This window comes from Ylistrum balloti, unplaced genomic scaffold (assembly GCF_031769215.1).
Source record: "Ylistrum balloti isolate Yb309-2 unplaced genomic scaffold, AGI_CSIRO_Ybal_v1 Utg371360, whole genome shotgun sequence".
Taxonomy (NCBI): domain Eukaryota; kingdom Metazoa; phylum Mollusca; class Bivalvia; order Pectinida; family Pectinidae; genus Ylistrum; species Ylistrum balloti.
Window position 1 is genome coordinate 669,793 of NW_026782721.1, and position 144,179 is coordinate 813,971.

The window sequence follows — 144,179 nt, forward strand, 5'->3', positions numbered from 1 at the left end:
CAAACATTACAATAATCAAAACTTATGTACCATCAATACAAACTTCACAATGACCGAAACTAAGGTACCTACAGTACATACATTAAAATAACCGAAACTAAGGTACCATCAATACAAACATCACAATAACCGAAACTAAGGTGCCAACAATACATACATCACAATAACCGAAACTAAGGTACCAACAATACAAACATTACAATAATCAAAACTTATGTACCATCAATACAAACATCAAAATAACCGAAACTAATGTTCAAACATCACAATACCCGGTACTAAGGTACCAACAATACAAACATTACAATAACCGAAACTAAGGTACCAACGATACACACATCACAATAACGAAAAGGGGTATATCACCAAAAGTACAGCAACGAAAGTTTCGTTGAGAAAAGTGTTACAAATACCAGATTTTTAACGTCAAATACCTCAACTATCGGCGACTGTTTTAATAACATCATTGGGTTTCTTTAGCAAACATGAAAATCTCCAGATTACATTCTGAATTTTTAAAAATCTTATTTTCCTTTTGTCTTTTTGTATGAAAGCCAAGCCCTAGTGATTTGAAGTAACGGCCCTAGTTTGAATGTTGTCATGGAAACCGTTGTCATGACTAGCGACAGTCTTTTTTGTCCCTTGCAATAAAATCTATTAAAAGTGAGAAAATGTGTGGTCGTGTAAATATTATATGGATTCCAATCTTTCTCGGCGGTCAAGCAGATAATGGGCGGAGATGGTATGGAGTTGTGATCTAGCTTCAATGGATTATGTAGATACGTTAGGAAAAAACCACGGCCAGTTGGACTAGACAGACGACTAAAAGAATTGTCCAAACATGCATGTAATGGTCCCGCTATTGTGAAATATTTATGACCGTGTTTTATGAGGGTACTTTCAGATTTTACGACGTGAACTATATACTTGTATTCTGGACTCCTAGACTTACGAGGAGAGGAATACCTATAAAGTTGGTCTCATCATAGAGGTCTTGTCCTCAAAGTAGACATTAGATCACACATCAACTGATACTGATGTATAGGATTCATTTTGGATAAAACGGTGCGTATTGAGTGTACTTCTATTTAGACAAAAACTCTGACGTAACGTTGTATTATAGTTTCCTGTTAATCGTTTAGTGATTTCACAGCCATGTCATGTACCAGATAAATTATTGTCACCCACTAACAAAGGAATAAGTGCCACTCACTGATAGAAATTCAGTGTCACCAAATGATAAAGATATTAGTGGCATACACTAACATCGAAATCAGTGGCACAACCTCTCTGGCACCAAATAGCATACAATCCCGGAGGACAACTATCACACAATTAGTGGCCCCACTAACTCAAAAAAATCAGAGGCACTTAAAACAGTCATCAGTCATATCAATTTCACCCTTGTCACGAGGTTTCTGAATTTGAAAAATTATGTATTGAAAACTGAACGATAACTACCATTAGACAATAACAAGGTGACGATCCGAGGCTTTGTGTTCGTCGCGCAATATACATGGGGCTTTGTGTTTCTCAGAAGGCCGAGAGCAATGGACTGGTCTGCACTATTTTTGGTTGTGTCATTGGACAAGACATTTATTCCCCACTGCTCTAGACGATATGGTATATGATAAGGAAGTCATCAGCTTCTTTAAGGAGATCCTGGCACCTCTCTGGGTGATAAACAGAACAAGAAAACTTCTTAGTTTGAAAAAATGACATGGCTTGAGTAAAACTTTATCTGAAATTTTGTCGCAACGTGTTCGTTTAATTGACAATGCTATGTTTGTTTGGTCATCCGTTAATGACATCAGTCTGATAATCGGATCATCAAACAGACTAGGGATAAACCCTACAGTAGATTTAACCAATCATCAAACAGACTAGGATAAACCCAACAGTAGATTTAACCAATCATCAAACAGACTAGGATAAACCCAACAGTAGATTTAACCAATCATCAAACAGACTAGGATAAACCCAACAGTAGATTTAACCATTCACCAGACTAGGATTAACCCAACAGTAGATTTAACAAATCATCGAACAGATTTTCATTCGAACCAATTAGGAAAGGAATCCTACCTTCTGCATTGTTAAGTTCATTTCTAATTGTGTCATTTTAACAAAACAATTTCCGTAGAAAAATATTCACAAATTAGTACACAAATTATGTAGTGTGAATATGCAGGAATAAAAATACATGTGCGCTGGTTAAGGAGGACGAACATTGCTATAAATTCTTTTATGAAGCGTACAGATGTTCCCATGGCGACAAGCAAATGACGTCATCAGAACGCGTCATGCTGTAAAAAGGGTTTATGGTGTTGATGAAACGTGATCTAAGCGAGTTATCTTCCACGAGTGTTACACAAGAATACGGTTGGTTGACAAAACCTGTATATCATCTTTCTGAGATGATCTAGCAGTGGATTTAACAAATATCAGTTTTTATCGGTCATGGAAATGCTGTAATTCTGCCGACAAACACCTGTGTCGACTATAATCCGCTTGTGGATCTCTGTATAGAGGCTAGAAAATATTGATCTTCCGTTCATTGTGGTATTTTATTATGATAGCGCCAGTATATCAACCCTACATGCTCACCCTATTAGATTAAAGTTGCTATTTTGAAATTTACCGGAATATTACGACCTATTGCAATGACAATAATAATGATTATTTCATATCCAGCTCCGATTATAAAACCATTATTATAGCGACTTCTCAAATTCAATATGTCAAAGAATCCATCGTTTCTGATTGATTCAATCAAGGCCCTATATCTGTCCTGGTCCCACATCACACCGTCTCTCTTTTTGTGTTGTAAAACAGTGACTACTATTCTGTACTTCCGGTTATTAAGTCAACTAAAAAACAAAATCCTGATCTGTTCATTGGAGACGAGGTGAAAAAAATTAATGTTTCCTAGCATATCTTCTTTAGTGTAGCTGGAATAATTTCCCTCCTCGCCTTATATCATACACTCCCACAACTGATGAAGACACTATTGTATTACCGGGATCGTCCCTCCACTAATCTGTCACCATACCTGACGTCATACCCTCCCCCAACTGATTAAGGCACTGTTGTATTACCGGGGTTGTCGCCTCCTATAATCAGTCTCCACACCTGACATCCTACCCTCCCCCAACTGATTAAGACATTGCTGTATTACCGGAGTCATCTCCTCTGCTAATCGGTCTCCATGCCCATTTACGACCAAATAGTCGTAAATTCTCCAAGTCTCGCTATTTGTATCAAATTTGTCACAATTAAAACGACAAGGAAAGGTGACTCTAAATTTTTCCCTTTGCATTTTGCTGTTGTTTTATCGCCGACAACGTGGCTTTTGAAGCCAGTTTTAAATCCTACAGCCCCCTAGAGCAATCGCAGAAACTATGTCGTTTTTATGAACCCACATTTCCACTGAAATGTAAACCCCACGAAAATGAGTTTTCCATAGCTTTCCATTTCTCTCTTAGCTTTCAAAGGCGTCGTTTACGTACAGGAATCGATTTGCGCTGAAAAGTGTCCATGGTATTAGGAAAGAAAAAAAAAACCGGTAGAGTTATTTTTGCTCCTTTTTAAGCGTAACGACGAATCCGTCCTCATATTTCATAGTGATTTATCAATAATGCAGTCGAGAGGACCAACGTTATATTTCATGTTAAGCATTTGAATCTAATCCGAGGAGATCCGATAGCTACTTTGACGTCATTAAGATGGCGTGCTCATTGAAGTCAATAGAGTTGTCGTTCCTTAACAATCTTAATGCACCTATGCAAACGGCTCTCGGACTACCAAAAGTTGATCTCGCCGTTAGGGTAAAAATTACACGTCGGTCAAAACTATAGCGGAATACCAACGTACATATAGGACATAGATGTAGACTGTCTTGTATGCCATCGAAAAAATTAGGATGATTAGGAAAAAATAGGATGCGTGCAAATATTGAATTCAAATTACCATCCTCTATCGCTGATGTCACAGTATACCAACATACATCTCAAGAACACGTAGGCTGTTGAAAAGTGAAAGTGCAAAATATACACGACAGCTGATGACTGTTAACTCAATATAATCTTCCGTGATATAATGCATAACGTTTTCAAAACAATATGCAAATAACACATCAGAAAAAAAATTTAAATACTTCATTTTTTTTTTACACAAATGCGATTTTCAAGAATATTGTAATCGCGTGACCCGTTTACAGAGGTATTATTGAGGTACCGCAATGCACTCTGGGAGATATTTCTAAAAAAAAATGGTTATGGCGTTACAATAGCAATATCTCCCAGAAGCCATTGCACTGATTATTAAGGAACGACAACTCTGGTAGAGATTGCTACAATAGCTGCCTTTTTAGAGTGATCCAAAATCCAAAAAGTTTTTTTCTGATTTTAATCACACCATTCGCGTATTTTTCCAGTTTGAAATCGATATTTAAAGTGATAGAGTTTCTGGTGACGATGCATTACCCTATTGTGAGTAGCCGGAGACTGCATTGATAGAAATAAAAAGATAACAAATATATTTCACAACTGTGTCTAATATTTTAGTATTTTTTAAGAGTGCGCAGCACGAGTGAAAGCTACAAAAATATTAGACACACGAGTGAAATTTATTTGTTGTTACTGAAGACGCTATCAAATATTCTATTTATAACATTTTCACAAGCGTAATATTGCTAAATTGCTGGAATATTTAGGACAAGTAAAGCTGGCTAGACTTTTCGCAGACACAACTCACACATCATAACTTCGCAGCAGGTGACAAAATATAGTCCGTTTAAAAACAAAATCATAAAATATATGTGAATATGAAAAAAATCAGCGTGAATTGTTTTCATATTTATATAGTTATGTCACTTATTCATGTCACTTACAGACAAAATTTGTCGTAAAACGTTCAGAGAGAGTTTAACTTGTGACAAGTTACTACGCGGCTGAAAATGTGGTAGCAGTACAAAGTTTCTCGTTGTGGCCATAGTGATATTTTTGTTCGTTAAATTGCCCATTATAAAAGTTTTAATTGAAATTTAGAAAATAATTCATTGCTAAAATTGTTTTTGTCATATTGAAGTGGTCAATGTGGGGTTTCATATTTTTCAGAAAAATATCCTTTCTTTGTGCTGGAGATTACTACTTGGGCCGTCTCGAATCTGTGTCTAGACGTCAAAACCTAGCTTTACAGGAGATGAAATGTTCATAGTGTTTGCATGTGGTCATGCTGTGAATACGCTCCTAGTTGGAATTCGGAGGGAATTAAAGTTCTTCTATAAAGTTGTATTGTTAGTTTGGAATTAGCAGTAATTATCATTTTTAGTATTTTTTTAGTTGGTAACCATTGCAATCAAATGTCAGAAATCAGAGGAAATTTTTCATTTACACAAATCTTATCTCTCTCCTATTAGTGTAATTGTTATGTAGTTTATAAATATACATACATGTAAGGATATACTTTTTATTACCAAACTGCTATACCTGTATATTTCAAGCATGAAAAAAAAAAATAAGGAAAAATACAAATGAACTATTAACTGCTACATATTGTATCAATCTTGCTGTCGTTGACGTTGACACGAATAATCTTGGAATGTCTAGCTCCACTTTCAAGACTTTCGGTCGGGGTTTGATCTCTGATAAGCTAATTTCCATTACATTATTTTTTGACTTCCTTGGAAATGAAAGTTTACCATGAATGAAAATCGTATTCCTAGTAAACAACACTTTCTAGTTTCTGGTTTTGTGTGTGTTTTGTACCAGGCATTATGATTGGTCATTTTTATAAGATGATTTGTGTTCCATCCTTTCATTGGTGTAAGTTTTCAATAGTGTTTTTAATTAGTAAACAATAGCAAAATGTGTTATTTTCACTTGTTTTAATGAGATATTTTTCTATATTTCACAGGCAAAAATAAAATTTGTTCTCAGGCGGAAGTTTCTTTTAATTCCAGCTCTATATAAAGCAAGGACAAATTATTACAGTCCATCACCTCGTGGGGCCATCTATTCAATATTCTTTTAACACTGATTGATATGTCACATTGTAATCATAAAAATGAAATATTTATGGTTCATTGATAACACATGCGTTTTCCATAGACCGGAAGTAGCTAAAATGTAGAACCTTAACACGAATCCGACCCTGGATATGGCAAACTCGAAAGAGAGTTATGGTTTGGCTATGGTTAATTTACACAATATCCCCCGGTGGGGTTTGTGGTTCCCTCCATAAAAAAGGGAAATACTTGTTTATTTACAAAAATGTTAAAATGAAGTTTGCTTACGATGTTACAATTTCTACATACACGAGAGAAGAACAAATCAATATTTGATAAACAAACATATTGCCCAATTTTCTGCAGAAACTCTCTCTAATTGTTTGATGCGGCTAAGTGGATGAACTAAGTAGACTGTTACAACCATTATCGCTCCCTCGTAGCTTTCAATGCACGCTGCTGTGGTGTTACGCTGGATTGTTAAATGGCAAATTTCGGCGCTTACAGCGAGTCCTATACCAGAGGTTAAATGCAGAAAGTACAGTATTCACACTAACAGCTAATGTCTAGAGCCTGTTCAATTAGCAAAACGGCTTTTTGGTGAAATGTTAAGTGTAAACTTGTAATCTTCAAAGTGTTAATTTGATTTGCTGTAACCACAACACCAATTAGGTAATTTGTAATGACATAGCGAGAAGATCTATCTATAGTAGCGTTGTCACGGACGTAAACCAACCTGTACAGACGTATACCAATCTGTACAGACGTATACCAACCTGTACAGATGTACACAACCTGTACAGACGTACAGACGTACAGACGTATACCAACCTGCACAGACGTATACCAACCTGTACAGACGTACAGACGTACACCAACCTGTACAGACATATACCAACCTGTACAGACGTATACCAACCTGTACAGACGTACACCAACCTGTACAGACGTATATCAACCTGTACAGACGTACAGACGTATACCAACCTGTACAGACGTACAGACGTACACCAACCTGTACAGACGTATACCAACCTGTACAGACGTACAGACGTACACCAACCTGTACAGACGTATACCAACCTGAACGGATGTATACCAACCTGTACAGACGTATACCAACCTGTACAGACGTACAGACGTATACCAACCTGTACAGATGTATACCAACCTGTACTGACGTATACCAACCTGTACAGATGTACACCAACCTGTACAGGATGTACCAACCTGTACAGACGTACAGACGTATACCAACCTGTACAGACGTATACAAACCTGTACCAATGTATACCAACCTGTACAGACGTACACCAACCTGTACAGACGTATACCAGCCTGTACATATGTTTACCAACCTGTACAGACGTACACCAACCTGTACAGACGTATACCAACCTGTACATATGTATACCAACCTGTATAGACGTACACCAACCTGTTCAGACGTATACCAGCCTGTACATATGTATACCAACCTGTACAGACATACACCAACATGTACAGACGTATACCAACCTGTACAGAGGTACACCAATCTGTACAGACGTATACCAACCTGTACAGACGTACACCAATCTTTACAGACGTATACCAACCTGTACATATGTATACCAACCTGTACAGACGCATACCAACCTGTATAGACGTACACCAACCTGTACAGACGTATACCTTGATTTGCCATTTAACTACACCGTCGAAAATCGAAATATATATATGTCTTTGCTGTCCTTGCCCGATTTTTAAATCCTTTATTTGCATATGCTACTGTTGAAATTTAAATGAAAAAATCTCTCCCTCGGAGAAGAAGCCTTCCCAGATTTTGAGATTAGAGGACTGAAAGAGTTACCTATCATTGTGGATAAGAGTAGCGTAATCCTGAGAAATAAATAGTTTGTCTATTCTTGGGAGACCAATATTTATTTTATAAAAATTTAAAGTCAACTGTCCTTGTGATACAAACACTTACCTCATTGTGAAAGCTAAAACAGTTATCTATCTCTGAAAGACGTACACAAAGTTATCTCCCCTGATAGAAGAACAATCATCCCTCTATGAAAATCAAACAAATCAAACAGTTATCTATCCCTGAAAGACGAACACAAAAGTATCTCCCCCTGAAAGAAGAACAGTAATTCTTTTATGGAAATCTTCCCCTACCCTGAGGGTGTGATAGAGAAATCTCCAACCCGAGGGGTGATTTTTGTTGTTGTCTAACCCGAGGCTCTGCCGAGGGTTAGACTACAAAAAAATCACCCCGAGGGTTGGAGATTTCTCTGTCACATCCTCTGAGTGTAGGGGTTGATTATTTTTCTCCCACCCCATTATTTCCGCCACGAAAAATCCAACGGTACAAGTGTCTGAATGGCGCATGAATATCACCATTCACGTTTCCAAAATTCTACATTCTTCCGCGAGAGCAAAATGACAGACTACAAACGCAATATGAATAACCATTAGAAATATTTATTTTTTGGAAATTAAATATTTTAATTAGCGATAGATACATGGAAATACTTGTATTGAACAACATTTAACTCCGTATTATTTATTAAGGTAGGGAGGCTTGCCGCGATGTCATGGACAAAAAGGGGATTTCCCAGTTTATAATGACGTCAATTGTTTATGAGCGCGAAAAATTGCAATGGTGTGAGTGTCACGGCGTGTGTTCATTCAGAATCAGAGTTTTGTATTGTCCATGTAACGTCAGATAAGGCTGATGCTATGTGTACACACGAAATACACTGAATATACCCAGAATATAACAGGCATCCAGTCAACATACCTCACATCAATGCAATCTTTGAACTGAATATTTGAATTTAAATCCAATTTATTTCCGAATTAGTTTCGTTAAAAATTGTAATGAATTTACCATAATTTCGTTCTCAATTTAAATTCCATCGTGATTTGATTAAGTCACGTGATGTCGAAGCCCCAAACGCAATGATGGCGTGTGGTTTTTTATATTGGGTAATTTGACTTCAAGTCATTGTTGTTGAAACTTGAAGAATCTAAAATAATTATCATATGATAATCAGAGCACAGACATAAATGTTGAATTGCTCTACAGATAACTAGGATTTCGCTGAGTTGTAAAATACGTGAAATTGAAAAAGAAAAACTCATCCCCTCGTCATACAGAAACAGGCAATTAAATTAGCGGTAATTTATATTTGTACCGAAATGAGAAAACGACGATAAGAAAAAAACCTTTGATACTGTAGAATAGAAGATAAAATGAGCAACCAGCATTACTTGATAATGAAATCCGTAATTTAAAATTTTATTTTACAGATTTAAATATAGTCGGCAGTATTTTCATTATAGTCATCAGGAAATAATGATCCACGATACCGTGTTGTTTATCACAAACATCAGATATCATAATTCTAATTATCGAAATACTCTATTAAAATGTGGTAGTAAATTACTAATCTGAGATGATGTACAGACCAACGTGTACTATCCTGGCGGTTATCTGAGATGATGTACAGACCAACGTGTACTATCCTGGCGGTTATCCGAGATGATGTACAGACCAACGTGTACTATCCTGGCGGTTATCCATTTGACATAAACATATTTTTAGCAACTAAGGGTTGTATTTGTTTACAGGGGAAAAGTGTACGGAACCAACCACAGATTGATGACAAAAGATTTGTGTTCTTTAATCCTCAAGAGAAGGCGCGCTTTGATGATATATACATCTGTATGAGGTTTACAAATGTCTACATTTCCGACTAAACCAACCCATATGTGTTTTCTGTAGGGTCTGTCCTTGTAGACATGAAATCCCTTTAGAGGCATCTATAAACCTTTATCAACCAGTGTACTTGGGTCCTTCCACTATGGCTGCTCGCGTCTGTAGATTTTGATGATGTACAAAAGACACCCAGGTGACCAAATGATGAATTCATCTTGGACTCGTCAGTGATATTAAGGGCCCGACTTGTTGAAACCTAGACGGCGAAACCTGGCTTTTTATTGTCAATATGTTTCGACCGTTCAAGATACAGTTGTTATCATGACAAGTGAAGTCGAATGAATACGTTGTAATTCAGTTTTCATCTTACGTTCGTAACTATGGCAACAGATGATGACCAATGCACGTGAATGTCGATTAACAACCCAATATTTGACAATGATCGACTATAAAATGGATAGAGTACTGCATGCCCCCTTAGTGATCCTAAAATCCTATGAAATTGTTCCGCCTTCTTTATGACAGATAGGTCAGGAACGGCACTCGAAAGCGGACATCAGATATCACCAAAAGACACCACTGGCACACGAGGGATATCGAACGTCAAGTTGGCGTAAGATGTCTGTAAAAATAGCTTAATCATATGTGACATTCGAAGACACCTCAAAAAGGCAACGCTAGGCCCGAACGTAAATAATTAATTCTGAACTGGTTATAAATTCATTTAATAAGTCAGATTGCCAAGGGAACAAGTCGCCGCAATCACAATTTTATTCAGAGCTGTTTTTGAAGCAAAAAAGACTAACAACCACGATTGGTATTACACAGCAGGACACATTATTAACTTCATGTGCAAGCTTAGAAATTGCTTTTTATTCCCTATTCATGTTAACAAAACAAAAGGACTATAGGACCTGCATCGTCTGGTACAATATACCATTTCCTCTATAGGGAACTCTATCCCATGGGATCATCTGTCCCGGTGGCTCTATTTTCTCCGGGGCCCTCTGAACCCTGTCGCTGTTTTTTAGGGCCCTCTGACCCCTGTCTCTGTTTCCTGGGGCCCTCTGACCCCTGTCCCTGTTTCCTGGGGCCCTCTGAACCCTGTCCCTGTTTCCTGGGGCCCTTTGACCCTTGTCCCTATTTCCTGGGGCCCTCTGACCCCTGTCCCGGTTTCCTGACGCCCTCTGACCCCTGTCCCTGTTTCCCGGGGCCCTATGACCCCTGTCCCTGTTTCCTGGGGCCCTCTGAACCCTGTCCTTGGTTTCTAAGGCCCTCTGACCCCTGTCCCTGTTTCCTGGGGTAGTCTGACCCCTGCCCGATTTCCTGGGGCCCTCTGACCCCTGTCCCTGTTTCCTGGGGGCCTCCGTCCCCTATGTTCCTGTTCCCTGGGGTCCCAAGACATTCCATGGATACAAAATTGAATCCCTTTTCACACATTTCGATGAAAATTCTTTATCTACAGTTAATGCTGAAGAATCATCTACTGGACCTCGCGTCTGTTGACACGTGAACTAGTTACATCAAAGAATAACCCACACTAAGTTTGGACAGAATCCTGGAGGGTTTTAAACTCATCATCTACATCTATTTTTGTGTCTCATTTTAAGTTCTCTGTCCTAACAAAGGGTCTGACACTCCGGGTATACAAACAACATTTTTCTATATTTAAGGATTATCAAAGGACATTTGCTTTGGTCAATATATCATGCTACAACATTCACCAGTCTGTCACAACATATGTTCTAAAATTACACACTGTCAGTTAAAAGGATAGTCACAATTAAGTTAAATTAAACATAAACATTATCAAGTGTAAATCTAGCTAAATTTCATAGTTTATGACAGAGCCTGTTCTCCTTTCTTGCCGCTTGTAGTTGAGAAATCAAGTGTCGTTTTGAAAAAAAACAAGAAAACGTTGTACTAATGCAACATGAAGGAGTTATGAAAATACCCTTGTCATCGCTTGAGTTCGAACTAACGACCCCTCGGTCTCTAGTCAGAAACGCTACCGGACTAAAGGGAAATTCCCACTACTCTCAACGTCAACACTACCCCCTCCTTCGCGAAGTCTTCGACCACAAAAACAACAACAATCCAGGTTAAATATCCCCAAGGAAACATCTCAATCTCCTATAGCTTCTACCCTTGTAGTGGTCAACGGCACCAAATTTGTAATAGGAAGGAGTAACGAAAACTACCACCTTCGAATTAGCGACATTTCGGTCTCTAGCCAGACACTCTACAGCTCGACTAATGGGAAATTCCTACTAGCCGAGGCTGGTAATACGACATGTACTCTCAATTTCTACACAAATATGACTTGATAGCAACACAACGGCATGAACGTATTAAAAAACAATACCAACTTCCGGGCCAGACCACAAAATAGGCGTCTGGGTCTGCTAAGTTTTATGGCTAGCGACCTCCAATCCCTCAAGCCTGATGTTTTCCTGAAATATTCTAAGCAATTTAAAAACTCTATCTTTAAGTAGGAAAATGCATTGTCCTTGGTATACATAATGAGAAAAAAATGAATTTTAAAAACGTTCCCAAAATTATTTTGTTTTCTGAACCAAGTATGATCCTCATAACTCTATGCCACCTGGTACCAGCAACGGCCTTATAATCGTGGCCACTGGTCAATATTTTTGTGGGTCCATGTCACGTGATGTGAATGAAGGCCAGTCATCACATAACGTCAGTGAAACTTTCAGAATTGCGTAGCAACACGGTGATATATATAGCCTCGCACGTGTAAAGACACGCAATGGACCTGTATTAAGATATGCCTGACATATGTCTCTAACGGCGCCATATCACGTATAAACCTGCTGGTGACAAAACCAGGTGACTTCCAACGCCGCGTCTTCGATCTGCCTGTGGCATTTCCCTGCAACAATTTGTCGTTTGGTGGTTTTCCGGAGGTCGTTATCCGTCTCCGTTTGTCGTTTTAGATGTAGGTTGCAGAATTATTCATGAAGAAATGCAATCCTGTATCCCTAACGTATCATGAGGAACGGTCTCCGGAGACAGTCGGTTTTTGGTTTAGTTGATAACGAATGAATTATTCAGTGTTAAATATCATCACGGTAAACGAGCAGATTTAGAACGGAATTCGTTTGATCAACCACATCAGGCTACAGGGATAGACATGTTATCACTGGGCACACAACGCTAAATCTTGCGGATGAAAACAATTCTGCGAGTTCCCGTTTTACTTAATATGTTACAGAATCATTGGGAAATGATTGAGACGCCCTACTCAAAATGGAGATCAACTGACATAGTCCGTCAGGGTGACATATGGCTACAGCATTCCCGTATTCAATGCCCATTACAAGCAGCGATATGGCCGGTGTGTCCCACAGGAAATTCAAGCCTCTCCAAACATTAGGATTACAGGAGATGAAGCAAACTTCCATAGAGTGTAATCTATGTATTTAGTTTCATTAATGAGTGATCGAAAGGCATTATAAAACTGCGGAAAAAATAAACAGGTGGGTGAACTCCGAGCTTCTGAGATACGGTACAGATCTCGACCCCACGTGGACACGAACCATAGGAACGATCAATACAATTTTCCTGTCAATCATTTCTTCATTGTAGTAAAGATTCAGGGGACATAAAGCAACGACGATTGGTTTGATTTAAATTTTAGCGACATTAATTTTACCACACTTAGCTTCTTGTAAATGGGAGCAATCTTGATAAGTTGTAGTCTATTTTAAAACATATTGATACTATCACAACCAAATAGTGAACGGAACTCCTATCACAGATGGACAAGTTCCTTAACACCCCTCTCCCGAATACTTCTGATGTGTGATCCGACCAAACCAGGATAAAGCATAGCCAATAGACACTATAATCAAAGATGTAGGACATCAACCCGTATCAGGTCTAACACAATTACAAAACCACACCGGAGGGACCCTACTGCCATATGTGGAGGGCACGATGTGTCGACACCAGATGATGAGAAACCTGGGTGTGATCCTCGACAAACCCGTAATACTGCTACTACATATACCCCCAGATGTAAATAACACCGCCGACGTGAAAGTCAAGGAATCCAAACTAAGGAGGGAGGAAGAAAATCTCAAAAGAGAAAGAATGATTGTGAGTGATGAAGCTAGAACAATACGTCAAAATCTGTCAACAATTTATCATAATTGTGTATGGAGTGATTTATTAGAACTGTTGTTTTCAGTATATATGTATTTGTACAAATTCAAGTGTGTAAGTAGTTTGAGAGTTTATGACTTACCTCCCTTGAGTTTTTGTTGTAAATATTTATACAGTTTTCCGTTCAATTTGTACATTTATCATAATGTTCTGGCCATCATATGGAGAGAATTTATATAGCATTTATTTGTTGTTCAGTCCTAATTAAAGTCAGACTTTCAAGATATTGTCAAGACAATAAAATGTGCTGAAATGAAATGAAAACGATCTTACAGATATATATATATATGTATAGTGCAATTGGAGGAAAAAGCGAAACATCTGACAGATAACTATATATAACTTATAAAGCATTGCTCCTACAGTTATAATGGTAAGTGAATGTTGAAGAATTACAAAAAGAAACTGACTAACATAGAATACCCTCTCCTGCAAGAACAAGTAATCGTTCTAGTCTGTAAACAACCATATCCAAGGTTAACGACAGTACAAATACAAGGCACTGGGTCATACTTAATAAATATAAAGCTAGGAAAGCTTTGCCAAGGCATTAAAAAATTACAAGAAAACACCAACATATGAACATAATCATGATCCTCGATCTTTTCCTGCAACAAAACCAACATGGACGGCTTTACCCTCACAATACTCATGCTTTGGGAAATCTGTTTCCTATCCCAATATGAAGTTAGACGTGTTCGATGAGATTACTTAATAAGACTGACCAAGATTTACATGACATCGATGAAGCAGAAAGCGCTTACCCTTCTTGAACATTTGATCTCCTTGAACTTCAGCAGCTGCCTCCGCTTAAATGTTTATTTTGTTCATATCCTCTACATCGATTTATTTTTCGTTTAATATTAATCATATTTATTTTACAACAATTATGAAACAAGATATTTCAATTTATATAAATCACTTTAGTTGCCAGGGATGTAAGAGCGCTGTGGGTCTCATTTTATCCTTTGAGATTTCGTTGACATGGCGGTATTTTCTATATTTCGGCACGTGCGTGATTAAATCAATAAGCGCTTATGTTTTAGACTTGATAAATAATAAAGTATACAAGAATGATTTTGTTGGTGTTAATGTAGATATAGTGTCACTGGTGTTCTAAGAAGCTATCAATCCTGTAAATTATGTATATCGTCCTTTTTCTGAAATCCTCTATTTCTCTATCTCGCAACGTCGGCTTACTTTCAAGTAGAAATGTAATATTAGACATGCACAGACGCCTGAACACTTACTACCTTCTAACCCTTCTCTCTGTTATTCTTTAACTCCGTAAATAAAGATGCTGGATCTTGGATCAACCAAATAATTAATGCTGTTTATATGGTTACAAAACCACAAGCTTTAGAGTGTGTTTGGTTATAGAATGATTAACTAGAGTGAAATAACATATATAACAAACCCATGTATTACCGGCGGTAAAATGCTGCTAGTTAGTATACAATAAAGACACTTCAGAGTTATGTAGACGTGTTATAATTCATTACAAACCACTACCTAAAATAAAGATATAAAACAATACATTAATAGAAAGTCACTTTTTTTTTTACAAAAACATTCGTGAACTTTTTATTGAGCTTTTTAATTTGTGCATGTTCATAAAGTACACTTTCAGTCACATTTCCACTTCTCAGCCAATCAAAAGACCGGGAGGTCATATATAATCCAACCTTCAACACCTATACACAGTTGTCCGAGAATATAGGACGTTTGGTGGTAGAAACAATAACACACAATCAACAGTGTGATATAAGTTTATTTCGTCACAGCGATTTCATTTACACAATATTTAAATAAAACAATGAAATAAAAATCATTTAAGGTAGATATTAGTTTTTGACGAATACATCGGACATATATTCACAGTTCAGCGAAACAATGAAAACAAACATGTAGACAATAGAACTTAAAGATTTAGGATAAATCATCATATTTCAATGGTATGACAATATATCTATTGGTTCACATTTTACAGACTGGCCTTCGTTGGTTAGCGGAATGAGCATTCTGAAATATGCTAATTTCATTGTTTCAAAATGTAGACCAACAAGGTAAATGTAATTGGTAAATTGGTGATAAAAACGACCTGACAAGAGCTATAGAGAAACAAGAGGCCCACTAGGCATGTATCTCTCACCTGGCTTTGCTTGGCTGAAATTGCTCCATTAGAAATTAAAAAAAAAAAAAGGGAAATCAAGATATCCAAACACACAGCACAAAACATATCTATTTTCCTAATTGATCCCAACCCTCTGTCCTTAGCGGGTCAGCAACACCATTCATACTTAAGACCAAATCATTCCTACAAGAGAAGTAGGATTTTTAAGAATTTGACTTATTTCCAATATTGGGACCTGCCCCTCTTGTCCCATGGGATCGAGCCATTGTATAAAATTGATTCCCCTTCATCCAAGAATGTTTAAAACTAAATCTGAACAAAGTCAAATAATTCCTACAGGAGGAGTAAGAGTTTTAAAAATTGCTCTATTTCCTTTTTTGGGCCTCGCACCTCTTGTCTAGGGGGTCGAGACCCACCGTTTATAAAAAAAAAATGATTCACCTTTTCCAAACAATGCTTCAGACCAAATTTTAGCAAAATCCATTCATTCTACAGGAGGAGTAGGATTGTAAATAACTTGCCATATATGTCAACAGTTTGGCATTAATTAATCTAATCAAATCAATATTAATTAGGCATTGAACGCTATCAGATTGTATTTATCGCTAATATGAACATAATCATGGTGACCGAAAAAGGTCTGTTTCAGTACCAAATCATTCATATATTTTTCTCAGTGGATATAACTGATGCAGATTTTGCTATGGGTTTTACCAGCTTCAATAATTGGCTTAACACTTTGAAGACAGGAGTGGTTTCAATGACTGATTTGAAGCTACAATATGTGATATTGGACTTTCTACCATTAATCTTATGTTCATTTTATTAAAATTAAATAGAATTTACCAAATTAACGATTATATATCACAGGGTTACACGGAGTCAAATTAATATCACAATGTAGTCATCTAATCCGGAGTATATCTGACCGTCTATGATGTAATGGAGGGTAACATGGAGCTGATATAAAATCTCAAGTTTTAAGTTGTAGTTGATACCATGACAACAAGTATAAATAATTGAACTTTTAAAATCATTATATATACAAACATGTAAATGTCAGGATGAACGTCATCCACAGAACAAGACAATAAATGTATCTCCATCAAGATAAAACAATTGAGCAAGCAAATCTTAAAAGTATTGCACAATCCTGGTAACACGTCGCACCGCTCGTAAAACAAGGCCAAGAAAGACAACTCTTACAATAATGTAGTTACATTTTGTACAGGCCACACTGTAGCGTCTAGATCTCAAGTTCCCTGATATCAACACGTCTTTGATGCAAGTCCTTTGAAATTGTTTAGAGCAGGTCCAGTTGAAATTGTTATGGCATCAAAAACCACAAATATATTGATAATCTGTATGAACAGGACAAGCCATCCCCACTTGAATGAATGAATATTGTGTCTGAAAACGGCAAGTCATTTCCACTCAAATTTATCGATGGTCCGTATGAACAGGTCTGATAATCCAAACACAAATGTAATGATGATCCATCTGAATAGGCTGGTCATTTCCTACTTCATGTACAGATGGCCTGTCTGAAAAGGTCTGGTTATCTCAACACAACAGGTCTGACCACTCTTACTGAAATGTATGGATGGTCTATCTGAATAGGTCTGACCGTATAACTGGCAGCATGGCAAGTTGATTTCTTTAGACAGATGAGGGAGCAGATGCTTTTTGTGATCCTGTTTATTATGTTGTCAGACCAGTCTAGTCAGATTTTAGGACTGTATTGAAAAGTATAGTCTCTGACACAGTTCCTAATACAATGCCTGGAAAAACAAATCACAGAAAAAGTTATAATATTAAAAAAAGTATATTCATGTCAACATATGCAACATGGTAAATAAATATGGGGCTATCCTAAGTTCCCTGTGTCACAGGAACTATAGAAAGTTCTCAAGTCCCTGTGTAATGAAGAAGGCCACAATGTATATATACAGACCTAGAGTAATGAATATGGCCACAATGTATATATACAGACCTAGAGTAATGAAGATAGCCACAATGTATATATACAGACCTAGAGTAATGAAGATAGCCACAATGTTAATATACAGATCTAGAGTAATGAAGATAGCCACAATGTATATATACAGACCTAGAGTATTGACGATAGCCACGATGTTAATATACAGACCTAGAGTAATGAAGATAGCAACAATGTATATATACAGATCTAGAGTAACGAAGATGGCCACAATGTATATATACAGACAGACCTAGAGTAATGAAGATAGCCACGATGTTGATACAGAGTTCTCTGTCCTGGTCTGGATACTTGTCGTCGTGTAGTAGCCGGTAAAAGATGTTTACATATGAAGCACCACCAAGCAGTCCAACATATATCATAACAGCAGGCAAAATAGCTGTTGGCATAAACTTGTACTGCAAACAAAAGTGTTTGTACATCAAAACTTGGTATAACCTTTCAAATAAATAGACATTGATAATAATGTTTGTACTGAGACATACACATTAAATCATAAGGAATGTCTACTTTATATAGACAGAAGATCAGTTTAAGTTCCATGGGAAACATAAATCAAAAATCTATATAATAAGTAACATGTACATCAAACACCTGTACTTACCGGGACATCAAACACCTGTACTTACATGGACATCAAACATCTGTACTTACCGGGACATCAAACACCTGTACTTACATGGACATCAAACATCTGTACTTAAAGGGACATCAAACACCTGTACTAACAGGAACATCAAACACAATGTACATCATACACCTGTAGTGGACATCAAACATCTGTATAGACACAAAATGTTTATATACAGATCTAGGGACATCAAACATGAATATGGCCACAATGTATATATACAGACCTAGAGTAATGAAGATAGCCACAATGTATATATACAGACACAGAGTAATGATGATAGCCACAATGTTTATATACACACCTAGAGTAATGACATCAAAGCCACAATGTATATATACAGACCTAGAGTAATGAAGATAGCCACAATGTATATATACAGACCTAGAGTAATGAATATGGCCACAATGTATATATACAGACCTAGAGTAATGAAGATGGCCACAATGTATATATACAGACCTAGAGTAATGAAGATAGCCACGATGTATATATACAGACCTAGAGTAATGAAGATGGCCACGATGTTAATATTTAGATCTAGAGTAATGAAGATGGCCACAATGTATATATACAGACATCAAAATGAAGATAGCCACGATGTTGGACATCAAACATTTGTACTTGGATGGACATCAAACTCTGTACGTTATGAACATCGGTAAAAGATGTACATGACATACATGTACATCAACACCACCAAGCAGTCCAACATATATCATAACAGCAGGCAAAATAGCTGTTGGCATAAATTTGTACTGCAAACAAAAGTGTTTGTACATCAAAACTTGGTATAACCTTTCAAATAAATAGACATTGATAATAATGTTTGTACATCAAACACCTGTACTTACATTAAATCAAACACCTGTACTTTATATAGACATCAAACAGATCAGTTTAACCTGTTCCATGGGAAACATAAATTAAAAATCTATATAATAAGTAACATGTACATCAAACACCTGTACTTACATGTACATCAAACACCTGTACTTACATTGACATCAAACACCTGTACTTACAGGGACATCAAACACCTGTACTTACATGGACATCAAACACCTGTACTTACATGGACATCAAACACCTGTACTTACATGGACATCAAACACCTGTACTTACATGGACATCAAACACCTGTACTTACATGGACATCAAACACCTGTACTTACATGGACATCAAACATCTACCATTACACCTGTACTTACATGGACATCAAACACCTGTACTTACATGGACATCAAACATGTGTACTTACATGGACATCAAACAGCCAGATAAACATGTTGACAGCTTGTAGTATAGTCAGTATCTCCACTCGCTTTATACGTAACAATTGGACAGATGATCTGGACACAAATACTCCAGCCTGACAAATAGAAATGTCAACCATTACAAAGAAACACAAGTCTGTTAGAAATAGAAAGAATAACAAAACTCTAGACAAGGTCATACATACAAGGGTAAAAAAGGACATGGTCACAGATACAAAGGTCACAAAAGACAAGGTCACAGATATAAATGTTATAAAAGACAAGGTCTCAGATACAAAGGTCACAAAAGACAAGGTCACAGATATAAATGTTATAAAAGACAAGGTCTCAGATACAAAGATCATAAAGACAAGGTCACAGATATAAATGTCATAAAAGACAAGGTCACATATACAAAGGTCAGAAAAGACAAGATTACAGATATAAATGTCATAAAAGACAAGGTCACATATACAAGGGTCACAAAAGACAAGGTCACAGATATAAATGTTATAAAAGACAAGGTCTCAGATACAAAGGTCATAAAGACAAGGTCACAGATATAAATGTCATAAAAGACAAAGTCACATATACAAAGGTCAGAAAAGACAAGATTACAGATATAAATGTCATAAAAGACAAGGTCACATATACAAGGGTCACAAAAGACAAGGTCACAGATACAAAGGTCATAAAAGACAAGGTCACAGATACAAAGGTCACAAAAGACAAGGTCACTGATACAAAGGTTATAAAAGACAAGGTCACTGATACAAAGGTTATAAAAGACAAGGTCACACACAAACTGCATAAAGCAATAACAAGATTAGCAATAATTATAAAGCAAGGTCACAATCATAAGGGTCATAGATGAGAAGGTTAAAGTCATAAATGCACAAGGTTAATACGATGACGTCACCTAAACACGTACCTGATAACACAGGGACAAGGCTGCATACAGCTCAGGACAGCCGATGTTGTACTCTGACTTAGGTCGCACTTTAGCTGCACATCCTTGTACTATATATTCAAACAGGTACACTGCACACAACTGTAATACCAAGATAAAACTTCAGTGGAGGACAGTTTTATACATCTCTGGGTCAGTGATAACGATACTTATGGTCAATCAGAATGAGATTATAATAGACATAAGCATGGATAGACAGACAGACAGACAGAAAAACAGACAGATAGACAGAAAGTGATACTTACATTAAAAGACAGCCAGCCTGTTATCTTTAAGCACCTGAGAACCTTTCTACACATTGTCTCTTCATTTATCATCAATTGCTCTGCTGGAGCTGTCAGAAATAAAACGGGAGTAATATTGTCAAACTCTATTTAAACCAAAACCCACAGTGAATGTTTATACACTTTACCTAGGGGGTGGGGATTGGAGGCACACATCCCAATAAAGTAGCTATGGATCCAATAGTACTTGGATCCAATAGTACTTATTAACAGACATGGACTTATTACGAGACAGGGAATTATTATCAGACGAGACTTATTACCAGACATATATTACTAGACATAGACTTAAAAACCAGATATGAACACTAAACTATGTATTGTTAGAATAAGTGTGAATCAATATGAAGTAAGACCCATTTACTATGTGAGAAACATCAATTATATCTCATTATTGTGGGCAGGGAGGTAAAACTCACCCTCAAACACCTGCTCTTCCCCACTGGCAGCATCATGCATCAGTGGTCTCTCATCCTCCTTCTCTTCCGCCCGTCCTTCCTGGACATTCCCTGACCTTACTGACCTCTGGACATTGGTCTCAATGTCCTCTGATTGAGGAGGTTTGATGATGAAGAAGTAACTAATCAGATACAGAGCTACGAAAGGGGTCGTCAGGAGAAACGCATACCTGTGGATAAGTCACAGTGATCATTATGCAGAGCTACGAAAGGGGTCGTTAGGAGAAACGCATACCTGTGGATAAGTCACAGTGATCATTATACAGAGCTACGAAAGGAGTCGTCAGGAGAAACGCATACCTGTGTAGAAGTCACAGTGATCATTATACAGAGCTACGAAAGGGGTCGTCAGGAGAAACGCATACCTGTGGATAAGTCACAGTGATCATTATACAGAGCTACGAAAGGGGTCGTCAGGAGAAACACATACCTGTGGATAAGTCACAGTGATCATTATACAGAGCTACCAAAGGAGTCGTTAGGAGAAACGCATACCTGTGTAGAAGTCACAGTGATCATTATACAGAGCTACGAAAGGGGTCGTTAGGAGAAACGCATACCTGTGGATAAGTCACAGTGATCATTATACAGAGCTACCAAAGGAGTCGTTAGGAGAAACGCATACCTGTATATAAGTCACAGTAACCATTATACAGAGCTACTAAAGGGGTCATCAGGAGAAACTCATACCTTTGTATATGTCACAGTGATCATTATACAGAGCTACAAACATGTCATAAACAGGAACCTTAAACAAAGCACTCCTTCTGAGATTTCTGAGATCAAAGATATTAACAACAATTACTGTATACTTACTTTGTTAAGTCTTTGAGTTGTGCTGTGTTCTGACCACCTGCCCCAACCACACAACCTTTATTGGATAGACAGCAGTGAGTAATTCATCCACACATTTCTACAGGACTCATTCACATGTATCTACAGGAGTCATTCACACATGTCTACAGGAGACATCCACACATTTCTACAGGAGACATTACATATGTCTACAGGAGACATTCACAAGTGTCTACAGGAGTCATTAACATATGTCTACAGGACTCATTCACATGTGTCTACAGGACTCATTCACATGTGTCTACAGATGATATTCACACATGTCTACAGGAAACATTCACATGTGTCTACACGACTCATTCAAACATGTCTACAGGACTCATGCACATGTGTCTATAGGACTCATTCACTTGTGTGTACAATAGTCATTCACACGTGTCTACAGGTGACGTTCACATGTTTCTACAGGACTCATTTACATATGTGTATAGGACTCATTTACATGTGTGTACAGGACTCATTTACATGTGTCTACAGGACTCATTCACACGTGTCTAGAGGACTCATTTACATGTGTGTACAGGACTCATTTACATGTTTATATAGGAGTCTTTCAAATGTGTCTACAGGAGTCATTCACATATGTCTACAGGACTCATTCACACATGTCTACAGGACTCGTGCACATGTGTCTATAGGACTCATTCACTTGTGTGTACAATAGTCATTCACACGTGTCTACAGGAGACGTTCACATGTTTCTACAGGACTCATTTACATATGTGTATAGGACTCATTTACATGTGTGTACAGGACTCATTTACATGTGTCTACAGGACTCATTCACATGTGTATACAGGACTCATTTACATGTGTGTACAGGACTCATTTACATGTTTATATAGGAGTCTTTCAAATGTGTCTACAGGAGTCATTCACATATGTCTACAGGACTCATTCACACATGTCTACAGGACTCATTCACATATGTCTACAGGAGTCATTCACACGTGTTTACAGGAGTCATTCACATGTGTCTACAGGGGTCATTTACATGTTTATACAGGAGACATTCACCTATGTCTACAGGAGTCATTTACATGTTTAAACAGGAGTTATTTACATGTGTCTACAGGGGCCATTTACATGTTTATACAGGAGACATTCACCTATGTCTACAGGAGTCATTTACATGTTTATAAAGGACATTCACCTGTGTCTACAGGAGTCATTTACATGTTTATAAAGGAGACATTCACCTGTGTCTACCGGACTCATTTACATGTTTAAACAGGAGTTATTCACATGTGTCTACAGAAGTCATAAGGTTGGAAATGCATATTGAACAATTTCTATCTTAACCAGTCAGAATATAATCACATTACCACTGACTTACCAAATATGATGTAGATACCAGCTCCTAGAACCCCTGCCATCCCTGTACCACTGGACCAGGCATTCACTAACGTACTTGGGAAAAGACGCAGAAACCCTAGGGCAACGCTGTAAACAAATACACATTGTTGTTGATGTCAACTGATAGATCAATGGGACCTTGATATTACTCTGATATTCTGAGACTACCTTGGTAGCATGGCATGAACCTGATATTCTGAGACTACCTTGGTAGTGTGGCATGAACCTGACATTGTTAGGCGACCTTGGTAGTGTGGCATGAACCTGATATTCTGAGACTACCTTGGTAGCATGGCATGAACCTGATATTCTGAGACTACCTTGGTAGTGTGGCATGAACCTGATATTCTGAGACTACCTTGGTAGTGTGGCATGAACCTGATATTCTGAGACTACCTTGGTAGTGTGGCATGAACCTGACATTGTTAGGCTACCTTGGTAGTGTGTCATGAACCTGACATTGTTAGACGACCTTGGTAGTGTGACATGAACCTTACAATGAGAAGTGACTTTGGTAGTGTGCCATGACCTTGACACTTTGAGACAACATTGGTTGTGTGACATGAACTTCTCATGGTGAGGTGATCTTAGCAGTGTAACATGACCTTGACATTGTGAGACGACCTTGGTAGTATGACAAGACCTTAAAATTGTTAGGTGACCTTAGTGGTATAACATGACATTGACATTATTAGGCGACCTTAGTAGTGTAACATGACCTTGACATCGTGAGACGACCTTTGTATTGTGACCTGACCTTGACATTGTGAAGCCATCTTGTGATATGTCAAATATATTGGAATGATTTCTTGATGGCTATATTGGTTTCCTAGGTTTTATGGTAACAAGTCCAACATCAAAACACCTTAAACTTAAAACTTTTATAGGACAAAACTTCCAACATGACAATGAAATGTTTAAGATAGCGCTGAGTCACTCACTTTTCTCCAAAAGCTGAACTAGCTCCAACAAACACCTGAAAGTAAATATATTTGTAATAGTTATTTCCCTTCAACAAGTCACTCTATACACACAACATTATCTGATGTGCAAATGATGTATACATGATGTGTGCACAACAGGAAAACTTTATCAAATAAGCTATTGCTCATTTATGCACATGCTTCACAGTTCTATCGCACAAATACACAATTCTATTGTGGTTGATATAAATTTAGAAATGACTTATAGATAAGTGTGGGATAGAGTTTATTTTCTAGATATATAAGAGTATAATTCAGTATATTTCTTAATTAAGCCATTAATATACTGATAAGACACTTGTGCCACATGTGACCATCTTTCTGTATATCATCATCATCATCATCATCATCATCATCATCATCATCATCATCATCATCATCCTAGGATCAAAGTACCATTGTTATACTCATAACTTATTATTACAAAGTGTCATCCTAAAGCTGATGAGACGTTGTCTATCTCTATGGCTAATAGATGATTATTGACGAAAGTTTATAGTACTACTACTGGTGACAATACTTACAATACAGACCAAAGCAAACCAAAAACTGAACGCATACGCCACACCAAACAGACCTGCAACAAATGTAAAGTATGCATGATGTGTCTAATGGACCTTGATTTGTGTGAGGTTGTTAACAGAATAGGGACAAGTCAACACCCTTAGCAAAGATCCAGATATAATTTTGTTACAATTTGATGGGCTCCTTACAAAAAGGTCAATGATGTCCACAAACATATCTGCTAACCATTCAGTTAATCTATACATTACATAGACTCTACATTTTACAACTTCAGATTATTCATTTTCGTTTCCCGAAAGAAGGACTTTCTTAGTGTGACCACTTCTTGAAACTGGAAGTTGATATTTGACAAAATATTTTCCTACTACTCTCAACAGCAATCAAACGCAGTATGCAAATGATCACACAGAATCAACTATGTACCTCTGAATTACTGAAAAGATGTTTTTTAAAGATTTTAACAAAACTGACCCTTGTTAATTTGAAAGAGGGTCAAGGTCATTCATATTTTCAAACCTGAAAACTGATGACCAGGACATCAAGGCTCTAGACCTTGCAGAACTGTTCAAATTTGTTATCCAAAATAACAATTTTCAACTTTGACCCCTAACAAGAACCAGAACTTTAAATTTTCAGACAAGGTTTTATAAATACGTTCCATAGCAATAGATCACAGTATGGAAAAATTTCATCAATTTATGCCTCTTGATTATTGAGAAAATACTATTTAACAAGAGATACCAGAGAGATCTTGGTGCCCACCATTGTTTGATCTTGATATGCTCTTTGAAAGTTGGATCTTTTCCCTTCTTTTCTCTTCTCTGTTCTTGCTTTTAATGATAAGAAATTTGAACATTCCTTTGCAGAAATTGCAATGATAATCTTGACCAGCCAGATCCAAAATGGCCATCTCGAAGCCATTTTGTTTCTTCTGTTCAGTACCAAAATCAAATGGACACAAGAAGAGACCAAATGTGTGAGATTTGAGAGATATCCATTCAGCACTTCTTAAGAAATAGATATAACAATCTTTACTAGGTAAAATCAAAGATGGCCACCTGTCGACCATTTTGTTTTCCTCAAACAGGCACAATTAGGGACCAAGAGGAACCTTTACATGAAATTTGAGAAAGATCTGTACAGTACTTCTTAAGTGATAACAAATTTTCAAAGTCAAAATCCAAGATGGCCATCTTTCTACCATTTTGCTTTTCTCATCAGACCCAAAATCAAATGGGCACAACTAGGGTCCAAGGGGACTTACATATAAAACTTGAGAAAGATATATGCTGTAACTCTCAAGAAATAGTGATAACAAATCCAAAATAACATGGGCACAACTAGAGACCAAGGACAACCCACTTATGAAATATGAGAAAGCTCCATCTAGTACTTATCAGGAAACAGTGATGACAAATGACGAACAGAAAGACCACAGATCACAGATGCAGAGAGATTTGAATAGCCCACCATCTGACAACTATCCACAGGCTGACAACTACATAATGTACAAATATCTTTCCAGTTAACAGATCAATGACAAATTTATCTGCCTTACATTGACACTCACCAATAAAAACTATATCTGACCTTGATTAAGACCCATGACAACTACATCTGGTTGACCTTAACACAGACCCCAGACTACTCTATATTACTGACCTTGACACTGACCCATTACAGCTATATCTGACTGACCTTGACACTGACCCATTACAACTGTATCTGACTGACCTTGACACTGACCCATTACAACTGTATCTGACTGACCTTGACACTGACCCATTACAGCTATATCTGACTGACCTTGACACTGACCCATTACAGCTATATCTGACTGACTTTGACACTGACCCATTACAACAATATCTGACTGACCTTGACACTGACCCATTACAGCTATATCTGACTGACCTTGACACTGACCCATTACAACTGTATCTGACTGACCTTGATACAGACCTGACTGAACTTGACACTGACCCATTACAACTATATCTGACTGGCCTTGACACTGACCAATTACAACTATATCTGACTGACCTTGACACAGACCCATGACATCTATAACTGACTGACCTTGACACAGACCTACTACAACTATATCTGATTGACCTTGACACTGACCCATTACAACTATATCTGACTAACCTTGCCACAGACCCATGACATCTATAACTGACTGACCTTGACACAGACCTACTACAGCTATATCTGACTGGCCTTGACAATGACCCATTACAATTGTATCTGACTGACCTTGATACAGACCTACTACAGCTATATCTGATTGACCTTGACAATAATAAAATAGGGAAAGCTTCACTTGGATGTTATTTGTAAAGACATTAATCTTTAAACATGTTACTTTTAAACTTAATTACTTGAATTTTTGAATTTCATTCTCTATATACAAGGTAAAAAATTATGCAGTACATTTAGAAAAAAACCCATACAAACCAATGAGCATGAGGATAGCGTTGATGACAAAACGTATCCAATATCTTGTTTTCAGCAAGAAAAATGTGTTGCCAACTGAAAACATAAACAATGCCACAGGTTTGTGTGTTAACGTAAGAATCTGAATTAAAACATAAAGTGATAGATAATATGTAAACATAGGTAAATTGTATAAAATAGATCAGAAAATACAGACAATATTACTACTGGTGTTTTATCAGGAAATATAATTAATGGGTGTTCACCACAGCAGATATTGCTACTAAGCAAGCAGCAAATCACAACAGTTAAATCACATGGACTTTTCCGTTATAACACTCATATTATTGAAGATTATCAGACAAACATCTCATATATCAAATCAATTTCTAGACCACAGGATACAACAAGATCTGAACACACTGAACTTTCAGAAATATAAAACGTATCACCCAGTACCGACAAAAAAACATACTCTTGGTGGACAATAAGTGTTCTGAAGCAAACCGAAAATAAAATTTGTGTCAAATGTCTGCTTGCCGATTAAAACAAGATATATTGGACTAAAATACATTAATTGTATCTTTAAATTGTTCTGACTTAATGAAATATCTTCATTAATTTGTTTTCTTGTCCAGCAATTTCCTTTTAAGCTACAGAAATATTACCGTACTAATGTTACATACATTGACTCAATACCCTAACACACCTCATATTGATTTTACATTTAACTTAAAGGGATACTCTGCCAAAGTTGCAAAAATATCTTGTTGATCCATTCGTTTTAAATGTATCTCTTATGATTATTCAAATTACTGTAAGCATTAAAATATCTTTCCAGGGGTCACCTCTGACAGATGAATTGCTGGAATCATCGCTTGAACAGTATGAAATTAGAATATGCAAATATAGCATGTTTATCATGTGATCATATTGACAGCGAGGCTGCAAAAACGAAACTACAATATCTGATGATCAGTTGTTCAACATCATCCGAGCTGCACCTTGCTTGACCTAAATGGAATTTCTGCAAATAAATAGGGAAAGTTGATTTTTTAGGGAAATCAAGTCATGCGATTTCGATAAGAATATAAGTAGAATCCTTTATACAATTTCTTAAAATGCCTTACTTGGGTTGAATATCCTGAGTGTTCTGACATGAAATTTCTATTGACTCAATGCCCTTGGTTAGACCCAATATTTACTCACATTCAATACCATCAGTGCCCGTACATATACTCACTTTGGACTCAACACCCCTCATTAAGGACACCATATTACTCGCATTTGATTCAATACTCTTAGTGACCAGATATTTACCTGCATTTGGCTTAATACCATAAGTAACCTGATATCTACTCACATTTTACAACAACAGACAGGGCCACATTGGCTCCAACAACCAGGCCAACTTGATTCCTTTCATTAAAACTGAAATATAGATTAGAGAAAACTTTTCAAAGGTAACACATAAAGGAAGGGAGACAACTCTACACATGACACCACATACCAATAATTTCCAGCTATGTCTGGTAACTTGCTGCACTCTATAAAGGAAGGTAATTAGTAAATACAGATGTAGGGGATGTACACATATGTTTATTACAATCAGATGTAACAGAGATAAATATTGCATAAAGATGTAATGAGATAATTATTACAATTTCATATATATATCTATATAATATATATAAAAGGAAAGATGCTAATATGACATAAGGGAGGTAAAAATCATATACAGATGTAAGGGAGGTAATAATCATAAAGATATGTAAGGGAGGTAATTATAGAGATGTAAGGGAGGTAATTATCATATAAATATGTAAGGGAGGTAATTATCATATACAGATCTAAGGGAGGTAATTATTATATTCAGTTCTAAGGGAGGTAACTATTTCATGATGAAACAACTAGGAGGGTTACATGGAGTTACCTGTCAGCAATGGTTTTAGCTGCAGACACCACTATAACATATGGAAGGTTGTTTATGGATCCCAAAATAAACAAACCAATCTGTAAAGAAGTAAATACAAATCAGAATTTACATTGTGTGATAATTTCAATAAATCCTTCTAAACATGGTAGATATATTGCATATAAGGTAGTTTTTCTTAAAGATGAAAGAGAAAAAGTAATGTTTAACATGAGGTGTAGCCTTGCATGTGTAAAAGGAGCATTAAAATATACAGCCTGACTGTGGTTCAAACCCAGAACCCTGAGGACTCTAGACAGATACTCTGCCAGTTGAGCTATCTTGTTACGACTTGATCCCCAAAGACACAGCTATTTATAACCCTAGTTCAGGTATCCATTAGTCAAGCATTCACACACCACAAAAAATTTTCCACAAGCATCAAATGTAAAAGGAGCAAAAAATGTGAAATATACTAGAAACAAAATGTTCAGGATCATAATTATATGTGATTTTTTTCTGCCATTAAAATAAATTACTGGTAAGCTGCAAACTCCTTGATCACTGTTTTATAACCAAAGTATGCACAATAACTTTTCGGTAACAAATTTTTGTTTGTGCAACCTACAGTAAATGAGCTGTAAGACATCATGTAACACAGGGTCAACTGTGGTTTCATTTAAAGTTTTTTGTGGAATTTACATCACATCAATCAACAGATTTTGTGGTTTTTTTTCTGAATATCCTGTCATTTTGCATCCTGTTTTGAACATTTATTAGCATGAGACATTACATGACAGCTGCAGAGAGCAGTCAGGAACCTGCAAGCGTGACTATCACAATGAACTGTGGCTGTACACTTCCATGAATCATACAGTGTCTTTTTTGATTATGGTGTTGATTCCAGTCAGCCAGAAACGTCACCGAGAGACCTCGATCGGGTAGACCACAGCGAACGACAACCGGTGAAGATTGTTATTTAGGCATTCTTACTTGGCAAAATCAATTAGAAAGTTCCCCTAGGTTGAATATAATTTGTCAAGCAACTGGAAGAGGAATTTCTGTACAAACATTGAGGTAGAGACTTAACAGCTCTGAATTACATGCTCACCCAGACCAGCTGTATTCTCTCCACATGCATTCTCTTCCGTTTTTATAGGAGCTAAGTAACTATTTGGTCAGGGATCAGTTTTGATGGTCAGACTGACTTGTATGTGATTAAAGGTGGTAGCCTTACAGGTTTACAGTACTAGAATGAAATCCTTCATCCTATTGTTGGAAGATAATGCACAGCCACGCAGAGTTAGAGAGTTAGTTAGGAATGAGTATCGACTGGCCTAGTCTTTCACCCTACCTTTATCCAACAGAGCCTGCATGGGACATTGTACAGCAATGCATTACCGATTGTCTGCGCTTTCCTGTCAACTGATAGGAGCATGCTAAAGCTCTGTGTCAAGAATGGCCTCAAATTCCACAAACGGCTATACGGCACTTGATTGGCACCATACCTAGCCAATGTCGTGCCATTAATGGGGCCAGTGGAAGACACACTCACTATTGATAGTGGTGCTGAACTCACTGAAGCATTTGGAATTTTCAGCGCTGTTTTACAAGGTAATTAATTTCGTAGGTAATCATACATGACACGCTTGAATGAAAGTGATTTAAATTAAAATTTTCTTATTGTTTGACCTTATTCCTATATTTCATAATCCAAAAGTATTTGCCTTTTCATACAAATAGATTTATCTTTAAAAGGTGATCCCTAAGTAACTTTTTGTGTCCAATATATCTATATAGCAAGTTAGTCACAGGTGACTGACCCAGTCAAGTTCCACAACATATATTCTAATACTACCTGTACATTTTGTGTCTAGGAATGTGAGAGATATTTAACACAACACTATTCTATAGCTATAAATATATACAAATATATTTTACCCAATTTCTGATGAAATTATCCATGTTGTAGTTCGTGCGAAGAAATCCTGTAATGGATTACTTCCCTTGTAACTCTTACTGCATGTGTGGTTCGTTTAACCTGAAAAAGTGTAAGCATAACCCTGTGATATAAAGACTATTAGATTGTACTAAGGTTGGGGTTTGCAAAGAGTTTTATTATTTCACTACATTATAATATTCAAAGTGATATTGTGATAAATCATGATATATACTGTATTTTAGTATATATATAAAAGAATTCCTGTAGAACCAATGTGTACATAACAGAACACTAGCGTAATCAAATGCAGCAATGTATTGAAAACTGCATAATTTTGAAGTAACAAAGCACCTCTTAAGGTTAAGAACATGTATTAAATTTGGGTTTCAATAAATCTTCTGATGTTCTGAAGTTAAATTACTCAAACAAAATAAGCTGTTGCAATGTATTGTGATACTGAAAATTATATATTTTCACTAGATAGAGGTGGGAGTGGACTATATTATAGTTGATCAAATTTGATTCATTGCATGAGCCAGAGTGTACTATTGTGTATAACACACTTAAAGGGGGTAGGGGATGGGGCCTGAGTAATTCTGGTGTCATCACAATGTAATTAACTTTGATATACTTAGAGGCCTGTGACCAGTCTAAGTTATGAATATTATATAACACTTTGCAATGAACTGTATCCTTAAAATCAGACTTATATTTCCGCTCTTCTACGATACACTGACAAAATTTTATTAAAAAGTAAATTGAATGTCAATTCGAAATTTGGACTGCTATACTCAACAGTTGCCGCCCAAGTGCTGATCTGTCTCTCATCCCTCAGTTATCAATGAACTGATGAACAGTATTTAAGTCGAAACAATGATACATGTAGGCAGAGACGTATATATCACATATATACGTCTCTGATGTTAGTACTGTGAAACAATTACATTTTAATCATAACTTATATGTCACTCAATTTACATCCGTATAACATTTACCTGATACTGATAAAATGAGCTTGTGACTAACGGTCTTTACTCAGTCATTCGAAACCGTTATCATTGTCCAGCGTATCGTACTGTGTAGCTGCTGATAGCGGGATGATCTCGCCCCTGAAACTGACCGCTGCTGAAATAATGTTGTTTGACATCGGTTTGTAACAGATTACAATATAGCCTTCACCATCAGTCGATACATTAGACAATTAACAATGCCGGCGACATGTACCTGTATCAGTTTGACTTCGGTTGTAAACATAACCCTTGAACTTCTGAACCGGAAATCGGCCACAAAAGAGAGATAACTGTAAATATCGTCACCAGATTTGTTTGGCGCGATAACTTGAATAATGAAATAACGTGTTTCTGTTTCATCCAATCCGAGGAATTGGAATGCTGGATAAGGACAAAACGTGCACTGAAGTCAAACAAAAGGATGCGCAAAATATAGAAAATTTTGACCAAGGTTTAATTTCCAAGTTGTAAATTAAGTAATATTAAAAATACATCGACATGTTTAACTAAACTGATTTGAATATATTATTCATAATTAGCCAAAACTTTCCTGATACACAATCAGGGATGGATGTATGATCAGGGGTGAGTACATTGGGACACATACACAATCATAGACATATAGATTACCAGAGGGGTATAAAATTAGTATTAAAGTACAAATACACTTTCATCATTCACTTGTTTACAACTCTTACACAAAAATCGGTGGCTTTTATTTCAAAACTCAATTCGCTATTTCAAATATTGACATTTTTCACAAACGGTCAATAGAATGCGATTAGATTTTGTAACGGAAAATATAACAATATTGAAAAAAAACCCGATATTACTTAGTGGGATGCTACCAAAATAGAATCGTTACTGACACGTTGCTCGTCACTATTACTATTGTTACGGACAAGAAGACCTCCTGGCTATTGTTACGGACAACAAGACATCCTCTTGGCTATTGTTACGGACAAAACGTCCTTCTGACTATTGTTACGGACAACAAGACGTCCTTATATGACTATTGTTACGGACAGCAAGACGCCCCTCTGAAAATGATTACGGACAACGCGACGTCCCCCTGACTACTGTTACGGACAAAAAAAAAGCGGCGTCCGGACTATTGTTACAGACAACAAAGCGGTCTCTAGATTATTGTTACGGACAACAAAACGTCCTTATAATTATTGTTACGAAAGCAAGACATTATCGATGTCAATAAGACATGCATGGACATCGGACGCTTTTGATGTTGCAAACAACAGGAAGTTATTAGGAGGTAGCCACTAACCTCTGGAAGTGTTATTTAACAGTAGTTTTAGGTCTTATATTACGATTATTAGTGATACGTGTAGAACGTACATAATGAATACATGATAAACGCTTTATAGTTAAAATCCACTGGTACATTGACATCGATAGAGTTAACGGAATTTATCTTCTAAATTTCCCTTGTTTTTACTTGACTTCAAGTTTGTTATGCACAGTTTTTACACGTAATGACGTCATACAACTGTTCTATTGTTGATGACGTCATGTGACTTTCCCCCTTAACGACAATATCCGATATCTTGCCGTCCGCCTGTTAGTGATCTCCACCTTTCCACGTCATAGAAAAAGTTTACAGTCGACGCGAGGTCATACCTCAAGGGAAAAAATGGATGCCCTGCCATTCCTTCTCGTCGAAGAGGCCATCAAGAAAAACAAGGCTTCCATAAAGTAGGTCAAACTCTCCTAGTTTCAATCAATTTCTTTTTTTTTACTCAAGGAGTTACTCGAGTAAGATTTAACACTAAGACATTTTTAGGAATTCGTATACTTTCGAACGGATAGATTTATGTAATAACACGCATCTTCTCTTTCACATACATGTGATAGGACGATGAATATTATACACCACGTATCCAGCTAGGCTCCTGAACATTACATTATCCCAGGGAAAGGACCGCGATAGCGTAGTGGGTAGATCGTTGGGTTTTGTATCCGCATGTGGATATCCAGGATGGACAGTCCGACCCCAGTCAGGGCGGTTAATTTACTGTACAAAACTCTTGTCCACGAGCCTTCTGTATGTTACGGATACAGGTAATGACCAACATAGGGAAGATGATTTTATTGGAGAGTGTAAGAAGACAAGGGAACAGTCTTTAACATTGATGAGAAGAGGCAGCTGACTTAAAGGAAAGCAAAAAACCAGAGGAGATTATTTCAGAAGAGAGGTTGTACCAATCTTTGATGGTCCGAAGAAAAAATGAGTCTTTCCAGTCAGAAACATATGGTTTGAAAAGAGGTTTGATGACTTATCTTCGACCCCTCAGGAAATGGGCTTTAGACGTAAGATAGTAACGGCGACATTTTGTGATGAATTTTATATAGTAGGGTCTTATCGATGCCATTTCAGATGTTCTATCAAGTTATCAACACTCGGGGTGTTAAAAGCCGGTTGGCATCGAAACGGACAGCCCTGCTCCATATCTAACTTATTTGTCTTCTTTTTTAAGGCAAGGGTCGCACGGTGGGCCAACCTATTTAAATGAATGCGGATCAGGGACTATTAGTTATTTTGTTTGATATTGAAGCATGGAACTTTTATATTGTCCATCAGGAAGTCCAGGACGGACAATTTTGCTGGTGTTACTTCTTTCTGTTGCCAGCTCCTTATGTAATGCCGGTTCTATGTGATCTGTTCCACCAGTTTTAGTGAAATCACGGTTATCAGGGAATTTATAAATCCCATACTAATATCCCACTTCTGTTGTTACGAAATGGGTTTTGTCACGAATATGTCAGTGCTCGATAAAACAATTTAAAATCATTTTTCAATATGTTGGCCTTATCTCAGTGCCACTTAACCCTTGTAGTGATTCATTGATGATTGACACAGTCTGTATTTGTCCAGAGCCTTTTAACTGGTTTATGACCTGAATGACCTGAATTTGGACTGACTCTATACTCTATATTTCAAGTAGGCATAATTTTTTGTGATATGAAGTCATTAAAAGTTTTCATTGAGAGAACACCAGATTTGTTTTGCTTGTTGATGTTGTCGGTTTATATCATCAACCATTTTTCACTTCCCGTGACACCCAGGAGTTGCCATGTTTTTTCCTTTGACAGAACACCAGATTTGTTTTGCTTGTTGATGTAGCCGGTTTATATCATCAACCATTTTTTACTACCCGTGACACCCAGAAGTTGCCATGTTTTTTCCTTTGACAGATCAACAGCTTTGTTTTGCTTGTTGATGTTGTCGGTTTATATCATCAACAATTTTTTACTACCCGTGACACCCAGAAGTTGCCATGTTTTTTCCTTTGACAGATCAACAGCTTTGTTTTGCTTGTTGATGTTGTCGGTTTATATCATCAACAATTTTTTACTTCCCGTGACACCCAGAAGTTGATATATTTTTTCTTTGACGTGTTGGAAAAGTTCTCCGACTGTCTTGTGTCGGAATAGTCAGTTCATTCATCCCCCTACAGTTAAGAATTTATTGACCGAAATCTAGAAATTTGAAGAAACACAATATCATAGTCAGACAGACCAGGAATTACATCCATTCTCTGTTGTATTTACAATTACAAGGCCCAATCTATTACATGGGTGGGAAATGTGACAAGTTGTGTTAGTATGATCGATGAGGTTTCTAAAGTCGTATAAAATTTAGGGGTGATCAGTGTTTGATTGAATGACCTCCGAGTCCAAAACCAAAGGCTTGATATCACTTCTGATGAGGTGACGAGTCCAGTAAAGTAAAACTGTTTAATTGTTTCAAGCATAACAACCCCCAATACAATTTGTACAGTACATACATGTATAACAGATGTATAACATTCAAACAGGACGTATGACGTATGAGGATGAAGCATCCTTGGGTGAAGGGGAATTAATTTTGTATAAACAATAAATTTCAAATAGAAACAAAATTTTCAAATAATACTCATTTTACTAGGATGTAGGCATTGGTTGAAATTCATTTAAGATCTTTGAAGTTCCTCATCTTTTGGGAAAAATGTGACAAAAAGTGTTTATGTGAATGAAAATATCTGAAGTGAAAGCTGAAATATCGAGATGAGCGATACCAGACCCATGGACCTCTTGTTTATAATATTGCCAAGTCCTTTTTGTCCAATACTGCTTTCCAACAAACCAAGCTTTTATACACACGCAAATTTGGTTACAACACTGTACATTGTATTTAATTATATAATTTCATAACAAAACAACTTCTCGTGATAGATTTGATTATCTTAGATCAAGCTTGCGATTTCGTATATCCCCATGCCGGATGTTAAGGTAGGATGTTACTGTTCTGGACATGGGTTAAATCTATCACCGGCTTTCACAAAGATTAAAACTGACCATAGTGGACACCATCTACAAATTTTCTTATTGTTGACTACATAAGCATTTATCAAGATGTTTACGGTACATACAATGTATACAATGTATATACATGTGCCTTGTGATTACAAATTCGTACGTTATGAACTGAACGATCCCTTTCAGACATGCATGTATTACTGTCGGTGTCAGTTAATCGTATTTCGTATGATCGATATAAACGTTGTTCTTGATCAAGTCCACCAAATACACCCCAGGAACTTAAAACCAAAGGCTCAACAGATATTTCCCCAGATCAACCACATATATACATACAGCTCTATCTTCTTTCGTGGTAAACGTCACCAATCCATTTCTTGATAGTAACCTCCCTGATTCCCAAACCTATCATGATGCTCCCTGATTCCCAAACCGATCATGTTGTAGTTGATTCTTTATTTAAGAGTGTGTTCCCAACATTTCGAATTTTTGCGATAGGTGGTAGTCATCAAGATCTGTATAGAAAGTTAGAAAATCCTCTTGTCGCTTGTTGTAACTGAACCAGGTTCTCAGTTGAAGAAAGTGACATTACTTGGAATACCTAGATTAGAACACACACTTTTATTGTTCCAGGCTACAGGAGTACGTTGCCTTAATGGTTTGGGAGCGAGCACGAGTTGAGCAGACGTACATCAAGAATCTCAATGGCTGGTCGGAGAAAATTATAAAGGAGGGAAAAGGTATGTTTGTCTCACGGCCGTGGCCATAATGCATGTTTACATACGTACACTTATTGATACATTTCAGCCCTATTGTGTGTTCCTCGCCCAGTGATGGCTATGGTCCAAATTGCGGAGATGTTACCGGCTATCTCAATGGTCCATATGAAACAACCTTTCTCTATATAACAAATCAGAGAGGTTAATAGAAACACAAACGTACGCGCTACCAAATCTCTTCTGACCTCGCCAAATCAGGCAGGGCTGTAAAACCTCGCTAAATTTTCCGTTATAAAACTTATTTATGATACATTGGTAAAACGAATTACTCCTGTTAACACTGACCTATATGTAGTATTGATGTCTAAAGATTTTGGAATACCAGTCGATTAGTGAAATGATGCCCTCTCTGGCCATGTCGGATGTTCGCGACCTTTCCATATTAACTTGTATCTCAGGTATTGATATTAGATATTGGAAAACTTGTTTAGCTTTGTCTTCTTTGAGGGTAACGAATTGTTTCCACGTCAACAGAGTTTCGAGAAGACGAAGTGTTCCAAGTGATTGCCGACATTTTACCGGGAGAGGCGGAACTAACGGCTGCCGCCCATCAGCGTGTGTATAACCAGATCCTAGAGGACAGTGGACCATATAACGTTTTATACAGGTGATATTTTATAATTAAATGCTCACCATTTTTTTTTTTAAATTAACGCATATTTTGGATACAGGTCTAAACCTGAACTCTTATTTCGTCGTTCATTGTTAAAATGAAACATTCGTCCTATTGCAAATTACTTATGTAAGTATACATCAATGTATTTTACAACTCTTTAACACTGTATGAATTGTTTCCAATGACAGGGATATGGGACTGAGGGAAGGAATATATCACCAGCACAGTCAAGGGGTTGCTGGGATTGAGGAAACCTTCGCCAAGGACAACAGAAAGAGAGTCAACCTGGAGTCGATGAATTCTCAGAGAAAGAGGGTAGTATTAATCATATCTTATGTAGTCCTTGTGTAACCATGGTTACTACTAATTGTAACGTAGTGCTCGGCTAGAAAGATATTTCGACCAATCGTCTGAGCGTAGTACACTAGAGGACATGGGTTTGAATAAATAATGACCTCCATTTTATAACGTCTACTGCGAACACAGAACACACAAATGTCTTTGTATCATTTCAGGCAATGCAGGAATGTAAGGTGAAACTAGATTTGCTGGAATCTCAGATGATCACGAGAAGTCGCCTGGCCACTCGGCGGTCATCAAAAGGGCGGAGAGTTGACAGTCTGATGAACAAGATGATAGATCAAAAACGGAAGTATGACATGGAGGTCGAGGGGTCAGAGGTCGCGGAGAGGGAACTAGAGTCACTCTGTCAAGGGAAAAAGATGGTGAGCTGGCCCTATTTGATCACACAAGTATAACGACAATTGATAAAATGTAACCTCTCTATAATTCATGTCACCCAACCGAGAAAAAATAAGTTTAAACGACCTAGATCAGTTATGAATTTGGATTCCTCCATTTCAGAATTTTTGTGATAAATTTCTGCAGATATCGGAAAGGGACGAGAAATCTAATGAAGGCCGTCGAAGAGTGTAATTGTCGTCACCATCACGGCCTCAACAGAGATTACGTTTATTTACCTATACAAATACAATTGGAATGAGAGATATGTCCGGTACCCCTGGGTCTACAAGTCTATGGGATTCATTGTTATTGATGAAATGGTTGTCTATTTGTTTATTCTTAATTGATGAGTAACATTCATTGCCTTTACCTACGTATATTTAGTGGTGCGCGTGAGAGGCTTACCTACATGTCAGGCGAAGTATTTTGAATATGTAGGTAAGCCAGTGTAGGTTACATTTCATTGAACGTTAAATACCATGTAACATCCTACCAATATATTGATATTTTACGTTCAAGCTGTCTTTGTAGAAATCTTTCTTCTCTAAAGATAACTGTACAACGCCGCTTGTAAACGCGTGCTAAAACAGCAGCCAATTGACGGAGTAGATACATGTATATTTCGCGGGAATATCTGGTTGCCATGACAACTGAAACAATAGTGAGATAAACTGAGTAATTCCCAAGATACACTAAAATACATTATTTATTTCTCTGTATAATGAAAACATTTAATAAACAGACGGCAATAGATAATGCAATATATTTTCTCACGGTTTTCATACAATAATCGTGTAGAATTCGAATATTGTGCGCACTCGTTTATACCAGTAGTTGTGGTAACAATAAATCATTTCACTATATCAGTCTAATAGTCAACGTTTCATATCATTTATCTCAGTCTCCTCGAAATTCCACGGCTTACTAACCTCTCTCTTAGAGTTTCGAAGACTCTATGTCGGTGATGTAAAAAATTTGAATAATGGAACATGCGCGACAAGCAGTATGATGTGTTGATGCGGATATTTTTACAAACTTAGGTTCCATTGTTATTTACTACAACAACGTCATCACAATTTGTCTTGGTTTTTCAATATTTTTGTTGGAGTTATCTCCCTTGTCACATACAGTTCGTGTCAAGATATCTATAAAGATACACAGATAAATAGAATATAATAAGACCAACTAATGAAATAATGAAAATCAGACATTATGTCAATGATATAGTGACAGATGATATTAGGACAGAAAAACAAATTTATGTATTGTACTGAATTTTACCATTTGGTAGTAAAATATTTTTCAAACGGATATTTTTCAGACACTACTGGAAATGTTGAAAGATTTGAGCGTTTTGGAAAAAGACAGAGTTCGACTAATCTTCTGTCAGTTGATAGAATTCATGACCAGACTTCGTCATATCGAAATGCCGGAGGAGAGGTAAGAACATTGTGATAAGGTGTCCTTACCTAGGGCTGAACGGGGTCCTTACCTAGGGCTGAACAGGGTTATTACCTAGGGCTGAACGAGGTCCTTACCTAGGGCTGAACGAGGTCCTTACCTAGGGCTGAACGGGTTCCTTACCTTGGGCTGAACGGGGTCCATACCTAGGGCTGAACAGGGTCCTTATCTAGGACTGAACAGAATCCGTATCTAGGGCTGCACAGGGTCCTTACCTCGGGCTGAATTGGGTTCTTGCCTAGGGCTGCATAAGGGCCTTACCTAGGGCTGAACGGGGTCCTTACCTAGGGCTGAACAGGGTCCTTATCTCGGGCCGAACGTGGTCCTTACCTCGGGCTGAACAGTGTCCATACCAAGGGCTGAACAGGGTCCTTATCAAGGGCTGAACAGAATCCTTATCTAGAGCTGAACAGGGTCCTTACCTCGGGCTGAATTTAGTTCTTACCTAGGGCTGAATTGGGTTCTTACCTAGGGCTGAATTGGGTTCTTGCCTATGGCTGCATGAGGGCCTTACCTAGGTCTGAACGGGGTCCTCACCTAGGGCTGAACAGGGTTCTTATCTAGGCCTTATCTAGGGCTGAACAGGGTCCTTACCTCGGGCTGAATTGAGTTCTTCCTAGGGCTAAATTGGGTTCTTGCCTCGGGTTGAATTGGGTTCCTACCTAAGGCTGAATTGGGTTCTTACCTAGGGCTGAACGGGGTCCTTACCTAGGGCTGAATTGGATGCTCGTCTAGGGCTGAATTGGGTTCTTGCCAAGGGCTGAACAGGGTCCTTATCTAGGGCTGAACAGGGTTATAACCTAGGGCTGAACAGGGTTATTACCTAGGGCAGAACAGGGTTCTTACCTCGTGCTGAACAGGGTCATTACCTCGGGCTGAATTGGGTTCTTACCTCGCTCTGCATGGGGTCCTTACCTAAGGCTAAACGGGGTCCCTACCTCGGGCTGAACGGGGTCCTTGCCTCGGGCTAAACGGAGTTCTTACCTCGGGATGAACAGTTTCTTTACCTAGGGCTGAACAGGGTCCATACCTAGGGCTGAACCGGGCTCTGGTATCGGGCAGAACGGGGTCCTTACTTAGGGCTGAACAGGGTCCTTACCTGGGGCCGAACAGAGTCCTTACCTAGGGCTGAACAGAGTCCTTACCTAGGGGTGAACAGGGTCCTTACCTGGGGCTGAACAGAGTCTTTACTTTGGGGTGAACGGGGTTCTTACCTAGGGCTGAACGGGGTCCTTACCTTGAGCTAAACAGACCGCGATTTAACGTTATCCTATAGTTGTAATCACGGTAAATTTAATGTGGTTATCATCCTATTTATTCATCTACTAAAATACCTCACTGAGTTACAGCGCCACCAGACGGCATGCCATGAACGATATGGTGAAAGCACTGTCTAATGTAGATGTGCTTAGTGTTGCCGATGCCTCATGGCAGAAGATGGAACGAGCAGCGAAGGCTCGTAAAGTAGGGGTGGTCTTTTCTCTCCAGGTCAGTTTATCTATGGATTTCATAATAAAATTTATCAGTTTTTTCATTCTTGCAACAACATAGTGTTCTTGTACGTTTGTACTTTAAAAAAAAATCTTCAAAACTCTTCATGGATCAGAAAAGATTGATAACCCAGTGTAGCATTCCGGTAAATCCTCAAAATAATTTGAAGCTTGACGTTGATGATGTCATAATGTATTTTCTAGCATGTGTCATTACAAGACATCTCGGTAACAGCGACAACCCAAGGGATAAACAATTACAAAGTGAAAATCGTAATAAGCAAATGAATACTAACACATGATCCCTGACAGTGATGTCGCGGATCCATTAGCGTGTACATGAGACGTGCAGTTTAACGTAATGCTATCTTTTTGTCATATGTTTTATCAGGACCTCGTATCATCCAGTGCCACACCTGCCTCTCCCCGACCTCCCGTTGGGTCTCTTCTTGCACGGTCCCCCTCCAGGTCTCCCCGCCTTGTCTTACCCCCCGCTGGGGAGGCGTCGTATCTTCCAAGAGAGCTGAATGAACGGAAGAGGTAACGGCTGTTCGGATTTAAAACAAAAAAATTCAAAATATATGAATTCTTAATCATTAAAAGAAACAAAGCTTCCAGCTTATATATTCTTGTACATACGACTCTTTGCCTTGCAGCATAAGACCAATTGGCGGGAAACAGCGTGATCCAGATCGTGAGAGAAGAGTGAAGTCCCCCAACAAATCTCCGGTAACTAGTACAAGTGTTCACGTGTTCGAACCGCCTCCCGATTCTTCTTCTGACGAGTCGGTAACTAAGGTAACGGCACTGAAAAGGCAGCGCCAGAGTTGTCGAGAAGAGGAACCAGAAAGAGTTATCCTTTTCACAAGACCGGAAATCTCGGATACTTCAGGTAGGTTCTGAAACGTCTGGAAAATTGCATCACGCACAGTAAACTTCGCAGATATAAGATAAATAGTTTTCTACATGTATCTGGCATCTTCCAAATAATCGAGTTTGTCTTTCTTCAAAGCTTATTTGAGGCGATAAAGCAGATGAAATATCATGATATTAGATTCATCGAACCTTTGTATTACACCAGGGGAATGCAATCCTTTGCCGTGTTATGGTTTTGGTAGCCAGTCCGTCCGTCCATTCGTCAGTCCGACAGCAATATTTCATTCAAACTACGCGTACTTTTGAATGTACAGCTAGCATGGACAATGGGCTACAGCAGCTATTGTTGATGTGAATCACGGTCTCTAAAAAAAAAAAAAAAAAAGGCAGAACCAAATATGGAATACTGGATGTCTCCTTGTATAATAGTAATACGCATCTCTTAACGGAACTAGCTCCCGCTTTTACACATTATCTCTCTTTTAGTCCAACATCATCAGAATATAGGCTATTCAAGTCATCCTGCGTCCATGGTCAGTGATCCGTCCGCCCGTCCGTAAACACTTTTTGTTCTCGCTATTTCTTGAGTAGTACTGAATGGGTCTTTCTCAAATTGCATGTGTAGGTTTAACTTGATCTCTAGTTGTGCCTGTTTTATTTTGGGAAAGATGAAAAAACTAATATGACCTACAGGCGGCCATCTTGGATTTTTCAATGAAGATTGTTAACGCTTTTTCTTGAATATTACAAGATGGATCTCTCTCAAATTTCATACGTCGGTTTCTCTTGGTCTCTACTTGTGTCCATGTAATTTTGAGACTGATTAGAGAAACAAAATAACTAAAAGGTGGCCATCTTGGATTTTGATTTTGAAAGTTTGTTATTTCTTGAGAAGTACTGAATGTATCTTTCTTAAATTTCATTTGAAGGTTTCCCTTTGTCAAAATTTATGCATGTTTGATTTTAGTACTGATAAAAAAACAACGACCATCTTTGACTTTGACTTTGCAAGTTTATTGTCGAATTTTCTTGAGAACTATCGTGAAGATATTTCTCGAATTTCATGTATAAGTTTCTTTTGATCGCTAGCTGTGCCCATGTAATTTTGAGACTGATCAGAAAACAGAATGGCTTATATGCCGCCATTTTGTATTTGCCAGGCGAAAATTATGATCCCTATTTCTATAGAGGAGTGTTCAAATGTCTTATCATTAAGAGCAAAAACAGGGAAGAGAAGAGAAAAGAAGGGAAAAGATCCAACTTTTAAAGATGAAAAATATGAAACAATGGAGGTGGCCAAGTTCCTTCTGGGATCTCTTGTTTTTTTATTTTCTTTGTATTTTCGGACATTTCGGTGTATATTTGCCTTTGTTCATATCCAGTGTTGGTTTTATTGATTTTGAGCTGAACTTTTTATGCAACATTTCTCCTAATAAGTCATGAGTCATATCACTTGGCTGGATACATAACGTGTTAAACTAGCAGGACTCGCTTTCAAACGAAGAGCGGTTTTGAATATTTAGGTATGTCTTTGCCGATTTATTTATTTACCGGTTTCCTAAGTTCTAAGTTCTTAAACAACGTATTTGAGATCTGGTTGATGTTTGTCGAGAGTTAAGTGCCTTAGTTACATGTGTGACGACACGATTGTGCCTTAGTTACAAACAAAGAAAGGTTTGACAAGTTTGTTGTCTTAGTTACACGTTTGACGAGGTTGGTCCCTTAGTTACACGTTTGACGAGGTTGGTTCCTTAGTTACACGTTTGACGAGGTTGGTCCCTTAGTTACACGTTTGACGAGGTTGGTCCCTTAGTTACACGTTTGACGAGGTTGGTCCCTTAGTTACACGTTTGACGACGTTGATGCCTTAGTTACACGTTTGACGAGGTTGGTCCCTTAGTTACACGTTTGACGACGTTGATGCCTTAGCTACGCATTTGACGAGGTTGATGCCCAAGTTAAACATGAAATGAAGTTGGTGCCTTAGTTACACATTAAATGAGGTTTCTGCCTTAATTACGAGTTTGTCGAGGTAGGTGCCTTAGCTACGCGTTTGACGAGGTTGATACCCTAGTTACACATTAGATGAGGTTGGTCCCTTAGTTACACATTAGACGACGGCGCCATAGATGCGCTTTGGACGGCACGTTATTGCCTTAGTTACACCCTTGATGAAATACATTCATTTCTGAAGCCATACGTATTTAGCAGGATGTGTTTTATTATATAATCCCAACACCTGCGTTTGTGTGACCTTAGAACTCCCCCCCTTTCCCCCCTCCGCATTCCGCGTTAGCGAGAGATATTTCGATTGACAACATTGAGGTAATCCGGTGCTGTCTGTATTCACTGTTAATCAGGCGTTTACGAAAGGTTTGTTATTATCTGCTCGCTGAATGTACAATTACCCAGGCCCATGGTACTATACAATTCTATAAAGGGTCTGTTACAAGGCACTTTTTACATAACTCGGTCACATGTAATTACTAGTAAGGCGTTATGCGGGCTGGTCTTCTTATTACTAATGCTATTTTGAAGCCGTTTGAGTAGCAGAATTTTAAGAATACTTCATTCACACGGAAAAGAAGATAAGATAAAATCTAGGTAAATCGTGAACACTGACCATGGTGTCTCCCGGTTAACAGTTAACACTTAACGTCCCTATGTCATACTTTAGGGTCTTGTATTTCAATGTGAAAGAAGAATGACGTATGTGGCTGTATGATATATCATCACTGACGAGTCCCAGAAGGACGAAACAGCTGTGTGATATATCATCACAGACGAGTTCTAGGAGGATGAAACAGCTGTGTGATATATCATCACTGACGAGTCCTGGAAGGACGAAACAGCTGTGTGATATATCATCACTGACGAGTCCTGGAAGGACGAAACAGCTGTGTGATATATCATCACTGACGAGTCCTGGAAGGACGAAACAGCTTTATGACGCAGTCGAATTAAATATTTGTGTCTACTTTGTCTCACTTTATTTTACATTGAAAGGTGCTAGTCACTTTGTTGAGTTTATTTAATATCAGTAATCTTTTTTTTTTTGATATTCAAATATTTTATGGTTATATTGTTCCCTTACGCAAAAATACTCCATTACCACCGGATTAGCACTTGATGTTTACATATTAACCAGAAGGTAAAGCACTAAATTTCAAAGTAAAAAAATACCTTACTGTTGTTGTTTTGCAAAGTGCGGTCAGATGATATAGAGACAATCTATCTGCCCGAGGAAGATATCCCAGCTTACCGACCTCCTGCTCCCTTCCCGCCTCGTCTCTTCTGTCCCAGTCTCTCTGATGACGACGAGGACAGAGAGGATGATTTTGCTGACGAACCGATCATCGAAAATCCTGCTACTAGGTTCGAATTTGGTATGTGTGCAAAGAGTAGCGATGATAGATCATATAACTGTAGGTTTTGTGTAGCGCCACGTGTTCATTGTAAGAGTAAATTAAGAGTTGTTCTGAAAAGCTTATAAATTTTATCAATGCATTATTCAAATCTATACTTCTAAAACTGCAAATGGCGTTTCTGTTTTTAGATTAAATAAAATTTATTCTCTCCTGGTCTTCATAATCATTTCTAACGGTGTTACACACTCCACTCGCTTGTAGAACTTGTGCCTGTAGGGTAGGGGTGCTGATATCTATGTTTCTGTTGTCGTAGATGCCAGCAACGTCCGTCTATATGCTAAACCGTTGGATAGTGAGTCAGAGGAGGAGGAAGATGAGAAGGAAGAAGAGGAGGAGACTGATAACATAGCTCTGATGCGTGGGGTCCGAGTTGTAGCTCTCCATCCGTACAGCGCGCGCACAACGGATCAACTTTCCTTTAAACAAAGTAAGCATTTTTCTCTTGTTCTTCACAGAGTGGTCTCCCGTTAATCAGGTGGTTGACAGAACAGTGCTTTTATTATCCGATAAAAATACATGTAATATTCCTTGATTACAAAATGCATTAACATTATCTTAAACATTTTGTCAGCCTGTCATCAATCAAGCTCACTTTGGTAGACATTGTATCAGTCAGCCATCATCAAGCTTACTTTGGTAGACATTGTATCAGTCAGCCATCATCAAGTTTACTTTGGTAGACATTGTGTCAGTCAGCCATCATCAAGTTTACTTTGGTAGACATTGTGTCAGTCAGCCATCATCAAGTTTACTTTGGTAGACATTGTGTCAGTCAGCCATCATCAAGTTTACTTTGGTAGACATTGTGTCAGTCAGCCATCATCAAGTTTATTTTGGGAGACATTGTGTCAGTCAGCCATCATCAAGTTTACTTTGGTAGACATTGTTTCAGTCAGCCATCATCAAGTTTACTTTGGTAGACATTGTGTCAGTCAGCCATCATCAAGCTCACTTTGGTAGACACTGTGTCAGTCAGCCATCATGAAGCTTACTGTGCTACACATTATGTCTGTCAGGCATCATCAAGCTTACTTTGGTAGACACTGTGTCAGTCAGCCATCATCAAGCTTACTTTGGTAGACATTGTGTCAGCTAACCATTTTCAAACAGGCACGGAATATTTAATACCCGTTTTCCCACGGACCTGACATAACAATCGGAGCTGATACGCTGAAATGTCAATGGCATTGAGTGACTTATTCACTGAATAGCCTAATATGGTGTATCTATATAGCTCTCCAATTTGAAACCCGCAAAATGTCAACAACCTTTACACACAATTGATTGTAACATTAGAATTATATTTATGTTCGCAAAAAATATATATCCTGCTCTACTAAATCGGAACTGCAGTATTTGTTCATCTGTCCATATCACCAAGGTCAATTGTAACAATAATTTCCTAATATAAGTGAACTTCCAGACCTCAATCTACCGAAAACCTCTGTTCTCTTGGTATAACACCAGTCTTTTTTCACCCGTTTTGGATAAGTCTTCAATTTTCTAAGTCCACAATGGTTTGTGCATGATGACGTTGTTTCTAGGGCGACTCATATGTTGTAGTTCAGTCGTTGGACTAATGCTATATCATTCCTTTGGCACCATTTGTCCTCTTCAAGCCATATTCGAATTTAATGGTAATGTATGTGAGTGTCATTTCTTAATGTTTTTTTCTTTCTAGATCAAGTGATCAAACAGAAAGTAGGCGCAAACGAGGAAGGTTTTGCATATGGCTGGACACGGGAGACAAAACTTAGTCAAAAACAGCATGGTTATTATCCACAGGCCCTAGTCAAGCTGATGGTCCCACAGCCAGGACGGTCAAACAAGAAGGCCAAGTAGGACTAAGAGAGACTAGTCTGGCTTCAGTATAACAGATAATAGGGAACATAACGTCACGAAGCTTAAGCCATTGATTTTGCGTGCGGTTTCGACACTATTGTCTCTCATAATATACATTTTAAACCAATCTGAATTGGATTTTATTGAATGTTAATAAATTTATACGTACTGTTATGGTTGTTATATGGAAAAGAAACATTAAAATCAGCTGTTATTTTACCAAGGTTGTATGTAATGTTGGTCTTACTCGGGATAATTGGACAATCAGTTATTTTATTGCTATTATACTTAAGATTCAAAGTCGGTTAGATCGATTAGATTTGCTAAGATATGGAGTTCCGTATTGTCAGAAATTGAAGTTTATTTAGCCTCGAAGCTGAAAACGACAATCGACCCCGGAAATAAATTTGTGAAATCCATCCCAGGTAAAACGCCGTCTCTGTACAGTAATTAGCTGTCCGTGATTTAGATCTGGGTTACCTATCTATTGGGTAAAACGCCGTCTCTGTACAGTAATTAGCTGTCCGTGATTACAATAGATCTGGGGTACCAATCTATCGGGTAAAACGCCGTCTCTGTACAGTAATTAGCTGTCCGTGATTACAATAGATCTGGGTTACCAATCTATCGGGTAAAACACCGTCTCTGTACAGTAATTAGCTGTCCGTGATTACAATAGATCTGGGTTACCAATCTATCGGGTAAAACACCGTCTCTGTACAGTAATTAGCTGTCCGTGATTACAATAGATCTGGGTTACCAATCTATCGGGTAAAACACCGTCTCTGTACAGTAATTAGCTGTCCGTGATTACAATAGATCTGGGTTACCAATCTATCGGGTAAAACACCGTCTCTGTACAGTAATTAGCTGTCCGTGATTACAATAGATCTGGGTTACCAATCTATCGGGTAAAACGCCGTCTCTGTACAGTAATTAGCTGTCCGTGATTACAATAGATCGGGTAAAACGCCGGGTACCGTGATTACAATAGATCTGGGGTAAAACGCCGTCTCTGTACAGTAAATAGCTGTCCGTGATTACAATAGATCTGGGTTACCAATCTATCGGGTAAAACACCGTCTCTGTACAGTAATTAGCTGTCCGTGATTACAATAGATCTGGGGTACCAATCTATCGGGTAAAACGCCGTCTCTGTACAGTAATTAGCTGTCCGTGATTACAATAGATCTGGGTACCAATCTATCGGGTAAAACACCGTCTCTGTACAGTAATTAGCTGTCCGTGATTACAATAGATCTGGGTTACCAATCTATCGGGTAAAACACCGTCTCTGTACAGTAATTAGCTGTCGATGATCATGATATACCTCGCTTCCAATTTTTTTAAAAATAACATTACGCATTAGGAGCAGGGTTGATTGTTCTACATGACCAATAATGATGTTGATAAGGACCATCACCAGGGGTAAGGAATGGTTCCACCTCTCACTACATTTCTCGACATCGTCAAGCAGTATATTTCTTTCGCCATTGAGTAAATATTCAGAAGACTTTAGTTCTAGCCATGAACTCTCATTCTGCATAATATATCTGACACAGAAACGAGAATCAATACAGATATTTCATGCACGACATAATATATAATCTTATATGATTTCGTGAATTACAGAATTGACATAGAAAAAGGGAAAAAAAAGACCTGTCAGACGAATTATTAGCCTATACAATTGTAATGAGAATTCCAAGCCCAGCTGCTCTGGATCGCGACCTCCCAAAATGTATATAATGGAAAAAAGATACAGGATATCACAAAATTATATTTACTCATCAAACAGAGAAAAATTAGCTATTGTATTGTAATGACGTACAGTACACATCCTAGTTATTGACAGGTGTAATTCAACTATTCTTTTAAAACCACTTTTTAAGTGTACTTAGAAGTAAGAACTCTATAATATTGTGCATGAAAAGTTTTATTCAGGTTTAAAAAAAGATTGATAAAAGAAAGCATTCCAAAATCAAAAAAAATACATGCATGTATGTAAATCAGACTAAACGTTTTTGGAGGCTAAATATGATAGCGGCATGAGTATTATCTGAAGAATGTGGCAAAGGAGTGGAGAGAAACAGGATCTGATGTCTGTGACTGTGGAGTGAGTCGATATAGAACCAAAAGTATGTGATTGTGGAGTGAGGAGAAATAGAATCTGACATACATTTGTATGTGACTGTATGGTGAGGAGAAATATAATCTGATATACATTTGTATGTGACTGTATGGTGAGGAGAAATAGAATCTGATATACATTTGTATGTGACTGTATGGTGAGGAGAAATAGAATCTGATAAACATTTGTATGTGACTGTATGGTGAGGAGAAATAGAATCTGATATACATTTGTATGTGACTGTATGGTGAGGAGAAATAGAATCTGATATACATTTGTATGTGACTGTATGGTGAGGAGAAATAGAATCTGATAAACATTTGTATGTGACTGTATGGTAAGGAGAAATAGAAACTGATATACATTTGTATATGACTGTATGGTGAGGAGAAATAGATTCTAATGCTTGTGACTAAAGAGTGGAGAGAAATAGATTTGATGTCTGCGACTGTAGAGTGAGTTGGAATAGAATCTGATGTATGTGACTCAGGTGTGAGAAAAAATGTTAAAAAGTAAAAAAAAAAAAAAAAGAAAAATTTCATCGAGACTGGCGCCACCATCTTTCTGAGATACATGTGTTATCCTGGTAAAACAACGACTGAAAAATACCACTCGGATGGGTTGAGGTGTTAAATAAGTAAATCAGGGGTACCGGGTTCGAATCTTAACAAAGGCACTGAAATAAATGAAGAAATAGATAAATAATCGATACTAATCATCAACTTCGAATGACATTAACTGACCACCAGGGCACTGACCACCAGGGCACTGACTGTCCGTGTTCGGATCATCATTAGAACGTCAGCCATTTTACTTAATGAATGAATTGGTTTTTCAAAACAATATTGGAAATTTTCAATGTTGTTTCCTCATTGGTGCTATTTTTTGAATTTGGGTCAAATTAACGTGGTTTTAATCCTAGAAATAGACGTTAATGAACATTTATTGAAACATAAAGGAGACTGGGTTATTTATAGAATAACAAACATTATGTTATTTGCGATTTAAGAGTAGAATGATAACACAGCACAAAAAATATCTTTGCCATCGAGGAAGTTCAATAATTATTTGTGAGAAAACGACAAGACTGTAGAAATACACTGACAGGATAATTCTACAAATGGAAATACGTCTTCCGTGTCAATCACAGGTCTAGAAATAGATGTTAAAAACTGCTGTATCAAAATAAGCAGAAATTGCAAAATGTCGTGTATATAATTTCCTGTTGATTGTTTGAGATAGGATTTAGTATCGGAACGTAAAGCTGGTATGAACATGCACCCGGGAGTCATTGTGTACAGGGGTAGAGGGTTTTTTTTATCTCGATTTACCTGAGAACGTGACAGGCTGACATACCTGGTGAAATTCGTCCGGGATCTAAAAGTTCAGGGAAAGCACCTACCTGTGTGTCTGTACCTTGTCATAATACAGAACAAGACGTACAGCCAATCGGATCGTAACGTAACTTACGGCTTGATAAATCGTTGTATGCACTTATCTATGTATGTATTTTTTTCGCAGTTATTTTAGTAATACAAAATGTAAATATTGGAGAAGTTCAAGGTCACCTGGCACCTGTTATTAATAGATATATTAAGATGAATGATGACATTTCACAGGTAACTATTACGTGAAAAAATGCACGAAGCCAAACTAAGTCGGTGGGAGAGAAATAATTAACTAGAATATACGGACAAGGGGACAACAGACTTGTAGGAATATGATATTGTGGGAACGTTCAATTGCAGGGAGATGTAACCTGTGGAATGTAATCATACTTCAGGGACATATGGGGGCCAACACACTCGTGGGAATATCATATTGGGGGGCACGTTTATTTGTAGTAAGATGTAAACTATTACATGTAATCATACTTCAAGGACACATGGGGGCCAACACACTCGTGGGAATATCATATTGGGGGGCACGTTTATTTGTAGTAAGATGTAAACTATTACATGTAATCATACTTCAAGGACATATGGGGGCCAACACACTCGTGGGAATATCATACTGGGGACACGTTCATTTGTAGTAAGATGTAAACTATTACATGTAATCATACTTCAGGGACATATACGGGCCAACACACTTGTAGAAATATCATACTGGGGACACGTATATTGGTATGAACCTATGGGCCGACAACCTGAAAGGAAATACATATTTTTATCACTTCAAAAGTTCAACATCATACCCGCTGTACTACTCACTGTAATAACATCATACCCTCTGTGATACCCACTGTAATAACATCATACCCTCTGTAATACCCACTGTAATAACATCATACCCTCTGTAATAACATCATACCCACTGTAATACCAACTGTAAAAACATCATACCCTCTGTAATAACATCATACCCTCTGTAATAACATCATACCCTCTGTAATAACATCATACCCTCTGTAATAGCAGCATACCCACTGTAATAACATCATAACCTCTGTAATAACATCATACCCTCTGTTGTACCCACTGTAATAACATCATACCCATTGTAATAACATCATACCCTCTGTAATACCATCTGTAATAACATCATAACCTTTGTAATAACATCATACCCTCTGTTCTACCCACTGTAATAACATCATATCCATTGTAATAACATCATACCCTCTGTAATACTCACTGTAATAACATTATACCCACTGTAATACCCTCTGTAATAACATCATACCCTCTGTTCTACCCACTGTAATAACATCATACCCTCTGTAATAACATCATACCCTCTGTAATACCCTCTGTAATAACATCATACCCTCTGTAATAACATCATACCCTCTGTAATACCCTCTGTAATAACATCATACCCTCTGTAATAACATCATACCCTCTGTAATAACATCATAACCTCTGTAATACCCTCTGTAATAACATCATACCCTCTGTAATAACATCATACCCACTGTTGTAACATCATACCCTCTGTAATAGCAGCATACCCACTGTAATAACATCATAACCTCTGTAATAACATCATACCCTCTGTTCTACCCACTGTAATAACATCATACCCATTTTAATAACATCATACCTTCTGTAATACTCACTGTAATAACATCATACCCACTGTAATACCCTCTGTAATAACATCATACCCTCTGTAATAACATCATACCCTCTGTTCTACCCACTGTAATAACATCATACCCTCTGTAATAACATCATACCCTCTGTAATAACATCATACCCTCTGTAATAACATCATACCCTCTGTAATAACATCATACCCTCTGTAATAACATCATACCCTCTGTAATAACATCATACCCTCTGTAATAACATCATACCCATTGTAATAATATCATACCCTCTGTAATAACATCATACCCTCTGTAATAACATCATACCCTCTGTAATAACATCATACCCTCTGTAATAACATCATACCCTCTGTAATAACATCATACCCTCTGTAATAACATCATACCCTCTGTAATAGCATCACACCCTCTGTAATAACATCATACCCTCTGTAATAACATCATACCCTCTGTAATAACATCATATTTTCGTAATAACATCATACCCTCTGTAATAACATCATATTTTCGTAATAACATCATACCCTCTGTAATAACATCATAACCTCTGTTCTACCCACTGTAATAACATCATACCCATTGTAATAACATCATACCCTCTGTAATAACATCATACCCACTGTAATAGCATCACACCCTCTGTTCTACCCACTGTAATAACATCATACCCTCTGTAATAACATCATACCCTCTGTAATAACATCATACCCATTGTAATAATATCATACCCTCTGTAATAATATCATACCCTCTGTAATAACATCATACCCATTGTAATAACATCATACCCATTGTAATAATATCATACCCATTGTAATAACATCATACCCTCTGTAATAACATCATACCCTCTGTAATAACATCATACCCATTGTAATAATATCATACCCTCTGTAATAATATCATACCCTCTGTAATAACATCATACCCTCTGTAATAATATCATACTCTCTGTAATAACATCATACCCTCTGTAATAATATCATACCCTCTGTAATAACATCATACCCATTGTAATAACATCATACCCATTGTAATAATATCATACCCACTGTAATAACATCATACCCTCTGTAATAACATCATACCCTCTGTAATAACATCATACCCTCTGTTCTACCCACTGTAATAACATCATACCCTCTGTAATAACATCATACCCTCTGTAATAATATCATACCCATTGTAATAACATCATACCCTCTGTAATAACATCATACCCATTGTAATAACATCATACCCTCTGTAATAACATCATACCCTCTGTAATAACATCATACCCTCTGTTCTACCCACTGTAATAACATCATACCCTCTGTAATAACATCATACCCTCTGTAATAACATCATACCCATTGTAATAATATCATACCCACTGTAATAACATCATACCCTCTGTAATAACATCATACCCTCTGTAATAACATCATACCCTCTGTAATAATATCATACTCTCTGTAATATCATCATACCCACTGTAATAACATCACACCCACTGTAATAATATCATACCCTCTGTAATAACATCATACCCTCTGTAATAATATCATACCCTCTGTAATAACATCATACCCTCTGTAATAACATCATACCCTCTGTAATAACATCATACCCTCTGTAATAACATCATACCCTCTGTAATAACATCATACCCTCTGTAATAACATCATACCCTCTGTAATAACATCATACCCTCTGTAATAACATCATACCCATTGTAATAACATCATACCCTCTGTAATAACATCATACCCTCTGTAATAACATCATACCCATTGTAATAACATCATACTCTCTGTAATAACATCATACCCTCTGTAATAACATCATACCCTCTGTAATAACATCATACCCTCTGTAATAACATCATACCCTCTGTAATAACATCATACCCTCTGTAATATCATCATACCCTCTGTAATAACATCATACCCACTTTAATAACACCCCCATACCGCCGATACAGTACTTAGTTGTTTAAAGTAGTCAACCGAGCATTACAGTCTGTGTGCTTCCTGTTTGATATGTAGTCGCTGACAAGGAAGCTTCAATCTGGATAACGAGTTACCTCCCTTATACAATGTCTTCACACCGCAGTCTATGTAGTACAGTCTAATTTGTAATGCTAATATAAAGACAAATCCCCAAAGACGAAATTGTCAGATGATTTACACTTCTGAATACAAAGTATGACGACACTACCATACAAAGATCAAATAACTTGCACGCAAATTTATTTTTTACTGATTTGAAAAACCCAACTTCCTAGTGTGATGTGAACCAATGGAAGGTGGTTACTCCTTGTCTGGTTTGGCACGTTCTTTGAATACTTCAGTCAGAACATAGATGCAAGATTCCATATAAGTACTTAGCAGAAATATCCGTGTGACGTCAACAAGGACTCCTCTCATTGGCTAAAAATACAAGGCAATTTATTACGTGTTCTTTGCGCGTGGCAGATTGTTCACAACATTACACATGACTCTCAAAATAGAACTTGGTGAGTATCCTTAATAACTTATCGTCCCTCCCACATTCAAAAGATCAATACATTGGGCCTCCTCAACAACAGTAGTGTCTCTTTAATATTAATCCCCTACCATAACTGATAAAGTAATAATATCGGTTAAAGCCTCATCACAACCACCCGTTCACACATATAGCAGTCTTTGGCCTTGCATCATGGGCAGTCCCCACGTACTGACCCCAGATCGGCTGGCTTCTTAACCACCCACACCTGGCACGTCCTTAGTTGACCATGTCTGTAAAGGCACCAACAAACGAACACAAATACATGTACACTAGTAAAGGGAATGTCAAAAACGGAGGTCGGGGAGTAGAATTGTTGGTATAAACTTCTTTTTCAGCTTTTTTTTTTTAAAAACTAATTTCCGGATAATCATTGTTCATATGTAAATTAGAATGAAATGTGTCCGTTTTAACGTTCATGTACTTGACAACTTCGTCTGCACGTCAGTAATGACGGAATACAAGTTCTTATAACACAACCAGTAGAAGATTAGTGTGTGACGTTTCGATGACTACACGGTTACCTTCATCTTATAACACAACCAGTAGAAGATTACTGTGTGACGTTTTGATGACTACACGGTCACCTCCATCTTACAACACAACCAGTAGAAGATTAGTGTGTGACGTTTCGATGACTACACGGTCACCTCCATCTTACAACACAACCAGTAGAAGATTAGAGTGTGACGTTTCGATGACTACACGGTCACCTCCATCTTACAACACAACCAGTAGAAGATTACTGTGTGACGTTTTGATGACTACATGGTCACCTCCATCTTACAACACAACCAGTAAAAGATTAAAGTGTGACGTTTCGATGACTACACGGTTACCTTCATCTTATAACACAACCAGTAGAAGATTACTGTGTGACGTTTTGATGACTACACGGTCACCTCCATCTTACAACACAACCAGTAAAAGATTAAAGTGTGACGTTTCGATGACTACACGGTTACCTTCATCTTATAACACAACCAGTAGAAGATTAGTGTGTGACGTTTCGATGACTACACGGTCACCTCCATCTTGCAACACAACCAGTAGAAGATTAGAGTGTGACGTTTCGATGACTACACGGTCACCTCCATCTTACAACACAACCAGTTGAAGATTACTGTGTGACGTTTTGATGACTACACGGTCACCTCCATCTTACAACACAACCAGTATAAGATTAGTGTGTGACGTTTCGATGACTACACGGTCACCTCCATCTTGCAACACAACCAGTAGAAGATTAGAGTGTGACGTTCTGATGACTACACGGTTACCTTCATCTTATAACACAACCAGTAGAAGATTAGTGTGTGACGTTTCGATGACTACACAGTCACCTTCATCTTATAACACGACCAGTAGAAGATTTAAGTGTGACGTGTCGATGACTACACGGTCACCTTCATCTTACAACACAACCAGTAGTAGATTAGAATGTGATGTTTCAATGATTATACGGTCACCTTTATCAGACAAACTCACCAGTGTGGTGCGTACTAGCGCTGACGTACATAGTGTACGAGATGGTAAGGAATCGACCGACTTTTTTGGCTGTACTATAAACGTCAGTAATAGGATGATCGTTGGAGGGAAATAGGCAGAGACATTCTGATTGGTGTTGACAGAAATAGTTTTCTTTTCTTTTATTAAATGTCACCGAAACAAAAAATCGGGGAAGTCGTCCATGTATTTCTAAAGTAATGAACATGACGATCCAGCATTCTAAATGTACGACATGTTTATATCTGTTAAACGGATAAAAATCACTGTTATATCCGATGAAGTTTGGAACTATATTTCTGCGCGGAGCAATTACTTTGGCATCCGTCGTCAGGCAAAATTCAGCGTAACGTCAATGTTTGTTTCAGTAGTCTGATTTTCAGTCAATGTTGCAGGATAAATAGAATATATGGTCAGTGTTTTAAAATATAAGCTGTATTTTAAGAGACTGACCATGTATTCTCTGTATACATCTACTTTAATGTTGATAGTTGTAACAGAAAATTGAAAGGTAAAACTTCTTTCGATAAGTGTTTGTAAGTTATGACGATCATTTTGCTTCAGACTTTGGACTAAGGCAGACAGACGCCTCTCTGTACAACAGCATCATGCGGAACCGTTTAAGCGTCGCGTTCGATAAAGACCCCATTAAGGAATATCGATAATGTTTTGGCAGTTCTAAAGAAAATAATTATTAATGTGGTCACATCGAATTTTGATTTTCATTCTTAATTCTGTTCGGATTCAGATGTCTTCTTTATAAAAATTGGCCGAGAGCGGAAATGAGATCGTTCAATTTTTTACTGGGATCCGAACCTCCGAACTACTCAATGCATTCCGTGTTTAATTCAATTCGGAATATTAATCAACCGACCTTTCAGCATTCAGCAGACGTAATTGAACGTTGTATATTTTGTGCTTTGTATCGCATATTTCGGACGATGTGCGAATAATGTCTGCATGACGTACGGATGATGTACAAACGATGTGCAAACCGTGTTTTTGGTGCGTAACCATAACTGAAAGACCGAAGGATAAAGGAACGGCGTCAGGCTAGATATGGGAGGACCGAAGGATAAAGGAACGGCGTCAGGCTAGATATGGGAAGAACGAAGGATAGAGGAACGGAGTCAGGCTAGATATGGGAGGACAGAAGGATAAAGGAACGGCGTCAGGCTAGATATGGGAGGACAGAAGGATAGAGGAACGGAGTCAGGCTAGATATGGGAAGAACGAAGGATAGAGGAACGGCGTCAGGCTAGATATGGGAGGACAGAAGGATAGAGGAACGGAGTCAGGCTAGATATGGGAGGACCGAAGGATAGAGGAACGGCGTCAGGCTAGATATGGGAGGACAGAAGGATAGAGGAACGGAGTCAGTCTAGATATGGGAGGACCGAAGGATAGAGGAACGGAGTCAGGCTAGATATGGGAGGACAGAAGGATAAAGGAACGGCGTCAGGCTAGATATGGGAGGACAGAAGGATAGAGGAACGGAGTCAGGCTAGATATGGGAGGACCGAAGGATAGAGGAACGGAGTCAGGCTAGATATGGGAAGACCAAAGGATTAAGGGACGGAGTCTGGCTAGATACCACCGGTACTACTTGATTCTGCCGGAAAGGTCTTGTCACAAGCAACGGATGTGTCAAATATGAAAACCCTGCTTCTTATGGTGCAACAGATATGGGCAAGGTTAAAGTTGACGACAGATAAACAGACAGACAACTTGAATACAGTAAACAGATTTACCTTGATGTCAACAATGTAAACAACATGCATCTTAAGTAGAAAAATGACTAGCTCACTGAAAAAATCAGAAGTGTGGTTCTTTTGTCTACTTCCCTCGTCTATACTTGTAGAAGATGAAACGATTAGAAGGAGATGAACATCCTCTTTCTAAATTTGTAGAAGATGACACTTTCGGAAGAACAATGACTGCTTGAGTTGAATTCCGTTCATTGTTTGAACAAGTATGTAGGCGGGGCCATAGGAGGGCTGGACCATTATACAAGGAGGTTAAGTTATAATCTATTGACAAAACACTATCTTAGGCGATCTGTTGGTTTTATTAGTTAACCCATTACGACATATAACAATGGTAAACATTGACCTTATCACTGCGTACAAAACCACTATATTAGTTAGAAACACACACAAAAACACTATGTAAGTTAGAAATACACACAAAAACCACTATCTTAGTTAGAAATACGCACAAAAACACTATGTAAGTTAGAAATACACACAAAAACACAATGTAAGTTAGAATCACACACAAAAACACTATGTAAGTTAGAATCACACACAAAAACACTACATCAATCAGAAAGATACAATACCACTATCATTAGTTAGTAACATACACAAAAACACTATGTAAGTTAGAAATACACGCAAAAACACTATGTAACTTAGAAATACACACAAAAACACTATGTAACTTAGAAATACACACAAAAACACTATGTAAGTTAGAATCACACACAAAAACACTACATCAATCAGAAAGATACAAAACCACTATCATTAGTTAGTAACATACACAAAAACACTATGTAACTTAGAAATACACACAAAAACACTATGTAAGTTAGAAATACACACAAAAACACTATGTAACTTAGAAATACACTTAAAAACACTATGTAAGTTAGAATCACACACAAAAACAAAACATCAATCAGAAAGATACAATACCACTATCATTAGTTAGTAACATACACAAAAGCACTATGTAAGTTAGAAATACACACAAAAACACTATGTAACTTAGAAATACACACAAAAACACTATGTAAGTTAGAAACACACACAAAAACACTATGTAAGTTAGAAATACACACAAAAACACTATGTAACTTAGAAATACACACAAAAACACTATGTAAGTTAGAATCACACACAAAAACACTATGTAGTTAGAAATACACACAAAAACACTATGTAAGTTAGAAATACACACAAAACCACTAAATCAATCAGAAAGATACAAAACCACTATTTTAGTTAGAAACACACACAAAAACCACTATATTAGTTAGAAACACACACAAAAACACTATGTAAGTTAGAAACACACACAAAAACCACTATATTAGTTAGAAATGCACACAAAAGCACTATGTAAGTTAGAAATACACACAAAAACACTATGTAACTTAGAAATACACACAAAAACACTATGTAAGTTAGAAACACACACAAAAACACTATGTAAGTTAGAAATACACACAAAAACACTATGTAAGTTAGAAATACACACAAAACCACTAAATCAATCAGAAAGATACAAAACCACTATTTTAGTTAGAAACACACACAAAAACCACTATATTAGTTAGAAACACACACAAAAACACTATGTAAGTTAGAAACACACACAAAAACCACTATATTAGTTAGAAATGCACACAAAAACACTATGTAAGTTAGAATCACACACAAAAACACTACATCAATCAGAAAGATACAATACCACTATCATTAGTTAGTATCATACACAAAAACACTATGTAACTTAGAAACACACACAAAAACACTATGTAAGTTAGAAACACACACAAAAATACTATGTAAGTTAGAAACACACACAAAAACCACTATATTAGTTAGAAATGCACACAAAAACACTATGTAAGTTAGAATCACACACAAAAACACTACATCAATCAGAAAGATACAATACCACTATCATTAGTTAGAATCACACACAAAAACACCATGTAAGTTAGAAACACACACAAAAACACTATGTAAGTTAGAAATACACACAAAAACACAATGTAAGTTAGAATCACACACAAAAACACAATGTAAGTTAGAATCACACACAAAAACACTATGTAGTTAGAAATACACACAAAAACACTATGTAAGTTAGAATCACACACAAAAACACTACATCAATCAGAAAGATACAATACCACTATCATTAGTTAGAATCACACACAAAAACACCATGTAAGTTAGAAACACACACAAAAACACAATGTAAGTTAGAATCACACACAAAAACACAATGTAAGTTAGAATCACACACAAAAACACTATGTAAGTTAGAAACACACACAAAAACACTATGTAAGTTAGAAACACACACAAAAACACTATGTAAGTTAGAAACACACACAAAAACCACTATATTAGTTAGAAATGCACACAAAAACACTATGTAAGTTAGAATCACACACAAAAACACTACATCAATCAGAAAGATACAATACCACTATCATTAGTTAGAATCACACACAAAAACACCATGTAAGTTAGAAACACACACAAAAACACAATGTAAGTTAGAATCACACACAAAAACACAATGTAAGTTAGAATCACACACAAAAACACTATGTAAGTTAGAAACACACACAAAAACACTATGTAAGTTAGAAACACACACAAAAACACTATGTAAGTTAGAAACACACACAAAAACACTATATTAGTTAGAAATACACACAAAAACACTATGTAAGTTAGAAGTACACACAAAACCACTAAATCAATCAGAAAGATACAAAACCACTATTTTAGTTAGAAACACACACAAAAACCACTATATTAGTTAGAAACACACACAAAAACCACTATATTAGTTAGAAACACACACAAAAACACTATGTAAGTTAGAAACACACACAAAAACCACTATATTAGTTAGAAATGCACACAAAAACACTATGTAAGTTAGAAATACACAGAAAAACCACTATATTAGTTAGAATCACACACAAAAACACCATGTAAGTTAGAAACACACACAAAAACACAATGTAAGTTAGAATCACACACAAAAACACTATGTAGTTAGAAATACACACAAAAACCACTATATTAGTTAGAATCACACACAAAAACACCATGTAAGTTAGAAACACACACAAAAACACAATGTAAGTTAGAATCACACACAAAAACACTATGTAGTTAGAATCACACACAAAAACACCATGTAAGTTAGAAACACACACAAAAACACAATGTAAGTTAGAATCACGCACAAAAACACTACATCAATCAGAAAGATACAATACCACTATCATTAGTTAGTAACATACACAAAAACACTATGTAAGTTAGAAATACACACAAAAACACTATGTAACTTAGAAATACACTTAAAAACACTATGTAAGTTAGAAACACACACAAAAACACTATGTAAGTTAGAATCACACACAAAATCACTATGTAAGTTAGAAATACACACAAAAACACTACATCAATCAGAAAGGTACAAAACTACTATAATTAGTTAGTATCATACACAAAAACACTATGTAAGTTAGAATCACACACAAAATCACTTTGTTAGTTAGAAATACACACAAAAACACTATGTAAGTTAGAAACACACACAAAAACACTATGTAAGTTAGAATCACACACAAAATCACTTTGTTAGTTAGAAACACACTTTATTTATTAGAAACATACACAAAGCCATTATTCGAGGATGAAACACACAACAAAAACACAATATTAGATAGGAACACAAACAGAATCACCAACGCACAAAACAGGTATGTTTGTTAGAAATACCAACAAACCAATAGAAACATCAAGATAAAACCAACATAGCAACATAATCATAATTCAAACTAAAATTCCATAAAGCTAGGGCAAAATATGAACAAAAGAAAGATTTACACGGACACTCCTGAAAAAGCACAAGGAGAAAAAGACCAAGTGTTCCGGAAGATTAAGCGTCTTCTGCTTCATCGACGACACCCGCCATGTAAACCTTGGTTAATCCAAGTAAGTAATGTCACGTTCTCAAATGAGAACAAGGTATACAATAACGGAACCAACAGGCAAACTAACGAGCATCAAATACTTCCAGCTTCATGTCACACAAAGAAATAGAATATTTCTCAATGAGATCACTATGGTGAACATAAAACTTCCCCATAGTTTTCATCAACCTGCATCATTGGAATCCTTGTGTTACGAATTTTCGCACGAAAATTGTGATAAGGGAACAGGAACTAGATTAGATTTTGACGTAAAAAAATAAAATTGTGTGAAAACTATCGCATGGACAGTTTTTTAATACTGTCAGCTGAATAAAAAGGGAAAGTTTTAAAACAAGTGTACGCATTATCGTGTAGCAGCGGAACCCATAAAAACCTGAGCCTGGGTGAGATGGAGAAAATACTAAACCTCGTCATCGTCCTCGTGATGTAGGTCAGATAACAAATTATAAACAATTTTAAATGCGTCGGCTACAGAAATCACTCAAGCGTATCATGGACGTGTTTCTTTCCGATCAATACGTTCACCAAGTTGTCAACAACTTATTGTGTTATATGCATCATATAACCAAACAGGGAAAAACAAAAACAAAAAACTAAAACAAAAACAAAAGAGAGAGCAAAAAACAAACGGGTTTTCCCCCTGATATTTCGGGACTTAATAAGGAAATAATTTTCAGTGTAAATATCGGGAATACTTTTTATCTTTTAACAGATAATGGTGATAAAAGCATGGATTTTCTGGTACTATTATCAATGTATTAGTTAAGTGATAGATGTACAGGGAAAATGGCAAGAAATACTTAAAACCTATCTAAATATTGATTATCTCATCAACTGTGGTAATAACTATATAAGAATGTGTCAAAACAAAAGCAAAAATCTATTTTGGAAAGATGTTTTTAAAGCTTGGTGCAGATTGAATATTAAAGAAGAACTTAAAAGGGACAAGAAACAAACTTGGTTAAAATTACCACTGTGGTACAACTCAAATCTGAAAATAGGCCAAACACATATTTTCTATCAGGATTGGTACATCTGTGGAATTACTATTGTAAGCGATCTGATAAAGGATGGAGGCACACAATTATTTTACACTCAAAATGAATTCAATGATAAATACAACATAGAGACAGATTTTTTACAGTATTATGGTATCTTGTCAACAATAAGAAAGTATCTTCGACAAAACAATATCCCCCACAATACAGGTACTGACTTTCTGCGTCCTTTCTTACCATTAAGCCTTGAGATCTTTTCCAGACATAAAAAAGGAACTAAAGACTTTTACAGTGTACTTACACAAAATGAGAGTTTGCCAACTGGTAGAAGAAAATGGGGAGAATTGTTTGATTTTAATGATGAAAAATGGAGAAAAATATCTTTAATTCCTTTTAATGTTACTAATAGTACAAAATTCCAATGGTTTCAGGTAAGAATTATACACCATATCTTAACTACGAATGCTTACTTATATAAGGTTCATCTCTCTGATACTTCTTTATGTGTTTTTTGCAATTTAGAGAGAGAGACAATTATACATATTCTCTGGGAGTGTGACAAAGTACAGATCTTTTTGCAATCTTTAGAAAGTCTATTGGAGGCATTGATAATTCCTTTCTCTTTTAATAAAGAATCATTCATTTTTGGTTTTTTAACACAGTCAGGGGCAACTTGTAGACTTGATAATGAAATCCTACTTATAATTAAGCACTATATTTACAAAACAAGATGTCTTAACAATACACTTTCAGTAGTTTTTACTTTCATAGTTTTGTAATCGGATACCTTTATAGTATGTATTCATGTCAATCGTAACTTTCTGCTGTGGCAGTGCTAAGCCGATACTGTCCTGATAATATAGAATGATTATTATTTCTTTTAAGTAAAAATGTGTAGGATAACTTTTTTGTTGTTGTTGCTGCAATGCAGACAAATAAAATGGAACATCTTCCTAATTTCTTTTTCTTCCTTAATCCTTTTTTTTTCTCACTCTCCCAACCATCTGTCGTATGCTCTTCTTCCTTCTTCTTCAACTCTCCTACCTTATGCCTTTCTTCTTCCAATTTCTTCTATCATGAAATACATATGTACAACTTTAAAATTGAAGATATTACGATGTGTAGCGTGAAAGTGTGTGTAAATGCTGATGAAGAATATTAATGATTTGATTTAAACATATTTTATTTGTACAAAGTATACAAGCAGGATTGGGCACACGTTTTCTAACTTATCTAAAGCCCTTTTCTATAAAATTTTACAAAATACATATTAACAAGACAAGACGACATGTTTAAATACAATTATAATATACAAAAAACGAGAGAGACAGAGACAGAGACAGAGACAGAGAGAGAGAGAGAGAGAGAGAGAGAGAGAGAGAGAGAGAGAGAGAGAGAGAGAGAGAGAGAGAGAGAGAGTGTTTAAATAACTTATATTAATGATCTTGTGTATTGCACTATGTATGGACGAAAACATGAATAAAAAATTATAAACTTAAAAAAAAGATGTACAGGAATCTATATAAATAATATTATTGTATAAATTCTGGGACACTTGATGTTTAAGAATGAAGTTTACTTTCAGTAGAACCCTGTTCATTCTCGGGTTCTTTTGTTAAGTCATTTCGGCTCTACCTGTCAACTTCATCAGGACAGCACAATATTACCTGCGATGACGTCACATCAGGTCATGAGACACGGGTCAATACGCAAAAAAAGCCTGCATGACAAGTACTTTATTTATGAAATGAGGCCTAAGGTTGTCCGTTGAATGTTGACACCACGACAACATACAATACACGACAATATACTACCAATATATATCGCCATCTGAATAATGACGTCATCAGATAACCAGTGATAACTGACGTCACAGTCACGTATCAGTTACCAATAAAAACGAAGGCCTAACGGGAACCCTCGGCACTTTGCCGAGGGTTCCCGATTGAAACGAAGACGTCATATCACCGTTTCGTACACGCGCACTATAGTCACACGAAATCCACGTGTGTATCGTCACCTGTAGGTTGACGTTTTATAAGACAACAGGCATATGATCGAGACGTATGCCAAAACACGAGTTGCGAACATGTGTGTACTTTTAAAAATCGGAAAGTTGAAGAATGTATGGGATAAACCCATGGATGTTTTAAAAAGTTGGGGATTACAGGAAATTATCAGAGCAGGACGAGTTATTTACGGAAAATAATGGCATCGACATGTAATGTAACGCACGTAACCTCAAAAGTGACAATGGCTTATATTAAGTGTCATACATTTTAAACTGCTGACAGAGTTGGAATACACAAGCCGCATGCCTTTACTGTATTCAACAGTAACGAAAAACAGCTGTATTTCAGCACGTGTGTTAATTCGATAGAATAGCTTTCCGATTAACACATACATTGTACTGTATTTTGTATTCTAAATAAATATATATATATAAATATATTTTAAACTATTCAAATAAGCGATTTCATTTGTAAGTTTCGCGTTAGCCCAGTGGGTAAGAGCGCTGGATTACGAGATCCGAGGTCCGTGGTTCGACGCTCAGTACCGTTTGTCGGTTTGTGTTGTTTAGGACGATCGGTGATGTGATGACATGGTTGTGTCCTTAGACAAGATGAATTACTCCAGCTGCTCTAGATGATACGCGATGGGCATCCCATATGTTGTTCGATGAGGTAGCCACCAGCTACATACTACAAGGAAATCCTGTTTACTATATAACTTTTCTTTATATTATATCGTTCCATATGGAAAACGCTTATTTCGCGCGTTTATATTCATAACTATAGGAGTTGTTGTATGTATACAATATACGTACGTAAACTCTGTGTCTACTGTTTACTTTATATTAATTTAAATGCTTCTTATGTGTATATTTGTGTACAAACGCACTATTACTTTCTGTAATGTCAATGTATGTTCTTTTTGTACAACTCTTCACACTTGGAGGAAATAAAAGAAATAATAATAATGGTCAGTGTTTCAAGATATAATCTGGGACGTAAAGACCAAAGCACATTGTTGCTTGTTTTAATGCTTATGAATTATAGTATACTTATCGGTTATGTTCACGTCATAACGACATGCTGATGATGTTTCTATTTCCGCCTACCCCGGGTAGGGAAGTATAGCAGAGAACAAGTAACCAATCCACGCCTACAACCGCGGAGCCAATCATGCGTTAAAACCAATGAATGGGTCATTGTTACGTACTAACGGTGACATCATAATATTTCTGATAAATTCGGAAAAGTTTATATATATATACATAAATACTGTATGTTTTTTAACAGTATCATCTTTACCGAACGGGAGCAGACACAGGTATAGTATAAGTTATGTTCCGTTGTTAACACACGGTCGTGTGACACACCACTAAAGTGTTCAGGTGTGATACCATCACGTATACATCTTCCCTTACACAGTCCAACAAACATCTTTTTCATTCCACAAAAATCCAGATTTTGAACGTGCTTTATTCTTTCAATCTAACACTACGTTTTGTATATGAAAAAGCAGACCTGTGTGCTAATCTGACTGGTTTGAATTATGTTTATAATTGTAACATAAATACACAAGTACATTCATTTAAAATAACTCGAAATATAAGGAGGAGACCGTTGTTAATAAGCACGTAGTGATTTCATATCTACGCACACAGGCTCAGGCTACGAAATCCTGCCCCCCCCCCCCCCCCAGAACGCTAGTCCGTATTTGCAAGGCCAGGTAAATAAGTATAAACGACATATTTCCTTATATCGGCGACTTCCGGGAACAATTTCTAAAACAAAAAGTAAAACAGGACATTAAATCAAATATATAGTGCATATGTAGACGTGTGTTTGAACAGATCAACACATGTTGATTTTTCATGTTGACAATGACAATGACAATGACTTTATTCCCATAAACATGTATGTGTAGAGAATGTAAATTACAATATATATATGTACAGGACATATACTGCATTACAATACAAAAACAATACAATATTAAGGTACTGGTGCTACTACATGTAATTAATTGAGTCGACAATTTATTATGTTAATAAATTTCACAAGCGAAATTAATTCATCATTAGCTACATAATTAAATAGAGTATCAAATTTAAATGTACTTGGTCTTTCGAAATAATATCTTGACAAAAATTTCTTTCTATTAATTAATATTTGTTGGTCACTACAATTAAATAGGTAATGGAACTCGTCTCCAATTTCGTTTAGATTACATATTCTGTTTTCTCTGGGTATATTATTCCTCCTGCCACATTTGACTGGTAATTTTACATTACACGTTCTAAATTTACAATGAATTTTAGCTAGTCGTGGAGGGAGATTGAGCAAATATTGTTCTAAAATCAGATCATGCTTATAGATTCTATAATTGGTCCCTTTCGGGGAATTGAAAACATCGTTTCTCCAATTAGATATAAACTTATTTTTGAGTGTGTTAAAGATACAACTTTTCAACCATTTTGTATTAATGAATTCTTGATTTTCAAAGATATGTACTAAATTACATATTTTTAATACAGTTAGACCATTTTGTATTATAGTTATTAGATATCTGAAACAGTTTGCAACTCAATTTATTATGTGATGATTCTATCATCTTGGCCCAAAAGCCAATCATACGTACTTTAATGTTAATATTTAACGGAAATCTTCCTACTTCTCCGTTGACCATGAAGTTGGGAGTCGATGTTTTCAACTTAAGAATATGTTTACAAAATTTTAAATGCAGACGTTCCAAAAGTTTATTGTCACAGAACCCCCATACCTCGCAAGCGTATAATATGATGGGTTTAATAGCTTTATCAAAAATGTCTAATTTACAGTCAATAGATAGGTTATGATTTCTACATTTAGCAATAGCACTATACATCGCCTTTAGACCCTTACTATATAATTGTTTGATATTGAACTGAGTAAAACCATTACGAGTGAAATAGACTCCAAGATATTTGAATTGCTTCACTATTTCTATATTACAACCATTATAAGTGAATTGTGTATCCCGAGACATTGTCCCTCTGCCAAAAACCATTACTTTTGTCTTATCAATGTTAATTTTTTTTGGAGTCGAGGGAAAGTCAAAATATAACTGTGACACAGTGTCCATTCAGGAAAATTGGCATCAAAAATTAGATACCAACTGTGTGTAAGAGGAGAACAGTGTCTTATAGTGAAAAAGGAGAAGAGGCGAGGGGTTCAGAGAGAAAATGTGTCTAATTATAAAAGAGATGGTGAGGGGTTTGAGAGAGAAAAGTGTCTCATAGTGAAAAAGGAGAGGAGGGGAAAAGTTAAGAGAGGAAAGGTGTCTAATAATGTGGGAGGAGAGGAGGTGAAGGAATGACAGAGAAAAAGTGTCTGATTGTGTAGGAGGAGAGGAGGTGAGGGCTTGAGACAGTAAATGGTCAAATTAAGCATGAGGAGAGGAAGTGAGGGATTGAGAGAGAAAATGTGTCTAATTGTGTAAGAGTAGAGGAGGTGAGGTAGTGATTTAGAAAATGTGTCTAATTATGAAAGAGACGGTGATGGCTTGAGAGAGAAAAGTGTCTTATTGTGAAAAAGGAGAGGAGGGGAAAAGTTAAGAGAGGAAAGGTGTCTAATTATGTTAGAGGAGAGGAGGTGAAGGAACGAGAGAGAAAAAGTGTCTAATTGTGTAAGCGGAGAGGAGGTGAAGGAACGAGAGAGAAAAAGTGTCTAATTGTGTGAGCGGAGAGGAGGTGAGGGATTGAGAGAGAAAGGTGTCTAATTGTGTAAAAGGAGAGGAGTTGAGGGATTGAGAGATAAAACGTGTCTAATTTTGGAAGAGGAGAGGAGATGAGGGACTGAGAGAGAAAAGTGTCTAGTTGTGTATGAGGAGAGGAAGGGAGGGCTTGTGAGAGAAAGTGTGTCGAATTGTGTAAAAGGAGAGGAGATGAGGGACTGAGAGAGCAAATGTATCTTATTGTGTAAGAGGAGAGGAGATGAGGTATTGAGAGAGAAACTTGTCAAATTGTGTAAGAGAAGAGGAGATGAGGGCTTGAGAGAGAAACTTGTCAAATTGTGTAAGAGGTGAGGAGGTGAGGAATTGAGAGAGAAAATTGTCAAATTGTGTAAGAGGTGAGGAGGTGAGGAATTGAGATAGAGAAAGCGTACTTTTTTTGTGTGTAAGCAGAGGGTGTAATGGATTGAGAGAGAAAAGCTAATTGTGTAAGAGGAGAGGAGGTGAGGGATTGAGATCTCGTCGAACTATTTTCTACCTGAGTCATGTCGATATGTCAAAATATTGTACATCATAGCAAATATGCATTTTAGTTGTCGTTCGCCTGGTGAAATTGACAGCGTAGTCATGGAAACGTCAAACAAGTGTTTCTTACCGGCAAGGGTCGACATTTAAATAACATGTCACATACATCCTTTGAGTTTCATCTGAATCTGTTCTATTTGTTTAAACTTCATTCCTTGTTGTCTGAATATATATATAGTATATATATAGCTTTTCGTGTGGTTTAAATGCTGCCGTTTGACATACGTGTTAAATTTCTGTGTTGAATGTACTTGAATGGATTACAACAGTATTTAGCGTCTGTCAGTTTTGTCCTCTCTGGAATTTTGTACTTATAACTAACTTATTACCGTAACGTACATCTAAAAACCCAGAGATCTAAAAATAGACACAGTTTATATGTTCAATTACAAAACACCTTTCGTTGTTTGATGTACCGAAAAATATAAAGTGATACTTCCTAGTAGGAACATAAGAATAATATTTAAAGGAACGTTTCTAGTAATAGACCGTACAAACTTTGTACATCACGTATAATTATGTAAACTTAGTTAGGGTATCAACGGATTGTTCCGCCCCCTCACTGTAAGCAGAGTGAAGAGGCGTTACCTGGGACAGAACCCGGGTATTCTTACCGCCAACTGAGTCCGTTAGGAATACCAGTTGAACTGAATGTCCAAACTACAGGTTGTAGATGTATTTGTATACTCTAAAGAGGAGGTTAAATGGGCTATATCCCTAATACACGGCGCCCACTTCTTTTCTAGGGAGACAGAAATTTTCACATCAAAAATTAAAGATATTAAGAATAGCAAAGTGAAAGATATATTTACATCTTTCAATGCTGGTCAGTTTTAAGTTAAAAACCAAAGTGGGATGAAAATTTCCTACCGAAGATTGAGGAAGGCTTTGCTGACAATGAGGTATTTAAGCAATGCTGATTCAGTTGTAAAATTCATTTTTAAAATTTAGGCACATCTTGGAAACAAGCATAACTTTGTAGGATAATGGTAAAGTATTTAAAATTTTCTTTATTACAGATATTAGTTTTCATAGCGATTCCTGGCGAAGTATAATGACTTTGGAACATTCCTTGTTTGAAGTGCAGATTCATATCAACACATTCTTTGTGTTAAGAATTCAAGTTTTAAATCTCAAACGAATGACAACATGATATTTCGGTATTGCATGTTAAACGTTTTTGTGAGTACTCTGTAGAAACTCTGGTTTACTGACATCTGTATATATAAAACGCTATGTCGATTAGAAATTAGAGGTATAAACACACCAATGTCATTTTTTTTTATGAAATCACAAACCCTATAGGATACTATCTTAGTTAATTCGTAATTTCAAAAGACAGTCTTTGACATTAAGAGCACTGTACAATTGTTTAATTAAAAACGCTCTGTGATAATAGGGTCATCATATAAAATCACCAGGAAATCCATACTCTAACACAATAAACGTTATTACGTCAGTTTTACTTTGAAATATAAAATCCTGTCTTTTATGGAATAATAAATGTTGTATATGTGTTTGATTTGTAATTGGAAATGCCAATTTAATTTAGATTATAAGCGTTGTAGTATAATTCTTTGTAATTTCATCCTTGATACTCCAGGGTTACGATCATTTTCGTTCTCTGACTCCTAGGAAATGCCATGTGCTTTCGATTTTGTCAAGACATGAGAGCGAGAGTATCGAGGATGTTGTAACTTATAAACTATAGTAACTTGAAACCTGCCAACCGTTCAATTGTGGCGTTACACGTGCGTTGCGTCATAAACATGGTGATGCAAAATAAATTAATAGTCACGGAGTTAATATCATTGTTATATACTCAATTCCTTATGAGATCGAGGAATCGCTGTTTTCACATTTGAAAACAGTCTCTTCAACAGGTGTTTAACTAACTTACCAATGACACGTAAATATGGTTTAATACTCAAGATAATTTACAAACGTTAGTAAAGCAATTACCACGTGACAATCACGTGTTGAATGACTATCTCACAGTGTCCTATGATTGTGGCTGCACTTTTGATCTGACGAGATCGTGAATGGTCAGTGACTACTACATGCTATTAGGGCCACTTAAGCCTGTTGCTGTGATCCTTTGTCAAGGCCTGGCCCTTTTAGGGCGTTTTCAGCTCCCACGCGGACGGACTGTGATTACGGATTTGACAGGTTTCCTTTGGACAGCCATTAAATGTCTCGTTCCCGTACCCTACAAGTCCATATCGTGGTACTTACACCAGCCACGGGTTTGAAGCCTGGTGAATAAAACGCTGTATCAACCCACACATAAGCACATGTAGACAATAATCATCAACTGCAAAGTGTTACCTGAGTAGGCTTCAAATAAAAAAAAAACAACATAGGTAGGGTTTTCCACTTTTACTTCGAAAAATATTCTTATTTTTGTTATTGTCTTTCTGAATAAGTTCATGTGCACAACTACACAATTAATCCAGGAATATTCTCACTATATAGCATATAGGAGCTCCTTACAAGGTAAGTGATGAAGTTCAAAGTGAGAGTGAAAATATCAATGATTTGTAGTCCGTGTAAACATCTATATTTATATTAAAATCGCAAGTGTACCGAATCGTGCTTATTACACGCACTCGTTTACATACGCGTTCTTTTCATGCATTTTAATAAGATTTTACTTATCGTTCAAGTCACTAATGGAATACTTGTACAAACTTATTTGACTTAAAACATTTTTGAAGAAAACGACTTGATCAACTAACTCATATCATTGGTTACTGATCGCACGTGTTTAACGATAACATCATTCTGATTTGTTTTTGATCATTTTTGACAGATATTTCCCGATCGCAGTAGGGACATAATGAGATATATCGAGTTTGTATCCATGGATAAAAATGTTACATATAATTTTATACGGAAAGATTAAAAAACATGTTCATCCTGCCGACACAACACTTTACACATATCCGGAAATCTCCTGGCATCCGTTACTAAGTATTATAATCTGCCTGTATTTTAATGAAGCATTTGTACAAAAAAAATTGACGTATAACACTAGTGTTACCAGCTGTAACACTGGTATCTTATCCCACTGTTGTAACACTGGTGTCTTATCCCACTGTTGTAACACTGGTGTCTTATCCCACTGTTGTATCACTGATGTCTTATCCCACTGTTGTAACACTGATGTCTTATCCCACTGTAGTAATACTGGTGTCTTATGTCACTGTTGTAACACTGGTGTCTTATCCCACTGTTGTAACACTGGTGTCTTATCCCACTGTAGTAATACTGGTGCCTTATGTCACTGTTGTAACACTGGTGTCTTATCCCACTGTTGTAACACTGATGTCTTATCCCACTGTAGTAACACTGGTGTCTTATCCCACTGTGGTAACACTGGTGTCTTATCCCACTGTTGTAACACTGGTGTCTTATCCCGCTGTTGTAACACTGGTGTCTTATGTCACTGTTGTAACACTGGTGTCTTATCCCGCTGTTGTAACACTGGTGTCTTATCCCACTGTTGTATCACTGGTGTCTTATCCCACTGTAGTAATACTGGTGTCTTATCCCACTGTTGTATCACTGGTGTCTTATCCCACTGTAGTAATACTGGTGTCTTATGTCACTGTTGTAACACTGGTGTCTTATCCCACTGTTGTATCACTGATGTCTTATCCCACTGTTGTAACACTGGTGTCTTATCCCACTGTTGTAACACTGATATCTTATCCCACTGTAGTAATACTGGTGTCTTATGTCACTGTTGTAACACTGGTGTCTTATCCCACTGTTGTAACACTGATGTCTTATCCCACTGTAGTAATACTGGTGTCTTATGTCACTGTTGTAACACTGGTGTCTTATCCCACTGTTGTATCACTGATGTCTTATCCCACTGTTGTAACACTGGTGTCTTATCCCACTGTTGTAACACTGATGTCTTATCCCACTGTAGTAACACTGGTGTCTTATCCCACTGTAGTAATACTGGTGTCTTATGTCACTGTTGTAACACTGATGTCTTATCCCGCTGTTGTAACACTGATGTCTTATCCCACTGTAGTAACACTGGTGTCTTATCCCACTGTAGTAATACTGGTGTCTTATGTCACTGTTGTAACACTGATGTCTTATCCCGCTGTTGTAACACTGGTGTCTTATCCCGCTGTTGTAACACTGGTGTCTTATGTCACTGTTGTAACACTGGTGTCTTATCTCGCTGTTGTAACACTGGTGACTTATCCCGCTGTTGTAACACTGGTGTCTTATCCCGCTGTTGTAACACTGGTGTCTTATGTCACTGTTGTATCACTGGTGTCTTATCCCGCTGTTGTAACACTGGTGTCTTATGTCACTGTTGTAACACTGGTGTCTTATCCCACTGTAGTAATACTGGTGTCTTATGTCACTGTTGTAACCCTGGTGTCTTATCCCGCTGTTGTAACACTGGTGTCTTATCCCGCTGTTGTAACACTGGTGTCTTATCCCGCTGTTGTAACCCTGGTGTCTTATTCCGCTGTTGTAACACTGGTGTCTTATCCCGCTGTTGTAACCCTGGTGTCTTATCCCGCTGTTTAGCAAATGTCATATAACGTTTTATGTTTTCACAGTGTTAAGCTAATTTCGTATATCAAAAACATATTGTGATTAAGACATGTTTTGTAAGGAATTAAGACACATTTTGTGAGGAATTAAAACAGGTTTTAGTGTCTTTTTCATTTATCATGTCTTTCTTATACACTACATGTATCTGATACTATGGTGTACAATTTACTTATAAAACAATATCCCTTCCCGAAAAGATTATATAAAACGGAAACAAATTAACTTGACAATCCATGTTCTTTACGAACATTATGTAAGCAACTTAATCCACGGATATGTTTTTTACAAGCCTTGGTGTTTGTCATTGCAGTTCGACAAAGATATCTTTGCTGACATAATGGGCGATCGCATCAGGACAAGCCCCGACCAGAAGCACTCATATGTGGAACTGAAACAGGTTCCGTTAGATGTTTACGGAGAAAGATTGAGTGGAATTTCATCGGCTTCTGCATGTCACCGGAAGCAATGGAGGAAAATACAGCCAGCCCAACAGGAATGTTTTGTGCAAGCATCGGACATTTGTTTTGGTATCAAAGAAGAGCCCGGTATCGAGCAGCAGGTTAAGGGTCGATTTCAGAGCCTCTCTGGCCAAGGTTAGTTCCTCATCCTATACAGGGCTCCAACTATTTATCTTAAAAAATCTAACCTCCTGTCGATCATAGTATATCTGGTTATTACCTCCGAGCAGTATTGGTATAAAACATTCTCCGAAGTAAGAGTCACACAATTTCTATAAAAAATGTCGAACAGGTTCGAAACAAACTGTTCACCATATATTACGAACATTATGTAAGCAACTTAATCCACGGATATGTTTTTTACAAGCCTTTTTGTTTCGTGTCATTTTTTTCTTTGTCTTTTTATTATACAGAATTATCGCTCCAGGACAACAGATATTGATTATTACGAAACAGGTTAGATGTTCAAGAAAATGGTATCGAATTTTCGGCTTCTGCATGTCACCATGAACAATGACGTGACAATCAAATACCTGCTAACAAAGGTAATGTTTTGTGCAAGTCGGACATTTGTTTTGGTATCGAACCGTAATCGAATGCAGGTTAAGGGTTATTTCAGAGCCTCTCTGGCCAAGGTTAGTTCCAATCCTATACAGGGCTCCAACTATTTATCTTAAAAAATCTAACCTCCTGTCGATCATAGTATATCTGGTTATTACCTCCGAGCAGTATTGGTATAAAACATTCTCCGAAGTAAGAGTCACACAATTTCTATAAAAAAGTGTCGAACAGGTTCGAACTGTTCACCATATATTCCCAGGCGTCGATTCCCCTGTTTTCAGTCCCTTTTTCTTTCGTGTCATTTTTTTCTTTGTCTTTTTATTATACAGAGTTATCTGCTCCTGTTAACAGATATTGATTATTACGTCACAGGTTTATGTAAGAAAATGGTATCGTTTTCTTATGACGCTACACTCATGAACAAATGACGTGACAATCAAATACCTGCTAACAAAGACGTATTTGTTCTGTGTCGGTTGTTCCAATCGCGTCTATCGAACCGTAATCGAATGTGTCGAACCGTGTTATTTGTGCCGTGTCGGTTGTTCCAATCGCGTCTGTCGAACCGTAATCGAATGTGTCGAACCGTGTTATTTGTGCCGTGTCGGTTGTTTCAATCGCGTCTGTCGAACCGTGTTATTTGTGCCGTGTCGGTTGTTCCAATCGCGTCTGTCGAACCGTGTTATTTGTGCCGTGTCGGTTGTTTCAATCGCGTCTGTCGAACCGTGTTATTTGTGCCGTGTCGGTTGTTTCAATCGCGTCTGTCGAACCGTGTTATTTGTGCCGTGTCGGTTGTTTCAATCGCGTCTGTCGAACCGCGTTATTTGTGCCGTGTCGGTTGTTTCAATCGCGTCTGTCGAACCGTGTTATTTGTGCCGTGTCGGTTGTTTCAATCGCGTCTGTCGAACCGTGTTATTTGTGCCGTGTCGGTTGTTTCAATCGCGTCTGTCGAACCGTGTTATTTGTGCCGTGCCGGTTGTTTCAATCGCGTCTGTCGAACCGTGTTATTTGTGCCGTGCCGGTTGTTTCAATCGCGTCTGTCGAACCGTGTTATTTGTGCCGTGTCGGTTGTTTCAATCGCGTCTGTCGAACCGTGTTATTTGTGCCGTGCCGGTTGTTTCAATCGCGTCTGTCGAACCGTAATCGAATGTGTCGAACCGTGTTATTTGTGCCGTGTCGGTTGTTTCAATCGCGTCTGTCGAACCGTGTTATTTGTGCCGTGTCGGTTGTTTCAATCGCGTCTGTCGAACCGTGTTATTTGTGCCGTGTCGGTTGTTTCAATCGCGTCTGTCGAACCGTGTTATTTGTGCCGTGCCGGTTGTTTCAATCGCGTCTGTCGAACCGTGTTATTTGTGCCGTGTCGGTTGTTTCAATCGCGTCTGTCGAACCGTGTTATTTGTGCCGTGTCGGTTGTTTCAATCGCGTCTGTCGAACCGTGTTATTTGTGCCGTGTCGGTTGTTTCAATCGCGTCTGTCGAACCGTGTTATTTGTGCCGTGTCGGTTGTTTCAATCGCGTCTGTCGAACCGTGTTATTTGTGCCGTGTCGGTTGTTTCAATCGCGTCTGTCGAACCGTGTTATTTGTGCCGTGTCGGTTGTTTCAATCGCGTCTGTCGAACCGTGTTATTTGTGCCGTGTCGGTTGTTTCAATCGCGTCTGTCGAACCGTGTTATTTGTTTCCTGCTCGTTTGTCTGAGGTTTTGGTGACATGTGTGACGTAATAACGGCAATTGTTTATTAGGTCATTGTATATTATGGCAGAATTCTGGTCTCCGTTGCCAAAAAATGATTACATTTCAACTGTTTAGAACTAACTATGGAGAACATGCAAGTTTAAGACGGGAAAACAACAAAATATTACCGTTAGACAACAAATCATTATCGTGAAACGACAACAAAATATTACCGTAAGACAACAAAATATTACCGTTAGACAACAAATCATTACCGTCAGACAACAAATCATTATCGTAAAACGACAACAAAATATTACCGTTAGACAACAAATAATTATCGTGAAACGAAAAGAAAACATTACCGTGAAACAACAAATAATTGTCGTAAAACGACAACAAAATATTACCGTTAGACAACAAATCATTATCGTGAAACGACAAATAATTGTCGTAAAACGACAACAAAATTTTACCGTTAGACAACAAATCATTATCGTGAAACGACAAATAATTGTCGTAAAACGACAACAAAATATTACCGTTAGACAACAAATCATTATCGTGAAACGACAAATAATTGTCGTAAAACGACAACAAAATATTACCGTTAGACAACAAATCATTATCGTGAAACGACAAAAAGTTATTACTTTGAATCGACAAAAAATCATTTCCGTAAAACGACAACAAATTATGACCGACGACATATGCTGTTTTATAGATATCGGATCCCAAACCACTTGTTTACTATATCCGCCGTGAGAGGGGATGTACAATATGTAACACCGAACATCTTTATGCAGCAATCACATCGATCTAAATTTGCATACATACTTTTTCCTGCCAGAGATTTGAACAGATAAATATAAACACGAAGGAAAAAACAATTTATTGTCTGACGTTAAGTGTACATTACGTATAGAAGTTGAGAAAGTGGAAGGGCTTATTTCCTATGTGATGAGTACCGATGTCTGACCACTTGTGAAGATCAGTACAATACTACCTTGCCTTTAGTTAGTGTTAGGTTAGACATGGAGGCGTGCCGCTGGATCAGTGACGGTAAGCTGTATAAAGATGTCACAATTTACCTTAGAACAAAAATGAAAGTAAATTTCCGCTTATATTTTTGACTTTATTAATTCTACACACACAAATTTACAGTACATACGTTTCTTTTATATCTGTCCTTTTCGCGATTGCGTGACTAATATTGTATCGGCGTCGTCAACGAAATCCAAACATCTGACGAACTATTTCTCTACACGGAACATTTCTAAGAGTTTTCGTCCACACTGAAATCCCATGGAGATCATGTTGCCCTTTCGTTGGCGCGGTCGTCTTTATACCATCATTCGTAAACTCTGGAATGCTAACATGGTTCCTATACTCCACAGATGCAGGCTACCTATATCCAGTGGAAGACTCCAGATCAAGCTTCCAAAGTCAAAATAGCCCGGATATACCTATGGATCATTGTCACCTTGAACGTTCGCCAGTCTACACGGACACAACAAATGGTATGTTCAATGCTTTGCTTGTCTCCCTTTTATAAGCCTATTTTTGTTCGTAACAATTCGGGTGTTTTATATATGAAATTTTCGAATGATCTTTATTCAATGTTTTAAATGTGTAGCCAGTTTTCTAGAGGAAAATTTTATCCGTGGTTTGTTCCAAGTCGGCCACGACATCTTTTCCTCGTGGATAAGAGGGAAGTATTTAAATATTTGAAAAGAGCTGTTGAAACAGTTTGGTAATAACCATTATTTTAAAACGCACTCTGTTTTGTCAATAATGCACAATTTTGTAGTGAAAGCATATTTAGAATGTTTTTAAACTATTGACAAAATAGTATTTTAAAGTCTCGCATCAGTAAGAAAAGACATTCAAAAAGACTTCGTGTAAATCATCATCATCAAATGCTTACACATGTAGCTGATTACAAACCAATTTATTCATGACATTTTAATGTAGTGACAGAAAGCCAGCCATTAAGGTTTGGTATCAGGTACAGAAGGTTTGGTACCTGGTACAGAAGGTTTGGTATCAGGTACAGAAGGTTTGGTACCTGGTATAGAAGGCTTGGTACCTGGTACAGAAGGTTTGGTACCAGGTACAGAAGGTTTGGTACCTAGTATAGAAGGCTTGGTACCTGGTACAGAAGGTTTGGTATCAGGTACAGAAGGTTTAGTACCCGGTACAGAAGGTTTGGTACCTGGTACAGAAGGTTTGGTACCCGGTACAGAAGGTTTGGTACCCGGTACAGAAGGTTTGATACCCGGTACAGAAGGTTTGGTACCCGGTATAGAAGGTTTGGTACCTGGTACAGAAGGTTTGGTATCAGGTACAGAAGGTTTAGTACCCGGTACAGAAGGTTTGGTACCTGGTACAGAAGGTTTGGTACCTGATACAGAAGGTTTGGTATCAGGTACAGAAGGTTTGACAAGACCGCTCTAACGCTAATCGTCTTGTGTAATATCGATAAATTACAACAATCGGGTTTGGTCAGCTCCGTCTACATACTATGCAGGGTAAGTGTTTGGTAACTTAAGAGTCGTGTTCCGAGAGCTAATATCCTCCACCTTCTGTGTCGTAAGTGTATGTTTTGTGCGACCGTTTCTAAGAAAGAGTCCCGGAAATGACCTGTTACCGATAAACCAGGGACTCCCTAACGTGCTGATCCCAACCAGTCAAGTTAAACCTGGGACATACCTGATACAGAAGGTTTGGTACGTACCCTGGTACCCTGGCCTATTACAGATAAACACCTGTTGGGACATTACAGGGACCAACATCCCTGTTACAGTGGCCAGGGATTTTGAATTTTAGAAAACTTCATTACTTGATTTCTAAACATTCTGAATAATTTTAACCATTTTTTTTGATAATTTCACTGGAGTTGAGTGTCGTGGTGTTTTGTTATTACCTAAAAGTAGTGACAAGACCGCTGTTCTCTAACGCTAATCGTCTTGTGTAATATCGATAAATTACAACAATTGGGTTTGGTCTACATACTATTACATATAAACATGGGACCTCCACTTTCTGTGTCGTAAGTGTATGTTTTGGGCGACAGTCCCGGAAATGACCTGTTACCGATAAACCAGGGACTCCCTAACGTGCTGATCCCAACCAGTCAAGTTAAACCTGGGACATCCCAACGTCCCGACCCTGGCCTATTACAGATAAACATGGGACATCCGAACGTCCCGACGCTGGCCTATTACAGATGAACATGGGACATCCCAACGTCCCGACCCTGGCCTATTACAGATAAACATTGGACATCCCAACATCCCGACCCTGGCCTATTACAGATAAACATGGGACATCCCAACATCCCGACCCTGGCCTATTACAGATAAACATGGGACATCCCAACATCCCGACCCTGGCCTATTACAGATAAACATGGGACATCCCAACATCCCGACCCTGGCCTATTACAGATAAACATGGGACATCCCAACATCCCGACCCTGGCCTATTACAGATAAACATGGGACATCCCAACATCCTGACCCTGACCTATTACAGATAAACATTGGACATCCCATCGTCCCGACCCTGGCCTATTACAGATAAACATGGGACATCCCAACGTCCCGATCCTGACCTGTTACAGATAAACATGGGACATCCCATCGTCCCGACTCTGACCTGGTACAGATAAACATGAGACATGCCTTGATCCTGGCTTGTTACAGATAAACATAGGACATGTCTTGATCGTGGCCTGTTACAGATAAACATGTTACAGCCCAGCCTCCCCTCTCCGTGTCAGTGGTACACGTTACCATATGACTAAAAAGAAGAATTTGAAGGAATGTGATTTTTGGATGACTTTTACATTAGAGAGATTTACACCTGTGATAATAGTGTTATAACACCCGTGTGCCGTTTTCGTACAACACCAGCCACACTAAATACACGGACATTGATACTGTTAAAACGATTTCTATTTTTAAAAATACGTATCCGGGAATAACGTATAAAAACATACATGTTTACATATTTGTCAGAAAATCTACATTCCATTTTCACACCTGTATAGACTACTGAATATTAAACAAAAAGAATATTCGTAAAAGGAAAAAAATGATATAAAATGGATGATTAAACTTTTGGTTATTGGTGTAGATACAGATGTAGTAAGTGTTGGTAACTCCCTGGCCCGGACCAGACTACACGTTACATCTTAGGAATCGAGCTTCTTGTAACAAAGTGATTTTTTTACTGGGCACACTCTTACTTATCTGTGTTAGTAACACCTGATAAAATATACGATTTACCTAGATGAGGTTTGGTTTTATAAATTACATCATATACATAGAACATAAAACAAATACATATAAATATATATAAATCTAAATCGCCTTTTATATGGGAGAGAAACAAAAATCAAATTTGTGTTTTGACTGTGTTTTGATGTTACTATATAAATATGTACGGGTATGTGTCTTTACTGTGGTATGTTATATAAATATGTACGGGTATGTGTCTTTACTGTGGTATGTTATATAAATATGTACGGGTATGTGTTTTTACTGTGGTATGTTATATAAATATGTACGGATATGTGTCTTTACTGTGGTATGTTATATAAATATGTACGGGTATGTGTCTACTGAGGTATGTTATATAAATAGGTACGGGTATGTGTCTTTACTGTGGTATGTTATATAAATATGTACGGATATGTGTCTTTACTGTGTAATGTTATATAAATATGTACGGATGTGTGTCTTTACTGTGGTATGTTATATAAATATGTACGGATATGTGTCTTTACTGTGGTAGGGTATATAAATATATATGGATATGTGTCTTGCATTATTTTACGATAACGTTCCTATTTGTGTTACAGATCTTTTCCACAATTTAGAGAGTATGAAAGTGATCAGTGAGAACGGAGAGGTTTCTGTTGAACTATATGGATACCAGTATCCGATAGACATATCTGACACCATGGACATCAATGGCGGACATAAAGCAGGTACTTGATTTTAATCATTGGTGTTTTATTTTCATATCTTACCTGACAGAATGTTAGTGACCAATGACGTCAGCCGATAACAGGGAACACGCTGACCAGTCTGTATCATAGGAATACCTTATCATGTTTTCCGAAAGTTTGGGTACGCATCGCGTTTAAAGTAAGAATCTGCATCAGTTATGTTACAGAACCTTATGTCTTCTTGTATAACAGTTTGGGTGTAATGAAGTAATGTTTTGTTAACATAATTTTTAAATTATGATGTCACAACGAGAAATCGTTTTAACATGGCACCACTTTACACGTGACATGCGCAGAGCATGATTGTTATTGACTTCGAATCAAGTCGTGAAACTAGTTATTTTTTGTGATGAACGAAGTTATATCTTATTTTGTAAGCGTCTTTATCGAATGCAAAAAAAAACTTAAGTAATTAAAATAGTTTCTTTGTTTTGTTTCCAGAATACAATAAGGTGGATTACCCTATACAACAATCTCCATCCAAATCGGAGCCCCACCTGTTTAGCATTAACGATACACAGTATTCAGATCCTTACACTAACAAAAGGACTAAGACAAAGGATGCTGTTAAAGCAAGATACAGACAAAAACGTAGTAAGTTTTAAACAGAGAAATTTAAGTTATACTCGTATGATAATGAATTACTTCCCACAGCAACAGAGTATCTTATTATGTTTGGACGTCCATGGTTTTAGTGGCATTTATAGCGATTTGGAGAAGTTACCTAACCTGTCTTTCAGAGTCTTTTATTATATAGACTGAAATCTCGTCAATATACCGCGAGATTTCAGGAGCAAATTCCAAGTGTCTGAATGAAAACCTGTTTGACAGAGGAAAATAAATGCCAATTTTTACAATTGTTCTAATAATGGAAATGTAACTCAATGAACCTGTAACTCAATGGAACTGTAACTCCATGGACCTGTAACTCAATGGAATTGTAACTCAATGGACCTGTAACTCAATGGAACTGTAACTCAATGAAACTCAATGGACCTGTAACTCAATGGAACTGTAACTCAATGGACCTTTAACTCAATGCAGCCAGACGATGAAATTTAAACTTCATGTTCCAAACTAAATTAGACAAACAAACTAGAATATTTGTCACTTGTTTGTTTTCCTTCATTAGGGAAGGTTCATCTACAATTGAAGTAAATTTTCCACAATGTTACAATTCAGCTATAACATTACGACATCATTTTGTTGTTTCAGTGCAGCGAGGATGTCGGTTATGGGAATTCATCCGGGACCTGCTACAGAACCCTCTCTATAACCCTTCACACATCAAATGGATTGATAGATCGGTAGGCGAGTTCCGATTGGTCAAATCTAACCAGATAGCCCGGATGTGGGGAGCTAAGAAAAACAATGAATGTATGACATATGAAAAGCTGAGTAGAGCCATGAGGTGATTACATCAATGTGGTGAAGTTGTCTGTACAATCTAGATATTGAATTATGTTAACGAGGCTGATCGGGTCGACATTTGTCAAGGTCAACAAAAACATTCTCGTAATGTGAAGGTCATTGTATTTATGTGACACTGTTGACTGTATTTCATATCGGGGGGAGGAGTCGGATCAGTTCAGTCTGATGACGCTACTTGGAAGCCCCAAATTTAGGTGTCCTTTTGATCAGTAACAAGTAAATTAAACGTATTAAAGGCATTATTCAAATTGTTAAAAAGGGTCGTTTTGATAATTGCATGTAAATCGATCTAACATCTGAACTCATTCGGTAATATCTCCTTTCCATTTTCAGGTATTATTACAAAAGAGAAATCTTATCTCCTGTTTTGGGAAAGCGTCTAGTGTACAGATTCGGGGCCAAGTCGTACGGGTGGTGATCTAACAATTCAGAGTCTACAACAGAAGGCAAACGACCGACTCCATGTCAAGGATCTACATCACAGATTACAGCCCAGTGAAACACAAAAATCAGTGACAGAGTAAATACATTAAAGCGATTGTAAGTAAAACTTTAAACACCCGTCGACAAGGCCGATGTTTATTGCTTCAAAACATCTTGGGGTGACTGTTCGCCCCGTACTGCTGCTGAAACGAAGAGAGGACCTACATTTAACACTTTATTGTAGACACTCTGTCCCTGAAGATTCACATTCAGTTGCAGATCCTATCATCAACAAAATGCTCTCTCCAATCTACGAATCAATTGCTGCTTCATCTAAATCGTTTTAAATTATATATGTGGCAGAACCTTTCTTTACCTATCATATGTATGTATGCTAGTCACTCTCTTATGAGAAAGTTTGAATTAATGACGCCTTTGAGATATTAAGCTAACCTCTATTTAACATAGAAATTAGTGCTAATCCTTTAATATCTCTTAACATACACATGTAGATGCTTGGTAAACTAAGTGAACATGCAATGATGTCGTATATCCAGAATGGTACTGCGGGATTTCGTTCACAAAGCCCACCGTTGATATTTTTATCTATTACATTGTGCAACCGACTTAACATGTAACACGTGATTATATCATTTCGCCTGATGACTGCCACAAGTTTCAAACAGAGTGACTTCCGGTTCCGGTACAAAAGTAATCTATATTTAGTGACTTGTCATAGAAAACAGACTGTGCCTTTTAGAAGACTATCTATGGCGGTTTTTACTTACGTATGCAACCGTATCATTGTAAAGTCAACCATCAGTGATATTTTAAACCTATTTTTATTGAAAGTCAACCAATCCTAGAACAGTTCGTTGTTAGAAGAGAATCATGCCGAATGATTCGTAAAAGGTAGTGACATTGGACTTCTGTACAGAAATCAGATGAATGTTGTTATGCTGTCAGAATTTATAGATAACAATTTGTAACAACGCCTCGGTTTATAAAAGTTGAAGACAGTCATATTATACTAAATATGCCTGTTTTAGAAGTAAATTCGACCTCTCAAACTTGACATCACAGAAATGGAGCAGGATTTTAATGTACACCTGTGTGGAATTGTCGCCAGTTTGTTTAATTTACTTGAAATGATACCAATGTCATGATGTGTTCAGCTGTTTTAGTCGGCTGATTTTCTAAGTCATCATTTGTTTATACAATAAACACTATACGAGGGTCATATTGATGCTCGTGTCCCCTAGATTTGATACGTCCCATTACTTATTTTCAAAACAATGAATTTTCTACCTATTTTTTATAAAAAAACATCGAAGCTTTTGTCGTAGGATATTTTGTAGCTTTATATTCTTAACTTATTGAAGTATATGTTTTACATGTAATGATCATATTGATATGTCTAAAGTCTATTTTTGAAATAAAGTATTACTTTACGATTATGTACGTGTTTTTTTTATCCGTTATATATTGCTTTATAACTGTGAAGGGTTTGATAGGCATTTCTTTGGCGCCAGGGTTATATGAAGAGGACTATCAAAAGAGATATCAAGAGTGGAAAATAAAACACGGAAACAAAAACAACATAAAATAGGAAAACATCAAGATCCCAAATGTTGACATTTCGTCGGCAGATCAATTTTGGTCACTTTAATGAAAATCTTCTGCAAGGAGAATTTTCCTAGTCGCATTCTACCAACATGAAGTGGAATGGAATGCAACAGAAATAAAAAGTCTGCAGCATTTCGATGTTAAATAAATAATTAGACTCGAATAAGCCATAGCTAGTTTTTATTTAGAGGATGAATTTCAATACATTTTACTATCGCCAGGAGCAGACATCTGTAAACGTTTAACCAAATTACAGTCAAACGTCGATGTCTCGACCTCGAAATTGGAAATCTCGTACTCGTATAACTAGACTTCGAACAAAAAGACATGTAAATGCCAGAAATTTACTTATTTATGGTTGTTGTCATGGTTACTAGCGTATACGTATACTTATTTTCAGATGTCAAGGTAGATAACTCCGCCTGAGAAAAAAAGTTTTGTTTACAGTAGGTTCTTCCAGTTTTTATATATTCCTCTTGTAATGATTATAGCCGTATTTTGTATGTTTAAAATTATGATATAGAGAGTGGGTATATTGTTCATCAGAACCACAACTAAGTGTAGTAGAAATATTAAATTGATTTTTCAACATTCTGTATGTGTTTTAGTTGTCATGATGAACTATAAATTCAAACTTTATTGGTCATTTAAATGTCTAAACATTTTCACTTGTGGGGTTCCACTTCCTGTGTAAATACAAACGTATATAGAATCATAACATACACTGGTAAGGTTTTTTTTTGTAACATGTTATAATTAAAATTAGACACAACATTACTCAGAATGTGCCTATTGTGTTCTATATCTTATCAAAATGGTAACATATCTATACATTTCTATAAAAACAGTTTGTCTTTTAGAGTTACAGAATTATTGCTAAAACCATTATGATGTTTCCAAAACTTGTTACATGCTGCAAAAACTTAGAAGTTACAAACAACAACATACACTTTAGATTAAACCATTATAATTTTGCATAATTCTCCACACAAAGAAATGGCGAGGAGAAAGATAGGTGAAGAACTGGCTGGCTCTGATGGCACAGTATGACTTGGATGTTCCAATATCATCACACCTTGTCCATGTTACAGCAGGCCTGTGTTGATACACAGAGTTAAAAAGCAACTTGAAAAAAAGTTAATATAAGTATCCTTTTGTTTACTTATGAACATTTCATTTAATACTTCATCATGAAATAGTGGAAGGTTTGAATAAAATAGAAATATTCATGTTATAAACTGTATCCCATCAGTAAAACAAACAAATCTACTGACAGAATTTATGTAAGAATCTTGATATAAAATTATATATTAACCTTCATGTACCTTATTCATGTAAAACTTAATGTACATGTAGACCTACACCATCATAAATTGCATAATATGAAAAAAAATTGTTTTCATATAATACGTATCTATGCTATGATTTGGTGACAAGACGAACGCATTGGTAACGGTTTACCTCATTATTCTATTACTTGCAAATACAGACGGGGTGCAGTTCTTACCTTTGGTTCTTGTTCAGACTCAACATAAGTGAATTCTGTTGCATTGATTGTGTCATGTCATCACATGTAAGAACTTGTGATATGCATACAATTTGCAGCATATTATACTGTAGTGACGAATTATCTCTGCAAATTAAGTCAGGTCCCGTAAAACATGAGCTGGCGCCTCGGAATCGAAATTGGAAATACCCACATACTATAAATAGCATTTGCCGTCAAAATATGTATCTCTGGTACACAGCGTAAACACGACAGAGTTGCATTATATGCAATCGTAATCACACAGGTGCTTGCTCCGATGTAAGACGTCACCTGGGTGTGGTGTTTGTTCACGTACTGAAAGCGAGTGTTTGTGAAAACTCACGAAGCCTTTGTTTTTTTACTGAATGGGAAAAGATAATTTTGACCAATTTTCAGTCTGTCTTCAAATGACAATAGAATTCAGTGAGTATATCTATGCAATATCATTCGATTAGACAGGCGGTGTGTAGTGTAGACTGACACGAGACTGTTTGATAATCATCAGAAGTATTTTATTTGCCAAATCTAAATATTTGCAGCAAATAATGTGAAATTGATGGAACGTGCACAAGATTTTGGATATTAGGTATCAATGTATTAAAATTCGAGTGAGTTATTTCGTTTTTTATGAACATATATGCGGAATACAAACCGGAGCCGCGAATAGACATTTACGTACACCGTGCACACGACGTCATCAATCCAAAATGTTAAGGGGAAAAATGCCTCGTATATTCAACTCGCAAAAAGCGTAAGAAATATTTGTCAAATCAAATTATACTAAAAAAATTGTTAAGCATTTTCTCCAAATTTATGAGATATAATTAGTAGATCAATACCTCCACAAACAAGGGAGATATGACGTTTTTTTAAACACCGACGTCACAATGCGTAAAAAAATCCGTAGTTTGGAGTTAAGGGGTTAGAAGGATCGCTACATCATCAGGAGTACTTCAGTAGCGATCTCTATCAGGTTAAACATGTGGTCTGTTCAAGCTGTTTAAGAGATTAAGCAAGGAGGGAAATCTTTATTCAACAACTGTCTATTGTGAAACACACTGCGGTCAATTGGCGCGAAGTGGGCCATTGACTCAGTAGAATTGATAGGGGATTCCCCTGTCTTTTCACAGGATGTCTCTTTCCAACTAGTACATGATCGCATTCTCTGCGCAAGGTACGACAGACAGAAGGGGGAACGCTGAAATATAACGTGATTAACCCATCTATATCTTTCTTAAATGTGTTTGCGATTTAATTCGGTATTGCGTTACTCTCCTTAACGTTGATAAGGGTGTGGGACAGAATATGATAAGTCTTGGTATCTGTTAACCGACAGACACAGTAAAACGTGTCAACTCAGCGTAATATTGTATTACTTAAATTTACGTAACATATCACTAGGTCAGTGAAATTTTACACGGTATATATAGAGTCTCGGTCAACAGAATTCCACTTATAATCAGTATTATTACACCAGTAGATTCCCAGTCTTCAGCAGGATCTGTTGTAGGTGTTTGTATACAATAATACATAGATTTGTCCTAAACTGTGATCACAGACATTTCTTTATGATGAAGATTTCCGTTTCAGAGAGGAAGCCTTCTAAAACTGATCTGATCGATTTGTTGCAAGTACATCCCTTCGAAATACAGAACTAGAAAACGTATTCTTTCAGGGAAATGATTCACAGCATCAAGAAGTAATGTTAAATGGTCTGAAAAATAGAAAATTGCTAGAGTCTCCAAGTGTAGAAAATTGACTAGGAGTGAGAGTGAGAAACACGGACTAAAGACATGTACAATGAAGGGATAATATATAAATCAGTTTAGTATACATGTATCTTAAATAAATAAAAATAAATCTAAAAAAAAAAAAAATTTTTTTCTGAAATTCTGTCACTTGTTAAGCAATTGTTCACGTGCTATACATTGTAACATTCCCTCATAACAATATACAATTACTGAGTATATCAAACACATACAAGCTTTATGTTATCAGTGGTCCATTCAGGTATTGTAACTCTGCTCTACCTGACCACTCAATACTGTATATAATAGGTGTATCTACCTGACCACTCAATACTGTATATAGGTGTATCTACCTGACCACTCAATACTATATATAGGTGTATCTACCTGACCCTCATTACTATATATAGGTGTATCTACCTGACCCTCAATACTATATATAGGTGTATCTACCTGACCCTCAATACTATATATAGGTGTATCTATCTGACCCTCATTACTATATATAGGTGTATCTACCTGACCACTCAATACTATATATAGATGTATCTATCTGGCCCTCAATACTATATATAGGTGTATCTATCTGACCCTCATTACTATATATAGGTGTATCTACCTGACCACTCAATACTATATATAGGTGTATCTATCTGGCCCTCAATACTATATATAGGTGTATCTACCTGACCACTCAATACTATATATAGGTGTATCTACCTGACCCTCAATACTATATATAGGTGTATCTATCTGACCCTCAATACTATATATAGGTGTATCTATCAATACTATATATAGGTGTATCTACCTGACCACTCAATACTATATATAGGTGTATCTACCTGACCACTCAATACTATATATAGGTGTATCTACCTGACCACTCAATACTATATATAGGTGTATCTAACTGGCCCACAATACTATATATAGGTGTACTCAATACTATATATAGGTGTATCTACCTGACCACTCAATACTATATATAGGTGTATCAATACTATATATAGGTGTATCTGACCACTCAATACTATATATAGGTGTACTCAATATCTACCTGACCACTCAATACTATATATAGGTGTGTCAATACTATATATAGGTGACCACTCAATACTATATATAGGTGTATCTACCTGACCACTCAATACTATATATAGGTGTATCTACCTGACCACTCAATACTATATATAGGTGTATCTACCTGACCACTCAATACTATATATAGGTGTATCTACCTGACCACTCAATACTATATATAGGTGTATCTATCTGACCCTCAATACTATATATAGGTGTATCTACCTGACCACTCAATACTATATATAGGTGTATCTACCTGACCACTCAATACTATATATAGGTGTATCTATCTGACCCTCATTACTATATATAGGTGTATCTACCTGACCACTCAATACTATATATAGGTGTATCTACCTGACCACTCAATACTATATATAGGTGTATCTACCTGACCACTCAATACTATATATAGGTGTACCTACCTGACCACTCAATACTATATATAGGTGTATCTACCTGACCACTCAATACTATATATAGGTGTATCTACCTGACCACTCAATACTATATATAGGTGTATCTACCTGACCACTCAATACTATATATAGGTGTATCTACCTGACCACTCAATACTATATATAGGTGTATCTACCTGACCACTCAATACTATATATAGGTGTATCTACCTGACCACTCAATACTATATATAGGTGTATCTGACCACTCAATACTGACCACTCAATACTATATATAGGTGTATCTACCTGACCACTCAATACTATATATAGGTGTATCTATCAATACTATATATAGGTGTATCTACCTGACCACTCAATACTATATATAGGTGTATCTACCTGACCACTCAATACTATATATAGGTGTATCTACCTGACCACTCAATACTATACATAGGTGCATCTAACTGACCACTCAATACTATATATAGGTGTATCTACCTGACCCTCAATACTATATATAGGTGTATCTACCTGACCACTCAATACTATATATAGGTGTATCTATCTGACCCTCAATACTGTATATAAGTGTATCTATCTGGCCCTCAATACTATATATAGGTGTATCTATCAATACTATATATCCATTTATTGGTGTGGAAGAACGGCGTAATCCTCCTTTTTATGATTTTCCTTATTGTTTGAAATACAATTAAGGATTTTATTAATATTATACTACAAACAACACCACATATCTAGTTAATTTTCCCAGACTCTGTAATATTATACTACAAACAACACCACATATCTAGTTAATTTTCCCAGACTCTGTAATATTATACTACAAACAACACCACATATCTAGTTAATTTTCCCAGACTCTGTAATATTATACTACAAACAACACCACATATCTAGTTAATTTTCCCAGATTCTGTCATATTATACTACAAACAACACCACATATCTAGTTAATTTTCCCAGACTCTGTAATATTATACTACAAACAACACCACATATCTAGTTAATTTCCCCAGATTCTGTAATATTATACTACAAACAACACCACATATCTAGTTAATTTTCCCAGATTCTGTAATATTATACTACAAACAACACCACATATCTAGTTAATTTTCCCAGATTCTGTAATATTATACTACAAACAACACCACATATCTAGTTAATTTTCCCAGACTCTGTAATATTATACTACAAACAACACCACATTTCTAGTTAATTTTCCCATACTCTGTAATATTATGCTACAAACATCACACCGTTTCTAGTTAATTTTCCCAGATTCTGTAATATTATACTACAAACAACACCACATTTCTAGTTAATTTGCTGCCACCATAAACTAAAGACGTGTCTTTGGATTCTGGTATTACGTGTTCCGTAAATTACCTCCTTAAATTACCGTTGTGTGCTCAAAATAAATTCTATCCGATTATCTGGTACACTGGCTTACCTTAAAATGAAGTAAGAACGTGCACAAACACCAAAGACAAAATATTTTAAAACTTTAGGGTTATTAAGGAATTAAACTGCATTTTCGTCCTTCTAGGACTCGTCAGTGATGCTACATCACACAGTTTTTTTCGTCCTTCTACGACTCGTCAGTGATATTACATCACACAGTTTTTTCGTCCTTCTACGACTCGTCAGTGATGTTACATCATAAAGCTGTTTCGTCCTTTCAGGACTCGTCAGTGATGCTACATCATACAGCTTTTTCGTCCTTCTACGACTCGTCAGTGATATTACATCACACAGCTTTTTCGTCCTTCTACGACTCGTCAGTGATGTTACATTATACAGCTGTATCGTCCTTCTAGGACTCGTCAGTGATGCTACATCACACAGGTTTTTCGTCCTTCTACGACTCGTCAGTGATGTTACATCATAAAGCTGTTTCGTCCTTTTAGGACTCGTCAGTGATGCTACATCATACAGCTGTCAAGTCCTTCTAGGACTCGTCAGTGATGTTATATCATAAAACTGTTTCGTCCTTCTAGGACTCGTCAGTGATTTTACATCATAAAGCTGTTTCGTCCTTCTAGGACTCGTCAGTGATGCTATATCATACAGCTTTTCGTCCTTCTACGACTCGTCAGTGATGTTACATCATACAGCTGTATCGTCCTTCTAGGACTCGTCAGTGATGCTACATCACACAGGTTTTTCGTCCTTCTAGGATTCGTCAGTGATGCTATATCATACAGCTGCTTCGTCCTTCTAGGACTTGTGTCAATTATTCTAAGGATTTATAATTTTGAAACATCGAAGGGAAAATAAAGAATTGTAAAAACAAAACCATGCTGGTAAGGTGCATTAGAATTCTATACATGTCAAGAACAGTTCTATGTATTGAATTACCTTTTCATGTTTACCTGCATGAAAAATCAGCAAAAACTAAAATAATAGATAAAAACTCTATTCAGTTAAATAATTGCTGTTATTAAAGCATTAAGGTTATTTAAATATAGTACAATTACTATGTTTTTTCTAACACAAGCATGTCATTACATGCTATCATTTAGGCTTGTCAACAATCAACAGGTCTGGAAGTCACATGTACATGTATTTGATACTCATGTCGATGACTTGTAAGATTTCATACTAAGAACCATTGTTTGTACAGTGCAGTTATACACTTAAAGTATTGCCATGTTTAACCTTCGCTTCACCTGAACACGTGAATCGTAGTTTTTTTTAGGTTAATGGTGGAATTTAAACAATAACACTATGCACTGTTAATCACTTATAATGTCATTTTTTCTAGTTAAAGACACGACTGCCGCAGACAATGTATAATCGGGACGTTTTAAGGTAGACTGTTGCAACAATTTTGCGTTCCCTTATCAGTAAGGTAGTTGTCATGTTAAGATTGAAATATTTAATCAAGAATGTCAAGTAATTGACAGAAAATGAATAAAACTTTATCATACAGATAATCTATTCTTCTGGAGCTTGAGTTTGTTTTTTAAAAATAATAGATATTTAATGATTTTCGCAACCCGATCAACACACAAAAATCTGTCTAAAATTATGAGCGATTTATCTCCCTTTCTGTAGAATACGTTGGTTCGTTCATAAGTAGATATTGAACATATTAAATCTGCATGTGTCAATCACAAACACATCTCCTTGACAATTTAATACATATATAATAATAAACTTGGAGAACACGTAGATTTCCGAATCATCGTTTTCATTTCCAAATCCTTATTATACTTGATTACGTAAGTTGCCTAGATACACTGATACCAGGCATTTGTATATACAATGTAGTTGATTTCATTTGTGTACTAAGACTACTGCCGAGTACCTATGTATCTAAGCAATTTCTGCGGTGAAGCATTATGAAGATTCAGAAACGATTTTTTGGTCATTATATTTTAATATATTTATATATGTGTGAGTGAGCGTGTATTTTAATTAGATGTTAAGAATACAATTAACATGAAGTACGTTATTACTTAATGTTAATTGATTGGCTAATTGCTTTGACGTCATGATAAGAGATTTACGTACAGAACAACTATTACAACATAGATACACCACTCTAATCAGTAGATGTCTGTTCCTGCACGGATGGCTAATGTTTGTTACATATTCCCAGGCTAAAATACCCTCTAACTTTCCTCCCAATCCTTCTTCCCTGGTAACCACTTATAGATCTATGTTCTGAGAAATATTCTTCCCTGTCCTCAACATACTCTAGAACTACAACTAGGAACGTTCCATATTCCATTAAAAAACCCAAGTAATTAGTCATTGTTAAAAATCGGCAGATCTAACAAGGAAGTTAACCATTATAAATTACCCGCCCTTTTTCTTATCAGTCATTTTATATATCAAATCAATTTTATTTTTTTGGTATTTCCGAATTTTTCTTCCTTTTGATAATAAGTTATTGAAAAAATACCGCCAATCATTGAAAAAAATATTTGCAGAAAAAAATAAGAAAAAAAGACAAATGTACATTAGCATGTGTACAGGATAAAATGATAAAGAAAATGGAAATTAACAAGAAGTATAAAAACAGTGATTTCGAGATTTTGTTTCGACTTCCTTCATAGGAATACCACCTTAGTTAACATCACCAACGAGTCTTATAGGAACACAACAGCTGTGTGATGTAATATAATCCATTGTTTGACTTAGTTAGAATCACTAACGAGTCTTAAAGGGACGCAACATCTGTGTGATGTAATATAATCCATTGTTTGACTCAATTAGCATCACCAACGAGCCTATAGGGCCGCAACATCTGTGTGATGTAATATAATCCATTGTTTGACTCAGTTAGCATCACTAGCGAGTTTATAGGGACGCAACATCTGTGTGATGTAATATAATCCATTGTTTGACTCAGTTAGCATCACTAGCGAGTTTATAGGGACGCAACATCTGTGTGATGTAATATAATCCATTGTTTGACTCAATTAGCATCACCAACGAGCCTATAGGGCCGCAACATCTGTGTGATGTAATATAATGCATTGTTTGACTCAGTTAGCATCACTAGCGAGTTTATAGGGACGCAACATCTGTGTGATGTAATATAATCCATTGTTTGACTCAATTAGCATCACCAACGAGCCTATAGGGCCGCAACATCTGTGTGATGTAATATAATGCATTGTTTGACTCAGTTAGCATCACTAGCGAGTTTATAGGGACGCAACATCTGTGTGATGTAATATAATCCATTGTTTGACTCAATTAGCATCACCAACGAGTCTTATAGGGACGCAACAGCTGTGTGATGTAATATAATGCATTGTTTGACTCAGTTAGCATCACCAACGAGTTTATAGGGACGCAACATCTGTGTGATGTAATATAATCCATTGTTTGACTCAATTAGCATCACCAACGAGCCTATAGGGCCGCAACATCTGTGTGATGTAATATAATCCATGTTTGACTCAGTTAGCATCACCAACGAGTCTTATAGGGCCGCAACATCTGTGTGATGTAATATAATCCATTGTTTGACTCAGTTAGCATCACCAACGAGTCTTATAGGGACGCAGCATCTGTGTGATGTAATATAATCCATTGTTTGACTCAGTTAGCATCACCAACGAGTCTTATAGGGACGCAGCATCTGTGTGATGTAATATAATCCATTGTTTGACTCAATTAGCATCACCAACGAGCCTATAGGGCCGCAACATCTGTGTGATGTAATATAATGCATTGTTTGACTCAGTTAGCATCACTAGCGAGTTTATAGGGACGCAACATCTGTGTGATGTAATATAATCCATTGTTTGACTCAATTAGCATCACCAACGAGCCTATAGGGCCGCAACATCTGTGTGATGTAATATAATGCATTGTTTGACTCAGTTAGCATCACTAGCGAGTTTATAGGGACGCAACATCTGTGTGATGTAATATAATCCATTGTTTGACTCAATTAGCATCACCAACGAGTCTTATAGGGACGCAACAGCTGTGTGATGTAATATAATGCATTGTTTGACTCAGTTAGCATCACTAGCGAGTTTATAGGGACGCAACATCTGTGTGATGTAATATAATCCATTGTTTGACTCAATTAGCATCACCAACGAGCCTATAGGGCCGCAACATCTGTGTGATGTAATATAATCCATGTTTGACTCAGTTAGCATCACCAACGAGTCTTATAGGGCCGCAACATCTGTGTGATGTAATATAATCCATTGTTTGACTCAGTTAGCATCACCAACGAGTCTTATAGGGACGCAGCATCTGTGTGATGTAATATAATCCATTGTTTGACTCAGTTAGCATCACCAACGAGTCTTATAGGGACGCAGCATCTGTGTGATGTAATATAATCCATTGTTTGACTCAGTTAGCATCACAAACGAGTCTTATAGGGCCGCAACATCTGTGTGATGTAATATGGTCCATTGTTTGACTCAGTTAGCATCACAAACGAGTCTTATAGGGACGCAGCATCTGTGTGATGTAATATAATCCATTGTTTGACTCAGTTAGCATCACAAACGAGTCTTATAGGGCCGCAACATCTGTGTGATGTAATATGGTCCATTGTTTGACTCAATTAGCATCACTTACGATCCTATAGGGCCGCAACATCTGTGTGATGTAATATAATCCATTGTTTGACTCAGTTAGCATCACCAACGAGTCTTATAGGGCCGCAACATCTGTGTGATGTAATATAATCCATTGTTTGACTCAGTTAGCATCACCAACGAGTCTTATAGGGCCGCAACATCTGTGTGATGTAATATAATCCATTGTTTGACTCAGTTAGCATCACCAACGAGTCTTATAGGGCCGCAACATCTGTGTGATGTAATATAATCCATTGTTTGACTCAGTTAGCATCACTAGCGAGTTTATAGGGACGCAACATCTGTGTGATGTAATATAATCCATTGTTTGACTCAGTTAGCATCACAAACGAGTCTTATAGGGCCGCAACATCTGTGTGATGTAATATAATCCATTGTTTGACTCTACTGCATCTAATAAATACTATTAAGAGTGTAATTATCTCAGGACTTTACACAAAACAATATAGAAATAAAACTCGAGTCATTTGTGTCAGATTGATTAGAGGATTTTTTTATGACTCCTAATTTTTTGTTGTTTTACTTGAAGCTTTATGTATTTTTCGCTGAAGTGAATACATTGTAGTACAAAGTAAACACTGTAACTGATGGTATCTTAATTGATTTTATTTTCAACGTACCTGTTTTTTTTTCTTTTTTTTTTTCTTTGTACTGAAAATAGCCCAAAATTTCAATATTGGTAAATGCCAACCTTAAAACATCTTTAAGCACAATAGAGTAAATATTACTTTTTATTATTGAAAATCAGAGGAAAATAATTTCTTATTTGACTAGAAATATGACGGGTTGTAATTTGACTAGAAATATGACGGGTTGTAATTTGACTAGGAATATGACGGGTTGTAATTTGACTAGAAATATGACGGGCTGTAATTTGACTAGTAATATGACGGGTTGTAATTTGACTAGAAATATGACGGGATGTAATTTGACTAGAAATATGACGGGTTGTAATTTGACTAGTAATATGACGGGTTGTAATTTGACTAGAAATATGACGGGCTGTAATTTGACTAGTAATATGACGGGTTGTAATTTGACTAGAAATATGACGGGCTGTAATTTGACTAGTAATATGACGGGTTGTAATTTGACTAGAAATATGACGGGATGTAATTTGACTAGAAATATGACGGGTTGTAATTTGACTAGAAATATGACGGGTTGTAATTTGACTAGGAATATGACGGGTTGTAATTTGACTAGAAATATGACGGGTTGTAATTTGACTAGTAATATGACGGGTTGTAATTTGACTAGAAATATGACGGGATGTAATTTGACTAGGAATATGACGGGTTGTAATTTGACTAGAAATATGACGGGTTGTAATTTGACTAGTAATATGACGGGTTGTAATTTGACTAGGAATATGACGGGCTGTAATTTGACTAGAAATATGACGGGTTGTAATTTGACTAGAAATATGACGGGTTGTAATTTGACTAGGAATATGACGGGTTGTAATTTGACTAGTAATATGACGGGTTGTAATTTGACTAGAAATATGACGGGTTGTAATTTGACTAGAAATATGACGGGCTGTAATTTGACTAGTAATATGACGGGTTGTAATTTGACTAGAAATATGACGGGCTGTAATTTGACTAGAAATATGACGGGCTGTAATTTGACTAGAAATATGACGGGTTTTAATTTGACTAGAAATATGACGGGCTGTAATTTGACTAGGAATATGACGGGTTGTAATTTGACTAGGAATATGACTGGTTGTAATTTGACTAGAAATATGACGGGTTTTAATTTGACTAGAAATATGACGGGTTGTAATTTGACTAGAAATATGACGGGTTGTAATTTGACTAGGAATATGACGGGTTGTAATTTGACTAGGAATATGACGGGCTGTAATTTGACTAGGAATATGACGGGTTTTAATTTGACTAGGAATATGACGGGTTGTAATTTGACTAGAGATATGACGGATTGAATGCTACTTTTACTATGAAATGAGGAAATCCCATCATCAGTTATCGACTACAAAATAAGAACTTAGGAACTCAGGAATGTCACTGTATACACATGGACATAAATAATATTAAGTGACTTGTCAGCAGGTTTACATTTTGAAGATAAGATTAAATTTTACCTTATATTTAGTCAATATTCCATTACCTTAGCTAGCGAAAAACTAAATGTTTATTGGCGATATTTATTTTAATGACATTTTATAGAAATTGTATGTTCGCCAAAATTAATAAATTCAGAAAACAATTTCTTTTCTGTTTTTATATGAAATTGGACGTATTTGATTCTTTTCAGCGTACTTGGTGATTCCGGTGTTGTTCACTACGCTCTCATTTGAGGACGTGACATTTATTACCTAGATTTAAATGGCGGATGTCATCGATTAAGCTTACTGTCATGGAACATATGGTCTCAATCGTCTTGCTCTTTTTTACGGTTCTGTGTAAATAATCTTTCCTCCATATTTTGTCCAAGTCGCATCAATGTTCAACTTGGTGCTGTTAAAATGTCGGTATTTTCTTCGTTGTTTTTGTTGTTGTATATAGTGTTTTTGTTGTCGTATATAGTGTTGTTGTCGTATATAGTGTTTTTGTTGTTGTATATAGTGTTTGTGTTGTTGTATATAGTGTTTTTGTTGTTGTATATAGTGTGTTTGTTGTTGTATATAGTGTTTTTGTTGTATATAGTGTGTTTGTTGTGTATGTAGTGTGTTTGTTGTTGTATATAGTGTGTTTGTTGTTGTATATAGTGTTTTTGTTGTTGTATATAGTGTTGTTGTTGTATATCGTGTTTTGTTGTTGTATATAGTGTTTTTGTTGTATATAGTGTGTTTGTTGTGTATGTAGTGTGTTTGTTGTGGTATATAGTGTGTTTGTTGTTGTATATAGTGTTTTTGTTGTTGTATATAGTGTTTTTGTTGTATATCGTGTTTTGTTGTTGTATATAGTGTTTTTGTTGTTGTATATAGTGTTTGTTGTTGTATATAGTGTTTTTGTTGTGTATGTAGTGTGTTTGTTGTTGTATATAATGTTTTTGTTGTGTATGTAGTGTTTTTGTTGTTGTATATAGTGTTTTTGTTGTGTATATAATGTGTTTGTTGTTGTTTTGTTGTTGTATATAGTGTGTTTGTTGTTGTATATAATGTTTTTTTGTCGTATATAGTGTTTCTGTTGTTGTATATAGTGTTTTTGTTGTTGTATATAGTGTTTTGTTGTTGTATATAGTGTTTTTGTTGTATATCGTGTTTTGTTGTTGTATATAGTGTTTTTGTTGTTGTATATAGTGTGTTTGTTGTTGTATATAGTGTTTTTGTTGTATATAGTGTTTTTGTTGTGTATGTAGTGTGTTTGTTGTTGTATATAGTGTTTTTGTTGTGTATATAATGTGTTTGTTGTTGTATATATTGTTGTTGTTGTATATAGTGTGTTTGTTGTTGTATATAATGTTTCTGTTGTTGTATATAGTGTTTCTGTTGTTGTATATAGTGTTTTTGTTGTTGTATATAGTGTTTCTGTTGTTGTATATAGTGTGTTTGTTGTATATAGTGTTTTATTGTTGTATATAGTGTTGTTGTTGTTGTATATAGTGTTTTTGTTGTATATAGTGTTTTTGTTGTGTATGTAGTGTGTTTGTTGTTGTATATAATGTTTTTGTTGTGTATGTAGTGTTTTTGTTGTTGTATATAGTGTTTTTGTTGTGTATATAATGTGTTTGTTGTTGTATATATTGTTGTTGTTGTATATAGTGTTTTTGTTGTATATCGTGTTTTGTTGTTGTATATAGTGTTTTTGTTGTTGTATATAGTGTTTCTGTTGTTGTATATAGTGTTTTTGTTGTGTATGTAGTGTGTTTGTTGTTGTATATAGTGTGTTTGTTGTTGTATATAATGTTTCTGTTGTTGTATATAGTGTTTCTGTTGTTGTATATAGTGTTTTGTTGTTGTATATATTGTTTCTGTTGTTGTATATAGTGTTTCTGTTGTTGTATATAGTGTTTTTGTTGTTGTATATAGTGTTTCTGTTGTTGTATATAGTGTTTTTGTTGTTGTATATAGTGTTTGTGTTGTGTATATAGTGTGTTTGTTGTTGTATATAGTGTTTCTGTTGTTGTATATAGTGTTGTTGTATATAGTGTTTTGTTGTTGTATATAGTGTTTTTGTTGTTGTATATAGTGTTGTTGTTGTATATAGTGTTTTTGTTGTTGTATATAGTGGTTTTGTTGTTGTATATAGTGTGTTTGTTGTATATAGTGTTTTGTTGTTGTATATAGTGTTGTTGTTGCTGTATATAATGTTTCTGTTGTTGTATATAGTGTTTTTGTTGTGTATATAGTGTTTCTGTTGTTGTATATAGTGTTTTTGTTGTTGTATATAGTGTTTTGTTGTTGTATATAGTGTTTTGTTGTTGTATATAGTGTTTTTGTTGTTGTATATAGTGTTTGTTGTATATAGTGTTTCTGTTGTATATAGTGTTTTGTTGTTGTATATAATGTTTTTGTTGTTGTATGTAGTGTTTTTGTTGTATATAGTGTTTTGTTGTTGTATATAGTGTTTTTGTTGTTGTATATAGTGTGTTTGTTGTTGTATATAGTATTTTGTTGTTGTATATAGTGTTTTGTTGTTGTATATAGTGTTTCTGTTGTTGTATATGGTGTTTTGTTGTTATATATAGTGTTTTTGTTGTTGTATATAGTGTTTTGTTGTTGTATATAGTGTTGTTGTTGTTGTATATAGTGTTTTGTTGTTGTATATAGTGTTTTTGTTGTTGTATATAGTGTTTCTGTTGTTGTATATATTGTTATATATAGTGTTTTTGTTGTTGTATATAGTGTTTTGTTGTTGTATATAGTGTTTTTGTTGTTGTATATAGTGTTTTGTTGTTGTATATAGTGTTTTTGTTGTTGTTGTTGTATATAATGTTTTTGTTGTTTTATGAAGTGTTTTTGTTGTATATATTGTTTTGTTGTTGTATATAGTGTTTTGTTGTTGTATATAATGTTTTTGTTGTGTATGTAGTGTTTTTGTTGTTGTATATAGTGTTTTTGTTGTATATATATAGTGTTTTTGTTGTGTGTTTTGTTGTTGTATATAGTGTTTTGTTGTTGTATATATATAGTGTTTTTGTTGTTGTATATAGTGTTTTTGTTGTTGTATATAGTGTTTTGTTGTTGTATATAGTGTTTTTGTTGTTGTATATAGTGTTGTTGTTGTATATAGTGTGTTTTGTTGTCTGTTGTATATATGTATATAATGTTTTTGTTGTTGTATGTAGTATATGTTTTTGTTGTTGTATATATAGTGTTTTGTTGTTGTATATAGTGTGTTTTGTTGTTGTATATATAGTGTTTTTGTTGTTGTATATAGTGTTTTGTTGTTGTATATAGTGTTGTTGTTGTTGTATATAGTGTTTTGTTGTTGTATATAGTGTTTTTGTTGTTGTATATAGTGTTTTTGTTGTCGTATATAATGTTTTTGTTGTGTATGTAGTGTTTTTGTTGTCGTATATATTGTTTTGTTGTTGTATATAGTGTTTTGTTGTTGTATATAGTGTTTTTGTTGTTGTATATAGTGTTTTTGTTGTATATCTTGTTTTGTTGTTGTATATAGTGTTTTTGTTGTTGTATATAGTGTTTTTGTTGTTGTATATAGTGTTTTGTTGTTGTATATATATATAATGTTTTTGTTGTTTTTGTTGTTGTATATATTGTTTTGTTGTGTTTGTTGTTGTATATAGTGTTTTGTTGTTGTATATAGTGTATATAGTTTGTTGTTGTTTTTGTTGTTGTATATAGTGTTTTGTTGTTATTTGTTGTGTGTTGTTTTGTTGTTGTATATAGTGTTTTGTTGTTGTATATAGTGTTTTGTTGTTGTATATAGTGTTTTTGTTGTTGTATATAGTGTTTTGTTGTTGTATATATAGTGTTTTTGTTGTATATGTTTCTGTTGTTGTATATAGTGTTTTTGTTGTTGTATATAGTGTTTCTGTTGTTGTATATAGTGTTTTTGTTGTTGTATATAGTGTTTTGTTGTTGTATATAGTGTTTTTGTTGTATATCGTGTTTTGTTGTAATGTGTTTTGTTGTATATAGTGTTTTTTTGTTGTTGTATATATTGTTTTTGTTGTTGTATATAGTGTTTTGTTGTTGTATATAATGTTTTTGTTGTGTATGTAGTGTTTTTGTTGTTGTATATAGTGTTGTTGTTGTATATAGTGTTGTTGTTGTGTATATAGTGTTGTTGTTGTTGTATATAGTGTTTTTTTTTGTTGTGTATGTAGTGTTTTGTTGTTGTATATAATGTTTTTGTTGTGTATGTAGTGTTTTTGTTGTCGTATATATTGTTTTGTTGTTGTATATAGTGTTTTGTTGTTGTATATAGTGTTTTTGTTGTATATAGTGTTTTTGTTGTTGTATATAGTGTTTCTGTTGTTGTATATAGTGTTTCTGTTGTTGTATATAGTGTCTTTGTTGTTGTATATAATGTTTTTTTGTCGTATATAATGTTTTTGTTGTTGTATATAGTGTTTTTGTTGTTGTATATAGTATTTTTGTGTAGTGTTTTATGATCTTTAATGAATGTGTTATAGAAATGTTTACCTATTAAAAGTTGTACCTGGTTTACGAACATGTTCATATTGTCTATATCATATATATGTATGATAATTTTATTAGTGAGTGAAAATCATCATACATATGTAAATACCCTCTGTTTGACCCCTATACGGTGTGACACGTTGTCTGTGTCCCACTAGGTCACCGAAATTATGACGCATCTCCTGATCATTGTAAGTTCTTATCTACGACTTGGACTAAGGAGAGATAATGTGTGTTCGAGTGGGCGTGGCAGAGTACATTGACACTGATGTCTATGGTCTACATGGACGTCTACTTCACATTTCAAATCTAAATGTTAAATAGGATTACGGCGGACGTGAACCCTAATATAAACAGACATGTAGATGAGTATTTCAGCACTACAAATAACTACAATGTCACATCGAGATCAACACATGATCGACCAGAAACAAATGTGATTATACAATTCTGATTTGTCCATTTTAATCACTGAATAAAGTTTTGTTTGTTTTGAACTTCTACTCTTTACTGAATCTTCAGGACATTACTACTAAGAAATGGGTAATTCATTAAATTAATTTCATGACACTTAAGTTCCGCTTAACGCGATAATGAATCTCGTGTTGTGTAGAGGAAGCTAACGAAAAAAAACCATCAAGAAACATGACAACATAATCCAAACTCAAATTCCATACAACTAGGACAAAATATGAATGGAGGCTCCTGAAAAAGTACAAGGAGAATAAGACCATATGTTTCAGAAGAGTAAGCGTCTTCTGCTTCATCGACGACACCCGCCATGTAAACCCTGGTCAATCCAAGTAAATAATGTCACGTTATCATATAAGAAGAATTTATACAACAACGGAAACAACAGACAAATAAACGAACATCAAACACGTCCAGCTTCATACCAGGCAAAGTAATAGAATATATCCCCACAGGATTCACTATGTGGACTATAAAACTTCCCCATAATTTCCATCAACCTGTATCTTTTGAACCCCAGTGTTACGAGTTTGTCCGTCAGTTGATGACTTCTTGCACGAAAATCGTTATAATGGGAACAGGCCTTTGAATATCGAATCAATTGTGACATATACATACCATTCGTTGGAGATGTAGGAATAATGCTATCATTGAATGAAAAATTCACTGTGGGAAAATTGAAATCTTCACGTTTATCATAAAGCTTTGTAGAAAGCTGTCTATGTTGATTTCGTTGTATGAAAAGATTGAGATAAGCAGCTGATGTAGAAAAGTCTGTCGTGTCTTTGATTTCCAAATCCGGTGGGTATATTCGATGGACGTAGTCAATAAAATTCTTCTTATTTGAAAACAAGACGTCATCAACATATCTGAAGGTGAAATCAAACGACATTTTGTGACCTATTCTGATAAGCTCTTCATCAAATTCAGCCCCAGGAAGAAAACAAAATAACCCCAGCCAAAAGAGGGTGCAGTTAGTTCCCATAGTAAAGATAGTCGATTTATTTTCGTCTTACGTAAAATGAATCTTAACCAGATTTTAGTGTCGTGATACAATTCTTAAATTGTGCCTGGTATGCAAAACAAATTTTGTCCAGTTGTCACGTAAGCAAGAGGCGACAAAACAGATATCTCCAAGTCAACTCTCATACAACAACAGTAGAATAGATATCTCCAAGTCAACTCTCATACAACAATAGTAGGATAGATATCTCCCAGTCAACTCTCATACAACAACAGTAGAATAGATATATCCCAGTCAACTCTCATACAACAACAGTAGAATAGATATATCCCAGTCAACTCTCATACAACAACAGTAGAATAGATATATCCCAGTCAACTCTCTTACAACAACAGTAGAATAGATATATCCCAGTCAACTCTCATACAACAACAGTAGAATAGATATCTCCCAGTCAACTCTCATACAACAACAGTAGAATAGATATCTCCAAGTCAACTCTCATACAACAACAGTAGAATAGATATCTCCAAGTCAACTCTCATACATCAACAATAGAATAGATATCTCCAAGTCAACTCTCGTGACTGTTCAGTTCTGTGACGTTGTGACCACACTCGACATTCTGTGACTGTCTAGTTCTGTAATGTTGTGACTACACTCGACATTCTGTGACTGTTCAGTTCTGTGATGTTGTGACCACACTCGACATTCTGTGACTATTTAGTTCTGTGACGTTGTGACCACACTCTACATTCTGTGACTGTTTAGCTCTGTGACGTTGTGACCACACTCGACATTCTGTGACTGTTCAGTTCTGTGATTTTGTGGCTAAACTCGACATTCTGTGACTGTTTAGCTCTGTGATGTTGTGACTACAGTCGACATTCTGTGACTGTTTAGTTCTGCGACTACACTCGACATTCTGTGACGTTGTGACCACACTCGACATTCTGTGACTGTTTAGCTCTGTGACGTTGTGACCACACTCGACATTCTGTGACTGTTTAGTTCTGTGACTACACTCGACATTCTGTGACTGTGACATTGTGACCACACTCGACATTCTGTGACTGTTCAGTTCTGTGATTTTGTGACCACACTCGACATTCTGTGACTGTTTAGTTCTGTGATTTTGTGACTAAACTCGACATTCTGTGACTGTTCAGTTCTGTGACGTTGTGACTATACTCGACATTCTGTGACAGTTTAGTTCTGTGATGTTGTGACCACACTCGACATTCTGCAACTGTTCAGTTCTGTGACGTTGTGACTATACTCGACATTCTGTGACAGTTTAGTTCTGTGATGTTGTGACCACACTCGACATTCTGCGACTGTTCAGTTCTGTGACGTTGTGACTATACTCGACATTCTGTGACTGTTCAGTTCTGTGATGTTGTGACCACACTCGATTTTCTCTTGCTGAAATTTTTAAACCATTGTGGCATTTCTTGCCCCATTTAATCATTAAAAAAAAAAATTAAAACCTGTATCTTAAGATTATTAAAGTAATTAAGAGGACCGTTGTTTGTTGTGTTTTCCTACTAAGTAAACAACTTAACATTTTAAACATTTCATTTACGCAATATGTAAGAGAGGTGTGTCGCAATTAATCATACGTTAACCGCTATTGTTGATAAAACGTCAGCCGTCCATGTATATGTTGGGGTCTCTTAATAAGATAGTAAGTATGAATACATTAGCTATATCTTTACTATAGAGATATGTCTGAAGTTGTTCCACTGACATCGTGACCGCAGACTCTTTATCTTTAGATGTTACCTTTAGGCGTGTTGAAGATCCTGTTCTATAAGTAAACCTGGGGTTTTCCCAACTTTCCCTTAACATGACATCGTTTTACATTGGCTGACCATTGTATTTCCTTCAATTGTGATGTACTAGTGACAGAAATCTATCTATCTAATACGTATATTCTATATTATTGTTACAACAGTCCGGTAGATAATGGAGTCATGTGATACCTGTAGATGTTGTCTCCGCATCTGTATAATACACACCTTTGTGATTTAGGGATTTGACCTTAGTTATCTCAGCAGACCCCATGTCCACTTAGCAATCTGTATTGTAGTCATTTACGCAAATCAATCTCTTTCAATATGAAGGTTGGCTTGTATGATCATATTTGTCAGTCCATAAGTGTATCTGGTAGGTTATGTAAATTAAGATCGTCCAACGTGTAATATCTTAGCTGATGTGGTAGGTTATGTAAGTTAAGATCGTCCAACGTGTAATATCTTAGCTGATGTGGTAGGTTATGTAAGTTAAGATCGTCCCACGTGTAATAGCTTAGCTGATGTGGTAGGTTATGTAAGTTAAGATCGTCCCACGTGTAATAGCTTAGCTGATGTGGTAGGTTATGTAAGTTAAGATCGTCACACAAGTAATATCTTAGCTGATGTCGTAGGTTATGTAGATTAAGATCGTCCCACGTGTAATATCTTAGCTGATGTGGTAGGTTATGTAGATTAAGATCGTCACACGTGTAATAGCTTAGCTGATGTGGTAGGTTATGTCAATTAAGACCGTCCCAGGTGTAATATCTTAGCTGATGTGGTAGGTTATGTAGTAATATCTTAGCTGATGTGGTAGGTTATGTAGATTAAGATCGTCACACGTGTAATATCTTAGCTGATGTGGTAGGTTATGTAGATTAAGATCGTCACACGTGTAATAGCTTAGCTGATGTGGTAGGTTATGTCAATTAAGACCGTCCCAGGTGTAATATCTTAGCTGATGTGGTAGGTTATGTAAGTTAAGATCGTCACACGTGTAATAGCTTAGCTGATGTGGTAGGTTATGTCAATTAAGATCGTCCCAGGTGTAATATCTTAGCTGATGTGGTAGGTTATGTAGATTAAGATCGTCCCACGTGTAATATCTTAGCTGATGTGGTAGGTTATGTAAGTTAAGATCGTCACACGTGTAATAGCTTAGCTGATGTGGTAGGTTATGTCAATTAAGACCGTCCCAGGTGTAATATCTTAGCTGATGTGGTAGGTTATGTAGATTAAGATCGTCACACGTGTAATAGCTTAGCTGATGTGGTAGGTTATGTCAATTAAGACCGTCCCAGGTGTAATATCTTAGCTGATGTGGTAGGATGTGGTAGGTTATGCTGATGTGGTAGGTTATGTCAAAGTCCCAGGTGTAATCGTCCCACGTGTAATAGCTTAGCTGATGTGGTAGGTTATGTAGGTTATGTAATTAGCTGATGTGGTAGGTTATGTATCTTAAGATCGTCCCACGTGTAATAGCTTAGCTGATGTGGTAGGTTATGTCAATTAAGATCGTCCCACGTGTAATATCTTAGCTGATGTGGTAGGTTATGTAAATTAAGATCGTCACACATGTAATAGCTTAGCTGATGTGGTAGGTTATGTAGATTAAGATCGTCACACGTGTAATAGCTTAGCTGATGTGGTAGGTTATGTAAATTAAGATCGTCACACGTGTAATATCTTAGCTGATGTGGTAGGTTATGTAAATTAAGATCGTCACACGTGTAATATCTTAGCTGATGTGGTAGGTTATGTAAGTTAAGATCGTCCCACGTGTAATATCTTAGCTGATGTGGTAGGTTATGTAAGTTAAGATCGTCCCACGTGTAATAGCTTAGCTGATGTGGTAGGTTATGTAAGTTAAGATCGTCACACAAGTAATATCTTAGCTGATGTGGTAGGTTATGTAAGTTAAGATCCTCTCACTAATAATGTTCTGATGCTGTGGTGAGTTAAATTCATGCCTAGGTTGTTTGTGTGATGGCGTTGGTTTAGTATGTTATGTTTGTTACACATTTGTACTGAAGATGATGTGCTCAATCCTGAATTACCAACATAATATATTGAATTATTCAAATGACGACATATTGGTTTAGGGCGTGATGATAAACTTTCTGTACTTATGAAGCAGAATATTTAATTAAACACGATATCTTAAGGTAGTTGTATATATGGTATTTAGTTGTTTTTTTTAATCCCGGGTTATTTCTGTATAGAGCTGTTTATATATGTGATGTATGGTTGTTTAAGGTATATTGTATCAAACTAGTTTGTCTTTTACCTGTAGAATTAGCCTCTCGCCAGACAGTTAATCATTGTACAACAGTCATACACCAAAACCTCATGTGTGGAAGGTTTATAAACAGACGTAAGATTTTGTCTGATGTTGATAAAGGTCTGATGGATGTTAGAACGTAACTAACATTTTATTAAATATATACACCTTCATGTGGCTGTTATTAAAAAAGTAAATTCCCAAACAGCTTAACTTATACTGAATTATACTTCATAGAAGTGTTCAAAAGACACAAAGCTGAATCTGTCAATTCAAGATGGAATGAGATAGAGGAGGCACTCCAACCCTCACCACCACCACCACACCCATACACACACGCACACACGCACGCACACACACACACACACACACACACACACACACACACACACACACACACACACACACACACACACACACACACACACACACACACACACACACACACACACACACACACACACACACACACACACACACACACACACACACACACACACACACACACACACACACACACACACACACACACACACACACACACACACACACACACACACACACACACACACACACACACACACACACACACACACACACACACACACACACACACACACACACACACACACACACACACACACACACACACACCCTCACACACACACACACACACACACACACACACACACACACACACACACACACACACACACACACACACACACACACACACACACACACATGTTTAAAATGTCTAAATGTTTAAAACTGGGATACGATTAAAGATTTAAATTTTACAAAGACTTGCATGTAATATATAATGTGTTCGCACAAATCATGATAATGTTATGTTATAAAAGAGAAGGCGTAAAACCGGATAAATTAAAAACCATTAATTCTTCAATATCTAAATGTATATTACCTAGTTACTTGGTACGTTCAACCCAATAAACATTACGTAATAACGGAGTGATAACACAGACCAATCTCTCAAACAGACCTCTTGAATTTCCATTATATAACTAATTGATCGGCTTCTACACACTCGCTGACAATACAATAATACTATAGAAATAGGTTTCAAATAAATATTGGAATTTGTTAAAAGGCAAATAGCTTTCGCTAGAATTCACTTCAGTTCTGGAGTGTATGCTTTAAAAACATATTGGTTGTCATAATGTAAATGATTTTAGTATTCATTGAAGGTATGCGCGCGCCTGACAGGGTCTGACAAAACAATTTAGTGGGGCAGGTGACCTTCCTAAAGTATATTGAAAACCCTTGATTATTTATCGTCACCTGTCTGTCCTCACATTTATCATACACTTTGTTGAAAAACAAGTTGACAGTTATGCATATTTTCTAATTCTTGAGAGAGAAAAAATGCTTTCATGTTATATTTTTTAATGACGTCAAGAAATGACAATTACTGATCACAGGAAAACTTCAAGGTTAGATAACACTGAACAAACTACTTGTTTATGGTAATAACAATGTGAATATTAAAGTTTACATCGTCACCTGAGTCAACGTCTGTCCGTCTTCTCGTAATCTGGGTGACGTTTACTAATTACTAATTAAGATGTAAAGCAGGTTTAGTGTGTAGACGCCCTGTGACGTTGAAATTAAGTTACTGCAGGAGAGGGTGTTTACTTATACACTCGGAATATAGATCACCGTTCGTTAGGGCATACATATATGTATCTTAAATGTAATTCTACAAAAAAATCTGCAGACAAAAGCATCATGTGTGTTTATAAATATAACGAATCATGTTATACGATGGATATAATGCAAAAAAGATGTTCTTTTTAAAACTAATGTATTTTTAAACAGTTATATATATCCACCTGCATGCGTACATCCAAACCCCAATCCAGACCAGTCTGCCACGGTCACATCCCGTTCTAACTTACCACGTGTATGACAAACTGCAGTACACGTGATAAATAACCAATCGAAAAAGCCGGTAGATGACTGACGCTATAAAATTAACATTTTTTATTAAAAAAAAAAAAAAACTAAAAAAACTAACGCTTAATCATAGTAAATAGTATATCATATGTTCAAAATTTCCCGCCCTGAAATATCGTTTTTAAGTCTCGCCCACAACAGACACAAAATTCTTATTTCCTGGTGAATTCATTCATAAGAACAGGATATTCTAAGTGACTTTCGTACAAAAAAACGAAACAAAACAAAAAAAAAAAAAAAAACGAGCGATATACAGTGTTGCTAAAACAAACAAACAACTCAACCAAAACTTTGCAGTCCTAATGAGACGATAAAATACTTTCGATAAATGATAATAGCTGTCTTTATCGAGGCTTATATGTGGCTATCCCCAGGCACAGGCCGCAGGTCGGTGGCTTTTCTTTGAGATTTCTGACGTTTCTCCACCTCCCAAACATGGTACGTTCCTAAATAACCCTGGCTATTAATAGAACCGAAAGCCACAATAAACAACTGAATAAAATCTATCGTTTGACAATATAGAATATTATACCGTATTCAAACAATGAAATTATTCACTTTAAATGTAAAACCAGGAATTGTTAGAAACACTTGTACAATTGTGTAATGCAAACAAAATACTCCTACAATTTCATACACATGTAACACAACTGAAGTTGTACTTAAGGTGGAAAACAGAGTGACATCGTGTATTGCTACTTGTCTGATAGAACCTGTCCCTAACATTAGTCACCAAAGTGACAGCAGTATACATAGCGATCCTATGAAACCAGGCAGCTACTTACTGCACACACGTACAAAATACACACATGACAAATACCTCTCTCTGTATGACAACAATAAGAAACGATGCAACCTCAACATCCGCTAACTACACATATTTTTGTCACATAACCTGTAATCCAGACTTCTAGTTATAGCTGAAAATTCTAAGACTCGTTCCATCAATTAAACATAAATGTTAACTCCGGTAAGATCCTGTCTATAGAGATTTTTTTTTTATTTCATCGTTGTTAACATCTACCCTTCTGAACGAGAACAGCTTGACAGATTCATTTTTATATATATAAAAAAAAAAAAAAAAATAGAGTAAACATTCTAGTGTTCCGTCAATCTCTCTGTTTACTTTCTGTCTCCAGTATGAAGAATCCACTATAAGGTTGATTTGTTCTAGTGACAAGGCTGTGGCTGATTGATCTGGAGCTTAAGGCCTCTTTATCAATAGTCCTCTACTTCTGGGTCCAGGGTTCGAGGCTTACGTGGGGTAGTTGGCAGGTACTTACCTCAAGTCGGCAGTTTTTTCTTATAATATTAATAATTCATGATATCTATATTGTATGTCCTAAATGAAAGTATTTATAGTTCCTCATTCTCATCGTGAAATCACCAGCTTGAATTGCCCAAAATTACATAACGAACATCATCGTTAAAGCAGTACACGCTAACTCTTTCAGAGCTTATTCATGTAACCGTCTCATGCTCAATCATGAAATCTGTGCTAAACCCAACAATAGGGCTGATAAAGACCTTTTCTTGCCTTAGGGTTCACATTAATAAACAGAACAATTTACATTACGTTTTTTTCTAGTTCTCATTCTTAATTTGAATTGATACCTACATTTCGTGTGAAATCAGACATGGTAATGTATATTTTATCAAATGTTACAGGGTATTTATCTCACTGAAGAAGGTCTTTGGAGAAAAAACCATTGAAACTGGTTTTTCACATAAATCTTTCAACATCATTACATCACATATTGGAATTTAGTTTAATCATCTTGAAACCAACACTCATGACACGACAATTTCCCAGTTAGCAAGGCGCCCTTCTTCACAGTAGATTTAAGTAAACTCATTTTCATTAATTGGTTGTGGGCGTCTCGCGATACTTTGTACTTTCCCAAGCAACATTTCGGTCGCAAATTACTTATTTAGAGAGAAGAAAAATAAGTTAAGATGAAATAGAAGAACAGATTGCGACATTTAACTTTGTTGAATGAGGTAGTGAATCTAACAAAAGCTGTAGCGGTTTTTTTATCATCGCCTAATTTGTGTAGTCATTTGTATCATTAGCTATGAGTGTATAATTGACATTTTTTTCTGATTGCATGAATCCCGTCATCAAAAGTTTTTGTTTTTACTTTAAATCATATATCCTTACTAATCTTTATACGAAACACACAAATTCATGATGAGCGAGACAATATAGGCACAGAGGTTACAGCATAAATAATCCTTTCGTTATTTTACGTAAATAAATCAACTTGATAATACTTCTCTAAGAAAATCTACCTTCTGAAACATTACACAATATATATGTGTCCCTGAAGTATTGGAGGTGACGTAACGAGACGAAGGGTTAGTCAGGGTACGACTGTCACATTCTGCAGTATATCACACGCGTCATGCTTCCAGACGAAGGAAACACGGCACCATTCACCTGACTAACGCTTCATGTCATTTTTAGTACAACCGAGAAAGAATGTGTCTGGACAGACGTTGTAACTGATACTTTTGAACGTTTAGTTTTAACATGTCGGTTATGTATAAAAGGGTTAATGAGCGGGGTTGCACTCTAATTACAAGTCACGTGAACCACGCTATGACTACGGGCGGTCCTCTGCGAGGCGCATGAGACATGCAGTAACATGTGCATTGCTTTATCATGTGTGTGATTACCCATGTGTAAAGTTTGATATGAAAGGCTTGGTGACTAGAACGTACTCTGTCTCCATCATGGGACAAAACACCGGTAAAAGACTGTACAGAAGGCGCACAAGATAAACACACCTGTCAGTACAGAATTCGACAGTATAGCAAGGCAATTAAGTAAAATATATTGAAAGAAATGCGGAAATAAAGATGGAATGCACATTAGCCACATAATTCAATAAGTAATATGTATCATCATCAATCTGTAAACGCTGGCAATTATCACATCTACCTTGCTACACTTTTTGTGGAAAAAGGTGTGTAACTAGGGCAAAATGTGGACATAGCAAGATTTACTTGAAGACCTCTATACAGAGACTAAGACCAGGTGTTCCGTAAGGATGGGCGTCTTCTGTTTCATCGATTACGTCCCGTCATGTATATATAGGTCAATTGAAAAAAAAAAGTAATATCACGTTCCCGTATGAGAATAAGGTATAAAAACAACGGGACCAACAGGTGTACTAACGGGCACCAAACACGGTGACCAACAACGGAACCGTCAGGTGTACTAACGAGCATCAAACATGGTAAACAACAACGGTACCAACAGGTGTACTAACGAGCATCAAACACATCTATTTAATAGAAACGAGTTCATTATTACCATTGTAAAGATTTCCCTTAATCAACCTGCATCTCATAAAACTCTGTGTTGTTAGTTTGTCTGTTAGTAACAGGTACTTCAGTATCAAATCAACTGTGGCATGTTCACATCAAATGCTGGAGATGTAGATTTTTTGCTTTCTAGAAATGGAAAGTTTACAATTGGGAAATTGAAATCATCATTTTTATCAAACAGTTTGCTGGAAATTGGTCCGTGCAGATTTCGTTGTAGGAAAACATCCAGGTAAGCGACTGATATTGAATAACCGTGTCCTTGATTCACATTTCTGCTGTGTATGTGTATATACAGAATTGGCAAGGTCAATACATGTTTTGTAATTCAAAGACTAGATGCAATCAATATATCTTAAACTTATAGCCAAGGCAAGGTCTGTGAGACCTGTTTTGACAAGCTCTTCGATAAATTCAACCTCATATGAAAACTGACAAACCAAGAGAGGAGCTCATTTTGTCCACACAGATATACCAGTACTCTGTTTGATATAACAATACCCTGTTTGATATAACAATACCCTGTTTGATATACCAATACTCTGTTTGATATAACAATACTCTGTTTGATATACCAATACTCTGTTTGATATACCAATACCCTGTTTGATATAACAATACCCTGTTTGATATAACAATACTCTGTTTGATATACCAATTCTCTGTTTGATATAACAATACTCTGTTTGATATAACAATACCCTGTTTGATATAACAATACCCTGTTTGATATACCAATACCCTGTTTGATATAACAATACCCTGTTTGATATAACAATACTCTATTTGATATACCAATTCTCTGTTTGATATAACAATACTCTGTTTGATATAACAATACCCTGTTTGATATACCAATACTCTGTTTGATATACCAATACTCTGTTTGATATACCAATACTCTGTTTGATATACCAATACTCTGTTTGATATACCAATACTCTGTTTGATATAACAATACCCTGTTTGATATACCAATACTCTGTTTGATATACCAATACTCTGTTTGATATACCAATACTCTGTTTGATATACCAATACCCTGTTTGATATACCAATACTCTGTTTGATATACCAATACTCTGTTTGATATACCAATACTCTGTTTGATATACCAATACTCTGTTTGATATACCAATTCTCTGTTTGATATAACAATACTCTGTTTGATATAACAATACCCTGTTTGATATAACAATACCCTGTTTGATATACCAATACCCTGTTTGATATACCAATACTCTGTTTGATATAACAATACCCTGTTTGATATACCAATACTCTGTTTGATATACCAATACTCTGTTTGATATAACAATACCCTGTTTGATATACCAATACTCTGTTTGATATACCAATACTCTGTTTGATATACCAATACTCTGTTTGAAGATCATACCGTTAAACTCACGACTACAACTATTTTGAGCATATCAATGTTTGTATCAGGGAAATCACTAGCTCTCTGATAAGTACTTTGTTACAGTTGTATTGGAGTATGCTGAGAGAAACTGGTCACGAAAATATCCTGAATTTCCGTTAGGTTTTATTGTCGGTATTGTCGTGGGTAATTTTAATTAACAAATCCATATGTGAACCATCTGTTGCAGAAATTAGCATAAGCAGAAGACACATTGAATTACATTTATCTAGGAAGTCAAATATTGGCTTTTTTATTGAAAACCACCTAAAATTGAGTCCTACGAAAAAATCTGCTTTACAGTACATTCGCAATGATTTCTATCTTGGAAGCAAGAATGAAAAAAAAGAGAAATACGTAAAATATGAGATGGAGGTGGAGGGATAACAAGGTTTACGACAGTGAGGTGGAGGGCTAACAAGGTTTACGACAGTGAGGTGGAGGGATAAAAAGGTTTACGACAGTGAGGTGGAGGGATAACAAGGTTTGGGACAGTGAGGTGGAGGGCTAACAAGGTTTGGGACAGTAAGGTGGAGGGCTAGCAAGGTTTGGGACAGTGAAGTGGAGGGATAACAAGGTTTACGACAGTGAGGTGGAGGGCTAACAAGGTTTGGGACAGTGAAGTGGAGGGATAACAAGGTTTACGACAGTGAGGTGGAGGGATAACAAGGTTTACGACAGTGAGGTGGAGGGATAACAAGGTTTGGGACAGTGAGGTGGAGGGCTAACAAGGTTTACGACAGTGAGGTGGAGGGATAACAAGGTTTACGACAGTGAGGTGGAGGGCTAACAAGGTTTACGACAGTGAGGTGGAGGGATAAAAAGGTTTACGACAGTGAGGTGGAGGGCTAACAAGGTTTGGGACAGTGAGGTGGAGGGCTAAAAAGGTTTACGACAGTGAGGTGGAGGGCTAAAAAGGTTTGGGACAGTGAGGTGGAGGGCTAACAAGGTTTGGGACAGTAAGGTGGAGGGCTAGCAAGGTTTGGGACAGTGAAGTGGAGGGATAACAAGGTTTACGACAGTGAGATGGAGGGCTAGCAAGGTTTGGGACAGTGAAGTGGAGGGATAACAAGGTTTTGGACAGTGAGGTGGAGGGCTAACAAGGTTTGGGAGAGTGAAGTGGAGGGATAACAAGGTTTGGGACATTGAGGTGGAGGGATAACAAGGTTTGGGACAGTGAAGTGGAGGGCTAACAAGGTTTGGGACAGTGAAGTGGAGGGATAACAAGGTTTTGGACAGTGAAGTGGAGGGATAACAAGGTTTGGGACAGTGAGGTGGAGGGCTAACAAGGTTCGGGACATTGAGGTGGAGGGCTAACAAGGTTTGGGACAGTAAGGTGAAGGGCTAGCAAGGTTTGGGACAGTGAAGTGGAGGGATAACAAGGTTTACGACAGTGAGGTGGAGGGCTAGCAAGGTTTGGGACAGTGAAGTGGAGGGATAACAAGGTTTTGGACAGTGAGGTGGAGGGCTAACAAGGTTTGGGAGAGTGAAGTGGAGGGATAACAAGGTTTGGGACATTGAGGTGGAGGGATAACAAGGTTTGGGACAGTGAAGTGGAGGGCTAACAAGGTTTGGGACAGTGAGGTGGAGGGATAACAAGGTTTACGACAGTAAGGTGGAGGGCTAACAAGGTTTGGGACAGTGAAGTGGAGGGTTAACAAGGTTTTGGACAGTGAAGTGGAGGGATAACAAGGTTTGGGACAGTGAGGTGGAGGGCTAACAAGGTTTGGGACAGTGAGGTGGAGGGATAGCAAGGTTTGGGACAGTGAAGTGGAGGGATAACAAGGTTTGGGACATTGAGGTGGAGGGCTAACAAGGTTTGGGACAGTGAAGTGGAGGGATAACAAGGTTTTGGACAGTGAGGTGGAGGGCTAACAAGGTTTGGGACATTGAGGTGGAGGGATAACAAGGTTTACGACAGTGAGGTGGAGGGCTAACAAGGTTTGGGACAGTGAAGTGGAGGGATAACAAGGTTTGGGACAGTGAGGTGGAGGGCTAACAAGGTTTGGGACAGTGAGGTGGAGGGCTAGCAAGGTTTGGGACAGTGAAGTGGAGGGATAACAAGGTTAACGACGGTGAGGTGGAGGGCTAACAAGGTTTGGGAGAGTGAAGTGGAGGGATAACAAGGTTTGGGACAGTGAGGTGGAGGGCTAACAAGGTTTGGGACAGTGAGGTGGAGGGATAACAAGGTTTACGACAGTGAGGTAGAGGGCTAACAAGGTTTGGGACAGTGAGGTGGAGGGATAACAAGGTTTACGACAGTGAGGTGGAGGGCTAACAAGGTTTGGGACAGTGAGGTGGAGGGCTAACAAGGTTTGGGACAGTGAGGTGGAGGGATAACAAGGTTTACGACATTGAGGTGGAGGGCTAACAAGGTTTGGGACAGTGAGGTGGAGGGATAACAAGGTTTACGACAGTGAGGTGGAGGGCTAACAAGGTTTGGGACAGTGAGGTGGAGGGATAACAAGGTTTACGACAGTGAGGTGGAGGGCTAACAAGGTTTGGGACATTGAGGTGGAGGGATAACAAGGTTTACGACAGTGAGGTGGAGGGCTAACAAGGTTTGGGACAGTGAAGTGGAGGGATAACAAGGTTTGGGACAGTGATGTGGAGGTCTAACAAGGTTTGGGACAATGAAATGGAGGGATAACAAGGTTTGGGACAGTGAAGTGGAGGGCTAACAAGGTTTGGGACAGTGAGGTGGAGGGATAGATGTTCCATGGTCAGTTTAACATACGTAGTAATACATCTAGACAATATTACATCTTTTAGCCTGGGGTTATTAAAGTCTATAGCTATAAATACCGGATGTGGTAAGTACATGTTGTGCTTACTGTGGCTATGTAATCATCAGTCACATCATTTAATGTAGTGTAATGTTCCATCCTAGGTCTCGTGACTTCTGTCAATCAACGCCACACACGTAAACCACAAACACCCACGTGGGTGATGTGTGGTGTTCTGTTGGTTTGAATTATTCTCAGATCATGAAACAGATTTGTATTAACGTTGGTTGGCATTATTCATTTGATCCGTGAATTATATACAATACAGATATATAACATTGGTGGGTTATGATGAGTTTTCCACGTTTGTAGAAATATCAACATATATTTATGTTATAATTTAAGTTTTTCCTCAAATCAAATTCAGATATCAACAGGACGTCATTTGTCGCCGAGACAAATAAACACTTACCTGTGTCACATTAGATCTTTCGGACAAAAGATATAAAAATTAGAATTGTTTGATAAACAAAAATTTAGTGTATGATTAGGAAGATATCCAAACAAGTACAAAAGATACCAATTTGAAATTAAAATTTTATTTTATAGGAAAAAATCATTGTCTGAAAACGTAAAGGTCGAGGAAAAGGAATGTTGTGTGATTCTTTAAGAATATGAAAATAAGAATTAAATAAGTATAAAAAAGTTTACACGGAGACGATAGAAAGGACTTACATGAGGGCAAAATGTAGCACTAATCTGTATTGTTAAAGAATCAATATTCTTAAAAAAGATTCACAGCTTTGTTGCAAATATTTAAAAAAAGAAAACACAAACCAATAAACTAATCGTAATTCAAACCGGAAACTGATGAAAAGCATATCAAGCCATGAAAACAAGAAATATTTCCCTAAGACCAAGGTAAAAATGGACAAGAACGATAAGGTCGTGTGTTCCTGAAAAGTAAGCGTCCTCTGCTTAACTGACGCCACCAACCGTCAAATTACGTTCTCAAATGAAGACGAGGATAAGAGATCAATGAATGGTGACTGCCATTAAGTCGTCCTTAGTAAGGACTAAGAGATGGATATATGACAAAATCAGTTGTTTTGTTTGATATCGATCATTAAATACGTTAAAATGTATTGACTGGATATTTTTCACCCTCTCGCGACTTATAAGAATATTCCGCCGTTTAATAACATTGCCATTCCTTGTAATCTCACTTTTACAAATAACCGCAGTCGAACACCACGCGACCGACTCTCTAACCAACATTATGAAATCATAGTATTACACAATGTTCTCTATCAGGACATCGATCGATCGATCTTGTCATTACACAACCAGGATATATGCATTGTAAGTGAAAAAAGATCGATTACAATTTCTGTTACAGATTATCTTACTGAAAATAAATTTCAATTGTGAAGAAATGATATATTAATTTCTTAATATAACATTTATATGTAGTAAATATCTATAAAGTAATGTTAAGTGACGATCGTAAAAAAGTTCCCTACACCAAGTAGTTTGTGATGTATAACCATCAGGAGGTTTTTGTATTATTTAAAGTTATCAGTCAGTTTCTGGCACGTTTTCAGTTGTTTAAAACTATACAGCTAATTATAAAATAGCATTTGGTATATTGGTAATATTTCAAACATCTAATACAAGCAAGTGGGGTAAAAGGGTTTCTAAAACTCCGAACGTGGGCGAATAATGATATATAAAAAATGTATTACCAAAGCTGTTTTTGTGTAGTTATGTCATGTATCATCACCAGGTAGATAATGACACGTGGACTGAGTTGGTCTGTGTGTAGCTATGTCATGTACCATCCCCAGGTAGATAATGACACGTGGACTGAGTTGGTCTGTGTGTAGCTATGTCATGTACCATCCCCAGGTAGATAATGACACGTGGACTGAGTTGGTCTGTATGTAGCTATGTCATGTACCATTCCCAGGTAGATAATGACACGTGGACTGAGTGTATCTGTGTGTAGTTATGTCATGTACCATCCCCAGGTAGATAATGACACGTGGACTGAGTTGGTCTGTGTGTAGCTATGTCATGTACCATCCCCAGGTAGATAATGACACGTGGATGGAGTTGGTCTGTGTGTAGTTATGTCATGTACCATCCCCAGGTAGATAATGACACGTGGATGGTGTTGGTCTGTGTGTAGCTATGTCATGTACCATCCCCAGGTAGATAATGACACGTGGACTGACTGAGTCATGTACCATGGTGACACGTGACTGATGTCTATGTATGTATGCTGTCATGTACCATCCCCAGGTAGATAATGACACGTGGACTGAGTTGGTCTGTATGTAGCTATGTCATGTACCATCCCCAGGTAGATAATGACACGTGGACTGAGTTGGTCTGTGTGTAGTTATGTCATGTACCATCACCAGGTAGATAATGACACGTGGACTGAGTTGGTCTGTGTGTTGTTATGTCATGTACTATTCCATGCAGCATTGACTGTACAATGTAACATGATAAATTTATTGTCAATCTCGGTCGTGGTCATCTCGGGTCATTTTCCAAGCATATGTTGTGAAATGTTATCTCGGTTTAAAAAAAGGATGAGTTAAAAGTCTGCTCGTAATATCATACAAAAACACTCCTCACTTATAACACAACAGGCCTCAACACTCCTAACATCACTGGCGTGTTCTAAACGACGAAATAGGAGAAATTAAACACAAGAAGCAATTTTCTGTTGATGTCGAGTTAGTTCCTCTACACTTGACTCCTGTCATCACTCACTACCGGGAATTTGATACAGGTTCTTTGCTATACACGGAATATCCCGAATCTATATCAAAATTTGTACAGTAGCTTTAATTTGTACTAGCAAAGCCAAATTGTCGTTAATGTAATACATATTTAACTTTTCAGTGAACACCAGTATCAGGTATATATGTTACCAGTTCAAAGTTCTATCCTCAAGGACCTAGATACACAAAAAAGATCTACCGTACCCGACAAAAAAAGAACCGTTACATATTATCCAAGAAATTCTTTATAATAAATTGATAGATGTTGGTAGCCGCCGACAAAAGTTAGCAAATGGTATGTGTCCTGCAGGCTAGTGAGAACGGTTATTTCATCAGAAGTGTATTTTTTTGAACCACCGACAAAGAAATAAACAGTTATACAACCCCTAAGGATATGACGGTTATTGGTATATAGGTCAGGAAGACTATGATATATTTTAACACAACCCGACAAAGAACATGTTGGTTACGACACTACAGCCAGCTATGACGGAAGATTGGGTAGATGTACCCAGGGGCCGTCCACGGGTCGACTATCCATCATCCCCACACGGGTACATACGACTAGTCTCTCTACATGTGTACGGCCGCTGGGCCTACTTTCGGCTCACGTTACCAAGTGTCATGTAATTAATTCCGAGGTAATGGTCAGCGAGGTGTGAGGTACGTCAATTCTACCCACAGGTCAGTCAGATTTACGACCTAGTGGTCAGTTCTATGTCACCAGTAACGACTTTTCCCACGATCTACTTCCATTCTATTTTGATTTATACATCCATACGACATAAATTCATTATACACGGAAAAGGAAAAGTCAAACTTACTCAAATGTGCCCTCAATATGAAACTATTTAAGAAGTCGTTAATAAATAACTCATTTGACGACAAATACTCACTGGTCTGTCTGGTCAGAGTGTTAATAGTTTTCACAAATGAAGTAGATTTGATGAAATCAAATTTTAAAAAAAATGATCTAAGAAAATACAGATATGTATACAAAATCGTAATTCAAGCTCATAACTGATAGAACGAGGGAAGAGATGACGAAAGAAACATTTTCAGGGACACCATTGACAAAGACGAATATCACTGGGTTGTTAGCGGCGGTAAATGTATTGGAGACAAGTCAACTTCATATTGAGCAGTACCATCCGCGACTCCTCAGGACATAGATGGATCCAGATGAGGGATTTGGATTTCAGTTTTGTAACCTTCTTATCGAAAAAGAAAGAATTCTTTTCTGATTCTAGATTTCGAACAAATAACATCTATAAAGTAGTCCAGAAATGATAAAAAAAGTTATTTCTGAGTCAAAAGCCGTATAAAACCCACACACAGAAAAAGATTAACAGTAGAACCAAGTTGAAGAGAATAAGACTACGTGTCTTGTTCCGTACCCGTCATAATGTTGTACACGTATCGATATACTCTGTTGAACAGAATGATTTAATCTGATACAGTCCCATGCATCATTGACAGTACAATGTAACATGTTAGCGTATTGTCACTCTCGGGGGTTCTAAGTTATGGTCATCTCGGGTCATTTTCCAAGTCTGGAACCAAAACGATATAGAATAGCACAACGCTAAAACGTCTTCTTTTTTTACAGTTCAAAGCAGGTTTACCTCGACTTCATTAGATTTTATTTCTTTAAAAAAGAACAAATAAAAATCGGACCAAAAAGGACAAAATGAATTACTACGTTTCTTTTTTTCAATCTGAAACTGGGTTTACCTTGAACTAAAACGCGAAAAATTACAAAGCTTCCGAAACAAACAAAAATGTGTCCATGTTAAAAATACTCCTAAAGTGCGTATATGTATTGTGTTGTTTTCCTGACAAGAAATTTACAATGAAACATCCACTTGAGAATTTCGTAAACATTTGCTACACACCCTGTAATTCTGTATTTCTGGGTAGGCGATGAACAGTTCGGGGAAGGATGTACTTGTATTCGGATTAGTGTTACAGCAGCTAGGAAATTGTTTCGTCCGTCCGGATGAAGCTGTCTGTTAACTCACATCCGTTGATAAGTGACTGTACTTAAAGAAGGCGTAGCGCCGTGGATAGCCGACGGCTATTAACAAAATCCACATAGTTGGAGAGTAATATAGCCGATTATGATTCAAGTGCAGATCAATATACGAAAATTTTCGTTGTTGGCGTGAAACATCGTTTCCGACACCCACGATGGTGTGATGTCGTTAGGATTGTAACAAACATCAACGATTGGTAGGGACTCGTTCTGTAAGATTATCCCCAAGTTTCCAAGTCTCAGTGAAGAAAATTCCAAACAATGAAACTAATGTACTCAAGTTTCCATGTCTCGGTGATTATCATTGTCATGTTCATGTTAGCTAAACTGTAATTTGAAACAAAAATCGACAAAACAATTGTAAAGTTATGAACAAGAGATTAATCCACAGATTTTTGAAAAAAGTGAAATACGAATTACTCAGTGTTTCAGTTTTGTTTTCAGATTAAATATACTGATAATGACACAATATTCAGAAGAAGAATAATGCTTTAATTATATATATGTATTTCACGTTAATTGACTTAGATAGTGGTATAGTCTTATAACGTAGTAAAAACTCATCTTTAAATGAAATTGACTTTCTTACTGAAAAGTATTCTATAGTATGAGTGCTGATTGTCAATGGGACAATATTTGTACCTGAAAATCAATTCAATAATCAATCGATTTTAACTGATAGGATATCTATGACTCTTTATAAATCACAAAAAGAAATTCTCATTTATTCTTTTCAAAACGTATCTAGTTTCTTCTTGAGAAAATCTGATGTAAGATTGTACAGCCATAACTAGAATATATATATTTTTTAATGAGACCCCATTGTAAGATGCTTTTATGATGTGTCTTGATGGAAATTTACTGTAAGATGATATTTGTGAAACAAAACAACTGCAGTTTGATTACTTATCTGACTCTACACTATCTCATTCCTTTTATGTATTAAAAGGTGGAATTCACTTGTGTGTCTATTGTACAGTCAATCAGTATCGTTCACTCATTACTTAATTACAAGATTTAATTAACATTTAATCAATTAGTCTTTTATTTCAACAATCATTGATGTATACGAAAATACCTTCTCAAACACCATATTAAATCCAGTGAAATCGTATTTTATCTGACACTGATTACTGTACCGATCATTACCATCGTTAATTAGCCGAACTTATCAATACAGTTTGATACTATTTAGGAGTAGGTGTTCTGTGCCTTATATGGTATCGTTTGAAATGGCAGTTGTATTGTCTTTATAACTTCATATAACCGTTCTGTATCAGGAGATGATAATCAATGGAGACTTTAGAATATCGTGACAATGTTTTATTTGTTATTTTCAATTTGTACATTGAATAAACGTTCTTTGTCTTCAATAAATATATGTTAAGATATCATATAGGTGAGAATCGGAATTTAGTTTATGTCAATGAAAAGAGTTCAACTGATAGTTTACATGGACGTGTTACAGAACCTGGTTTTAAAATAAGTAGTAAAACTGATCATTTACACTAATGTTAGGTAGAGTTTGATTAAAAAGTCAGAAAATAAGCTGATCATTTACACTAATGTTAGGTAGAGTTTGGTTTGTAGATTATAAACACCATTTAATAATATTTGTTGACTTTTAAGAGAAATTGGTTCGTATTAAAGTAATGATAATTGACACTAATGTCTAATGACGCCTGGTTCGTAAATGACTTTCAGAGTAGAAACATGACAATGATATGTTATATTGGCCTACTGACCTGTATCACTGTTTTAATGTGAGTTCGTACTGGCCGTGTCTCATCATCCAACACTACAATGAACCACGTTATGCGTTGAGGTAACGTCACTGGGTCTATAGTTACGTGTCAGTTGACAACCAATCAGAAGGTATGCAGAAGAGAAGGTGCTTTCCCATCATCAATTTGTACAAGGCGGGGTCATTAAGTGATGTGCGATAATTAATTCAAATCAATAAGTGCGTTCTACTCCACACTTTACATACACAAATGTCATTATACTCGCCGTAGGCGTTTTGATGGTGTTTAACAAGGTTTACACGACACAGGCGTTTTGATGGTGTTTAACAAGGTTTTCACGACACAGTCGTTTTGATGGTGTTTAACAAGGTTTTCACGACACAGGCGTTTTGATGGTGTTTAACAAGGTTAACACGACACAGTCGTTTTGATGGTGTTTAACAAGGTATACACGACACAGGCGTTTTGATGGTGTTTAACAAGGTTTATACGACACAGTCGTTTTGATGGTGTTTAACAAGGTTTACACGACACAGGCGTTTTGATGGTGTTTAACAAGGTTCAAACGACACAGGCGTTTTGATGGTTTGTTACAATGTTTACACGACACATGCATTTTGATGGTGTTTAACAAGGTTTACACGAACGAGAGAGAGAGAGAGAGAGAGAGAGAGAGAGAGAGAGAGAGAGAGAGAGAGAGAGAGAGAGAGAGAGAGAGAGAGAGAGAGAGAGAGAGAGAGAGAGAGAGAGAGAGAGAGGGAGAGGGAGAGAGAGAGAGAGAGAGAGAGAGAGAGAGAGAGAGAGAGAGAGAGAGAGAGAGCTTTCCGGCGGTTCTATAAATTTCGAAGATTTGGCCTTGGCCGTGACCTTTAACCCAAATTTGAAATGAAAATGAGTACCACAATGAAGACAAATGTTTGACAAAGTGTCCATGCAATTAGCACATGTCTTACATAGTAAAGTTTTAATGCCGAATTTCACTGATATTAAAATTCTACAAGTCCATATTGGCTACATTGTATCAAACTCTAAATTCTTCCGGCACACCTGGTCTTATTCTCCTTATACTTTTCCGGGAGTCTCCAGGAGTTTTTTCCTTTTGTTCATATTTTACCTAAGATTTATTGAATTTGAATTTGGATTGTGGTTTTGTTGACATGTCGGGATTGTCTTATTGTGCTTATGTATCATTTTATATACTGGAAGATACAATTTTCTCTTTTTTTTTTAGTTTTTCTTATACATTTGTATATTTTATATGGTGTGAAAGAAAAGCCCTTGTCAAGCGCCTGTGTATCGGGGGTCTCGTATGAATGACATGGTCGTTTTAGGTGTAAGTGTTACACATGTACCTTGTATGTTCATATTTACATACTTGATCTATGTTCGACTGCGTATATATACATACTAATGTAAACACGACAAGGAATACATAAGTATAATTATCTATATCTCTTTAATATCGTCCATTAAATAAGACATAGACTGTGTTTCCATTGTTTCAGAGGCGTTAACCAAATTACGAAAGTATGGAAATATAAAAACATTTGTTCAAAGGTGATAGGAGGGAATAGCGCCTTTATCTACTATCATAATCACACTATAGATATTGTGTTACTGCCATGTCAAAATATACATATGTACAATTGTTTATGAAATATATATATGTACTTAAGGGATAATTAAACGCAGGGTAAACTTTGAAGATGATTCTAGGCAAGACGTCGAGTATAATGTTCATTATTTTAAAGTTAGAATGAAGATTAATCCATACAGAATAAACTGCAAAATCAAAATGTTTGTATCTGGTAAATAATTTAGGAGTAATAGAAGGGAACTGAAAGAGAACTCTGTAATCTTGTATCGAAATGAATTGATTGTTGTAGCTGCCAAGTCAATAACGGGTATGTCCCCCATTCGCTATCTCCACAGCTCTGATTCTCCTAGGTATGGAGTTCATGAGTGCGTTTATCCTCCTCTTTGGGATTTGGCCCATTCAACCAAGAGGATTGCTCTCAATTGGGCCAGAGTAACAGGGGTAGGCTGGCATCATCGAACCTGTCTATCCAGCTGGTTCCACAAGTGCTCGATAGGGGATAGGTCGGGGCTGTATGGTGGCCAGTCCAGTGGGTGGATGTCGTTTTTCGTGAGAAAGGCGCGACAGATTCTGGCTACATTGGGCCAAGCATTATCCTGGTGGAATGTGAGACTGTTTTGCTGCAATAATGGGACAACATGGGGTCGGAGGATCTCATCATTATACCTAGTGTGAGTTAAATTACCCGCTACCACAACCAACGGTGAATTAACTCAATGTGAGATTCCTCCCCACATCATAACCGATCCAACCCAAAGCTATCCGTCTCTACCACACGAGCAATCGGCAAAACGTTCTCCGCGACGTCGGTATACACTACGTCGACCGTCTGCTGGAAACAGAAACCGAGAATCATCCGTAAACAAGACCCACCTCCATTACCTCAAGGAGAATATTCTGGGGGTATGTGCCGCCACCCAAGCCTTACGTCGTATGCGACGAACAGCGGTAAGGGGCAGGCCTACAACCGGGTGACACAGACCAACTTCCCGCAATCGTTTCCTTTCAGTTTTTGCATGGATAATAACGGTTATGAGTACCTAAGGTATGAAGGGCAGATTCAGTGGTAGTAAGGTGTCGATCGCGCAATTGCCCGAAACGAATTAAACTGTCCTGACGTTGTCACGTCACGCGCGGACACTCAGGCCTAGGTCTGTCGGCCCAGATTCCTTTAGACGTCTAACAAGACGTTCTATAGTGCAAATATGGACACCGAAATGTCTGGCAACCTGTATATCAGAAATAAGTTAAAATATCGGGAAATGATGTGTCTATAAATACTACCTAATGGTATGACGAGCAGTGTAACTCAGTGTCAAAACACTGCCGTGCACGAGATTTTCCCGTTTCGTGTTTTCCTCTGAAGACATCGTCACGCCATACAATAATGCAACATTTGATACAGGAGCACGTGTACAGTAACCTAGAGAGTTGCTTGACCGGTCAACACGTGTTTATACCACTCTTCAAACTAAAAATGAAGACATGTTTAAAGTTGTTGTTTTAAGTTAGGTTTGGAAGGGGATGGGGGTATCTTCAATTAATTAATTTATCAAAATGATTTGACTGTAAACGTTCCGTATATTTAAACTATAAACCGTCTTTCGTCTAAGTCTAAGGTGTATGTTAGCTACAGAAATAGTATATCTTTAGACATCAGATGACATCACCAAATCATTGTTCTCCTTTCTGTATATCGTTCGATATTGTCATAAATTGATTTCTGATTAATTACCACTTGTTATGCGTTAAACAGAGATATACTGATGCATGAGTATATTGATTTCAATATATACTAGTATGATTTTACATGTCTCTAAATTAGAGCGATAAATCAACAGTCTTAACAATATGTAAAAATCTACCTCCCAAAATGACGTTTCTGATTTAAAGTTTGTGGTATCTAATTAGAGATACCGATAACAGCTACACGCCTTCAAATAAATAATTTCTTCATTCGGTAACTTTGATGTGAGAACATGTTGGTAAGCCGATCACACCTAAATACCTATAAATCAATATTTTATCAAATCTGTCCCAGTCAGCACCTTCTAACGGTGTTTTTCATACTAATTACCTGTCACCTTACGGGGTCAAATCGTCAGGTCAAAGGTTTGCCTTACCGACGTAGGCGTTTGAAGTCGACTACGTCACAAATGGATGACTATCTACAATATATGATGTGCTTAATCATTTCGTCATGGTTGAGTTAGCAAGGCAACGTCACGCTCATTCAGACTTATTAGCATCAGACACCTGTCACGAACGTACATGTTATATACATCGTACACGTGAAGAAGCCGGCGGTTTTGATCTAACATGTTTTAATATCTTCCACCTGTGATAGTTCCTCTGTAATATCTTTTTTGTATGCTAATATTTCAATATAGAAATACTCGATACATATCTAACAAAGTATGTAAGTCTAACATGTGCAGTGTATAGAGTTATAGATCCAATAAAATGTGTTACCAAATGTTGATATATGTTTCAATGGTAGTGTATAATATTTACCAAGTAGCTCCGTTACCTAACCTACACTGATATGACAGTGCTATCCACCAAGCATTGCGTCAATATCGTGTTTCCAAACAGCACATCTGGTTCAATGATGCGCTCTCTGATTACATAACCAGCGTTAGAATTCAAAGGCAGCTGTTTTTTAAGTGTACTTGATATTCATCTCAAGCCTCAAATTTTATATGTAAATTTAAAATGCATTTATATATGCTTGACAATATCTGTATTTGTAAGTAATCTATATAGATTGTATGCTTATATTCATACGTGTATATATATACATATATCGTCCATTAAATGACAATTTTAGTCGATAGTGTGGATGTTACAGTAAACTGTTGTTACGTGGGATTAATTGTGTATTTGATTTGTTTCAGTAAAACAGGAATTGCTGGACATTTATAAACATGTCTGTGAGACGCCTTTCTCCACCTCGTCTAACTGCTTGATGTATCAACATATTAATTATGCTTGCTTTCAGCCTTATTTAACTAAACCTTTTTCCCGTTAAGTATAAAACAGCCTTGTTAAACTACTATTCTCTTCATATAATACAATTATAGACCTTGGAAGGTATATAAAAAACTCATAATTTAAGACTTTATCCTGTCTGTAAAAATTAATTTCACTTCATTCTGAAATGTCCGTCACACTGAATTAAGAAATATATACATCTCTGTATTTCAAATAGTACTGTCGTGTTAAGCCCTCTGTCCATAAATTAATAACATTTTTATTAATCGTTAATATTACAGAATTAACTAACCTGAGCAAGACGATATACCGTGCTTGTTTACTCAGATCTATTTTGTTGGCTTGTAAGTATTAATTTCAAGTTGAGATTATGTAAGATGTCAAGAAAATACCAACATGTCAATATAATCACAATCCAAACTCAAATTTTATAAATCTAGGTCAAAATATGAAAAGATTTACATGGAGACTCCTGAAAAAGTCACTTTCCTTGGATGATAGTATCTTACAGCCTGTTTGGACGACCCTACATGATTAAACAATTGGTCTAGGAGAAAACAACGCCAAGTTATCTTTTATTTTCTCATATATTGTCGGACCAAACATAAGATAGAAATCTGAAGGTTTGCTTTCCCTTATTTTGTCGGATCAAACATAAGATAGAAATCTGAAGGTTTGCTTTCCCTTATATTGTAGGACCAAACATAAGATAGAAATCTGAAGGTTTGCTTTCCCTTATATTGTAGGACCAAACATAAGATAGAAATCTGAAGGTTTGCTTTCCCATATATTGTCGGACCAAACATAAGATAGAAATCTGAAGGTTTGCTTTCCCTTATATTGTAGGACCAAACATAAGATAGAAATCTGAAGGTTTGCTTTCCCATATATTGTCGGATCAAACATAAGATAGAAATCTGAAGGTGTGCTTTCCCTCATCTGAAGGTGTGCTTTCCCTCATATTGTAGGACCAAACATAAGATAGAAATATGAAGGTATGCTTTCCCTTATATTGTAGGACCAAACATAAGATAGAAATATGAAGGTATGCTTTCCCTTATTTTGTCGGATCAAACATAAGATAGAAATCTGAAGGTTTGCTTTCCCTTATATTGTAGGACCAAACATAAGATAGAAATCTGAAGGTTTGCTTTCCCTTATATTGTAGGACCAAACATAAGATAGAAATCTGAAGGTTTGCTTTCCCATATATTGTCGGACCAAACATAAGATAGAAATCTGAAGGTTTGCTTTCCCTTATATTGTAGGACCAAACATAAGATAGAAATCTGAAGGTTTGCTTTCCCATATATTGTCGGATCAAACATAAGATAGAAATCTGAAGGTGTGCTTTCCCTCATCTGAAGGTGTGCTTTCCCTCATATTGTAGGACCAAACATAAGATAGAAATATGAAGGTATGCTTTCCCTTATATTGTCGGACCAAACATAAGATAGAAATCTGAAGGTTTGCTTTCCCTTATATTGTAGGACCAAACATAAGATAGAAATATGAAGGTATGCTTTTCCTTATATTGTAGGACCAAACATAAGATAGAAATCTGAAGGTTTGCTTTCCCTTATATTGTAGGACCAAACATAAGATAGAAATCTGAAGGTTTGCTTTCCCATATATTGTCGGATCAAACATAAGATAGAAATCTGAAGGTGTGCTTTCCCTTATATTGTAGGACCAAACATAAGATAGAAATATGAAGGTGTGCTTTCCCTTATATTGTAGGACCAAACATAAGATAGAAATATGAAGGTGTGCTTTCCCTTATATTGTAGGACCAAACATAAGATAGAAATCTGAAGGTGTGCTTTCCCTTATATTGTAGGACCAAACATAAGGTAGAAATCTAAAGGTTTGCTTTCCCTTATATTGTCGGACCAAACATAAGGTAGAAATCTGAAGGTTTGCTTTCCCTTATATTGTCGGATCAAACATAAGGTAGAAATATGAAGGTGTGCTTTCATCACAAATAAATTCAACAGATAAACTTTATGATAAATTTAGATAAAAGTGTAGAAAACAACAAGAAAATACCGAAATGTCAACATAATCATATACTAGAGCAAGATATGAACTAAAGGAAGAGTAACACGGAAACTCCTTAAAGTAAATAATGTCACGTTCTTAAATGAGAACAAGGTACACCGTAACAGAACCAACAGTAAAACTAACGAGCGTCAAACAGCTTCTTTCAGTGACGAACCGATCAACCAACCACATCAACTCCTCTCACCATATATATAATGGCTGGTCTGTATACATGCTGATTGAATATTGAAATCAAAACCTGGAATGAAGTAGATAGTCTAGTGTACTGATAAATGCCGTATAGACTTTTTTTGCACTCAGTGGCTATCATTTCGGGGAAGAGTTTTCTCTTTAATATTAAAACTAATACAGTAACTCATTTACATTTCGCGAATATTTCATTTCGCGTATTTACCAGACATATTCGCAAATACATGATTTCGCGAACGTTGATCTAGAAATGACTTTAAATTTGTGAATCCTGAGCTATGAGTTACTTTTGAAAAAAAATCGCTTGGAATTTGAATCCGCGACTTTACACATCACATTGTTTTGTTGATTGATCATATCTGATTAATATTTAAAGTGTATTTTGAAACAAATCAAGTCAAAAAAACAAAAAAACAAACAAACAAACAAAACAAACCAAAAATGAAAACAGCTTGTACTTGATATATTTTGATTTATTCAGTTTCTAAACTAACGTACATATAGTGGTCTATATTTTAGATATGTCGTTTGTTTATTTCAGGAAGTGTTGAGATATCAAGGATGATGGACTTCCTTTAAGGAAAGACAAAACCCATTGTAAAGCGAAGGCTTTCGAAGGTCAAATCGTTGTGATAAGAAACTGTCATATTTGTTTTTCATGTTGGTAAAAAAAAAAAAAAAAAATGAAAATAAAAATTAGGTAATTACATCATAACTTGCTGATAAATATCACAACTGGACACAAATACCTTACAAATTCCTTCAATTTCCTTAGTGCACATTTAACAATAGAATCATTGACAAAGTCCCATCAGAATTGGGAATTGGACGACAGACTCTTCTACATCAGGCGGTTTTCTCGATCTTTTCCTACAACGCAAATAATAGTTTTTCCACCGACCTGTATGATAAGCTTAATGATTTCAACTTTCCTCTTGTGAATTTTCCATTTCTGGATAACCACAACCCCGCATCCCCAACTGTGGTGTTTACATGTCGCAGTTGATTCGATATTCAAGGATCTGTTCCCAAACAGGAAAACTCAAATAGAATTGAGGGGAAGTTTTACCGCGAGTCTTCATAGTGATCTTGAGAAACATTCTACCTCTTTGTGAAATATGAATGTAGATGAGCTTGATATTCATTAAGTTGCCTTTATGTCTTGTTCTCATTTCAGAACATGATATTACTTACCTGGATTAACCAAGGTTTACTTGGCAGGTGTCGTTGGTGAAGCAAAAGGAGCTTACTATTCCGGAACACATGGTCTTATTCACATTGCACTTGATCAGGAGTCTATATTTAAATCTTGTACTAAAGTGACAATGTCATCATCATCTTTATATTGTTAATTTACACCAGGGTTCTTGTTGTCACTCTCAATGTCTCTCATTTAAAAGTTCACAACGCAACTGGAAAGGACAAGACACGGTGTAATATCATGACTAAATTTGCAAGTGTTTTTACTCCTATAAACTCCTATTTTAACACCAATGAGTCTGAACCAGACAGTGCGTGCTACATTGCTTTCATGGATTTTGCTATTTTATCTATGACAAAAGACTACAGGAGAATAGAATTAGCATTTTTAACCATTCCGGTCCTGGAGAAAATCGTGTCTGAACTTATTTCAACTTTATATTAGAGCTTTTATCACAATAGCCAAAAATAATGTTATGAATAAACGTATATAGGTGTCACATATGAGGTGAAAATTGATGAAAATGATGATCAAATTTGATCAAATTTAAGGTGATATAACATCCCATGCATATTGTTCTGACACTCCATGTTTATATAAAAGACACGATGACAGTGTGTTGAGGTAGTCACACCTGAATAATGACTGTTTTTAATGATCTTACATGTCGTTACGTTGGCAAAACTGTGCATCATTGTGCATATATGTACATTGTCAGGGGGATATCCTTGTGAATCATGCATGAGAAAGGCAAATATAGACTGTCTAATTTAAAGTTAATTTGTACCTATAAAGTAGATATGACTCACAAAGACTCTCGGATCCAAATACTTCTCTCCTTTTCGTTTTTATTTGTACAAAATTAATCATTATTTAAAGGTTCTACATTAGGATTGTTCCTTGAGTTCAATTAACATCTGTCATTTTAATGCAGCTTCCAACAAGCTTGATTTCAGGTATATCAGTCTTCTAATGCAATTTCTATTCATTCGAACATGTACCTGGCGCTATTCGAAAATTATCTGATATATGAAAATTACCAAATTCATTCAATTATGGGACTGCTGCAAATCCCCGTCTTAGTTTAGACTTTTTTTTTCGGTTTTCCCTTAGTTTCACTGACGAGTCCTAGAAGGAAAAAAACTGCTGTTTGATGCAGTTTAGTTCTAGGGATATTGTCATAACGAACTGATTTTGTATCTCTCGGGACATTGTCACAACGTCCTGTTTTTGTATCTCTAGGGACATTGTCATAACGTACTGTTTTTGTGTCTCTCGGGACATTGTCATAACGTACTGTTATTGTATCTCTAGGGACATTGTCATAACGAACTGATTTTGTATCTCTCGGGACATTAGCACAACGTCCTGTTTTTGTATTTCTCGGGACATTGTCATAACGTACTGTTTTTGTATCTCTCGGGACATTGTCATAACGTATTGTTTTTGTATCTCTCGTGACATTGTCATAACGTCCTGTTTTTGTATCTCTCGGGACATTGTCATTACGTCATGTTTTTGTGTTTTGTGTCTCTAGGGACATTGTCATTACGTCCTGTTTTTGTGTCTTTAGGGACATTGTCATAACGTACTGTTTTTGTGTCTCTAGGGACATTGTCATAACGAACTGTTTTTGTGTCTTTAGGGACATTGTCATTACGTCCTGTTTTTGTGTCTTTAGGGACATTGTCATAACGTACTGTTTTTGTATCTCTAGGGACATTGTCATAACGTACTGTTTTTGAATCTCTAGGGGCATTGTCATAACGTACTGTTTTTGTATCTCTCGAGACATTGTCATAGCGTACTGTTATTTGTATCTCTCGAGACATTGTCATAACGAACTGTTTTTGTGTCTCTAGGGACATTGTCATTACGTCCTGTTTTTGTGTCTTTAGGGACATTGTCATAACGTGCTGTTTTTGAATCTCTAGGGGCATTGTCATAACGTACTGTTTTTGTATCTCTCGAGACATTGTCATAACGTACTGTTTTTGTATCTCTCGGGACATTGTCATAACGTACTATTTTGTGTCTCTAGGGACATTGTCATAACGTACTGTTTTTGTATCTCTAGGAACATTGTCATAACGTCCTGTTTTTGTATCTCTCGGGACATTGTCATAACGTACTGAATTTGTGTCTAGGGATATTGTCATAACGTCCTGTTTTTGTATCTCTCGGGACATTGTCATAACGTACTGAATTTGTGTCTAGGGACGTTTTTATAACGTCCTGTTTTTGTGTCTCTAGGGACATTGTCATAACGTACTGAATTTTACTTAAATATCTGTATGTCTTTTTCCAGACGACTGAACGGTGTGTTCTGTGACCATCTGGAGTTGTACTTTTGTGTCTCTATACATTCCTTGGTCGCTGGTTTTCCCTTGTATTACCATACATGTGAGACGTTTTTGTCACTCCACAATCATCTCTCGCTGTTTTAATTAAGTTCCAGTAAGACCGACCTGTCAATTGAAAACTACCATGTTTAAATTTCGGTGATTAATATATACCACGTAGTTATTGTAGAGAAGATCTAACTTGTGGAATATGCCGTTATTACATACCTGTGTACGTAGTAACCATTTGGATGTCACTCCGTACATAGTTGCCCTGTTGTTATTAGATCTAATGATATTGGCGTTACAGCTAAGCCTTGTGTTTTCATTCAGCTGTTTCGTTGTTATAAGATCTAGTGATATTGACGTTACAGCTAAACCTTGTGTTTTCATTCAGCTGTTTCGTTGTTATAAGATCTAGTGATATTGACGTTACAGCTAAACCTTGTGTTTTCATTCAGCTGTTTCGTTGTTCATTGTAATGAAGATGGCTGTTTCTAATTACACCTGTGCTGTTGTTTCTGTGTTGTTGACCTAGATGTTTGTATTTATCAATAGCTGTGTTGTTGTTTCAGGACCATGGTCGTGAGGTATCATGCTTGTTTATAGATGTGTTGTTGAAATCAGAACCTTGATCGGTAGGGTTCATGCTTATTTTAGCTGTGATGAAGATTTGTCTTTATTCCTAGACGTTATATTCTTATGCACCAGATGGTCACAAAGTTCTGCTAATATTGCTTTTGTACCTTTAGAGCGTTTTAAGTTGATACATAGCTATTTGGCAGAATAGTTTTTCTACATTGAGCATGGGAATAAACATAATAGATATTATCAGAAAATGTCATTCGATATTCCTCTAGGACGTAGTCTAAATCACCTAATGGAAACCTAGCATTGTTTTATAAAGATTTAGCTTGAAAAAGTGATTTTCCTTTCAAAGGTTTTAGCGTTCAAATAATGAATTATTGTTAATTAAGATGATAGCACACTTAAATTGACCAAGGTGTATAAGGTTACGAAAGCACGCTATTAGGTGTATGTTGTTATCAATTATCAGCTTGTTTATTATCTGGAATTACACTTTTTTTCATTATTACAAAAACTATGATACGAATGCTTTGTAAACTTGTTTATCTTAAATGTAGATAAAACGGTTAGATTTTAACTACCCAATGTACCTCCTATAGAGTAACGTCAGGTTTGTCTGATTGTCATTATCAGTTTGATTAAAAAATATCAGTAAATATGAATAGAACTGAGCCTCATGCCACAAGTCACTGTTGTATATTAATACACATGCTAATTTTGACACAGTAGCCATATAAATACACTATCGTTACCCTCCGCTACACCTCAACATACTCTCTAGTCTCTTCTAGGCCACGAAAATCAATAAATCTGGGCACCTGCATTTTCATTGGCTAACTGTTCAGCCAATCAGATCGCTCGTCAGACAATGGCTGTCCTTGGAATGCGACCTTTTTATAAGGCCTATTAGGGGGGATTTTGTTTATTTTTTTAATGTATTTTATTGTTTCTACTTCTTCTTACAAAAACATAGGATTTTATGATCCCACCAACCCGTATCGTGGTATTTTACAATGACTATATCGGCACAATTCCCTGATATCATCATTTTGTAACACGACTAGGAAATTTCCCTAGTCATGCAGACATAGCTATTTATGTACGCACACTTCACCACACATGTATACAGACCTCCTGGAGTAGTGTTTCTTGTTAAACAATCTCGCCGACGGTCTGCAGTTTTTCTTCAATGATGTTGCACGCAACATGAGACATTCTTCGCATGAGTAAATAAATAAACTCAAGTATGTAGTGAAAAGGGGAATTTTGTGATTTTCTTGGCTAAGATCCAAACCCACTTTGTTGGCATTGACAGATAGATCTATATATAGAGCTTTTATGTGTTCAGTCGGGATAGTATGTACAATGGGTGTATACAACCTTTATAGACGTACCCGGTGTTATCGATCAAGCCTTTTCTCGGAAGTCGAAGGGCTTCTGTGAAAAAATATTTGTGGTAAAATTGACCAGACCCAAAAAGAATAATAATTTCTTCTTAAGGAATTCTTTAGATATTTTATCATGAGAAAGAAGTTCTAGGATTTCTGTTGAAAGAAAGGGGAAGATAAAATTGTTTAGTGTAATACAGATTTAATGGAACTTTTCAGCTTTGTACTTGTACATACAATGTATTTTTTAAAAAGTTAGAATAAAAGCTATTTTCCTTCAAGTTGAATAGCAAAATATAAACAGTTAATGCTCTCCAGATAAACAATAGCTTGTTTACATTATGTCTGCATATACTCAATGTCTTTGCCTTTATTTATCTGGAAATAGCGTGGTATTATATGATGCTTGTATTTGAAAACAATCATTTGTTATAGCAATCCACACGGTAATGACAGCTGTTCTTTTATAGAAAGATATGATTTACAATTTCTCTAGACAAAACCAGATTCACTAAAAACTCTAGATTGATATATAATATTGGATACGGTATTGCTTTGAATAAAAATGTATACGGTATGCTTCTCTCACATTCAAAACACTTAATCTTGAAATCAGAAGCGGGAATGAAAAGGATTATTGACAAATAAAATGATCAGAGATACATTACAATCAACATATTCAGTTGCCATGGGAATATCAAAGGATGACAATCAATTGTACACTGATTAAACTGAAAATGATGATCTACTGATCACGTAACTTCTTCAATGTGTTATCTTGTAATGATTTCATTAAGAAATATTCCATTTTTCTGTTGTGATATAAAGTTAGACGTGTTTGATGCTCGTTAATTTGTCTGTTGGCTCAGTTACTATATATCTTGTTCTCCATAGAGAACGTTACATAATTGACTGGGATTGACCAAGGTTTACATGGCGTGCATCGGCGATGATGCAGTAGACGCTCACTCTCTCAGAACACCTTGCCTTAATTTCCTTGTACTTTTTCACAGTAAATCTTTCTTTCGATCATTTTTGCTCTAGTTTTATGAAATGTGAGTTTATATCATGATTATGCGGAGATGTTGGTATTTTCATTATGTTTGTTGTAGTTTTGTAGGAAAGACAAGTATTATAAAATGTACAAATCACAATGTGTTTTGAGTATGCAGTAATTAAGTATAAAAAACTGTACCGTCAGTTTATTTCTATGTTGGTGCTCTGAAGAAAAGTCTGCATTTTGTGCCACTCGAAAGTATCGATGATGTAAGCTGACAGTTTGTTAATCTGTGAGTACCTCAATGACATTCTGAATTTTGGAATGTCAAACATAAGTTAGATAGGGCCTTACGTATATACTGGTACTAAGACGCAGAATCGTTTGAAGTTTAATCAATTTAGTAATATTTTAGTATAAACCGAGTACCACACTAATGGAGACTAATTGTGTAGCTGATATCATAACAAAACATGAGGATTACAAGGACACTGATAACATATTAAAAATGATGCTATTAAAAAAGGATATGACGAAACATTCAAAACAACATGGCGGAAAAAAACGGGGGACCGATAAATATTCTAAACTTCTGGTGAGGACACCTGTTATGACGGAAAAATGAGAATTTAATATGTGTGGCAAAATATTGATCTTCATATAAACAACAATGCAAAATAGCTCGAATGATAAGATATTGAAAAAAGTCAGCGGTATCACATCAAATAAAGTAATACAGAACATGTTGGATACAACGACAAGTACAAAACAGTAAGTAGACGAAAACGTTAATATAATATTATGAGAAAACACAAGCAGTTATATCTACTATAAAACAATATGTGTTTGCTAAATACTAAATCACAAATGTCCACCTGAGTTTGAAGAACAGTTTATATTGTTTCGATATTTAACCACAAACTGTTTTCACTATATAAACACGTTTAAGGTCCATTCGTATTTCGCTGGAATGAGAAATAAAAATGACACAATATCGATACGTTTATCTACCAATCTAAAGATACTGTAACAGATACGGGTATTTTAATGCACATAATTCTGCCAACAAGTGTCCACAGTGTCAATATTTAAGTACATATTAAGTCAGTGATACCAAGATATCGTTATGATAACGCTAGAAAATCTACTAGGTTTAGACTGTTACCTTCAGGCAAAATAATAATTTTTATGTTTTGTCTAGCCCTTCGGCAATTTTACACACTATCTTCTATATTGAGTATGTACCTATACTGTTGTAAAGGAGCAGGATCTATAAATATTTACAATACTCAGGACAATCCATCAATACCGACATTAAAACAATAAAATATTTAAAGCATTGAGTAAAACAAGATATCTAATTTTGCAGCGTCACCCCCTATTTCTCCTGATGACTTTACTTTTATTTCTAAACTTATTTAGAAGAGGTTTGATTTGGTTAGAAAAGAACGTGTAATTAGGGTTTATTTTATGTTATAACATCTGCATCAATCTTGGATTATCATGTTTTACCTATAAATTATCTCTTTGTCATAACTATACAGAAATTAATATTAAATCAAATTACTGAATTATTAATGAGAAAGAACAAACAATTAGATAATTCAGTATCAAATTTTTGGAACTTGCATGCAGTAATATATATCATTTACAAAAGTAAAAACCAAATGAGATAAATAAAGAATGTTCAAAAGACTTAAAGTGAAATAAATAAGGCACACGTGTAAAAATTTCCATTTTCAAACTTGAGTAAACGAGGATTGCTAGAGATTTATTATGAAATAAAATATATCATCGCTGTGAGAAAGCAGAGGATAATACATGCTTTGATATATTTTATTTCTATCTTTATATAGCAAACTTGTAAAAATATGGCATTAGTATATTGGTATTTCCAGAAATCAACAATAAATGGTTTACTAAATTATTAATTGTGAAAATCAGGCATTAGGAAAGTGTTGTGTCCACTTGCAATTAGGCCAGGGACGGTGGATTTTTTAAAATATGAATTTAACAAAATTGGGAACATTCCTGATTTTTTCACAGTTGTAAATTGTTGAGTCTAGTCACATTTCTTACTTCCATTGTCAAATTTGCGTCATTAAAAGTCGTTCACTTTTAGTGCCAACTCTTTATTTAGTCCACTAACCACTGAACTACGAGTTATTGGGTCCAGGTCGTCAGTAGTGTTATAACTAATGAGAACTCAATCACAAAACTCGAAATGATCATTATCAGCAGACGTATATACTGCTATACTACTTCCAAAAGCAAAAGACATGGAAATTTTCAACCAGTGTCATGGAATATTGATCTTCCCAATACCTTTAATTCAATTCCATGGAAAAGTTTTTGCACTGATTCCGGGTTATATGATTGCCTGACTACAGTAGTGATTTTCCAGGTGTATCCACCTGGAGTTATATTTAAGACAGGTTGCACAACAAAGCAATTAAAACAGACTACAAATGTACGAAAGACAAAAAACATTCCCATCGCATTTGGAACAAAACATAAAAAAATCGTATAAAGCGAAAGTCTTACATTGCTGAAGTATAGGTGAGGTAATGAGTTGGGGTTAAACAACATTTACCCAAGAATTTTCCTCAAATTGGATAGTGACTATTGACAAATAATTTATATATGTGGATATTCAGAAGATTTTAAACATTCCAGCACAAACTTATTTATAATTTGTGGGTTCAAATTTAATAACTGCTGTAACATACTCGAAATTTGGACATAAATTTGTATAAATAAAAGAATGGCTTTGCCACTCCCTGCCTACCAGGATTTAGTTCAACCATACCTTCTCACTGTAAGATCACTGTGTCACATTCCATACCATATCACACAAATAAGGAAAATTTGAAATAGTTGTGACCATGCTTTTATGATAAAATGAAATATGATAAAAAAATGTACATCAAATTTCATCACAGTCAATGCTTTACAATAATCTACATTAATAAATATTTTGATAATATTAATAGTGTAACAATTTGGAGAAAAAAAATCATTTCTAATGGTTAAGGTAGAGCGGCTGCCTTTGCCTGACTTCATGGCAGAGAGAACCGTACATTTGTATACAATATAAATATACATTGTATATGTTTTGTTTAGTTTTCATCACTAAAACAAGTTCACCTTCTAGGTGTAAACTAGGTTATATAACGTTACACAATGCTTAATGCTGTCTGATAACATGTGAAATATACAATATCAGTAGTGTTATACATTGCTATCCAAGGTATGTTAGAGAAAGTAGGGTAGGTGACAGACGCCCCGATAAAAAATAAACTTTATGTTATTTGCCCGGGAGGATATTTAATACCCCGGTAAAGCTTTATCGGTAAGTATTTGGCAAAGTGACAAGTGCAAAATCAGAGGGAAATACCCGTTTATTTTAGTCCCTATTTTCATGACCTACCTTACGGCTACAGATCAGATATGTAGCAAAACAACAGGTCTGTAAACGTGTTGAAATATTAAGGGTTTTCCGAATGACTCAAGGAAACATTCTAAAAAAGCCATTATTGATATTCTGACCTATATAATTTAATCCTGACACTTTGAGAACAAGCGATGTTATTACAGGAAAACCCGACACTAATAATTAGGTAGATGTTGGAACCGATTTATATTCAACAAACTGGTCAAAAACATTGACTATATGTTAACGATAATGTCGTGAATGACTTCTTGATATCTACATATAAAGTAAAACACAGCTCACTAGCATTAATATCATGACAAAATATTTAACAAATATAACTATGGAAATCAAGTATGCAAAACCATTGTGGATTCAAACCTATCAAACTTATCTGATATATCAAACATATATCAGACACTGGAATAATCATCTACCTACAAATTTATCTTGAAGAAAAGTAGAAAATGCTTATCCTAGTAAAAAAATTCTAGTCATTATTAAGGTAAGCCTCTTCCCATAAATAGTCTAAAATCATTACCCCTTAATCCCTGGTATATTCTGTGGTGTCCTCTCCCCCATGATGGTTACTTTCCGCACAATTATATAGTCTGTGGTTGCCTCTCTCCTCCAAGGGTTGATGGCCTTTTATGGTTACTTGCCCAACGATAAAACAGTCAAAGTTGGACACTTTCTCACACTACAATACCCCACATGCCAACTTTTCCAACACTACAGTACCCCACAATGCCATCTTTTCCAACATACCCTAAAATGCCAACTTTTCCAACATACCCTAAAATGCCAAATTTTCCAGCATACTCTAAAATGCCAACTTTTCCAACACTATAATACCCCACAATGCCAAATTTTATACCGCACAATGCCAATTTTTCCAACACTACAATACCCCACAATGCCAACTTTTCCAACACTGCAATACCCCACAATGCCAGCTTTTCCAACACTGCAATACCCCACAATGCCAACTTTTCCAACACTGCAGTACCCCACAATGCCAACTTTTCCAACACTGCAGTACCCCACAATTATAACTTTGCCTTCACTTTAAAAGCCAACAGTTTTTTTTATTTTCTCCATACTGCAGACCTGAAGTCCAACTCTTCAGACACTGCAAAATCCTAAATTGTAGATGATTCAAACAAAATTGATCGCTTAGATAAAACTGAACTGTAAAACAACAGTTTTAATGTTGCCACAATCTCGTCACCATATTTTTTTTTCTAAAAGTTGTAAAATGACCAATTACATAATTATTTTACGTATTTAAATATCGTACCTTGGTCGTACATACCAGTAATATTTACCTTTGAGTCGATATGTTTCGCATTTTCTGCCGCTGGTTACAGGAGCTCTATCTAATGTTAATTAAATTCATAGATATATATTTTTCAAATAGAAATAATTCATTTATTTGAAAATGCTACTGGATATATTCGAATTGTGCACCTAATTAAGTTTATTATAGTTATTATTGGTGGGATGACTCACCAATTTTTAAACTTAATTATCTTATGTACATTAATGTAATCAATTTAAAATGTTATATAAACGGGCACCTTCCTCGTTGAAATATGAGAAATAGGTTCAGGTTTACGTTAAGACTGCAGGTTTCATACATCTTTAGACATATAGATACGGAACATGACTAAGGAACAGAACATGTCCTACTGTTAGTAGTGAAATTCTCCTAATAATAACAAGCGGAGAGTGGGGATTGTCTTTTTATACTTATCTATAAATAATTTATTTCTTTACTTTGTGTTTCAAGCAATTAAACCTTCTAATAAATAACATTGCTTGCATGTCTTTTTCATGATTACAAACATCTAGTTTGGAATGTTTATGTAACGGGTCGCTACATTGGTAACTTGTTGATTTTTTTTTAAAGCTTAAATCCTATTTCAGTTTTAGATAAACAGAAACAACATTTCGTAATGCCAGATTTAAGCTGTGATAAACAGAAGAAAAAAACCATGACAGATCAGAAAGCAAAAAACATAATTATATACAGTTTATATAAATTGTGTGTCAAATAAATCTGGACACACCCCATACAGATTCACAGAAGTATGCTGAAGTACAGACAAGAAATTTTTGTA

The 144,179-nt window shown here is 36.4% G+C and overlaps 3 protein-coding genes across 3 annotated transcripts; 2 read left to right on the plus strand and 1 right to left on the minus strand.

Annotated features, from left to right (window-relative positions):
* Nucleotides 1-17,757: 17,757 nt before the first annotated feature.
* Nucleotides 17,758-32,715, minus strand: LOC132562189 (battenin-like). Its single transcript, XM_060226921.1, has 15 exons — nt 32,645-32,715; nt 31,649-31,748; nt 29,729-29,808; nt 29,159-29,226; nt 27,817-27,891; nt 25,356-25,408; nt 24,790-24,824; nt 23,829-23,935; nt 22,454-22,508; nt 21,599-21,807; nt 21,141-21,229; nt 20,857-20,976; nt 19,931-20,041; nt 18,270-18,435; nt 17,758-17,819 (listed from the first exon to the last, which is right to left on the minus strand). The coding sequence occupies exons 2-15, from the start codon at nt 31,670-31,672 to the stop codon at nt 17,758-17,760; spliced, it is 1,254 nt and encodes a 417-aa protein (XP_060082904.1). The 5' UTR covers nt 31,673-31,748; nt 32,645-32,715.
* Nucleotides 32,716-34,307: 1,592 nt separating this feature from the next.
* Nucleotides 34,308-48,209, plus strand: LOC132562168 (uncharacterized). The gene is made up of 12 exons (XM_060226899.1): nt 34,308-34,369; nt 37,607-37,713; nt 38,227-38,359; nt 38,557-38,683; nt 38,884-39,093; nt 40,434-40,552; nt 41,923-42,061; nt 42,455-42,603; nt 42,720-42,955; nt 46,146-46,325; nt 46,621-46,794; nt 48,049-48,209. Exons 1-12 carry the CDS (start codon nt 34,308-34,310, stop codon nt 48,207-48,209), a joined length of 1,797 nt encoding a protein of 598 aa, XP_060082882.1.
* A 27,207-nt stretch (nt 48,210-75,416) lies between these two features.
* LOC132562203 (ETS-related transcription factor Elf-1-like) lies at nt 75,417-84,856 on the plus strand. Its single transcript, XM_060226934.1, has 6 exons — nt 75,417-75,672; nt 79,168-79,290; nt 82,638-82,766; nt 83,229-83,381; nt 84,003-84,198; nt 84,552-84,856. Exons 1-6 carry the CDS (start codon nt 75,417-75,419, stop codon nt 84,634-84,636), a joined length of 942 nt encoding a protein of 313 aa, XP_060082917.1. The 3' UTR covers nt 84,637-84,856.
* Nucleotides 84,857-144,179: the final 59,323 nt, after the last annotated feature.

Bases quoted from the DNA above. Each gene is read 5' to 3' on its own strand.
- LOC132562189 (XM_060226921.1), bottom strand. From the start codon at position 31,672: ATGGATAATTTCATCAGAAATTGG. The intron at 27,892-29,158 runs GTGAGTAGATAT...TTATGTTTTCAG, and splicing joins CCTGTCTGTTGTTGTAAAAT to TTGGCAACACATTTTTCTTG. The intron at 20,977-21,140 runs GTAAGTATCACT...TTGGTATTACAG, and splicing joins CAGGCTGGCTGTCTTTTAAT to TTGTGTGCAGTGTACCTGTT.
- LOC132562168 (XM_060226899.1), top strand. From the start codon at position 34,308: ATGGATGCCCTGCCATTCCTTCTCGTCGAAGAGGCCATCAAGAAAAAC. The intron at 42,604-42,719 runs GTAACGGCTGTT...TTTGCCTTGCAG, and splicing joins GAGCTGAATGAACGGAAGAG to CATAAGACCAATTGGCGGGA. The intron at 46,795-48,048 runs GTAAGCATTTTT...TTTTCTTTCTAG, and splicing joins TCAACTTTCCTTTAAACAAA to ATCAAGTGATCAAACAGAAA.
- LOC132562203 (XM_060226934.1), top strand. From the start codon at position 75,417: ATGGGCGATCGCATCAGGACAAGCCCCGACCAGAAGCACTCATATGTG. The intron at 79,291-82,637 runs GTATGTTCAATG...TTTGTGTTACAG, and splicing joins CTACACGGACACAACAAATG to ATCTTTTCCACAATTTAGAG. The intron at 84,199-84,551 runs GTGATTACATCA...TTCCATTTTCAG, and splicing joins AAGCTGAGTAGAGCCATGAG to GTATTATTACAAAAGAGAAA.